Raw genomic sequence first — 115,233 nt, 5'->3', positions numbered from 1 at the left:
AATAGGAAGATTGGTTCTAGTGAAATAGACCTGTGAAGCAGTGGTAATTCGGGATACATTGAAAGTGTGTAGCTCTGGGAGTTTGAGAGGGGAGGGTGCGGGTGCACTTTTGCGATGCCCTAAACGTGTCCAGCAAACCTAATAAGAGTCCTTGAATAGTGCAACCTCCTCCTTCAAAGATTCACAATGGCTCCTTTTACATCATCTCAAACTGTCATGGAAAATCTTTTGCTGGGCTTGGGATGACTCAAAACTGTTGGAATGATAGAGGTGTCATTCAAGAATTAAAATTGAATTGTCAATGTCATTGTCATCTCATTGATAAAAACAGATACTGAGGCAGTACTTACATGTACATGCATATTGTATAATACTTAATACGGTTCTAATTTGATGTAACAGCAAATTATTTGCCCATGAATATATCAGAATCGATAATTGTGATAGAAGTGGTTTTAGGCTAGTACAAATTCTATTGGAATAAAGTTTATGTGTGATTTGTGAGTAATAAAGCAGTATTCATCATGTCATTTATGTAACATCAGAAGGAATATATTTTCATTGTAGGTCTGTATTCATTTTATTCCCAAGCCCTGTGGGCACAGGGCGCTTTGCCTAAGTTCCATAATCATAGGAGCCCAATAGTTAAACTTCAGGGGCCCATGCACACTGGGAGCCTGTTCTAGTGTCTAGCCCTGAATGCACTGTCTTTGTTGAACCAAATTCTCAAGTGGTGTGAAAGTGCCCAAAGTGGTTTGACTTTCCGTTGTCATCTCAAGTAGAAACCTTCTCTTCATCTCCCCGCTTACGGGGAGTTTCAACCCAGAAAAAGTATGATCTTCGGCATGATCTAAATTCCCCGTTCACAATCTTTCAAGGAACCTATCAAGAAAAGACAGAGAGAGAAAAAAAAATGTCCATCAGAATATAAAGATTCTATATCATTTGTAAAAATGGAGCATTGATCACGCAGCTCCATAATATAATCTACGGCGTGTTCTAAATTCCTTGGTTCAGACTTTTTCACGGAAGCTTCAGATAACAAAAACAAAAAAGAAAAAGAAATGTCCATTTGAATATGAAGATGATGTTATTATTTCATGTTAAGAAATTGAGCATTAACTGTACGGCTTCAAAGTAAAATCTTTGTCATGATCTAAATTTCCTGATTCAGATTCTTGCAAGGAAGCTATCAACTTAACGCAAGAAGGAAGAGGGAGAAAAAGCAGACCATCAGAATATGCAGAAGATGTTATGTCAGTTGTAGTATATCTTTGGTCAGTTTAAGAAATTAAGAAACATTTTTATAGCTTCAAAGTATGATCTTTGCCCTGATCTAATGCTAGGAGTCCACTGGGCCAGCGCCAGTTGGTGCCAGTTCGCGCCAAAGATTATGTGATTGGCGCGTAGTGGCTCGCTGTGGCGCCGAATTAATGTCCGCTCGGCATGTGTCGCCAAGTGGAATAAACTGGGTGCCATATGGCGTGCGCCAAATGCCAACCGGCTTGCTCCAAAATGTTGCACCAGTTCGTGCCATTACATGGCCATTTGATTCGAAAATTCACCCTCTTGGCGCTATTCGCGCCAATAGACGGCTACTTTGCGCCACTTGGTGATTAGTTTGTGCCAAAGGTCACCAAATTGGTTTGAACTTGCCGCCGCTTGGCGCTACTTGCCGACTATATAAATACCGGCCATCGGCTACCTGGTTCAGACCCTCCTCAGCTGCTGTATGAACAACATCTCTACCAAATATTTACAATTTTGATATGTCTGAGGCTTTTGATAATGTTGGAGTGATGATGCTGCTCCATCAGAAGATGATGAGAGATACTGAGGTGGCCACTGCCTATCAACTTATGCTGGCCAATCCTGAAGAAGAAGAGCCTCCTAAGAAGAAAAGGAAGCACAACTGGTGGTTTAGACCCATGCTCCACCCACAGTTGAGGGCCGAACGTGGACAGTACCACACTTTGATGGAAGAGCTGAGGGAGAATGACAGGAGGAAGTTCAAGAACTACACCAGGGTGTCCCCAGAGATGTTTGATGACCTGTTGGTCAGGCTTACACCCCACTTGCAGAAGAAGGACACCCACTTCAGGAAGGCCATTTCCCGTGGTCTCAAGTTGTCCGTCTTCTCATTGGCGCAACTTGGCGCGCCATTACATTCCAGTCCAGTGGATTCCAGTGGATTCCAATAGGCGGATTGTTTGCGCCAAAAGGCGATATGTTCGCGCCATATGGTGCCACTTGGCGGACACTTGGCGCTGATTGCTCGATGCAAGTGGCGCGACGAAAATTTCAAACATTTTGAAATTTTCTTGCCACCACATTCAAATTTGGTGCCGTTACGGGCCACCACGGGCCACCACGAGCCAGTTGGGAGGCAGTTTGAGCCACTACACGCCACTAGGCACCTTATTGGCGACACTAGGCGCCACAGTAAATTGCATTGGCGCAAACTGGCACCAACTGGCGCTGGCCCAGTGGACTCCTAGCATCAATTCCTTGGTTAAGAGACATTCAAGGAAAGAAGATTTTAAAAAACTCAATTTTTCACTATTTTCTCCATATCAAATTTTACATGGAATTTTTAAAGGCCCACTGCACTACTTGTAGCTACTTGCTCCCTCTATATAACAAACAATGCCTAATCGGTGACCATTGGACCCCCATGATCCTCTTTTTCTTATGTTAAGTGAGAGCTGAGTTAATGAGATAACAACCTGTCCAGTGACCTTGCAGGGCGGTCTAATCCCTCCTGTAAACTATGGCAGATAAGCTAAGACCAGCCAAAACCGTAGCGTTGACAGGAAGTATAGATATTTGTACACAGAACCGAAAGTATGTAGAGCATACAATGTAATTTGAATAATACAAATAAAACAGGAACATTGCACAACCACATACATTTCCAAGGCATTGGAAAAATCTTGATTACAGCTATTTTAGAAATGCAGGAAAATATTCTCTATTTAATGAGAAGGTCAATTCAATATATGTACATATATTTGCCACACTCCACCCAGGTGATGTGAATGGGTACCTGGCAGGAATTAATTCCTTGTAATTTTAGACCACCATATTGACAGCCATGCTTAAGACAAAAAGTGTTGAATCTGACAGACATAAGCGCTATTCAAGAACCCACTATTATTAGTAGTATTACATCATATGAAATGAAATTATACATACTATATGTTATTGCGACAATCATGAATAGGTGTGTTGCGAGATTTGTATAATAAATCTGATGTGAACACAGACTCAGCATATTATGATGAAACAAAATCCATCAAGTTCTCTTGAATTTGATTCAGGTTTATTTGCCTAGGATTTAGAGTTGGCTGTAGAGAAAGAAAACTAGAGACATCAAGCTTTGCACATTTCTTGCTCTTTATTTAACCTCAGGGATATACATGTACATGTACATATTAAATTGTTTTGGCATTGATTCTAATGATTCATTTGTCTTATATTTCTTCATCTAAGAAGAATAGGAGGATATAAAGTTTCTGAATATTGTGAAAAGTTTTGTAAATCTGATCATAAAATTTCATTGTATAGGATTTACATAATATAAGTGACAAAAATATGAAGCCCATTGTGCCTCATACATGTACATTGTTGGGAGTGTCGTGGTCGAGTGGTTTAAGGCGCTTGACTGTAGATGCGAAGGTCGAGGGTTCGAATCCCGACACAGCACTAATATCCTTTGGCAAGATATTTACCTGCACTTGCTACTCTCCACCCCTTTAGATGGGACTACACTTAGGCTTCCGGGAATATTTCGCCATGGGTTCGTTGATGACATTGCCTTCGATTTTTTCCCCGAAATAACCGCGAGACATAAAGTTTTGAAAAGATATTCGGAGGAGGGCTTTAATATACATTGATTTTCCAACAAAAGTACCGATGTGGTGTAATGACAGAAAATATGAAAAATAATGCAATATTTTGAGCGTAAAAAATGTAAAAAATTGTGCTTCATTTCGCTCTGTTTTCGAATATTAAAACAGAGTTTGACAACTAATTGCAATATTCATGAGTTAGAACAACTCTTCTTGTTCCATTTGACATTCAATCATTTCATTTGGTGGTTTCTAAAGCCAGATTTTATGGTTTGGCCGAGACTCTTTTGTAGCGGTTCAGCGTAAAAAACTTGTTTACTTTAAGCTAGCCCTGCACCTAAAATCATGTGACAGACATCGCGATGTTTCATCTGGGAGCATTTATACTCGTCAAACATGCCAAACATCACGCGGACATTTCAAAAATCACATATCGGTTTGGAATGTTTCTGGCTTGGCATATTTGCCGGTTTGGCGTAGTTGCCTTGGAAACATCACTTAAACATCGTAGTCGGGCAGTTTGGCATTTGTTGGCGTGTTTGTTTGTATATGGCCCCACTGGGAGGGGTTTATCGGGTGGGTGCCCTGATGATGACCAGCTGTCGTGTCAGCAGACCTCTTCAAAATATTTCTTTTTACAATGTTGTAGCCCTCATGATCCTTTTACTATGTACAATGATTCTTTATAAATACAATGTTTCTTTATACCTGTACATGTTTTGTATATATTTCCATTAGTCTGAAAACGCTATTTGTATGATACCGTTTCACATGTGTACTGGTACAGGGAAGCCTCTTTCGCTGTACAATGATTCCTATTTTGAAGTTTCTGTATCCTAGTGTGAACAGACTTAGTGAAACCAGAGAATGGGATATATACATGTAGGTCCTCTTTATCCGTAGCTTTATCTCCTGTCAGTCGCAGATGAAACTGGGGGATTTACTACCACTAGGTCATTCTTGTGAAATCCCCCCCCCCCCCCAAAAAAAAAGAGGGCCAGGCTTTCTCAACTTTCCTTTTGTGTTTCCAACAGCAGAGCTTGGAGCTCTCCTTCTGATAATGCTTGTCTTGCCATCTTTCCAGGTTGTCTTGCCTTTTTTCCAGTATGTAAATTGTAATACATGTATTTTGGACTTCTAACATTAATCTTGATAGAGCTGTAGAACTTTATGAGAGTCTGCAGTGATTAGAATTAGAAATCATTCTTTTTTCCATAAATTGTAAGATATTACCTGTATTGGCAAGCTTTTGCTGCTTCATACATGTAGCTGTGTTGCAATCTACCCCCAGACTTTCCAGGTAATTTTTCTTTACTGATTGTTGAAAAGAAACAAATTCTATCAATAATCAATATAATGCCAATCAGATGAATTATGATCTTTAGTGGTTTCTGCACTGTTTGTTGTCTAATAACCAGTCAAGACTTGTATAGTAACTTTTTAAACAAAACTCTTAGATGTACCGTATATAAAAGAAAATTTGTATCAGTAACCATTTTATAGTAAATGGGGCATTCACATGTACAGACTGGATAACAAAACCAAGTAAACAAATGTCAAAAGGTCAGTTGACAGGACAGCTGGCCAATCATTGATGTGCGCTCATGACAGACCCTGCCCACTTTTTTCGTACCATGCAGTCTACAGACTAAAGTTGGGACCCTGGTTCTTCTTTATCAAAGTTTTGTGTGAAAAATGCTCAAAATCCGTTTTCATTATGCGCCTTTCAGACTAAAAAAAGTAACTATTTTCTGTATATACATGTAGCTACATAAACTTGGGTAGTCTGAATGGGGTGGGGTATATGTACAAATGTACGCTGTAAGTAAGTGTGAATTGGGTGTCATCCGTCAGCAAGGGTGTGCCTGACTCCATACATAGAGGGTTAGAATAGAACCTTGAACTTCTATCACTAACAAACATGTTGACTCTTGGTCATCCATACCTCTTACACAAGTCCTGACACCTACATGTACATGTATGTTTCAGTCCTCTTTCCAGCCAGAAGAACGGCGAGTCTTACAATTTCACAGACTAAATGCCCTTCTGGCTCCAAACAAACAGTTTCATCTTTCAGTAGTGAATCTCTCCATAATTATAATCAGTTACATACATGTATATCATATGTTTAGAGCCTACATGCCTGAAGGGCGTTAACTCCTATACTTTAACACAGAGTTATTGTCTTCTGGCCCCAAACAGACGATATGCAAAGCCTACATCATCTCCTGAGAGTCGTAAGGGTGTTAACTCATATTATCTGAGAAAAGCCTTTTTAGCTCTCAACATTCTTGTGCACATCAAATCACATATCTGGAGGAGGAACTTGGGGTGCCTTTATCGTGTCTTGCCACTAGATATGTACATATCGAACCCCACTATCCGAACATGATTGCTGGATGTCGCGTTTATTGTCTCTTCACGATTCAAAATAAAGGCCTTGTCTCTGCGCAGCTGCTTTGCGCCGTTTGACCCAGGAAGCAGACAGTTTCTCGGAGGTCAACTAGATGGACGCGAACACACACATGCTTGTACAACAACATGACACAACACATGGGCCGAACCGGAAATTAGCCTGGGAAGGTCCGATTTGTATGTGGGGTTCAAAACAGCTTTGCGTTTATCATGTCTCAGAAACGTGATTCTGGCTGTATGTCACATTCAAAACGCACTTTTTTCGGCGTTACAATATGCCCTTATCTAAAGAAGTTTGAAAAGGATTTGCATTTACCACCTGAAAAATTTGCCTGAAAGACGTTTGAAAACGCTGATTCTAGGCAGAAAACGCACCCTTAGATACTTAATTAATTGATAGAGAACAACGCCTCATTCGCATACCGGTATGTGTTAACAGTCACTTTATTACAAGCAGATACGTTTTTCTCACCCACACTCTCCTAAAGAGAGAGAGAGAGAGAGAGAAATGTAGATAGATAGACAGATAGATAGACAGACAGACAGACAGACAGATAGGCAGGCAGGCAGACATACAGACAGACGGACGGACGGACAGACAGACAGATAGATAGATAGATAGATAGAGAGAAAAAAAAGAGAGAGGAAGGGAGGGAAAATCTCCACACTTTATGGCATCTTATGTGAACTTTTTTCTACTTCGCACTCAAAGGTGCTATCAGCTTTAATGTAGATGGCCACTAAAGTTTCAATTTTTAATCATCCATGTACATTCACAGAACGTTGAATCTTCCATTATTTACAAGTTTATTTTTCTCTATCAATTGAGCAATATGGTATTGAAAGTGTAAAAAAGCTTTTACACTGCCAAGACTCCAGGAAAAAAACAATCATTGCGGCATGTTAATTAAATCATCATCCTGTTTTGATTTCTCAATCATGAGGTCTGATGAGAACCAGAAGGGCGTTCGCTCTGATCATCTATTAGAGAGTTATGCCACTCTGGCTCTCAACAAACAATAACTTGTTTTCATGATAAGTTGGGCAAGACTTCAAAACCTCTTCCCTGTTTTTGTTGTATTAATAATGCAATGAAACAATCATTATATGCAAAAGCATGTAATATTATTAGTATTCTTTATTATTCCTTGAGTTTTTTTTAGTCTTTTGAAGTGATTTTAAGAGAATTTTGGCGGCAATCCCAGTATAACTAGAGATGTTTAATCAGGGAGCTGTGAATTTTTATATCAACAATTTTTATCAAAGTTTTCATCCATATACATCATACATGTACATGTATTTCCAAGTGCCATTATTTCCAGCGCCTGTTCTATGTTAACCCGGAATTTTTGTCAGGCAACTAAATTTGACAGATTTTTATTTTAGGATGGCCTGGATTTTGGTATGGATGACCCAGAGTTATGATGAAATTCAATGATCGCTTTTTATTTCCCATTTTGTGCACTTTGCATGTTTCTTTCAGCTATCATGAAAGGAAAATTATAATGCAACGCATGTTTCATACAATTTTTGTTTTGGTGTGGATATATGCCTATGAACAGGATATCTGCATGCTTTATTATACAAATAATACACAGCAGTGAGGGCATTTGTAAGAATTACACACACAAGGTACCTTTGGGACAGTCTAACACGCCCAAGGCGATAGCAAGTTATTTTACTAATGCCCTAACAAAATGATGACGTGGATCCTTGTTATTTGATAAATCACCCTCATCTCAAAGTCCATACATTACTTTAGGTCAACATCTATGATCTAGATATAATTTAGATCTAATTAATTGTTACTGGTTAGTGTTAGATCTAGTGTTAGACCTACTACTAGCCCTAGGCTAAGACTCTACTAGACTTCAAGACCTAGGCCTAGATCTAACTTATTTTATTTGGGGGGGTTAATTTCAGATCTTAATCTTTCCTTTATCAACAGGATCATCCATCATAAACTAATGTGTCAATGACCAGTCATAAGTAAAGTTATGTGTTAGGTAAAATAGATGCCTGGTCACGTGTACGCTCTCAACTAATAATTTGATTAGGATCTGCTTCATCATCTTATAAAATGCTATACATGTACATCCAAATATTGCATTAGTGTAAATTTATCCTCTGATTTTGAAACAAAGTAATTAGCTATATAGCCCTGAAGATATTACTGTACATGACTATTGCTTATTAAAGGTATTATAAAATTTTGGTGTGGGGTTATGAATTTGGTTCAAAGGGACATATTGGAAGCATATATGCGATTTTACAATATTCAATGATCGCTGTCAAGGTTGAAATCGAGTCTAAAGGGGTGAAATTGTAAATAATAAACTCTTCATGTTGTATAGCACCCTCTGAAGACTGATATTACTTTAAAACTAAAACAATGTTTCTTGACTACTATCGGCCGATTTGCTACTCCCGTTTAAACACTGCAGAACTGCATATTCTGAAATTCTCAAGGTCGCAGCTACCATGGAATGGCCTTAGGCGCTATTTGAAATTTACCGGGAGCACCAGTAAATTTTGTATTACTCAATTTCTTGAAAGCAGAAGTGTTTTAGGGGCTACATTTTCTAGTGCTTATAATATATCCACAGGGGTATCCAAATATATCAAAATTAAAAATAATTACTATCCATCCAATTTCATAATTTCCCAAAACTTTGCATTACCTTTAACAGCGTTTTTATTGGTATGAACAGGGGATATGCTGAACCTTTTGCTCATGATCCTGTAGGGCTATACATGTATGTATGGTTATCATAACAACGTTTGTTTGTGCATGTGGACATGAGGTCTCTAACTCTCTACTGGTATGCCTTATAAATACTATACCAGTACATCCTGGGCCCCCATTAGTGTCAATTTATCCTCTGATGTTGAGATAGAGTAATTGACTGTATTTTTGGCCTGAAGATAACCATACACACATGGATTTACTCTGTCAACTTGTCATTTGAAGATGAGCTAGTCTTCTTCCAAACTTATATAAACAGTAGGTAACCTTCACTCTTAAAAATGTATACATATTTCTGTAATGATAATAATGCCAGTTTCTTATAACGCACATTCCATAAACTGACCAAAAGCACTGCCGTACAATATTATGATAACTCCAATCACTGGATTCATTTACTAACTTGCACATTAAAATACGAAAATATCTTTGCGTGAAAATATTACTAGATAAAAGTGTTGTCATGCAAGTCACATTGTACAGAATCGCCCCTAAACACTGACATGATACCCTTCTGGCGTTAAACAGTCCAATGGGTCTGGAATCGCCCCCAAACACTGACTCCATACCCTTCTGGCGTTAAACAGTCCATTGGGTCTGGAATCGCCCCCAAACACTGACTCAATACCCTTCTGGCGCTGAACAGTCCAACGGGTACGGAATCGCCCCCAAACACTGACTTGATACCCTTCTGGCGCTGAACAGTCCAATGGGTATGGAATCGCCCCCAAACACTGACTTGATACCCTTCTGGCGCTGAACAGTCCAATGGGTATGGAATCGCCCCCAAACACTGACATGATACCCTTCTGGCGCTGAACAGTCCAATGGGTATGGGATTGCCCCCAAACACTGACATGATACCCTTCTGGTGCTAAATAGTCCAACGGTTACAAAATCGCCCCCAAACACTGACTCAATACCCTTCTGGCGTTAAACAGTCCATTGGGTCTGGAATCGCCCCCAAACACTGACTCAATACCCTTCTGGCGCTGAACAGTCCATTGGGTCTGGAATCGCCCCCAAACACTGACTCAATACCCTTCTGGCGTTAAACAGTCCAATGGGTCTAGAATCGCCCCCAAACACTGACTCCATACCCTTCTGGCGTTAAACAGTCCATTGGGTCTGGAATCGCCCCCAAACACTGACTCAATATCCTTCTGGCGTTAAACAGTCCATTGGGTCTGGAATCGCCCCCAAACACTGACTCAATACCCTTCTGGCGTTAAACGGTCCATTGGGTCTGGAATCGCCCCCAAACACTGACTCAATACCCTTCTGGCGTTAAACAGTCCATTGGGTCTGGAATCGCCCCCAAACACTGACTCAATACCCTTCTGGCGCTGAACAGTCCATTGGGTCTGGAATCGCCCCCAAACACTGACTCAATACCCTTCTGGCGCTGAACAGTCCAACGGGTACGGAATCGCCCCCAAACACTGACTTGATACCCTTCTGGCACTGAACAGTCCAATGGGTACGTAATGGCCCCCAAACACTGACTTGATACCCTTCTGGTGCTGAACAGTCCAATGGATACGGAATCGCACCGGAACACTGACTCGATACCCTTCTGGTGCTGAACAGTCTAATGGGTACGGAATCGCCCCAAACACTGACTCAATACCCTTCTTGCGCTAAACATTCCAATGTGTACAGAATCACCCCGAAACACTGACTTGATACCCTTCTGGCACTGAACAGTCTAATGGGTGTGCCAGTGTGGTGTCTTTGATTGCATCTCTTGATCCATAGAAAGCAATTTATAAAGCAGCTTCTGCAGTTATTCATACCTTGCTAATTTGGCAACGTATCATTGCCCATTGATAATTAATGAGATAGGCAACATCGATGCGATATGTTAATAATGTGATGCATTCAGAAGTGCAAAAGTTCAGACCTTGGTCTGTAGACAATGAAATTCAAATGCTTTTAGCTTTAGAAAAAATGGAAATGGGAAAAAAGGACATGTGACAGGGAAGATTTAACTGGTTTGTTACATGTGCACAGGATCAACTATTTAAAATAATAGACCACAGGGTGTAGTGCAGGATATGAGTACTTTAAAAATATCCAGTGATTATTATAATTGAAATAAATTAGATATCATGATATGAAAATAAATTCTACTTTGAATGCTCATGAGTTGAGAGATCTTCATGTAGCGAATGATACCATATATTTAAAGTAATGTATTGCATGGTTTTGTGCTTTTTTAAGATCATATATATATATATATATGTATGTAGTATTATTTCTCATGTCAAAGAATGGAATAAATAGCAAAATACATTCCCATACATTGTATTCACTCCAACCAAACAATCACAATGTTAATATCTGAACATCATTCAGACAATTTCAGTGACTTTCATTGCTAGTACACTTTCATCTTCTCTATCTATATTAAGCATGCTAGATTTCATTTAGTTGAGTTTGATACCAATGATACTACCCTATAAACTCAAATTTTCATCAAAACAGATTCAAAGAGAACCATTTTGTGCCATGATTCACTTTCTAGATATAAATTAAGTGTTCTTTTGCTGGCTGACTTGATCTCACCTTCATTTGCAGTAATTGATGCTGGCAAATGTTACGGGAGAACTATCTTGTGTGGGAGTAATCTTGTGAAAGAGCGAGCTGGTATGATAAATGCCATTAGGTGGAGTACAGTAAGAGGAATATAGGATTTACAGTCAGCGTAGTGAAGCCCTGTTCTCATGTGGAAATAATTGTCTTGTATGATCGATGCTGCATGCCACAATTTCTCCTCTGCTGTAATTTCCTACACAAACCAAAGTCCTAACTTCGGACCCAACACTATAACCCTATAATTAAACCCTAAAACCGCAGACCAAACAAACGTGAAAGAAATGAAATTCCTATTTTCAGGGTATTAAATGCACATGTATTCCTCTTGTCAAATATCAGACTGAAAAAACAGATATTTTGAGTGCATATGAAATGTTAAGGATTTTGTGAGTGGTTCAGATTTGCAAAAGTTTCATGACATGAAATATTGAATTGAAACTGATAACAACACTGAATTTTTGTAAATCACAAAATTCTCTTATCAAATCTTCTTTGCAAATGGCAAAAGTTTCACGTCACACAAATTTTTAGTTTTACGCTAGATAGCTATATTTGAGGTTCATTGATTTCAAATATTGATTTGATTTGTATTATTGCATTAGGAAAGGTTAGATCGATCCATTTTTTCCAAAACCCCTGGCTTGAAAACCTTCAAATGAGCAATTATTATCTATTTTCAAACGGTAATATACCGCCCCTCTTTCGCACTTGAAGAGCTCTTCAAACACTGCAGAGATTTGTGACATCACTCAAGGGACTGAAATAGCATATAGGTACATGTACATTGTAAGTAGACAATGCCTCATAAACAATGCTTATATTTTCAGTGCTTGTTTCATCGCCTTATTTATTTTACTTTACCAACAACAACTGTTTGATCTGTAACCTTTTTCGGACTTGGTTTCATTTGATAAAAAAATGTAGTATTACAAAGAATAAAAATAAGTTGTAGCTTTACTATGGCTTGTAAGAAAAAAAGCCATTGTACATTCAGCTACATATACATGTAAACCAATGATGCATGGCATGTGCAGTGTTTCAATCGGGTACGAACACTGTCCATTCTTTTGTTCGGGTGGCTTTTCAATTGAAAGTGGGCTGATATTTCAGTGGTTTTTTAAAATCAATAAATTACCCTTGCTCTGAATGTCAGTGTTTCTAAGTAAAGGATTATAATTATCAGCATCAGCATCACTTACCTTTTAAAATGGTGTGAAATACATTCTTTTTTTAAAATAATTGCACTGAAAATATATTAATTGTTTTTTGAGGATGTCGTTTGCTAATGCAGGATTAGTCCATGATGTGACATCACAAAGTCATCGCTAAATTTTCTGGCGAAGCGCTTGTATATCCCAGATCCTGAGAGGTGCTTTTATTTGTGATCATTTTTTACATTTTGTTGATACACAGTTGACCTAGAACTTATAGGATTGTCATCTGCAAGCTTCCTGGTTTCTAGTCATACATTATTGGCCAGCCCCCTATCCCCCCCCCCCCCCCACCCCCAAGGAACAAGAAATTGTATTCTACTTGAAACGGGCCTGCAATTGTGCAAAGTTCTTTACCATTTTGGATGGCATTTCATGGTGCGAAAGTGAGCTACATGTATAATGGAAGAATACGCCCATCATTCCTCCTCCAGACCCACTCGCTCATGAGTCAAATTTCCTTGACACTGATTACATTTTAATGTTGTGTATTCCTCCAACGTGATTGGGAGCTGAAGTACATGTATACTAGTAGCCATCACATTAACCATGAACTTAATGGATGATGTTGAAAGGGGTTTGATCAAAGTGAATGGGGCCAATTCTCCCCATGCTTTATATGCAGCATACATTGTGCCACATGAGGTTAAAAGGGTATATCATCTGGTATTTGATCTGGTATATTTTATCAGTGTAAATGGGGCTGATTCCTACAGGGTATATACAGCAGGGTAAAGAGACATCCTGCTAGTTAAGATTGAAAGGGAATTTGATGCTTTGTATGTGTACACTAGTGTGAATGGGGTCATGCACACTGGACACTTCTAATTCTTCATGCATACAGCAGGGTAAGGAGTCATCAAGCTTTCTTTTTCCCTCTAAATTCTGAATTAGGCTTGTACATTTGGGTACATTTCTCCATTCCATAAATGGAATTATTAGATTGATCATTTGACTATCATGTCAGCTGAGGTTAAAAGGGAGATTTCTATCTGGTATATTTGATCTAATGTAAATAGGACCACTATTTCTCATGATTCATGTACATGTACTGTACTCTACTCTACAGCAGGGTAAAGAGACATCATCAATCAAAAGCAGAATCCCTAGACCCCTGGGCAAAAATGCACATCTCTTGGAAAAGATGGCAGGATTCAGCCTGGATACTGATATTCCATACCTCCACACCATGCAGTTAATATCTACATGTATAGAGTTGTATATGTCTGTTCAAGGAATTATGAGGCTGATAACAATGCTCTTTTCTGTTTCGTTGGATTCATAATGGGTTTCAACACAGGCCTTTGTCTATTGAGCTACTCTTAATGTGCACGTATGTATATATTATATTTTACTCACTTTAAATCAAATAATTATAATAAGTCCTGATAATGATGTATTTTCCAATACTTATATCATTCTCAGCAATTCAGTCCATGGTCTGCGAATGTGAATGTTTGTTTGCATTTCTTTTTTTCTTCTTCTGAAACTATAAGCTATTATTTAATTTTCAATTATTTTGAATGAGTTACAGATATTTTTTATATGCAGTGAGGAAAATCGTCACGCAAATTGAATGCAATTTTTGTTCACTACCGTCACTTCGTGAAAACAGCGACGAAATTATGCATAGATGTTCTCTGTTATAAACCCCTTCTCCCTCCATTAATTTGTTTTAGATTATCATAGTATGAATTTATTAAATTTTTGTTGAAAGTGCTACCATTGATACCCTGGGGATGCCAAAAGACTTTATTACGTTCCATATTTATGATGATTTCCTGAGACCCTATTTCCTAAATAATAAGTTTCTGCTTTGGAATTGGGAATGAAATGCTAGGCACTTGCAACAATTCAATTGTCTGAAACTAAATCTAATTGTAGAAGATCTCACTGCTGAGAAAGACATGAAGTTAGCAAAGAATGTTGAGTTCATTCATTGTGAAAGAAACTGTCTGGAAACAATCAGAAAAATCAGATAAATTTAGCACAGTAAAAGATTTGATGTATACTATCAGGTTGTTATCATTAAAATGATGAGAGATGGCTCAATTTTCCTAAATTTCACATGCAACTATACACACACATGTGGCACAAAATAATAGTCCAAACTTTTCAGCTGTTTCTTTAATGTGTTTCAAATTTGAGGACATTTGATGAGTAATCCTTTCTAGGGGACATGTAATCTGTGATTCTTTTTGATTTGATTTGATTTGATTTGATTTGATTTATTGGTTTCTGCATCTTTTTTTCTTTTTTTCATTATACATTTTCATGAACATAATATGGCTTGATACAATATTTCAAGTGTATATAATTTTATACAGATAATAAACGATATTATAAACAAATATATTAAATTTAAACAAATATATTGAATGCATAATTAACATACATTAGATACAGGAGGGCTACAGATATAAGCAAAGTAGCTTGACGTGCCGGCAGCCCTCAACTTAGATACAACAATACAAATAAAAATAGAAAAGAGTGACTTGCAGAAAAGAAAAGGAAAGGGGAGAGAAGGAGGAGGAGGAGGAGCGTTGGTAATAATACAATAAATCTCATACATCCTTTGATTGAATGTACTCATAATGACATAATGTAGTTTAGTGGTTTACCTTTGAAGAAACAAAGTCAATCAATTTTTAATTCTCCATAAAATTAATATCATAATGCATTACAGCACGCACACTCCACCCCATGCAAAACCATTCTAGCCAGTCCCCCCCCCCCCTTACAAGCGCACAAGTGCTTTGCCTGGGTGGAGAGCAGCAATGTAGATAAAATGCCTTGTTCAATGACACAAGTGCTGTGCCTGGGTGGAGAGCAGCAATGTAGATAAAATGCCTTGTTCAATGACACAAGGGCTGTGCCTGGGAGGAGAGGAGCAATGTAGATAAAATGCCTTGTTCAATGACACAAGTGCTGTGCCTGGGTGGAGAGCAGCAATGTAGATAAAATGCCTTGTTCAATGACACAAGTGCTGTGCCTGGGAGGAGAGGAGCAATGTAGATAAAATGCCTTGTTCAATGACACAAGTGCTGTGCCTGGGTGGAGAGCAGCAATGTAGATAAAATGCCTTGTTCAATGACACAAGTGCTGTGCCTGGGAGGAGAGGTGACTCCTTGACTACAATATATAAGATATATCTACACATGTACATTCACCATTTTATTTTCTGCTGCTGCTTAACAAGTAGGTTCCTAATCCCACCATGGGATCATGTTTCAGGCAGGATCTGCTTTCTCCCATTTGAGGAACTTCTTGCTAATCCTGTGTCTTATCAATAATCTTAGTATCCCCCCTTTGCATGCATGTAGTACATCCTCAGCTCTGTATTAAAGGAAACTTCACCCCAAGAAATGTCTTTAGTTATTCTGAGAGGTTAATTGTATTCTTGCCAATTAATCTACAAGATTTCCGACCAAAGTGTATGAGAGAGGTGAAAAGCAAGATTTTCTCAGCATAATGTACAGTTTCTCAGCACGACATGGGTATTGCCACTTTTCTCAATATAAACAGGACATACTATGCAAAGTCATCTATCAAGTAAATGTATTCAAAGTTGTGGATGCTTCCTTCCCATGTGTGTGTGGTGATAAAGTATTTCATTCACCTGCTATTATCTTTTGTATTTTAATTGTCAGAACGCAAATTGGAAAAAGATTGTCGCTCTTCAACATGTAGGGTGAAGGTTTTGCATAAATGAAATAGATTTGTCAACTGCTATATTTGAGTATTTTTAAAGAAATGATTTGCAATTGTTCCCCTGTCTATATATTTTTCACCAAATATAATTTTACCTTCTTAACTATGATTTTCCCTCATTGAAAAGAAAGTAAAGGTTTTATTATTGAACTAAAAAGTCTCTCAAACAAGAGCAACATGTAGGTGTATGATCCTTCTAGTTGGTCTGGTACTTCACATGATCAAGACAATGGTAAAAAGCACTTCATCATGCCAAAAATATCTCCACTTATATATTTCTTGTACATTTTTGTAAGGAATATTGCATATCAATAGGCAGGAATAAATCTCATCTTCCAGCATACCTACGCTTATTCTGTGGGCCGAGCGTTCCTTCAAGACTATTGAAGCCACCCAAGCAAAATAGAGAAAGTGGCCACTGAAGACAGGTGGCTTACCAAAACAGGTTCTACAATGTATATTTCGTTCTTTGTATAGGCAAAATACAGTATGTGGCCACTTAGGACAGGTAGCCTTAATTTACATGTAGAGGTGGTCACTAATACAGGTTGAAATGGATTTGCAAGTGAGGTTATAAGGGTACGCCCCTCCCCCAGTGTAACGTCTGTGTGTCACACAATACATAAATGAAAAATGTGAACCGCGTTACGTCTGTTATTTTATACTGCAGCATTTTGGAGTGGTATTCGATGTCATCTGTGGACAAGGCTCAATTATTCTCAAATTCACCAAGTAGAGATAGTTATGATTTGTCCCATCAAAAGTGAAATCTTTGTTAAAGATCGTAGTTGTATCTAGGAATAATTTGTTATTTATATTATTGTCTGTTTTGGAGCATGAAGAGCATTAACTTTGTGTAAAATGATATGACTTAACGCTCTTGTGGCTCCAAACAGATGAATTCTACTTGAAGAATAAGTCATCCGCTTTCAGTTTTGAAGTGTGTTTTTCAAGCTTCGGACACATATTGATTTAATCACACCATAGATTTCAGATTGTTCCTCTTCACTTTGCATAGTGATCTTATTTGGAGTACAATTCTGATTACACATGTAATATCTTTGCATTTCCCTTCAGAATATTTATATTACAGAAATTGATATGAATGTTTGAATAATTTAAATAAACAAATGTAGGTCCTATTCGCGGCAGACATACATGTACTCTGAGTCTGAAACATTAAGTTAAGAGGTACATGTACACGTAGGAATCTTATATCTCTTTCTCTCTGCCCTTCAGTTCAATTTGCATCTCTCTCTCTCTCTCTCTCTTCTTTCTGTATTTCTGCTTCTCGCGCTTTCTCTTTTGTGTTTTTTGTGCATTTACATCTCTCCTCTCTCTCTCTCTTCTCTCTCTCTCTCTCTCTCTCTCTCTCTCTCTCTCTCTCCCTCCCTCTCTCTCTCTCCCTTTGTGTGCCTATCTTTCCCTTTGGTAGAGATGGTGACTTTTTGTCACAGCAGCAGCAGAATAAATTTCATCCTTGCAGCAACTCTTACTAAATTCTATTCTGCATTCTGTCCAGTCGGTGCATTCCCTGTGGAGGAACCGCGCAAGAGTAATGCACTGGAAAAATAGCACCACGAAAACCGATGTTGTGCAAGGCTCCAGGCCACTCCGATTTTATCATATCATATTTTATTTTTCTCCGCTTGCGAGATGAATTTGAGAGCTAATGGGGAAGCGTCAACCGGGGGCACTGCGCTTCATGGCTGTGATTATTTCAGGAGCCATGAGAAAAGAAAAATAATTGATTTCTTAAACAGAACAGAAGAGGGGAACAAGGGGGATCAAAATGAAGTGTGTCTGGTAAAGCCTGGGAAATCATACAAGCATTTCCAATCGTTGGGTGTACATGAAATGCATAGAAATGTATGGCAGCTAAACGTAGCTCCTCTTCATTAACTTGAACATCAATGATATTCGCCTGTTATGTGAACCTTAACTCTCAACAGTAAGCTTTTCTTCACATTTTACTTTTTCTGCTCGTGCGAATCCTTATGGATCTAAAAACTTATTCTTCAACTTGAATACCTTAAATTATCATCTTCCATACCATTATCATCATCTTCTTATCATTATCTTTTCATGTATGTATGTCTGTTTAGAGTCAGATAGGTGTTTATTCATACCATTTTACACAGAGTTGATGCCACTTTGGCTCCAAACAGACAATGTTATCTTCATTTGACTAGTTTTGGCTTGTTGCAGCTTCCTAGTAACTTGTCCCTTCTTTTGAATCTGATCTTCCTCCCTATCTTGCTTGCTCTCATCCTGTCTCTCTCGATCCTTGATCTTCATTTCTTCATCTAATTTTCCCCTTCTTTTGAACTCCTAAGTGCTGAGCATCAAGTAATTTGTAAAAGAAGTCGGGGGGGGGGGGGCATTTCACAAAACTTGTCATCAGTGACAAATGGCAGTTGTTGTTATAAAAATTAAATATTATTATTATTATTATTATTATTATTATTATAAGCTACTGAAATCCTTGCTTCTGATTGGTTATCAACAGATTTGTCACTGACTTTTGTCATTTGTCATTGAAAAAAGGCTTTGTGAAACAGGTCCCTGATCTTGTGGGTAATGGAGAGTGAGGTGACTTTAGAATATCAGAATGACAGTCTAAAGCAAGGTTCACATGAGATGATGAGAGGCTGTAAACATTAAGTTAAGCTCATGGTTTTAAACTTAGAGGTTATCTCGTAGTTAGAGACCGTGCAGAAATATTAGAGAAATATACAGTTCACTCAAAGTTTTAATTCATGAGTGATCTTATGGTTACCAACAAAAAGAGGCAAAACCAAACTCAAATTCATATGCTGTGTTGACACAATTAACTTTGTAGGTTGTAGTTTGTAGTTTAAAACTTGGAGAACTCTTTGTTTCCGTCCTGTGAAAACCCTTGTCATTGTTTAAAAACTTTGAGGTTTTGCTTATTGTAAATTTAAAACGATGCGGACATTCTGTGTGAACGTGGCTATATAATGTAAGACATGGTATAGCATTACACGTTGGTATGATATACAAAAACCTGTCCAGTAGATAATAAGTTGCTTGCTTGTTGTAAGCTAGCCATACATCTCCATACATGCATGGACAGAATCAAACCTGTCTTTGATGAAACTTTAATAAAATTTGATTGCTGGATTTAGAAATTCAATTGGGTCCCTCTGTCTCTTTCATCTGTTCTCATCCATCAGATGATAACTCACAATCAAAGGGCTATCCTATTGAAAGTGAATGTCACCATCCAGTGACCAGTTGATGTACGGTAACATGTTGAATTCCATCTGATGAGAACTAGAAGGACATAACTCAGGCTTTTACATATAAAGCTCTTCTGGCTCTCAGCAGATGACCTGTCATAAGAATGAGGGCTGTTGTGTAGCTGCCTCTCATGCTCAAGAAGTTATTGATGGTTCACATCTATGTTGGATCTCGTCAATCTTATCATTTTACTAGATTTTACCCATTTATGAAAATAAGGATTGTGATAAGGATTCTTATTAAATCAAGTTTCTTTCAAATGTTTTTTTGATGACAAAAATATGATACACACACAAAATATCTACATGTATGGCAATTATAGACAGTTGTGTTTTGTATAGAGGGGATATGTATGGTAAGTTCAAGATTTGATGAAAATGTTCATGATTTTTGTTTACAGATGGCTTTCCACTTCTGATCATTCTGTACTCCCACTTGCCTGACATAGCACCATAGTTTTGTATGAACTGCCCATTGCCATTTGATGCCTTTTAATGCAATCAGTCAATGAGAGTATCTCCTCTGGTTTTCTAACAACCGGTCTTACGTAATGCTCAATTCCTTTCCCAACTTCAAAGAGCTGACCGCGCTGTTTCCGCTGAGATTGCCCGAAGCAACAGCACCTCGATGGGCAGCAACCTCATGAACAGACACGAACATTAATTGTCATGTTTGAATCGCTTCTTGAAGTTACCCTGTAATCCCCAAGGGAATTAGGGAATGGGATGGAAAGTCATGATGTTTTTTTCTACAATGGTTTGAACCTTTTAGGTTGTGGTTGAAATGAGTAGACTGTGATCCTGTATAGTTATTTGTGAAAATACAAACATTTCTCTTTTCTTTATGTTGATCTTTTCCTCATGGTCTCCTTTCTAGCGTTCCATTTTCTTCCTCATCTTCTTTGTTATACTTTTCTTTATCTACATCATTTCATGCGCTTTTCCTTTCTCCCGTCTGTTCTACATTTCTTCGCCTTCAACAATTTCTTATTTCTGTCCAAAGTGACTCAAATGAATAGTGTGCTTTGAGTAGCCAATCAAGGAAATTCATTTAAGATGTTGCCCTGTCTTAATCATTTAATGGTTGGCTTATTCAAGAATATGACTGGGGAAATAGTTTGTTGTGAATGATGAGTTGCGTACCCTTTCTTCCTGTTTGTTAAGCAGACATTTTGGGCTCAAATTTGACTTCTTGATTTTATTTTTGTTTGCAACATTTGTGCGTCAAAACCACAAGCGCCACCAGTTGAGAAGGCCTGATTTAGATCCTAAAATTAACAGTACTAATGGCACTTGTAACTAAAGAAAATGAGGCTTGTTGTAGGTCTATATGATCTAACGGGGATTGTTACAGTTAAACAAAAAGCAGATCCTCTCAGGCGGCCAGGATTGAAATGCCTGGTGGTCCAGACTTAGAGAAGCCCAGATTTAGACAGAGTCAACACCCTTCTGGCTCCAAACAGACAATTTGTAGAAGGTTGAGTGCAGAAAAGTCCAGAAAAGTACATCTGGGGTCACTGTTACGCATGCACTCTAGTCTTGAAACTGGAATGATGGTTGTATGAGAATCGGTAGACTACTACTCACTTGTACAGTACTGACCTCATACCTTAGCCAAACTATTCAGGCCAAAAGTTTAAAAAGGTCTTTGGAATTGGGTCAAGAGGACTTCCAGTGGTGTGCTTATGAATATTCATAAAGATAGGCTGATCCTTACTAGTCTGCAGGCACATACTCTAATTGAACACTTTACCACACTTCTTAAACTTGGGCTAAAGCCTTGAGCAGAGCCTTGCTCAAGTCTGGAGCAGCTGTAGTACTGGAGCAGCTATAGTACAGAGCCTATGCAGTATGCAGTCTGTCTAGTCTTACAGTGCAGACACTGTTACAACCAGCGACTGACAAGGGTTTGTAGCTGCAAACTAGCTCCAACCAATGGGAATGAGGATGCCTAGATGCTTGTGTCATGTATGGAAACCATCATATCTTTGGTGATAAACATGTCAAACTCTGTTCCCATTTTCACAAGGTTAAGTTTTCAACTTCTGGTAAAGATGAAAAATAATTTGAGAGCTTTCTTATTTTTTGTATGTCAGATTGGAAGAATTTTGTAGCAGGAGAAAATGGGTTTGGGCCTGGGCATGTGTGGGAGATGATGATTTGTAGGTGTTGATTCATAACATGAGGGGGCGGGTTGTGTTGTGGAAGAATTACTGGTGAACTGCATCTTATCCCATTCCCCCTGGTGAATGGTATATGACTTTATGTTACTCCACAATGCGGACACCGAGAGCCTGATTTATGGTGCAGCTATATTGGAGCTCTATAGCTTCCTTTTTATTGTGCATTAACTGTTACATCCATCCTGTATGTTAGTAATATTTTGTTTTCTTGGTAATTTAAGTAATGTTATTAATATTGATTTTTCGTGAAGTAATCTTGATTTGCGTACAGCGCTTTGAAACTTTTATGTTACAAGCGCTATATAAATTGTTTGTATTATTATTATTATTATTACTTTTATATGGGTGACTATACTTGTATCAATCCATATACTAACATAACCAACTTTAATACATATTTATAATGGGCATCATGGTGCCTGATAAGTTTGATTGCTAATGCTATGGTCACATTACCCACAAGTAGCCTGCTCGGCGGCCGAGCGGCGAGTTTTTAGCCAATTTTGCTCGATTAGTTCGGTGCCCGGGCACTGGGTGTATTTTGGAGCCCCGCCTATCACTGGCCGGCAGCCGTGCAATATCTTTAAAATCAGCCGGCGGCCGGTGGGAGACTGCTCAGGAATCGGTGGGTCACTGGTCGGTCACTGCTGGGAAACCGCGCGGAAAAGCTCCGCGATTTTGCCTAGTTTTGACCTAAAATCGACCAGCGACCGACGGGAAATCGACAGGGCACCGCCCAGGCACCGCTGGGGCTCTACAGCCTGCTCGACTTCTCCAAAAATCGCTGGGCGATGCCTAAATTCCAGCGGCGACCGAGCAGGCTACCAATCGGTCGGTCGCCGCTCTGATTTGTGACCATAGTTTAAATCAGAAAAGTGCTAAAATAAAACTGGGAGAACATAAGTAAGCGCAGGGATCCGATGTTTTGGAATATGTGACCGTTGACCCAAAACAGTATATTTATAACTAAATTATCTTTACCCAGCTGTAGCCTAATTTGGATAGTCCTGTTTGGTTAGGTTATTTGGGGGGCTTTATAGCAAATATTTAGGAGAAGGGATTGGGTCAAGCATAAGACGAAAGGGGGTGGGGCATTACGAACTTTACTTTGTAAATAAGTTATACCCTGCATTAATTTATGAAGCTGTCTTCAAACTCTGAATGAGAGCAGCTTGGTCCCTGTACATTTTAGATAAGATCCCTTGTTCTTAATTCATCGTTAGTGGCTAGGGCGGTTCGGCAGACACCAATGAAAGAGTGGGTAGCATGGGAGACAAAAGGACATATGGATACCACGTGCATAGTGCATACAGACTCTAAAAAGTTCAATGTGGACCTCTTCCAAAAATGTAAGTGTTGAGCCATGTCTTTGGTGAGTCATTTGAACTGTGTGCCCAGTAAGATGACCAATGATACTGCACACCAGGTCAGTCACTTACTAGCTTTGGTCATTAGCCATGTAATCTACTACCTTGTCAAGGCCGTCCAGGCATTCATATTTCTTTCAATGCCTGCCCTGGGATGGACTCATTCAAAATTCCATTTTCTAAATGAGCGCGCATGCATGCTTCATATTCCCGTAGATCTCATAATCAGCCACTAATATGGAAGTAATTTTGTTTTTAAAGGGATTGCAGGGTACATGCTTAATATTGAATGATGTCCCATTTGACTTATAATCATGATGTGATAAAAAAGACAATTTTAGAGGTGATACGATGGGTGTATAGTCCTATTAAATAATTCCAGTTTTTCATGTTTAGGGCATACACTCAACAACAACATCCCAATAAAAATCTACAATAAAAGCCCAGTAGTTGTCATTGTACAATCTAGGAAAATATGAGAGGGGCAAGATATTACTATAAAACAGGTACTTAAATTTTTTTTTAAAAGGAATTTTGACTAATTTTGTAATAGCATGGCACAGACAGTACATATTCATTCGATGTAATTAACATCAGGAAATGGACCATGTACCGGTATACTGTTTTGAAACATTTCTCAGTGATTGTTAGGCCTGCATTTCATTGGAAAGTGTTATTTACTGGTACTCTAATTTATAACATCACTAGCAGGACCCGTGGAAAATCCACGGGATTCTAGGGGAGGGGGCCAAATAGATAGATAGATAGAGGCCTATGTGCTATCCAAAAAAATTAGATTATCTTTATATAGAGAATTTTTATAATATATGCTGTTTGACCATGAATGGCGCATCGTAAAACAAACTATGTCAGATAGGATCTCGTAATTACGATTTATTTGCATTATTATTGTTGTGATTTCAATGTAGTTTCATGAAAAGACTACATATGCAGAGGCTTGGATTATGATTATGTTGGCATTGTTCACAAAATGTGTATAATTATTTTCAAAGTAAAGATTTTACGCGAAAAATCAAACGGTTTGTGCACAAATTGACTCGACTGAGTGTGGGACTGTGAGCGTAGAATCCAGTGAAAGATTTTTTTTTCGGGGACTCGATCTATATCAAATTTTGGGAAAATATTTGGGGGCTACTTTTTTATCTTTCGGGGGCTTATTTTTCTTGGGCTAATTTTTCATTAATTCATTTAAAGATGCAGTTTGTTTAGTTTAGTAGCGTAGTGTTACGTAAAAAAGGCGTACTTTCTGTGTCAAGTTTCTACGCCGAAAGTATGCGAATTTTGTTAAACATATTAAATTATTTGCGTCCATCTTGCGTACTTTTTTGCGTCCCTCAGGGTATAGTAACGTAGGCCAGCGTACTCTCAGCTCAGCGTAGTTGGTACGCAACTCTACTATGGACCCCATGCCAATTAGTGATCGACCTGCCAGTGTCACAAATAAGGTATTAAAAATATGCTCATCTGACCGTAATTAAATGCCTAAAACCCCTGAGCTTTCGGGGGTTCAGCCCTTTGTACCCGTGGACACCACGCCTGCACTTAAATCGCTTTGAGTTACCTGACCCCCCCCCCCCCCCCCCCCATACTTTAAAAATTGATTTGATGCAAGAACTGTATCATACTAAAAGTATTATCATGTTTTTAAACGACCATGACGACCGTCTGATTTTCTTGTGAAAACTTTACTTTGCTTGTGAAAACTTTACTTTGAAAAATGATTATCGAAATTCAGTATACAACTATACATGGCCAGAATAATCACAATCCAAGCCCAGGTTTCATACATCTATTCACGAAACTATATTGAAATCGGGGCAATAATAGCAATTTCAAAGTGTTGTTTAGACTCTCCTCACACCACGGACAGACCTGGCTACTCCGGTCACCGCTACTCCACGCTCACACACTCAGCTCCGACAGCACCCCCGACAGCAGCGCTCAGTTGCCGTGGCAATACACTGTGGACTCAAGGCAGTTTGCAACTGAACTGTCACGTGAAGGCGTACTATCACAGATCTATTTGCGCTATTCTTGTTGTGATTTCGATGTAGTTTTCATGAAAAGACCAATAAAACAGAAGCTTGGACTATGATTATGTTGGCATAGATCACAGAATTTGTATAATTATTTTCAGAGTAAAGATTTTACGTGAAAATAGGTCCATGGTTTGCGCCAGTTCTCGCAATCTCGAATCGACTGTGGTGTGTGCATGTGTGTGACCTGAGAGCGTGTAATACACGTACACTGTGGGCGCCTGGCCTACAAAGCATATCCTATAGAAAGACCCATAACACGGGTCAGCTCAACCCGTTGAGCGTACATATTGGCTACATCCCATCACCCGGGTGAGTCGTCTGTTGATGTGTATTTCTCTTACATGCTACAAAGCGAATCCTATAGCAAGAGGTCTTACTCGGGATACGCCGCAGCCTTTTACAATGAGACTTGCTACACCCGTTGACGCGAGTGGATTCTCGTCCATCGTGTGTCTCTTCGTCTCTCTTTGATAATTAGACAGAGGGCGTGTGCACGCCTTGTCGCCTCGCTCTCGCGGGTTCGTCGCCTCCTCGCAATCCACGACGCCCGCCGTGCTCTCGCCCGCCCGTCCTCCCCGGCACCCCGAAACCGCGTTTAACGGCGTGGACGTCGATCGCGGGGTCGAGGTGGCACGCGGGTTACGGGAGACAGGCCTCGTGGAATTGTGCCGCCCTCCCCGCGCCACGGCGGAGGCGGGCGGGGTCGGGGAAAGACGTTTTTGAGGAACCGTTTTGTACCCGTTTGGACCCCCCGCGGCGATTAGTGGTATTAGTAATATAGATAGCAGGACCCGTGGAAAATCCACGGGATTCTAGGGGAGGGGGCCAAATAGATAGATAGATAAAGGCCTATGTGCTATCCAAAAATTTTTTTAGATTAACTTTATATAGAGAATTTTTATAATATATGCTGTTTGACCATGAATGGCGCATCGTAAAACAAACTATGTCAGATAGGATCTCGATAATTACTATTTATTTGCATTATTATTGTTGTAATTTTAATGTAGTTTCATGAAAAGACTACATATGCAGAGGCTTGGATTATGATTATGTTGGCGTTGTTCACAAAATGTGTATAATTATTTTAAAAGTAAAGATTTTACGCGAAAAATCGGACGGTTTGTGCTCAAATTGACTCGACTATGTGTGGGACTGTGAGCGTAGAATCCAGTGAAAGATTTTTTTTTTCGGGGACTCGATCTATATCAAATTTTGGGAAAATTTTGGGGGGCTACTTTTTTTTATCTTTCGGGGGCTCATTTTTCTTGGGCTAATTTTTCATTAATTCATTTAAAGATGCAGTTTGTTTAGTTTAGTAGCGTAGTGTTACGTAAAAAAAGGCGTACTTTCTGCGTCAAGTTTCTACGCCGAAAGTACGCGAATTTTGTTAAACATATAAAATTGTTTGCGTCCATCTTGCGTACTTTTTTGCGTCCCTCAGGGTATAGTAACGTAGGCCAGCGTACTCTCAGCTCAGCGTAGTTGGTACGCAACTCTACTATGGTCCCCACGCCAATTATTGATCGACCTGCCAGTGTCACAAATAAGGCATTAAAAATATGCTCATCTGACCGTAATTAAATGCCTAAAACCCCTGAGCTTTCGGGGGTTCAGCCCTTTGTACCCGTGGACACCACGCCTGCACTCAAATCGCTTTGAGTTACCTGACCCCCCCCCCCCCCCATACTTTGAAAATTGATTTGATGCAAGAACTGTATCATACTAAAAGTATTATCATGTTTTTAAATGACCATGACGACCGTCTGATTTTCTTGTGAAAACTTTACTTTGAAAAATGATTATCGAAATTCAGTATACAACTATACATGGCCAGAATAATCACAATCCAAGCCCAGGTTTCATACATCTATTCACGAAACTATATTGAAATCGGGGCAATAATAGCAATTTCAAAGTGTTGTTTAGACTCTCCTTACACCACGGACAGACCTGGCTACTCCATGCTCACACACTCAGCTTCGACAGCACCGCCGACAGCGGCGCTCAGCTGCCGTGGCAATACACTGTGGACTCAAGGCAGTTTGCAACTGAACTGTCACGTGAAGGCGTACTATCACAGATCTATTTGCGCTATTCTTGTTGTGATTTCGATGTAGTTTTCATGAAAAGACCAATAAAACAGAAGCTTGGACTATGATTATGTTGGCATAGATCACAGAATTTGTATAATTATTTTCAGAGTAAAGATTTTACGTGAAAATAGGTCCATGGTCTGCGCCAGTTGTCGCAATCGCCTCGACTCGAATCGACTGTGGTGTGTGCATGTGTGTGACCTGAGAGCGTGTAATACACGTACACTGTTATGTTGGCGCCTGGCCTACAAAGCATATCCTATAGAAAGACGCATAACACGGGTAAGCTCAACCCGTTGAGCGTACATATTGGCTACATCCCATCACCCGGGTGAGTCGTCTGTTAATGTGTATTTCTCTTACATGCTACAAAGCGAACCCTATAGCAAGAGGTCTTACTCGGGATACGCCGCAGCTTTTTCAATGAGACTTGCTACACCCGTTGACGCGAGTGGATTCTCGTCCATCGTGTGTCACTTCGTCTCTCTTTGATAATTAGACAGAGGGCGGGTGCACGCCTTGCCGACTCGCTCTCGCGGGTTCGTCGCCTCCTCGCAATCCACGACGCCCGCCGTGCTCTGGTCCGCCCGTCCTCCCCGGCACCCCGAAACCGCGTTTAACGGCATGGACGTCGATCGCGGGGTCGAGGTGGCACGCGGGTTACGGGAGACAGACCTCGTGGAATTGTGCCGCCCTCCCCGCGCCACGGCGGAGGCGGGCGGGGTCGGGGAAAGACGTTTTTGAGGAACCGTTTTGTACCCGTTTGGACCCCCCGCGGCGATTAGTGGTATTAGTAATATAGATGCAGCTGATAAATTTCTTTGAGACAATGCATGAGTGTTTCTATGATGGTTCCCTCTGCTCAGGCTGAACTTGGTGGAAAGCAGGCCAGCAGCAGACTGGCCACTGCCATTAATAAGCTAGGTTCACACACACAGGATTTAAAGTCTGCAAAACCTTGAAGTTATCAACAAATTTCCACTTGGGACCGAAATAAAGAGTTTTTACAGTTTCTAATTACAACATACAAGCTGGCTCAAGTTAACTACAACTTACAAGCTTTCGTAACCTCTTAGGTAAATGTGTCCAAACGGCACAATTATAATTTTGAATGAAGGCCCATGTTGCTCGTAGTTAATATGCTAATCTGAAGATCTGTTGTGGTTTGTAACTTTGAGTTAACTTAGAGTTGTGTAAGCACAAGTGCATCTGCCTGGTCCCTATTAAACTACAAGATAACTTTATAAAACCACAATCTAAACTTAAATTTAGCTGATTTTGTGTGAACCTCACTTATGATTTATCTGACCCAATTCACAGCAACCCATTTGACAGATTTATAACTGCAATCACGCCTCCATGCCAGCCAGCCCACTCCATTTCAAAACTTCTCAAACATATCCTACCCCTCAAGACCGCATGCATGCTGGCGTTTCAATGGAAATCTGTACTCCTTTGTCAACAAACTACTACTTCTAAATCGAACAGACTAACCCCTACGCATGCATCTTCGATCTTTTGTACAAGGATTCCATTTCCATGGACTTGATAAATCTCAAGTTCAGGGGAAATGGGATGAATTGGCTGTAGAAGAAGCCTAGCAGACTACTTCTAAATGCACTTTGGGTTTTCAATAATCTGTTATGAGTAGCTGTTATGTGGATGATAATATGAAGTTATTTCTTGGCGTCAGCTGGCCCGTATGCCACATTTTTTCCTCGCTGTACTTGTACCCGGGGAATGGGATGTACAGGGAATTTTGGAGGGGGGCGAGAAGGAGGGGGTAGGGGCAGGGGGCGGCAGGAACTTATGCATTAGGACTGGTAGTGAGATTTGAGCCCTCATTCATCAATTTACTGAGCATCAGGCAAAGATTTGAGTTATTTGTAATTTTGTATGAAGCATATTGAAAGTTGGTCTGACAGATGTGTAGATACATAGATATTTAAGAGAGAGAGAGACACACACACACACAGAGTAAGTGGGGAGGGGAGGGGAGGGGAGGGGAGGGGAGGGGAGGGGAGGGGGGGAGGGGAGGGGAGGGGAGGGGAGGGGAGGGAGGGGAGGGGAGGGGAGGGGAGGGGAGGGGAGGGGAGGGGAGGGGAGGGAGGGGAGGGGAGGGGGGGAGGGGAGGGGAGGGGAGGGGAGGGGAGGGGAGGGGAGGGGAGGGGAGGGGAGGGGGAGGGGGGGGGGGGGGGGGGGGGGGGGGGGGGGGGGGGGGGGGGGGGGGGGGGGGGGGGGGGGGAGGGGAGGGGAGGGGAGGGGAGGGGAGGGGAGGGGAGGGGAGGGGAGGGGAGGGGAGGGGGGAGGGGAGGGGAGGGGAGGGGAGGGGAGGGGGGGAGGGGAGGGGAGGGGCGGCAGACAGAGGAAGAGAAAGGAGATGAGAGGGAGAAGAAAAATATTCAAAGTAATATTAATAAGGTTTGGCATACATAAAATACATTTCCCTGTATAAACCTCAATTTATAAAAGATTACTCTCCAGCTTGAAATTAACATGAACATAGATAGATCTGTTTATTTGGCAAGTACTGAGATTTACAGGAATCCTGTTTCCTTGTTTAGAGAATATACAGTATATGCAAAATATGTTGAATTCCCAAATAAATAGATCACTTTCATGAGCAAAAAATGTATAGAGCGTTCTTGGCTGGTAATTTGATCTTAATCTAGGAATTAGTTTCAATGAGCTTTGATAGACTTGGGCACTTGAGTGATATCAGTTGTCATGGTGATACATTACCTTTGATTAGAATATTTGGCTCTCTTTCACTCTTTCTGAGTGCTCTATATCTCTCCAATTTTCTTTGTTATCTACTGTACATGTAAGGTTTTCACTACAAAAAATGCTTTTGGGCCATATAGCAGTCAGTTTAAGATATTTAGTGTTTGCTCTCTCTCTCTCTTTTTTCTCTCTATCGCTCTCTCTCTCTCTCTCTCTCTCTCTCTCTCTTTATCTCTCTCTCTCTCTCTCTCTCTCTCTCTCAATCTTCTCTCTCTCTCTCTCTCTCTCTCTCTCTCTCTCTCTCTCTTTCTCTCTCTCTCTCTCTACAGTTCATACACTTTGTTACATATTATGACTAGCAAGGGTTTTATGTCTGTGCAGTCAGAGATGAGAATTTCCAGCAGCACAAAGGGTTGTGTATATTGGTTTGTAGTCTCATTCCCAGATTCACTTCAGATTTTCTTCTTTCTGATCATTATTTTTGTGCGGTGTTCCCAAAAACAACAAAGACAAGAGGACTCAGTGAAAAACAAAATGAATTAACAATTTGATGTTGACAGACCCCAGATGTCCATGCCCTTATAAATTGTGTCATTTGCAATTTACATTCTTCTTTTCATCGGGAGATGCTCCCCTCACTATGAACATTACGGACAAAGAAAGTGGACAAAATATACAGTTCCTTAGGTAGACAAAGGAACATCCCTTCACTGCTATTATGTAAAAAGTTGAATATGCATGTGACACCTGTTGTACACATTTTTACATAATAGCAGTGAAGGGGTGTTCCTTTGTCTACCTGAGGAACTGTATATTTTGTCCGCTTTCTTTGTCAGTCATGTTCATAGTGCCTGTGATACCCACACACTGGTGAAACTACCAAGCACGCTCCTCTGATATTAGATGAACATTGAATGCATCACTTGGTCTAGCTAGCAGGGAATCTAGTTTAATGTACGTACATGATGTAATATAAGTTTACACTTGCCTCTCTTGGTTCCATGGTGCTGTCCAAATTAGTGAAAGAAAATGTGTCATGACATGCTGGCCACTAACGGAGGGGATTGCAATACATGGTATGTTGACGACCAACGGACATACTACGTTTAGTAAGCGCACTATTAACATGACCTTTTGCACCGGTAGTGCTTTATGGGAAATGCATATTCATGAATACGTCGTCTTTGATTGGACAGTGGGTTCCTTGCTTTGCATCTGGCCAGCTCCGATATGCTCCTTTGCGTTTTACCAGACTATTTTTCACTTCTATTCCCATTCATTTGCTTGGCACTGCAATTGCGAGGTTAGCACTGCTCTTTTGCAGGGCCAGCTAACCCTGTACTATACATGTAGGTGGGGCTGACCCACTTTGGTAAATTCATGTCTAAACAGAAAGTGGAATAAGCTTAACCCAGACTATATGTGGGGCTAAGACCCCCCTTTAACCTCACCTATAGTTCGGGGTTAAGCAAAATTTTGCCAGTGTGAAAACAGTATAAGTTCTCTAACACAGAGGAAATGCCCTTCTTGCTCTGAACAGAGGAATAATGGTCATAAGAGACTCTGATGTTCTCATTATTTTCTGTGTTGCTCTTTAGTGTCTATTCAATATGTTTGCCATAGCTTATCTATATGCTTTAACATAGTTAATCATGTGTTTCTGGCCCATATACAGTTGTTAACATTCACTGTGAATTTTGTTTTGAGATTCCCTGAGAATGTTAACTTTTGGTTAATATCAGACATCCCTTTAACGTCCCTTTAAACTATATAAGAATCAGTATCCATGTATCGATTCTCCTGGTATGGACGTAAAGTACATGTAGGTCTCACAAGTTGATGGAGCTTGATTCCAGCTTGGCTAACTTGAAATAGATATATATTTATTCCTAAGTTGCAAATGGGATCATTAGATGAGCCAGTGTATACACCCAGGAGAAAATGTATATGAAACATGTATACCGTCTATTTGGAGCCAGAAGGGTGTTAATGGTAATAACAATAATAAAATGATAATAGGTTCATTTATATAGTGCAACTACTATATAAATATACTCTACTGCGCTTATTACAAAGTATCATATTATTACCCTGGCTGCAGCTAAGCTGTCATAATAAAGTGCTAAAGCATTCAAGGAATTTGTACCTGGTACCCATATACACTGTACTTCACCTGGGTGGAGAGTTGCGAATGTAGATTAGTGTCTAGGCACTAGAAATTGACTCTGATGAGTAATTCTTGTTGGAAATGTTTCTCTAATCTCTATTTCGCTATATGACCTATCAATGTAAGATTTTCCGGCATAGAAAATTCAGTCTAGCAGAAAACTACATTGTTATACAATAACTTTGCTAGTCTGAATGGGTTAAATGAAGATAAGAACAGAGTTCATGATTTGCGCTATTGACCAGGATTGACCAGTGTTGAGGCATGTCCTTATTTCATGTATTATGCAGAATGTGGAGAAAGCTAAGGTGTGAGTATTGGATTATTTACATGTACATGTACTTGGAAATTCCACCTCTAACAGCAGCTGGAAAGATCCTTGCAATATTTAAGTTTTATACACACATTGTATATGATTTGGAAGGAATTTCCTGGTATGTTTGTCTGTTTGTTGATGTGTTTGCTTTTTAAAGTGTACCAATCACTTGAAAAATAATGTGTGTATAGCTACATGTAGAATGTATACATCAACCTCAGAAGACTTTAACTGACATTCTGTATTTCAATGGTTAACAAGTATAAAGAAAATAAAGGATAACATAAAGCCTGCTCGTATAGGGCTCGCACAGGATCCAAGTGAAACTCAGGTAGCTGGTCTACTCAACAAGACATTCTATTGTTCACTGAAAATGTATATACCGTACATGTATCTCTTTGTAGAAGTAACATTTGAAAAGTCCATTTTGAATACATTTTAGCCACATGGCCGGAACCCATTCCATCAAGAGCGAAACATGTGTGGATGATTGGTAAACTTTTACTCTTTTCACACTGGTTTTGCTTAACCCTGTACTTTGTTTAGCCTCGTACTATCCTTAACCCCGGACTATTTTTTTTGGCTTTTCACACACGCTGTTTTTAGTCCCGTACTAGCGCCTATTCCGGAATAAGAAAATTCCCGCTGTTCTCACTGCATTTTGTTAACCCCGGATATCGTGAATGTTATGATTGGACATACTTCGCATCTGGCCAGCTGCGATACGCTCCATTGCATAGTACCGGACTATTTTTCGTTTCTGTTCTCATTCATTTGCTTAGCACTGCAATTGCGGGGTTAGCAGGAGTTAGCACCACAATTGCGGAGTTAGCCCTGCTATTTTGCAGGGTTAGTTAACCCCGTACTATAGGTGGGGTTAGCCAACTTTAGCCCACTTTGGTAAAAACCAGTCTGAACAGAAAGTGGAATAGGCTTAACCCCGTACTATAGGTGGGGCTAAGACCCCCCCCCCCCTTAACCCCACCTATAGTACGGGGTTAAGCAAAATATTGCCAGTGTGAAAACAGCATTTGAGTTCTGAGTATTACCTACATGTAGGTTTCGTAGGACTCTAATACAGTATAGCAACACCCTAGGATGAAATCTACTCTGCTCACTGTAAAACATCCCCCCCCCAAGTATTCTCATAACAACAAGAGGAAAGCATTGAAATGTCTTGGGTCCATTTAAATATTGACCTATATTTGTACAATTATCAATCTAAAAATCTGTGGGGTTTAAAATAGTCACACACCTGCCAACCCTTACCTAAAAATAATCCAGAATATTCTGTTTTTCTGGATTTCTGGATTTTTAGGACCCCAAAATCCGGAATATTCTGATTTTTCAAAATTTCAATTTGTTGTTGTTGCCAAAGTCAAATTAAGCTTGTTTGATCATGTGCCGTGATGTGAGAGTTCACGTATTGCGTGCATTGAATGGCTGCATGATTGAGCAGCGAATTTGTATTCGTTTTTGTGTACAAATTTACTGCGTATTGCCAGTTACACACTGCAGCTGCATGTGCGAACGCCTAGGGTACATATTTCTAATTTCGAAGGCATACCGTGCTAAAAATTCCTAATTCTTATTTTCAAATGTTGGCAGGTATGTAGTCATGGTTACTTCCCTACAGTCATGGGTGTGGCTAGTATATCCATACTATTAAATTTGAGTTCATTCTATATCATGATTATACAGCCAGTTGATAGAGAAAACTGTAATTTCTTAATTGTGCCCTGTGCAAGTTATCATTTATTCTCTGAAGATGCGCCTTGTACATTATGTGGAATCTTATATCTCATCTCGTGGTGCCCTTATTTCCATAACTCTTGATGTAAGCTGTTAGTATCTCAGAACGAAAGAAGGCTGACTGCCATCCTCATGTCCTGGAGAATTAAGAGAGTAATGTGGCGCCATGTATTAGGATACGTTAATCACCATTTACTTTTCCTCTCTATTTTTTATACATCTTCATGCCAACTGGCAGGATTATTGCATCCAGAGATTTCTTTTCTCTGAGACTCTGAGTGCAAATATTAAAAGCAAATATTTGCAGGTTGTCTTTCTCCTTTCTTTCATTCTCATCCTGATATAACTTTCATTTCATATCTATCTGAACTCTCGTTTTATATCTTTTTGTATTTCTCTTCATATCTCTTTTTCTAGTATTATATAAACGTACGTTTGCATTTACTCTCTTGTTCTAATTTATATCTCAATTCTCAATATCATTTACTCCACCCCTCTCTTTCAATCTAGCCCCTTTATTTTGTGTCTCCCCCTTCTTTCTCTCTCACTCTCTCTCTCTCTCTCTCTCTCTTGCTTTCTTGTTTTATTTTTTTTTTTCTCCTGACCTTTCACTTCAAGTATTCATTGTTTTTCTCTTGTTGAATACACCCCCTCTCTACCTCTTTCTCTCTATTCTCACATTCATTCTTCATCTTCATATCATATCACGATCAAATGGATAGTCACAGCTGAGCATCTTGACATACATGTACATGTATTCACCCATCCCTCTGTTTCTGAATGTTCTATATTAATATGCGGTATTACCATTTTTTGTTCTTTCAGGCTTTATATCATTTTTTTCAATTCAATGATAAGTAGGACTGTATTATGAGAGGATTTAATTTCTCTATATCCCTATATACTGACCCAGATTATTTTGAACTCATTTGTTAAGAACGTTTGTACTAAATGATAAGATTTCATCAGTTTGAAATTTGAACGACAAACCAATACAAATTAAATACTATTCTTGTTGTACCAGCTAGTTTGTTTTAAGTACGGTACATAACCTCTTTTGAAAATTATTGTCTTTATACATGTGGGTCAGTCAGTTAACTGGAACATGTTAAATCTGACGAAGTTTCATCATCACTGCTTTAGTGGAGAAATTATGTCCTAAGCCGTTTTAATGCTGCGTATCTTAGCATGGCAGACATTTCTAGCACAAATGACGTCAACTATTTGGATGCGTGAACTACATCTTTGTCATGGTGAAACAAGAGAATGACAAGGAAATTGGGAGTGAAATGTAAATTGTCATAGTAATATCCGCAATAACAAAACGTTAACCAAAAGGTTGTTCACTATCCTCCAAAAGACAAGGGGAATCGGACTCCTGGCCAAAGTAAATCTTCCAGCATGGATCCTGTTGATTAGCATATTTGCCAGGGGCCTCCTGAAAACATGGCCAACTCCAAGTAGTCTGTAAATGCAGACTCTAATTTTAACTCTTGAATACAATTCTAGAAAGCCTTGAGACTAGCCTGACTCTTGTCAGTCTCTGACTGTGTCTAAGAGCTTTAAAGGCCCACTACACTACTTGTAGCTACTTGTGCCCTCTATATAACAAACAATGCCTAATCGGTGACCATTGGTCCCCCATGATCCTCTTTTTCTTATGTTAACTGAGAGCTGAGTTGATGAGATAACCACCTGTCCAGTGACCTTGCAGGGCGCTCTAATCCCTCCTGTTAACTACGGCAGATAAGCTTTAAGTCCACAGCCTATAGAGTGCAGTAGATCATGCAATCTGCATAGTCTTAAAGTTCAGACACTCTCTTACATTCTTTGACTGACAAGGGTTTGTGTCTACAGACTAAGCTCTACAATGCACATTCACCCTGGCTGGCTAGCTGACCTGGGAATTTAGACAAGTGCAGGAAAAGGGAGTAAGATGAAAGGAGAAATTGGAGAAATTAAGTAGAGCAGAAGTAATAGCGGAGGCAGGCGAACATTGAATATTCCAATAGCTTTGAGATGGAAAGAGATGAATAGATGCCCCAGCTTCAGAATGGTCTATGATAACCATCAGCTGCCCTGTTAGCCTCCATCCAGACACTCATTGTCTCTGTTTCACCCAATAAATTTAGAGTTATTTCCCTGGTTTCACCATGCAGTCAACAATAAGAAAGGAGGGAGTCTCAGGGGGTAATATGTCCAATGAACTTTTGTTATTAAAAGCTTGTAGTAAACATTCAAGCATAGGAATGTGAGAGTATCATTTAAACATCTCTAATCATGCAAGAACTGTAAACGATTAATTCAGCTGTGTCTGAAGACCAGGCTAGTGTGAAGACAGCGTGTCATCAGAGATCCTACACTAGATGTATTTTCTCTTCTTAATTTGTCAGCATATTATTGATTGGTCATACATGTAAATTGTTACAAAAAGATTGCCTGTATAAATGCAGGCTATTCATTTGCATGAATGATATTAGACTGGATTTTGAATAAGGGGCTGGTGGTGCTTGTAGGCCTAGGCCATTGGAAATCGAGATGATTACCAGTCGGGATGATTACTGAAACAAATTAGTCAATATTAGGTTCAAAGCTGACAAAAGAATAAAAGAAAAAAATCAACACCTTCCCTCCTTAAAGATCTATCCAAATGCTTGTGCTTTCTTATATATCTTTTTAATGTGTGCTTATTGCTAGGGAGAATGGTCATATTTTCTCTGTACATGTATTGTAGGCCTACATCATGTCTCTCAAATCTTAAAAGCATTTAAAGGGAAAGTCCACCCTGAAATTAAGTTAGTTTTAATAGGAGTAGAAAAATGAGAGAAACAAGTCAGTGAAAGTTTGAGCAAATTCCGATTAAAAATAAGGAAGTTAGGATTTTTGAAGTTGTGATCAATCAAACACAATTGGCAACTCTATGACGTATCATGCGAGCTCAACTTCCATTTGCTCAGTACTAAAAAATCTAAAATTTTCATTTTCCCTCAAGAAAAATTTCAACCATACATGCACCCTAAATATAATAATTGCAAATATGTTTCTATACTCCCCCTGCAAGGAACAAATATATATTCCGTCATCAATAACAAAGAAAACATGATTTTATGGAATATCATGCACAAAGCAAATGAAGGAGAGCTTGTATGATAAGTCACAGAGTTGCCAATTTGTATTTGATTGATCACAACTTCAATAATTCATAACTTTCTTATTTTCATTCAGAATTTGCTCAAACTTTCGCTCACCTGATTTTCTTATTATTCTGCCTCTATCGAAACAAACTTATTTTGGGGGTGGACTTTCCCTTTAATATTGCTCACAGAATCATTGGGTTCCCCCAAATTGGTTGTTGCCTGTTGGTGGCATTTAAAAAATCTAACAGCCTTTTCACACACGGCTAAAATTCTATAAACATGATTAGTATAAAAGTGTTTAAACTAATCACCTGAACATACGACATCATTCACACACAGAAATTTCGGTGCGATCGTTAATCGTTTCGTGATTAACTACTGCTCGTAAAATGCGCAGTAGTGCCATTGCGCATTGAAGGTCATGTCACATCAATCAAAGCGCACACTCCATCCAGTTTAAACACGTCTGAAACACGTTTAAACACGAATAACCTTTCACACACAAAATGTCAAGCTCACTAGATACGAACTTCGTATCTGCAGCCTGCTTTTAGGGGCGTATGCATCGCGACTTCGTATCTATCCCAACATCGTATAAACGATGTTCACACTGGGAAAATTTTCTATAAACATGTTTAAAACTGTTAAGTTAAACACGTTTATACTAATCATCTCTGGATACAATGAATTTTAGCTGTGTGTGAAAAGGCTGTATACAGTTGTATCTCATCCAGCATGCCTGCATTCAGATCATCTGGCTTTGGCATTGCTTTATAATGATTTAACAAGAACCCAATGGGAACATTATCACATGAATGTCATGATGTTTGTGTGGGCCAATTTATCATTTACATTGTAAGTATGAGTGTGAGCACTGTGGTATAAGCTCTTGACAATAGGAGAGATCCTGGTTTCAATACTCACTCACTGCTCTCTTCCTTGGACAAGTTCTTGTGCCCATATCTGTCCCTTTATACAAGGCTTTATCAACCTTTTTACAGGTACAGTCACAGCAGCCTTTTGAGAAATAAATAGTTTTGCATCACTGTCCCAAATTCATTAAGGAAGTGCCATGTATATACATGTACGAACACATTTTGTTTCTAAAATTTGCGAGCGAGCAAAAAAATGACATTTTTAGTACAATTTTTGTTTTGTAATAGGGGGAGCGGTCTGTTTAGAGCTCTATGCTAAAGTGTATGATTTAACACTCTTCTGGCTCCAAACAGATGATTATGTTTTAATACATGTATGTACAGCAACTTTGTGAATGGTTATGGCATAGAATCAACTTCTTTTGTAATTTGCTCTAAAAATTATTGTAATGTTTTGATGAAAAGAAGGCTATTTTAAACTTTTTAAATGAAGTCATGAAAAATTCAAGGTTGATTTGATAATTTTCTTGAAAAGATAGAGGGAAAGACCTTATCCTGTTGTTACTGGCCGGAGGAAAAAGGTTGACTTAGGTGAGGCAACGTCCAAACTGACGTCAATGAGCTACATTTGAGCCTTGGCTATGGCCAGGCAATGGATCTTAGGTTTCCAGTGAAACAGCAGGATAAATTGTGTCCCAAAGACGCAGGCAACCTTTGCGCTGACGTCAGGCACTCCATGGCTCACAGGCCAGATGACTGGAGGAGGTAGGGAATTGCATAATGGACATATTGGAAAGGGGGGGGGGTCAACAAATGGATGTGCCCTGCCCCAGATACAGGATGGACAACCTTTCTTCTCTCTCTTCCTCTTTCCTTTCTTCTCTACACGTTATATCTTAACATTGGTATATCTCTGCAACTGCTTGTACGTGTGCCCTGCTGCAAAAAATCACAACACTATGGACAACCTTTCTTCTCTTCAATTTTATATCTTTTATTTCCTCACTAATTTATACAATTCCATTTACCCTTTGTAGATAATTTTTTACCTTTCTCTCTCTTGGTAGATGTACCTCTCGCCTTCTCCTTCTCTTCCTCGATCTCTTTCCTTTGCCCCCCCCCCCCCCCCCCCCGCTTCTATCTCCCTTTCTCTCTCATTCTCCATCGTCCTCTCTCCTTCCTTCTCTCTCTCTCCCTCTTTCTTTCTCTCTCTCTCTCTCTTTCTCTCTCTCTTCTCTCTTTCTTATCTCTCTCTCTCTCTCTTCCTTCTCTCTTCCTTCTCTCTCTTTCTCCTCTCCTCTCCCTCCCCCTCCCTCTCCCTCTCCCTCCCTCTCCCTCTCCCTCTCCCTCTCCCTCTCCCTCTGCCCTCACTCTTTTCCATTCTATACCAAATTACCATCTATCCATGCATCACAACTTCTCTCCAATTTTTGTTGTTTTTGTTTTGTGGAGCTTGTGTCTGTTCAGATGATTTACATTGTGTATAATGTCACAATGACACAAGCGAAAGATACCTCCGGGTTATGCCCCATCTCCAGAAACACTTTTCTTCTAGAATCTCTCCAACATCTTTTATTTACAGCCATTCTTTCCTACCTTACGTTCACGCAATAGACAAACTCTCGCGGCAAATCATGCATTACAGACCTTTAAAAAATTGTGAATATTTTTCCGAAAGGCACAACTCACCTGACCTTTTCATGGAATTTGTATGCTAGTAAGCCTATTCAGACAAGATGAAATTGATACTGAACCGTATATTAAAATAATCATCGAATAGCATTTTAAGGGGTATTGTATAATAATAATAAATAATAATAATAATAATAATAATAGCCTAATAGTCCACTCCAAATTTTATTAAACTGAAATGGAAATTCTTATAAAGCAACTAATTTTTGAAGAGGCCAGTTGACTACTGTATGTTTATTATCAGGTAAGATTACAGCTGACCAATCATCAGTGTGAACTCTTGATTAGCCCTGCCCAGTTATGTGATTTTCGTACAGCACAACATTCAAATTAGAAGGAGACCCTGATTGTTTATCAAGTTTTTGTTCTAAATAATGCTCAAACATCTGCTTCACTATATGACATTTGATTGTACAGTGTTCATATTAGAAACTACTTAGTGTCTTATCGTACAGCTATACAATCTTTCGATATGTGATGAATTTTCCTAGTCTGGACAGGGTTCAGGAGTGAAAGCATGAAAACACAATACATTGTACATTGTATGCAGGAAGATAAAAGCTAAAACATTTAAAGATAAAGACAATCACATGTCGTTTATCAACATGTATGAATTTCTTAAAGTGTTTTAATATGTACAGTACATGCATGTTGATAATTCATATCCTCTGGTTGGAGCCAGAAGGATGTTCACTCATCATTGTATGCAGAGTTCAAACGCACTTATGGCTCCAAACAGATGACATGTTTACATCTTGTATCAGATGAGATATGTACGTTCTATGCTTATCATGAGACTGAGTAAACATTGTAATCTGGTTATGTTATGAACTTATATAGAATCATAAAGATAAGGAGGAGGACTGTAAATGTATTTAATGACACATTAAAACACATTCATGTGATATTTACCCAGGTCTTGATAACCAAACATTATCTTGCATCTGTAAATGATTTCACAAGCAAGCTATTTAAATTCTTTTTTTGCCAATTTCATTCGAGGTGATTCCGTGCAATGATCGAGTCCGTTGTGACTTTAATCAATGTATCTCATCAATGAATGGAAGATCTCTTGTTGTGACTAATGGTAGTGATACCAGAAAGTAGAATTATGAGATTCTTTGTTTGAGGGTGAATTTTTTGTTAAAAAGACATACATGTATGTTGAATGGGACACATTTCACAGAACTCTTCTGCTATGTATTTTGCTCTTCCCTTCTTTTCCCCCTGCCTTCTTTGTACATGTATTCCTGCAAGTATTGTGATTTTAGAATTTCCCTGAAACCATATCCAGAATTGCATCGTCACTTGAATCACAATTTACTTTCAGATAATTTTGGATAACGGTTCCCTCTAAACTAGCATTTTGCTTTATACATTCTAAAAATATTTAAAAAATGCAGAATTGGAAAATTTTTATTCATATTTGATTTTGTCTCATTCTTGAATTACAGACAGACGATGTTGAAAGAAAAGGCTCTCATAAGAGGTCATCATCATGGGGAAGTGCAGACAACTTGAAAGAGGTAAGTTTACTTTAGAGACTAGTATATGCCAGCATAGTAGGAGCTGGGGTTTCCCCCCTCCCCCTGGAAACACCACTGATGTTTGATGTAATATGCAGTCTCTTTCAGTTTTATATCCCTTATTGTGTATTCAATAACCTACATGTACTACTATGGCCGAAAAGATGATAATCTTTGGCAATCAATCTATACAAATTGTTATATTCCTAAAATATACTTTAGTCTTGGCAAGACAAATCATACATTTCAGGTGAGAATCTGACAGTAGATATTTAACAATCCTGGCGTTAATAAGTATAGCCTTGAGCCAATGGGCAAGAATTTGCATGTGTATCTTTGTAGTGGTGCAGAGAGCTATTCTATCTCACCTCTATATAAATCATTAGCTACATGTATGTTCACACGGTACCATCATGGTTTGAAAATGTAGTGAAAAGTGTGCGAGACCTCAAAGTTTTCAGCAACGAACGGCTATTAACAAGGACATGGGTTTACAACTTTACACAGGACCGAAACAAGTATTCACAGTTTGAATGAGGTTCATACAATAGTCTGTTATTATAACTATAAGTTTAAGTTGTGGCTTTTAACTTTAAAGTTATCTGCAGTTAGGGTACTTTGTAGACATACTCCTGGTTACAAAACTTTACTCAAAATTATTATAAACATGAGCAATCTTAAGGTAAGCGCCATATCTACGAGCAGTAGAGAGGACATGGGTCTTTGCTATGTGCCATGTGAACGCTATATACCTTGAGGTTACTTTAGCTTGTACGTGTAGTTAAAATGAATGCTTTCCCAGCTTGTAAATTCATTGTTTTATACCTGTATGAGTCCTTGTCATTGTTATTGGATTGTTGTTTGTAAATGTAACTTTGAGGTTTTGCAAAGTTAAAGTTTAAAACTACAACGGTTCTGTATGAACATAGTTATTATCTTGATTGTGATGCACCTTAAAAGTGCAACAGTGTGAAGTATACATGTACATACAGTACAAGGAGATGTTTATATGATAAAGTGCCAGTACATGTAGATTATGTTTCTTCAGAAGTGTAGGATTAGGTTACCTCATCTACAATATTGCTGTGTACATACATGTTTGTAGGCCTATTTATATCAAGTGATAGATTTAGATGTACTGTACACATAACAAAGAAAAGCCCACAGTACACGTGGCTTCTTGTAAAGAAAAAATTACATGTAACTGCAAGCTTTCTTCTTCTTTTTACATCATTTTGGAATAATATCATTGTACAAATCAGGCCTGATAAAAACCCGATTTAAATCGGTTTCCCGATTTTTTTTTCTTTTTCCTGATTTTTTCCCGATTTTTTTTTTTTCTTCCCGATTTAAAAAAAATCCAGATTTTTTTTTTTTTTTTGCCAATTTTTTTTTCTTCTCTATTTTATCCAGATTTTCCCGATTTCCCTCTTATTTTCTCTATTCTTCCCAATCTTGCCCTATTTTTTCCCCAATTTTGTCCCTATTTTCTTACTCGAAAGGGGGGAATGTTAAATGCCATTTTTTCCCCGCGAATCCTCTTTTTTTTTTTTTACTCAAGGGGGGCGTGGTTGAGGGGAAAACAAAAAACCTATTTTTTTTTTAGTGCTCACTATCACCCCTGACAAATGCCCCCTGAATAGAAACCTGCTTAACAACCCTCATATTGGATATACACGTAGGACGAGACGTAACAAAAAGTTTACATGTAAGGAATATTGTACAGTATGTGTATTCACATACCCATTTCACGAGAAATGAGTTCTTTTTTAAAGATCATGGCATTATGCCACATACATGTACATGTACCGTAATTAACGGTGTATTAACCACACTTTTTTGCCGCCGTAAAAAAATTCAAAGTCGGGGGTGCGTCTTAAACACGGTACACACAAAACAACAAAAAAAGTTTCGATTTATGCCCCTCCACCTGGCGCTATGCCTGGCAATGTCTCCCAGCTCAGTTATCGGTGTGTTGATTCACCACTCAAATTTGTCTGTCATCTTGGTTTGAAAGTAATCTTTCTGATAGATCTCAATATGTAGTTTATAATAATAATTTTTCTTCTATTACACGGCGTACCACAAGGTTCTATCCTAGGTACTGTACTGTTTTTAATTTACATTAATGATCTTACACATTCTTCTAAAAAACGACATTGTTACTATTATTTGTGACAAGTTCACAAGCACAAATCGGCGCCTCCAACTGCATCTCGATGTTAAATGAAAGTCCTTCCCTGCGTGGGTTTTTGACAACAACAAAAATACACAGGTGCGTCTTGTACACAGATATTTACGGTATTATTTTTATTCGACACTTTAAAATATTTATTTGAAATTATTAATTGATTTAATTCGTATAAACGCCTGATCTGCTAGACTACGTAAAAACTAGTCTCATTTAATTTGTAATCTGTTTCTATTTTGATTATTTAAATTTAAACAACTAAAATTTCTAGTCCTTAAATTCTATTAAAACAACTGATGTGGAAGACTACGATAGTCAATGCACCCTTTCGGCCGAACGGGGGGGGGGGGGCTTTGGACGAAAGGTTGCGTTCAAGTCACCGAGACGAGACGAGACGCGACGCTACCCACCCTTTCGGTATACGTCGTATGCATGAGCCTTATGTTAAAATTGTAGGGGTCCAAACTTAGATTTCGGGCGCCCATGTGTCCTAAGCGCCTGTTAGTGTCGAGCCCTGTGTTGTAGGACGATATTCCCTCCCGTTCATAAACATAGTAAAGGTGTTGAGACTTGGAAACATGCCCTTATATAATTTTACTGTAAATGATATGAGGCCATTATGCCTGTTTTCATCAGCTCGAGTTTGCCAAATATTTCCCCAAGATTTCTTGGGATATTTTCTTGACCAAATATCCCGCTATTTGCAACTGGGGGCTGATGAAGACGCAAATTAACTGGTTAGTTTGCGATCGGGATAGTTAAAATAACGAGTTATTGGCTGGCCAAACTCGAGCTGATGAAGACAGGCATATTGAGACAAACATGTCTTTGATATATTGAATGAGAAGAAATTTGAATGGGCATTATTTGTAATCTACCATGAAAATATATGCACAGTAAAAAGGGATTGAGGGACATATTTATACATATAGATTATTTTGCAATTCTGAACAATAAATTACATGTACATGCAAGGATATATTGGTCATTTTATCAGAGATTTTGGTAAACCAAGAAGTTCTATTTTTAAGCCTTCATTCCCAAATGCAGGCAAGACATGTGTTGAGTTGTTTGTACAGTGAACGTGCATTCTGACTGCAACCTGTTCGAGGGTGCATGTGTTTTGTAAGCTGTACATGTGCATGCCCTTCCATACTTTGCAAATTACACGGGGAGTATCGAATTCGCAGAACGGTTACTAAATTCATCCAAATGATGGACGGCGAGTAAGTCGGCATCTCCGGTCTCGAGTCATGTTTCCCAATAGCCTGTTCAGATGAGAGAAATTTATACAAAACTATAAAGACACTTTGTGTAAAGAATCAATGTATAGCAAAAGGGGAACACAGACTGAAAAACAAGGTCATATGAAGAAATATTATTAAGAAACTAGTGGTGGTGGTGGTGGTTATTTTACCTGACTGCTAAATAAGGCTTAAATGCTTGTTAGTAAGCAACCAGACCGCCGAGAGACCTGGTAATGAGGACTAACGCCTTACCAAAGGGCACTAGCACATCGCCTTGGTTTCGAACCCGGGTCACCGGATTACGAGACCACTGCTCTACCGCCTAAGCTATCGCGCCTCTTTGAAGAGGTACATGTTGTAAGATGCGTCGCCAGACTGTCGATCACAAGGTCTGCGGTTCGAGTCCTGTTGCAGCACTTATATCCTTTGGCAAGACATTGATCTACATTTGCCACACTCCACCTAGGTGAAGTAAATGGGTACCTGGTATGAATTTATTCCTTGAAACGCAGCGCACGTAACAGCTGCACTGCTAAAGCCAGGGTAATTATGCTGCATTATTGTAGACCGCTTAGAGACTTCTGATAAAGAAGTGTTAGGCGCTATATATATAAAGCAAATATAATTATTATTATTATATGATTTTTCTTTGCTCCAACTTTCTGAATTCAGACGAGATAAGGACCCTGACTGTTTATCAAAATTTAGTTCAAAATGATGCTCAAATGTGTGTTTCACTTATGACAACATGACTGTTCATATCATACGACTGTCAGACAAGAACGGGACCCCTTTCAAATTGATGCTCAAACATGCATTTTGCTGTACGATGTGCCTTTTACATTCAGACTAGAAAAAGAGTAATTAAGCCCTACTGATATCATTTTCGTATAGCCACATGATGAATTTATGTATTCTGAATGGGGGGTAGGTCCAAATAGTGCACATCGCACGTTCCTTCTGTCAGAACATATCCCGAGAACTCTTCACTTTCATGAGCGGCTCGAAATCTAATCTTGCTAGCATGCTCAGCAAGCTGCTCTTATAATTTGATTGCTTGGTGGCATGGCATGGCAGCGTAGGGCTGCTATGGGAGGAATGACGGGGAGGGTCGGGAGGGTAAATGCATGGAGGGAATTTAATTTTTGATATATTGACCACATGCTTAAATTTGAATTATCTACATATCATTGCTTATGATGATTCCACCCCTGACATAAATTTATACCTGTAACCCATGTAGTGCAAATACTCCAGAAACAAAATACCCCTCACCAAAGGGCTCTTATTTTATACTTTGCCATAATTCCTAAAGCATATTGAGCAGAGCCTAGCTCTGTCAGTTTCTGGCTAGAGCAGCTGAAGCTGGTACGGAGCCTATAGATGCATGCTGTCAGTCTAGTCTCACATTGCACATACTTTTACGCACAGAGAGGCTGTTCACACTGCAATGAGATAGCGCGGTCTATCGTAGCACCCCCTTTTTTCTAGCGCGCGCTAGACCGCGCTATCTCTTGTGGACCACCCCCAAGAGGTGCTCCAGTGGCACGCCGTTTTGGCTCGCCATGGCTCGCTGTTGGGCAGACCGAAACGACGTTGTACCTTCCAAACCGCAGAGATAGCGCGGTCTAGCGCGCGCTATCTCTGCCGGTGTGAACAGCCTCAGAGACTGACAAGAGTTTGTCAGTCTAGCCCCCTCCCCTCAACATTTAGGTACATGTTATATGTACAATGTAGCTATATAATGGAGGATGGAATTTGTTGCTTTTAGTGAACACTGGAGGCCTGCACGCCATTGTCCCTTCATGTACCGGTACATGTATTCTCTTTCAATTCACACAAATATGAATTGAAAGGAATATATTGTAGGCTACATGTATGTATGTTGCATATGAACATATGAAACATTGTTGCTACATGTACTCATGTTGATTTACTAATACACTGCTGTGCTAGGATAAGGAAATAAGTGATAATTCACATCTATATTGTGAAATTAAAAGGGAAGGAAGAATTGAACAATGTAATCTACCCATAACTTTACAGATGTACATGTATCTCTTTTTAGTGTTTGGCGAGAGGGGGGGGGGGGACCTTGATTTAGTCACTTGAGCTGTACCCGTAAATACCGGTACAATTCAATCTGCCTTAGCGGCTACCCCTTTATAAAGACCACCTGTCTATAATGGTCACATATATATTGTCTTCCTCTATTTAAAGAAGAAACGTGTGTTGTAGAACCTGTCTGGAAAGGCCCCCTGCCTACATGTACCTTGGTCACTTTTCTTGTTTCCCTTGGGTAGCCCAAACAGACAGGTTTGACTGTACTTCATCAAAGATCAAAGATCTTCTCGCAATGAAGCATGCATGATGAGAGCTTAGTGAAACCTTGAGAATTCTTACAAACAAAAGCAGCAGGTTCCAAGCTCGATTGAAGCAGGGAAGTACAGAGTTTGAAGGCAGCTTTGTGTGCAAGGATCTCACATTTGCTCTGCCAATAATTTCACTAGACTTTATTTCGTTAATGAAACATTGTAGGATTAGGGTCGCAATTTTGTTGTAAGTGAGGTTAGGGTAAGGGTTCGATATAGTGTTTGGTCCAGGGTTGAAGTTAAGACTTTGTTGGTTTACGAAATCAACTTCAGAGCATTGTTGCTTGAAGCATGCATTATAGAACCCATAAGGGCTAATCCAAATACAATGCAGTAAACCACTGCAAAAAAGCCACTACGTTTTTGTTCTAAAGTGTAAATGAATGGCAACTGCGCACAACAAAGGTCGTGCATATATTCATAGAGCTCTGTGTTATAAGATACAGATATGTGAAACATAATACACAATTCAGTTTTGCTTTGTGTATCGGAACGAGGCTGAACAGTTCAGACTACATGTACTTTATGTTTCCATGTGCAGATATCAAAATCCGGTAATATATTTTTATCTTGTTTTTTTATTACCGGGTATTTGAACAAAATCTGTTGTACCGTACGCAGAATAATGACTGGTTGCCACTAAAACCAACAAACAACAATCATTGCAACAACATACATGTATGGACAGAGACAATCTCGGCCGGGCTAGGCTATTTTCAAAATACTTTCTAGTAATTTGTACATGTACATGTAAAAAATACCTTATAAACTTACAACACATTAGTCCTAAATGTACATGTTGGTCCATATTTGGCAAATTGAAAGTATTTATCTCTCATCTTGTTGTTTCTTACAGAAATACAAGCAGCAGCTAAGAAAACAAGGTAGTCGTCAGTCCTCTTCCAGTACGCAACGGGCCTCGCCGGTCCACGGCAACCACTCGACCGTCGCTAACCTTCCCTCGCCCGTCAGCACAACCAGCTCTTCGACGTCATCTTCAACAATCTCCATCTCCAATTCCTCATCCACTGCCTCATCACAGACTTCCATCCCCACACCACCACCACCACCACCATCATCGTCATCATCCACCACGTCGGTTTCGTCATCATTATCAACATCTTTTCAGGTAAGTTGAATACAGTTTGTATTTCTTAGAGCTTCAAAGTTTAATCTGAAATGCCTTAGGAAACACCAATATGCCTAACAATCTGCAATTTTATGGTTTCTTTGACGATGTTACCAGTTTTTGCTCATGGAGCATGAAACATGCATTGCTGAAGGAAACATCTCACAAAATCTGGTGTCCAACCTTCAAAATAGCTGATATTTAAAGAGAAGGCTGACTTCATGTAGAGATGAAAAATCATTTGTAAGCTTTGTCAGTCTTTGTACAGTGTATATCCATTTGGAATAATACTTGTATCATAGTAGAAATGTCTCATGAAAATGATTGCTCTTAAAATGCCCTCATATTGAATGCATGACAAGATACGACTGTTAAGTTTGGTCCAAACATTCACGCCACATGTACAGTGTACATGTATGTGTTACCCCATACACCTACATATACAGTGTACCTGTGTTCTTTGTGTTAGGTGCATTTGATTTTCAGCAAGATTGAGTTAATGTTTAATTATGTTGATCATTTCAAAATCTCACAGTATAATCAATGCTTATACTGCCTGATCACCATTTTCCATTTACATCCAGACAGTTTTCTTTGACAGTGTAATCACATGACTAGTACTCCACTTTCTTTTAAGGAGCTGGTTCGATCACGTAAGGCAGCTTGAATGTGGAATCCTTTCCTTGTAATATTACAAGGATTCGTTTGATGATGAAGCTCTGTGGAATTATGTTCGATTTCATGTGCAGTTTCATGCAAAGTGCCTTTAATATCCTCTTTATATTATTTTTGTTACTTGTAGGCTATCAGCAGAAAGTCAGAAGTAACTTACTGTAATCCAGTACTCTAGAGTTAATTCTCTTCTTTCCATGATACCTAACAACATTTTAATTTCCTGCAACAGGATTTCATAGTTAACATTGCATGGATGCAGTTGAAACTGAAAGTAGAAAGGAAGAGTTTACATTAAATGTATTCAAAATTACCCTAAGATTTTTTAATATAAAAAATTAATGTCTTAAACACACGTCACACACTACCTAATTCTCTATGTATTAGGCCATATACTGGCAACATGTCGACAGATCATCATTAACTGTGTGTTGTTGTTTGTTTGTTTTTTTTTTTGGGGGGGGGGGGGGCTTTCTTGTTGTAAAACTGATGTGAATCAAAAGCCCACCCTGCCACATTGTTTAGAGCATATATGGTACATGTGTACATTGTAGTTATAGACTAGACATGTAACAAGTCAATCCACTGGTTATACCATGTGTTGAGGCAAAGCTTTGCCTTGGTGAAGCATGTAAGGAGTCAAACAAAATCAATGTTGAATCACTGAACCTTTTTCCCTCTTTCTTCTGAAAGGAACATGCTCATTACTGACAGTTGATACAAGGATTTCAAATTTCTGATGCTAAAATCTCATGGATCATCTTGAATCAACGAGCTCTTTGTGTTTTGTCTCTCCAGCAGGTCTCTGTATCAACGAGTCTGATTGGTCAAGCGCACACACTTCCTCGCTCCACAGCCATTCCTGTCCCCAACCATCTGAGGGCACCCCCAGTGCCTAGGATAAGGGGTAGCGTCGAGGGTCTCAACCAGGAAGTCGAGAAGCTCGTACTCATCGGCAATGAAGAGGAGGAGAGGGTGAGTCTAATGGTGTCACCTTGCAAAAATGGTGATGATTATGTCACATACTTCTGGTGAATTCTATGAACCTTATCCTGATGGAATCATCTGAACAATGAATGACAGTGCAGAAAAAAAGCTCAAGATTTCAAGAAAGAAAGACATGTATTGCAAAAAAATACCAATATGGTACACAAAATGGTATACAAAATGATTCTTTATGAAATCAATTTTATTTTTGTAAACAGACACCAGCTGGGAACCAATTGCCCTCTGAAGGCAGTGACTGCTCAAAATGTATTTCTAAGAGCTGTACAAATGTAGATATCAATATTATAGGCAGAAGTAATTTATAGTCGCTCTCTTTCTTTCTATCTCCTCCACAGCCGACGGTCAATCCGCTACGAGAGGGTCATCGCGCTCCAATCCCCGGGGTAGCGAACATGCAGACCCAGACACCAGCCGAGAATCAGGAGCTCTCGGAGGGCAGCGATCAAGGCAGTCGCAATCATTCTGTCTCACCTACATTTGTCATGGACAACTCCCGCCCCTCCAGTCGCTCCTCCTCCACGGGTAACGGCGAAGTCAAAGTGGACAAAGGTAGGCAGCAATCCTATTCTGCATACCCCTTTCATTTATTTCCTCCATTAATACTACCGTAAGAATTTAAACAAAAAATAGGGTAACACATAAGTTACTAGCACATATCATGATCAGGTTTGGGATATTACTACTGCATCCAGATATGAATGGAGACAATCCTTAAGAACGGGCGCAGCAAGCTTTTAATCCAAGATGCCTCAGACGTGAGAAGTTAAATTAGGAGTAGGAAAGACCAGAGGCTCCACAGCAGCACAAACCCCAAACTATGACTGCCTAACATGTTGAGGTCTCTACCAGTTCAGCCATCAGAGGACACAAAGGAGGCTCCAAAACCCACTGTAGTAGTAGCTAGACATCCTCAAAATTGAGGCATCAACCATCGTGATCATGTACAAAGTTTCGCACACTTCTGATTATTTAGGTTTTACCCATTTGAATAAACTAGTTTTACAGTGAGTGTGGAATATGAAGAGCGAATCCCACTATTCCCTGTTAAAATTCGGAGTCTGAACTCGACCTTATGCTTGATTTTCATATGGAGAGAGGACAAAATGCAGGCTAATATTTTTTTAATCATCAAAATTTCATCACATTGATTAAAGTTTGCTGAAAATCTTCAGAAACAGTGAAAAGCACCGATATGCTTGCAAATTGGACTCCACAAACCTATGGCATCACACAAGCATATCACCTTAAAATTTGAACCAAGGATTTAAATCATTAATGATTATCATTTAGATGTTAGAGATTGCAAGAGCATTTAACCTTCTCTTTGCTGTGAATCCACTTATCATTAAATCCTTTGATCATTATTATTTTTATGCTCTCCACATCACATCACATCACATCACATCACATCACTCAGTCATCTAGTCAGTTTATATCACCCTACTCCTAGCTAGATTTAAAGTTTTGATCCTATTCACCCCCTTTTACAGTACTATCACTTCCCTTGAATGAATGTTTTATCACTTCTCACAATGTTTACTCCATGTACTCCCCAGGTGAGAGCTCTCGAGAGTATCATTTTGGAACCACCAAGGTCTCCTTGTCACCCAGTCATATACACTACATCCAGGCACTTTATGTTATCCTAGATTCAGGTTTTTGTTCTTATTACCCCACTGTCCCTATTCACCCTGTTTTTACAGTACCATACCTTTCCTGTAGTGATGATTTATTGCATCTCCCATCACTTTACTTTGTCAGGTGAAAGTTCTCCAGAGTACCACTTTGGAGCCACCAAGTTCTCCTCGTCACCCAGTCACAACAAGTCATGGCAGCTGACCAGAGACCCTCCAGATGGATGTGAAAGACCTCAGAAGACGAGGGACGAAATCAGGTAGGTCACGCAGTGCGGTTGATATAGATTTATAGATTATTTCTTCTTCTTCTTCCAAGAAAAGTGCTGCTTCAAGGCCTTGAAGATTGCGCACTGTGTGTGCCTGTGAGGAGCCTGTGTGAGCCTGCTGGCCAGGATCTTTGTGCATATATGTACGGAGTGGGAGTAAAAACTTTTAATCCTGTGAGGGCAGTTAGGGGTGCTTCTTCCCCAGTGAGGACTTAAATGCCTCAAGGGAGAGTGAGCAGGCTGGATCTACTGGAAGGTTGTTCCAGTCCTTGGTAGTTCTGGGGGAGAAGGAGCTGATGTAGGCTTGGCTAGTATTTGACAGCAAAGATGATATTTTCATATACAATTGAAAATATCTTGGATGCTGAAAAGAAATCTCAAAAGGCCAGGGATGAAATGAGGTACATATATAGTCTATGTAATCAAACATCAATTAAATATTGAGAAATGTGTATTTGACATTGATTTTAAGATCATGCAAATTACGAAAGTATCATTGATGCAAAAGACCACAGAAGGCAAGGGAGGTACAGCCATCTCACATCACAAATCTTATAGAATATACAGGCCCATCGGGGTGGGATGGATGCAATTGTGCACCCCCCCCCTTTTCTTTTTAGAGTAAAAGCATGCATGCCAAAAGCTGATGACCTTTATTTTTGCTTTTTGCTTGTGATAGAATTTTGGATGTGTCCCCCTCACCTATAAAAAAAAATTCTTCCTCATGCCTACATTTAAACAGTTCCGTACAGAGGTGATTTATGTTTGTAAATTGTGATAAGTGGTCGCTTCCATCTTACAGAATAAATGGAGTGTGTTCTTACCATGTACATGTATAGATGGTGATTGATAATGGGAATGTAATGAATATACACTACAAAGGGAAGAAAAAGAAACAATATTTTACTTTTTTGTTCCTCCTATCTTTTAGCGGAATCAAGGATCTAGATGAGTACAGCGCTCTACCTTACTGTCCAGACAGCAAGCTACCCTTCAAGCTAGAACAGAGCCAGAGCTCGGCCTTCTGTGCATTTGCTTCCAACTTTCCTCAGGGTAAACTTACCAGGGTCCCCTCCAACAGCGCCCAGACCCAGACGACAGGTCCCCAGACCCAGGTACAACAGGCCCAGACCCAAACAGCAGAGATTGGTGGACCCGAGACGAACGGGCATGCAGAGTAACATCTTTTGGTCCCAGGTGGCCTCTTTTAAGACCAGGCACAGAGAGCATCAGTTCTAGACCCAGACATGTAGAGTAACATCTTTAAGTTCCAGATGACCTTTTTAGATCAGGTACAGCTGGCCGAGTTGCAGTCCTAGGCATGCAGAGTTGCATCTTTTAGTTACAGATGACCCTTTTTAAGACCAGGCACAGCTGGCCGAGTTGCAGTCCTAGGCATGTAGAGTTGCATCTTTTATTTACAGATGACCTTTTTAAGACCAGGTACAGCTGGTCCAGCCCAAGTTCCAGACATGCAGAGAAAAATCTTTTCAGTCCCAGATGGCCTCTTAAAGACCAGGTATAGGTGGTCCAGTCCCAGACAGGGACCAGAAAGTAACAGGGTCCTGTAGAGCTGGATATATCCTGAGACTCTCATTTGATCTCAAGGCTAATCTTACTTCTTCATGTAATGTTTCAATTGGAACACTAGCCCTATAGCGTTGGCCCACATTAAAAGTCAAAAGGTTGTTGAGGAATAGTCTGCATTTTTAAGACCAAGTGTGTTTTGATTTCCTTGTATAGGGATGTATACCTTTCCATCATTTCTTCTTCTTCAATGTCTTCTCATGTTTTCTAAGAGATCAATATAGCAAAAACTCAACTAAATGGGTGAGACTAATCAAAAGTCATCAAGATATTTCTTGGCATGAGTCCCCAGTAAACATGCTATTAGCCAAGTCATCACCTATCTGTTGTTCAGCCTTTAAAAGACAGACAACAGCTTCATACTGTTGGTTACTAACAATTTTAGCAAAAGCCTCAAGCTCAACAAATTATCATCAAAGGCCTAAGCTATTTGATAACCCCCCCCCCCCAAAAAAAAAAAAACACACTCTAAATACATTGTTACCCCAGTTATCACAGACACAAAATTTATCAAGACAATAGCTATAATGTTGGTTCCTGCCAATCAACTAGGCCATCCATTCTACATCTTGTTTAATAATAACAGCAAGATGAGATATTTTGTTAGGGATAATGATGACAAATTAACCCCCTGTTTTAAAAGTCTTGTGTTTTGTACAAGATACTTCAGGAAACAAGGTGGGTAAAAGTAACATTTTTTTTTTATAAATATATATACTACCTTACCTGTAACTCTTTATATAAAAGAAATAATTCAAGTCTAGTAAATGATGTACTTGAGCTGAGCTATCAGTCTGATAATTCAGTTTTACATTATTATAGTCGCGGTAAGTTGGACCTCTGCAAATAATGATACAAGGTTTCATACTGATGATTGACCAAAGGCACTCTCATGTTGTTTCTTACAATGGATGTCTTTACAGAATTATTATTGAGTATATGAGTCTTGTTTCACTCATTTCCTGCCCTAACAGTCAACTCACACCGACTACATGCATCTATATGTATTTATCTGTCAATCTATTTATTAATCTATTTATCTATCAGTCTGTCTTTCTATCTAACTATCTATCTTCACATCTCTGAAAAGAAATCAGTCTATCTATTAATAGGTCTACATGACTTTCTATCTTTGTATTAGTCTTTGTTTGGAATGCAGTTTTTTTTTTCTCTCTCTCTGTAGTGATAGGGCTTATGAAATACTGTTGTACCTGACATTTTCAAAGATATTTTCAAGGACATTTTCAAAGAAACTTGCAAAATCAAATGCAAAATCTGTAACTCTTTGAAAGAAAACAAAGTAACCACTGACCACTGTTAAGAGAAATGGCATTTCTTAGAGGAGGAAGGGTGACTGTATAAATTGAAATACCGTTTTATATTGGGCAGTAGTGGGGCTTATGACATGCCATTGTACCTGGCATTTTCATCAAACTTAAGAGAGGCTAGGTATGAGGAACTGATGCAAAGCTGTATGTGTTTCTGATGACATTTTACTGTGACTCTCTCTCTCTATGGACCAATCATTCAGTATCCAATCTTCTTTTTTCTTATGCATAAATTGCTTCTCTTTTTATTTATTTTCGTCAACCTGTATTCATCTTTGATTCATAAGGTAGATTGAATATAAAGTAGTATAGCACTCTCAATCTTCTGTGTAGTGTCAGAAAAAGAGTTTTTAAATGACTTCTTGCCAGGTGAAATTTGAACTGTGTTTGCACTAGTTGTGTATGGAAAACAATATTTTATGTCTTCTACTTATCTTTGTATATATTGCAATGTTTGATTTGTTTAGAGGCTGCAATATATGTTTGCATATTTTACTTCTCCTCTCATGCTTTGACAGTTTTTGTTGTCTTAAAGCATGTCGTAATTAACGAAAAGCTGTGCGTAAAAGATTCATGTATCATTACTATTAAATTGCCTTCGATCAAGTTAGCTGTTAGCGTTTTATTCACTTTGAAATAGTGTATTACATAGCCTGATTAATGTCCTCATTAATGTTCTTCAAAAGTTTGTACATGTTTCTACAATGATCACATTTAATAAAAGATTATACATGTGGACTGATAATTCTATTTGACATGAATTTTAACTTACCGTACATATAAATCCTCCCCCTGCTTTTGCTGTTTTAAGTTGCTAGGATTTGGAGTTTATGCATATTGACAGCCATGGCTACTTGTATATGGCTAGTATTGTCTACAATAAGTACATGTCTAATTAAACTTGGTGGGCTTATCACAACGTACTTCTATACAACATAAATATATACCTAGCTTGGAATAATGTCCAGTTCAATACATACATGTATACACTTGACCTGGGGAAAATATTCCTCAGAGATGTTGGAAATACAATTAAACCTGGCCATAAAGGCCACCAAGGGAGTCAAGATGTATCCACTATAGGCAGGCAGCCTTTCTAGACAGGTTCTACAACACACATTTCTTGCTGGGAGGGTACATTACTCTCATTGCAAGATACTACAGTAGTAGAAACATTCAAACATATTGAATGCATATATGTGGAGGAATGTATAGCGCCTTATTTCATTTGTATACTGATATATAGCTCCCTAACTCCAACAAGCATGTACTTGTCAGTTATTTTTTACTGTTAATCCATAGCAGTACAGAATTTTTTAGCAGTCTAAATGATTCAGCGTCTCCTTCTCGAATTGGCATAAATCATTTGTATTTTCCACCCTTTCATATTAAAAAAAAACCTAGGAATGTATATTAAATGAACCATTGTGAATGGAAAATACAACAAAAATCCCAACAAGAAATTGCCAATTTGTATGCAAAAGTAATTATCATAAATCTCTATCTGTGTTGCTAATTTAGGGACTTAAATGATTACTTTGTTTGAATTGTTCTAATTCATGAATAGCGTTACCGGTATGTTCTTCAAGAGAAATGGACTCAGATTTTCCAGCATTTTTTGCACTAACTGCTCATGTATACTTTGTAATTCAGAGCATTTTGGATAAAAAGATAAAAAGAAAATGTTGCTAAAAGCAGAAACTAAACTGCTATGGGTTGAATACAGTATATAATTTGAATGTACAGTGGATTCTGTGTAGGAACAGGCTTAGAATTTCTTCTTGTAGCAATATTATTCATTGATCATACATACATTCATGTACACGGCGATACACATAGTTAAATTTCATATGATCTAGGAATATACAAAACAAGGACATCTGTACATTATGAACATTATTACTTATGTCCCTTTTATGGTTTCCAAGTCTTGATTGTTCCAAAGGGCATAGGCGAACATTTACATGTAGTAGATGTACTATAAAAGTTGTGAACAAAAATGTAATTGTAAACTTACTTACATATACTTTGTGGAAAATTCTTTTGTAGTGCATTGTGAAACATGGATATTTTTTAACTGTTTTTGATGTTTATCCACAGATACTCAAATTGATAAAGTTTAGTGTGGAAATGTAGTTTGATTAAGAATATCCTGTGTTTGTTAAGGTTGCACTATTTTTGACACTTTGTACAATATGTATTTGATTTTTGAATGTGAAATTGAAAATGAAGCAAAGTATAAATGCAAACAAGTTCTGACTTGAATTTGTACTTAAGTATCACCTTAAAGGACTCATCATTGAATTTTGATTTTTGTTTCAGGATAGTGAAATGGTTTCTTTGTGTTGTTTATTTGGTGCCAATTTGCAGATTGGACTTTCTCCTATGAAGTGCTGTATGATGACTTCTCTTTTCCGTCATAAGAGCACGGATCGCCCAGTTGTTTTTTGGTGGGAATATTTGTGAAAAGTATACATGCGTTCCTTCAAAAATCGATGTGTAAATTTTGATGTAGCACGTTGGTGATGAAATTTACTTGATATTTAAACGAAGACACAAATAATTGATTGAAAAAAATTATAAACTTGTAAGATATGTCTTTTATTTTGTGATAATATGATAGCATGGACTATATATAGTTGTCATGCACTAAATTGTAGTGCCTTAGACTGTGTCACGTTTTTGGAAATTTGTAGATTGCACATAGCTCACTTTCAGGTTGAATTTGTCGACTGTTTTTTTGACTACTTGTGTAGTATATATACATGTATATACACATGCAAGTAGGCCTTGTTAGTATGTCAACTTTGATATAAGAAATTTGGCATCAGTTGATAAAGCTTTGTTTCATTTGAAAATACTGAGTATAATAGAATAATGTATTTTCCCTTTATCTGCTCATCCAAACTTGGAAAAGATTTTTGCTGTAAATATGATTAGAATGAGCTCTACAATTCCAGCAAGCAGGGCATTTGTTGTTTATTTTTTTGTGTACAGGTTGCAAACTTGCGATTCATTTATTCACTTGAGCTGTACATAATTCAAATTGTATGTAAACTAGATGTACATATTGTAAACAAAAACCCATCTTTCTTTTTGAAAGCTGTTTTACGCTGTTGTTTAGATACTGAAGATTTTGTGCAGTGTTTAATAGAGAGTGAGAGAATGCCGTGGTATTATTAACAATGTTTCCTTATCTTCTGTATCTTCCCCATTTTATTCAACATATAAAGAAGAAATAATGATGATCTTTTTATGCAAATTAGCAATGCACCTGAGTTGAGCTCTCATTTATGTTGTGTACCAAAAAGCAAGAAAGTGATGGGTAATTATTTTTGTGACAAGATGATTGTTTTTGTTTTAATTCTCTCATTATCTTTTCATGCTTCTGACCATATTGTATATCTGTACAGAATTTCAGTCAAGATCTTTTTCTGTATGCGTGTTGATCAATTTATCAGTATTTTTTTTTAGTGTGTAGTTTTGTGTTGACCATATTTGGATGTTGATTTGTTTGTTTTTTGTAATAGTTGCTGTCACTTTATGTTTGATGTTTATGGAAGAGAAATGAATGCTCATTTATATACCCTAGTCACACCCAGTACAAGACTGACACCACACCAAAAATAGACTGAACAAAACAAATCATTACAATTGACCAAGAATTGGTCGGTTTTAAAGTGGTTTTGAATCTGGCAGTGTGACTGAGGCATTGGTATTGCTATGGATTTGAAATAGATGTTTCAATTCAATTTAATTCAGTTCAAATGAATAGATATCCCTGCAAAACTTAGTTTTAAACGTTTGCTCAATGCTTCTTTATCAGAAATACTCCAGTTATTATTATACCTTTGTTGTGACATACATATTATGTAATAGCATGTGGACATGTTATAATCTGTTTATGAATAACATGGTCTGTTTAGAATCAGAAGGGTGTTAACTCACATACAGAGTAAATGCCCAGGCTCCTGGCTCTGAACATACAACATGCTGTGATGGCTTGTAACAATTCAATAAACCATTGAATAGGGAGGGAACCAGGTGACTCCTCTATTAAAGCCTATGTTGTCAATGAGTTCAAATTTGACCAGCTAGTTTTCAGAGGTTTATTCATGTTGATGTATAAATCAATAATTCTGTTTATAATGAATCATTTTTTATGCCCAATATTGTTTGGTTTGGTCTGCATCAAGAAGTTCACTCATTGTCACATATTTGGGACTTATTTTTTGTGTCCTTTTTCTTGCTCAGTATTCTACAGGTTTCCTTTTTTTTTTAATGATGATTTTTTTTTTTTTTTTTTTAATATTAAAAGAGGTATTTTTGGTATTTGATCCTCTCAGTGTCGCTCCCAAATTTGTGTTAAAAAGAAGAAGAAAGCATAGATTCGTTGTTAGGATTCAAAGAGATAATTTGCTGTACAATGTACTACGATTTGAAGAAGATTTATCTTCATGATTTATTTTGTTCTTGCTAAATATTGACACCAGTTTATATGAGTACCGGTTCTTCTAGTATAGCAGATGATGTTTATCATATGTTTATCTTTACTGATTTTTTTTTTCAACAAGGAAATATCAATGTATAATCGATGGAAGAAGAAAAAAAATACATATTAGAGTATTCACTCAAAAAGCATAAATAAACCTGAACAAAAACACATAAAAATAGATCATTGCAGTAGGTTGTCATCATTTCACACAAAAGAGTACCTTTTTGATTTAAATTTGAAATTAGCAGCCAGTCTTTGCTTGCATGTTAACTATAATGATGACAATCCAATCAAACAAAAGATATCAATATATTCATATCCTGAGACTCAAAATATATGGCAACTTGTAAAATGCTTTGAAAGCTAATCTTAATTTCTGGTAATGGAGTTTTATAAAAATAAAAAAAAACTGGCGTATATTATTTCTGAATTATCTTGCAGTACATGTAGCTGGGTTATTTAGTCATGCAAAAGTACAAGCAAACTATAAACAAATTCCTAAAACCATTCTGAGAAATGTTTTTCATGGTTGCAGACACATGCAGGAAATCAGTAGAGGACAAAATTCAATAACTTATTAATTTGTCTATTGAAATTATAAGGTTATTTTAATGTATTGTTTGACTAGATATTCTGGAAGTTTTTTCATTATGATGTGTTTAATAGAGATGTCCCCTCTGTTTCCATTTTGTTTTTTATGTGAAATGTTACAGCTTGGAAATGATTTAATATAGGTAAGCTAATGATTTGCAAGCAATTATATAAAACTATACAATTTGTACAATTTTAAGATGCAACATATGTCAGTTGTTAAAGAAATTGTCAGTCGTGTTAAAAATATTCTACAATACATTGTCTTAATAGTTCATTAAAATAAAGTAACACAGTTTTAGTTTTCAACTTTTAGAATGACAAGAGTACATGTAATAGGAGATTTCCCGATATAACACTGGTTAAGTGACAATTCCTCTTTATTCTTTTTTTTCTATGTTTGAAACAGATTTTCCTGAGACTAAACAGTTGAGAATTGTGTCTAAATGATGTTAAAAAATTACTGGTCAAGTCAGGTTACTTTCAGTTAAAATCAATGAACTTTCTGGTTATGATAATGACTTATTTATTTTTATTGTGCAGAACAGTACCCTGCACATGCTCAACAATTCAAACATCTTTCTCCTATTAAAGTGAATAAATGCAGTGTTTGCAAAAGTGACTTTGTTTACATCTCAATTGACTTGATATCTGCCTGTATTCAAGGGCGCTCCTACCCTTGTAAATTAGTTCAAGTGTATGGAAGCAGGATAAAAGATAAACACAATGGTGAAATTTTAAATGATCGGACTGTTTCAAATGTGAGATTTCTAAATCTATGCAAATTTCAAATTGACAGATGGATTATGACGTAGTCGTATATAACTCTCCTGGTTGTCGTGTGATTGGTCAGTGGATTATGACGTAGTCACATATAACTCTCCTGGTTGTCGTGTGATTGGTCAGTGGATTATGACGTAGTCGCATATAACTCTCCTGGTTGTCGTGTGATGTGCAAAATTTGTTATCAAAATGAAAGTTGCCCGCCATTACATCGCAGACACGATTCAGCCAATTTAAAGAGCCCATACCTGTAGTGATTACAACTTTTAAAAAATCATAACTTTTTACTTTCATGTCCAATTTCATTCAAATTGTTACCAGTCTACTTCTCCGATTTTTCTACTTTCCTCTAGACTATTTTGCTGTCAAAGTTATGTTTCCCTTTAAATATCTGTACTTTCTTCAAAGACTTCAAAGTTGAGTTCTGGTCATGTATTAAAAAGTGAAGGAAATGGTGTGGAATCGATCAGAAAAATTTATCATGTAGCATATAAGTATTGGTGTGTACTGCAAGGTTCTGGAATCATCAAAATGATAAGAAATTTGGCCCGGTCTTGTAAAAGTAACAAGCACTGAACACAGAAAAATGTATATGGAACTACACAAAAATGTGGTCCTCATTTTTAAGCCGTTACATGTCATATTTAGAATATGAAGGCATTTGAAGAACCATGCTTGTCAGGGAACATTTTTTCACAAATGTTCTTCCACACTTCCATAATAACAATGAAAACGCTCATAAATTATTTTTCATCTCTCCCCAGAACTCTCTTTAATATCTTGTGAAATTTTCAATCAATTTTCTTATTTTTTGTTTCAAATTGCTTTAGAAATGTGAAAATCCAGATTTGCAGATATTTCAACTGGAGACAGAATGTGTGTGTGAGAGAGAGAGACAGACAGACAGAGAGAGAGAGAGGGGGGTGTAAGCTAGACTATTCCAATGTGTATATTACTATAGAATTGCAGGCCCAACGATACATGTTTACAATGGTTTGTGGGTGCAAACTCGTGATGTACAGGCTGAATGGGAGGGAATAGTCTTCAATTATCAATAGTACACATTGTTATTACATATTTATTTACACAATATTGCTTTGAGCCAAGCCCAAACTAGGTTGAGAGTTGTGGTCAAAAACAGTGATCTGTCATGTGCTCTGATAACGAGAATTGTTTTAGGCTTTATTTCTCAAAGATATAGGATTAGGGATTGTATTGTGATTATGTTTATTCCTAGAGTTTAACAGTGTTAGTTATAATGTTGGGCCGAGGGTTGAAGTTAGGAATACCGATAGTACATGAAACTGACCATCAAATTATTATTGTTGTACCAACTCTACAAACATGTAGAGTGCTCTACTAGCCCTGCAATAAGTAAGTGTAGATTCTTCTACATTATTTTGTGGCTACAGCTAAACAATGTTCATTAGCTGATAGCCAGAAAGGCATTAACTCTTATTATTTCAATGCCCTTCTGGCTTCCACATAATGATTTATTGGACTTTTCTCTGCTGTAGGTTTGGGGGATGAGTAGTTTTGAAAGGGTGCAGGGTTACCAATAAATAGATGAGGTTGGTGTAAGAGACTGAAAGAAATCAATATATTTCAAGGAGATTTAGTTGGTGAGTTGAAAAGAGTGCAGTGGTAGATGTGTGTAAGAGCGGGTGGGGAGAAACAGAGACAGAGAGCATAACAGACATTGGTTCAACATGAATCAAGAGGAAAGGGAATTGAATTTTCGATTAGATTGGAACAGAAGCTGGTGAGAGGGGAGGTCAGGAGTAAAAGGGAAAAAGGATGAAGATTGAAAAGCTATGGCCTGTGAGATGCTGCAGAGAACCGAGTCAAAGAAATTAAATGTGTATGAAAGAGCAATAGAATGAAAAATTAAATTAGAACACTGGGATAGAAGGGAAAAAAGAGTTGGAGAGAAGGAGAGAGAGAGAGAGAAAAGAGAGGGACATAAAAAATATATACAGAGTTGGAGAGAAGGGAAGAAGGAGAGAGACACAGAGAGAGAGAGAGAGAGAGAGAGAGAGAGAGAGAGAGAGAGAGAGAGAGAGAGAGAGAAAGGAGGGGGACAAGTGAGAGGGGATATGAATAAATTATGCAGATACGTTATATTGACCCCCGCTCCAAAACTAATGCTTTCTGCTATTAGCTGCGTGGAACTACAGACATAATATTCAGACAGAAGTGAGAGATCATAAGGAGTTACTGACAGCATTGTTCCATGTTATTTCAAGCGTCAAAACTGCGTTATGCCTAAACATGCATGATACAGAGAAGTGAATAGAGAATGCCCGTGTGTCAATCCAAAACGCAACAGAGCCATCTAGCTACAGGTGCCGTAACCATGGTCCCATATAAGGAGAAAATAGGCGGAGTTTCTTCGCGCGCCCGTTTTATGTAAATCGTGGGAACCGCATTTCGCATAAATGATTGGTCAAAAGATCATTCACATTATTTGCATAACAAATGGTTGATCAAGTTTCCCTACGTACACGTGTGTGTGTGTCACTTCAGCCGCTCAGTGTGTACTGTACGGAACACACACTGCATGACTGTACGCGTGCTAGCTAGCTCCCCAGCTGAGCTGCATGCTCGCTCTTCTTATTATTCTTTGCAAGGCCTTCTTCCCAAACACTGCAGTAACCAGCTCGATCAACATGCTCACAATAACGGATTTTCTCTTCAGGAAACATACATTACGCAAAGTGTTGATTTAAAAACATTTTAATTCAGTTATTTGATATTTTTATGCAGAGAATATGTCTTCTGGATCTCGATTTAGCTTTGATTTCGGTGATATTTCTAGGAGGCGTCATCACAAACTGACCCGCCAGCACTCGATGAGCGCTCTGACGGAGACTGTCGGGTGCAAAGCTGTCATGGTAGGCGATTCGCAGGCGGGTAAAAGTGCTTTGGTCAACACGTTTTTGGAGAAGGATCGTCTGATCGAGGTAGGTAGGACTGTAGGAGAAAAGTGAGAAACGAAACGAAGAGAATGAATTTACCAAGGAGAGATGTTTAAGAATAGGCCAAATTGAAGTTATTTTTAAAATAGTAAAAATAGAATTCTTGCTTGTTGTATATCCTTTTTTTTAAGGGGGGGGGGGGGGGGGGGGGGGGGGCGTGCGGTGTTTTTTTTTTTTAATTATTATTTTCAATGACATTTTTTCTGAAATTCCTTTTTGTGAAATTTCTGGGTCACAAGATAGCCTGTTTATAATGAGATACAACGGCCTTTACCATGTTCGAAAATTCCAGTTGAGATGCATCTTTTTACTTGTATGTACTGTAGCTTAGTTCTTTGTTACTGCACTCATTGTCATGTGTTTTTGAGATAGCGGCCCCAGCAATCAAGTAAGACTTTACTCTACAAAGAGGACTGTACTCAATGGAAGAAGAAGAAGAAGAAGATAAGATAAAAGAAACGGAGTGAAGAAGATACAAGAGTTTTCTGAATACTGCCTCTGGTTACTAGAGGTGTTGTGGCGTAGTGGATAAGTCGTCGGACTGTGAATCACAGGGTCCGCGGTTCGAGTCCCGCCGCGGCACTAATGTCCTTTGGCAAGACATTGATCTACACTTGCCACTCTCCACCCAGGTGTTAAATGGGTACCGGTAGGAAGGAATTTCTTGAAATGCTGTGAGCGTCGAAATCGGCAGCCTAGCATAGCCGGGTAATGTTGGAGCGCCTTGAGGACCTTGCAAGGTCGATACGTGCGCTATATAAGAATCCAATATTATTATTATTATTATTATTACTAATTGCAAATTTCAAGAAAAGTTGAATTGTTTATATCATGCAGTAGATTGGTTGCTTGGAACATTTATTACAAATTAAAAAATAAAACTACAAAATTTAAAAAAAGGATTGAAACCCTATTCTCAAGTATGGTCGAGGTGGCGAGAATTATTACTTTTTTTTGTTATGTTCCTAAATTTCCAAACACATATCTTTATTTGTTTTTTGATCATTCTGTGTAGATCTAAGTTTTATATAAATTTGTAAGATTTAATTTCCTTTCTTTTCCAGAACACATGATTTTCGTTGTTGAAAGACTTGTAATATGAAAACAGATGAAAGAATAAAAACATTTTCATAATTCAAACTCCATTTATTATCATTTTTTTTCCAGATTTACAAGCCCACAACATTTGATCGATATACCACAATACTGGATTTTGATAAACATCACATAGAACTCAATATGTGGGACACTGGAGGTAAGAAATAAGATTCTTATAAATAGGGTAAGTCTTGTTTAGAGAGGCATCATGAGTGTGAGTGCGCCCATGAAGGGGGCAAGAGCATGATGGGGAGCAGGCATACCAGTCTTTAATCAGAAAATGAAATATAAATTGACAAGGCTACTGATTAGGGGGAGGATGTGTGCATGAGGTGGTCCAGGTTTCTTGTTTTGTCATCCTGTCCCCTTCAGCCTTTCCCTTTCCTTTTTTTCTTCACCTTTCCTCACCTTTTCTCTCTTTTTATGTTTTTTGTTTTATATTTCACCATTCAATGGGGGGGGGGGAGGGGAGGTATCTCTTTCCTTTAAATCTCAACCTACATTTGTGCCTTTATAATAGATTTTTCATCTGTACTTATTTTCCTTTTTCGTTTGAATTTTCATATATATTTGATGGTGGTCCAAAATGTTCAATTAGCGAGATGCTTTTTACTCCCCCCAAAAAATCAAAGAATAGCAGCTTTCCATCATACACTCATCAGCGTAACTGGTAAGAATGGACAGAAAGCCATTTTTTCCCTTTAAGATTCAATTTAAATTGTCAGATTACGGCTTTCTGTTTATTCTTGTAATATACTGGTCTTCAAGATGAAATATTTTAGATGATATTTCGATAATTGTATTTGATTTGATCTAAAGTGTCTTCTACTTACTTTCCGATGTGTCAAGTGTCAAGTACCACTACCCCCCCCCCTACTATCTCACTTTCCCACACCAAGTTCAAACAATCAGCGGCAGGGGAAAACCTCTGTCGACATCCTTTGTGCCACCATCTTACTCCTGAGGGCAATGCTTTTAAGGTCTTTGTGTCACTCACGCTGGCAAGCATTGTGCCTGGGATGCTGAGAAGAAAAGCTTGGTGTCAGATTCTAATGGTAAAGTGCAGCAGGGAAATTCAAGAGCAACAAAGATGACTCACAAAGCATGAAAACACATTTCACTACTCCAGGCTACTACGTCTTTCCCGGGACCCTGGCGTATGGTATTGTCATGGAAATGAATGCTATGAAATAGGATCCTCTCTTAAGCTGCTCTCACTCAATTTACTGTAATTACTTAATTTATTTTCCAAATTATGAAAATGGATGATAAAAGGATTGATATCATGAAAATAGATTGCAATGGTAACAAAGGGAATCCCTCTTAGTCTCATGCCCTTTAGATAAAAGAGTTACATGATCGCTGGAGTTAGAAGGGCGTTAATTCATATACTTTAACACATAGTTAACGCCCTTCTGGTTCTGAAAAGACACATTATGTTGAATGGGAGGTAAGGAGAAGAATGATGTGAAGAAGGAGGGAATGATGATAGGAATACAGAGAGGAAAGAACCAAACATGTATGTGAATCATGGTTAACCTGTTAAAGTTTAAACCATATGGATTAATATTACATCATCTATCCATATTATGTTGTCTGTGGTACTGATATATATCATTACCGTTTTGACAAGAAAATGTTGATGTATCCTACAGCTGCTTAAAATCTGTCAAGATCTCTGATATCATCAAATTAATAACTTTTATTTTCGGTAATTAATATTTTGTTAAGTATATTCCATTCCATCCTCAGCCAGATTAACAAATCAGACCAATTAGTTGTACAATCATTTAAAATGTCAGAGGCACAAGCCATAGCAACAAATGAATACATCACTAAGATTAACAAACAAGGTCAATTAATCATTGTTCATCTATATAACTGTTAGATATGCTCCATTTATTACATTAATCATTTGGGTTGATTAACTAGGCCACAAAAGCTCACAATTATCCTATCACTTGCTCATGAATCATACATGTCGAGTGGATATGGTCGAGTGGATACGTCGCCGGACTGTCGGTCGCAAGGTCCGCAGTTCGAGTCCCGCTGCGGCACTAATGTCCTTTGGCAAGACATTGATCTACATTTGCCACACTCAACCCATGTGATGTAAATGGGTACCTGGCAGGAATTTATTCCTTGAAATGCTGGAGCGCAGTATAAACGGCTGCTAGGCTAAAGCCAGGGTAATAATAAATGTGCCTCAGAATAGAATTATCTAGATAGATGGCGCTATAGAAATGCCTATTATTATTATTATTATTATTATTACCGGATACACATTTAACACCTGGGTGGAGAGTGGCAAATGTAGATATTTATTGATGATCATATTATTTTCCTTCTATATTTGCCATTTTCCCAGGGCTGATTTTATTAACCTTTTAATTATCTCATCAAACATCTTTGGCCTTCCAACTTTTTATCAATCATCCTTGCCCTTATGTTCATTCATGCATGTGTCTGTCAAATGAGCTGTAGTTTGCTGGCAGTGTTCACATCAGAAGTTAAGATGTTTCAAACAAGCTATATACATGTATGTACATGTAGTGTGCAAACTTTGTTCACACTTGAACATTACCCTCATGTACTGTTTTCAGCGGTGCTTTCTTGTGAAAGAAACTGCCCAGAATCAAATGGGAAGTGTTGTTTCTGGAGCACATTCATTAGAGGTTTTGAAATGATCAAAATGGAGGGGGGAAATGACTGACTCTTGCTGAAAATCACCTGCACTGCACAAAGATATGGGTACACTGTATGAAACTACACACATAGGATGCATGAAAGATTGATCCAAAGATTTCAGCTATTTCTCATCATATGTTTAATATGCAGGCATTCTTAAAAGCAGTCCTTTCCTGATGTCATATTTTTCTATACTGACACAATGAAAAAGCTCACACATTCACTAGAATTCAACCTTCACTTTATAATGATAGACGTTCAATAATCTTTTGTAATTGATATTTCTGGCCTGAGCCGGAGCAGATTTTTTTTTCCCTCAAAAATTTATTGCAGATGATTTTTCAGTGATTCAACATTTTCTTGTGCCTTTATTTTGTCAAAGACATAATTAGCAAAGCTACCAACCATTCCCATTTGGGGGGTATGATTCCTATTTTTGTGCCTTCAAAGCAGAGGTATGAACCCACTGCTCCTCTCATTTTGTGAAAATATCAAGTATGTAAAATACACCATATTCCTAATTTTGGCTGTGAAGTTACAAACCGTTGCTGTAGAAGGGAGGCAAGTGTGGGTCGTAGTTCAAATTTTGTTTTAGGTTGGGTTTAGGGCTAGTGTTGAGATGAATGTAGGGTTGCAGTTTGGAAAGTGAATCATTTAACCCTTTATATGCCACAAACTAATCTCACTATGCCACATTATCATAGATATGGATAAGATATACCAAAGGCTGGCTTTAAGATTATCAAAGTGTTTCCAGTCTAACATTAATCTATGTTGGTGTTGAAATGGTTGCCATGGAGCTAATCAAGATGAGGCTAGACAAATTTTTCAAAGCCACAGTGTTGCACAAAGCAATCCTTCAGTCAATTTGTGCCTATTGTTTTGTGCAAATTACAAGTGTGGAAAATGAGCGACCATGCAGAGAGCTGAAGAAAGCAACTGAAGTGATATAAAAAAAACTAAGTTTTCAAAGGTGGCTGTATTCCAAAATGTACAGCCAACATCAGACCGAATAGCATACCCAGGGAATTTAAACCAAGCATTTCGCAATCGAGCGGTTCCCGAGAATTTCACTCATCACCACTCTCCATAATCCCATTTTTCTCTTGGCAAAGACCGTTCATGTGTTATGTGAATCTACTTATTGCGCTTGAAAGAGCAGGAGATACATAGCGAAAGCGGACGTGTGCAGCTCCTTGTGTATTTGACTCCATTCACACTGGAGAAATCATATTCTCGATGCCAAATATCTCTTAAAAGAAGCACTCTTTAAATAAATGAATGCATATACACATAATGCATGTATAAAGTGTAGTAGAAATGTTGGAGATTAGATATCAAACATTACCCTTCTACCACTGGACAAATATAGGGCAAGGAGTTTTCACAGATCAGTTTCCAAAGCCCTTTCGTTGCTAACAGAAAATGGAGCAGCCTACTTATATTGGTAGTCAGATTATATGATTTTAGTTCATTTTATTTACTCCTTTTCCATAAAAGTATGATATTGATAAGCATACAAAGTACATATGAATTCAATTATAGACAGAAAAAACGATGTAGTACGATTCTATCAATGACAAAATAGGAATTTGAAGAAGTGAAAATGATAATGGACCATTGTTGACCTGAATGGTTCTTTGGATTAGGATGTATAATTAGTGTTTTTATTTTAGAGTGTGAAGAGGGACAACAAGGAAAAAGACATCCTTCAGAGATGGGAGAGAAAGCTAAAACATACATGTAGATTCTGGTTTTCTGGTTCACCACAAATGTCATTGCTATTTGTTTAGGGGATTGAGCAAACCTATCGCAAGCTTTACATTTAGATTTACATGTATGTTCACACGGCAGGATCATAGTTTTAAATGTTAAGTTTAATAGCAAAACCTCAAGGCTTTTCACTACAACCCATGAACCATTACGACAATACAAACGTTACTGAAAATGAAGATTTCTCAAAGTTTTAAACCAAAAGCTGGGCAAGCAGTCGTAACTACAAGCTGGTTAATTACGACTACATTGCTTATAACTTCAAGTGAGGAACCGCTAGCTGTGTGTAGTTAGCATGCTAACCATGAGATCGCATGTGATGTAAAACTCAAAGTTTCTCAAACTGAATGTACATCTGTATGATCCTTACCTAGAAGATAACCTCTACGCTTAAAACCACAAGATAAACTAATAGCTTACAGTCTTTCATGTGAACTTACATGTAGCTGTAGATTCTCTATGTGTTTAGACAAGCATTAATTTGTGTTGAATGAATTCCCAAGGTTAAGCAACACCTGTCGGACGCTTATCTTCATGTCTTGTATTAGAATTGATTCCCAGGATGTACCTGTACATCTGATAACTATTGTAGCGGAAGCATCTTTGACTTTGTTTATTGGTCTTTCTTTATTATTCCAATTCTCTTGTTGCTCCAAATGCTCCGTAAAAACTGTACAAATGAAAATAGATCGAACGGATCATAAATCAACAGTTCATGAATATACATATTATGCCTGGAGAAAACCTGGTGACTCGTATCAATAATATGCACCTTACAGCTAATTAACCCCTTGTTTTAGCTCTTTTCCTTATCTCACACATTAACTTGTACTGCATATAAACTAAACACAATTCTAACTGTTTGTTACTACCAGTACATATATGCTTAATTGAATTAAGTCAGACTTCTGACATACATCCTTTGTATCACTTCTGTTCATAATTACAGCATGTATCTTTATAACTAAACCATCTATTAACTATCAATATAAACTTGCATAAATCATATAACAACTTTCTCATATTATGCACCCTAAGTACTCATCTTAGTACATTGACTCAAACTAGGCAAATCTTTGTTTACATTCTTGCATACGTGTACCTTTCATTCGCATGCCGTAGTGTACATTACATAACAATAACATTCGGTATGTGAGCCGACCGTCTCGGCTACTGTGCAATGTAAGTTACATCCATGTAATGTACACAACGAGTTAGGTGCGAATGAAAGGTACTTAATCATAGAATATCGCATCATTACAGCATTTATATACAACATTCATCACATTGCATCATTACATACCTTCATTCTGCCTTCTTAAAGTGCATCTAACTTCCACATTACACAAGGATGCCTCCAATATCAACGGATTTCATCCACTGGAAATCAAAAAGGGTGCCATTTCTTTACACGAATTTAGTAGCCTCCAGATGGCGCTAAACATAAATATAATCAATCTACTTGATCGACTTAATAAAATGAATTCACATCGATCACTGAAACATGGCTCCTTTAAATTATTCTAAAATTTACCAAACAATCGATTGACATTATCAAGGAATTACCTATCCCTTTTAACCTATTTACTGAATGTAGTTCAGCACTCTTTATGAAAATGTCTAACCTTTGCAATATCGATGACAACAATATAAATTATATATTTATATCTCTGTTTTGAGATTAATTTTCAAAACTCACATAGGGCACATGATGCACTATCTCAAACCATCAAATAAAAATTCCCCAAATAGTATTAGCTTTAAAACACATTTACGTGGGAAATACCCGTTCTATCAGCATTACTGACTCGGCTTGTATTAAATAAGTCCATACACAAGGTTTCTTCAACAGCTATATAACAAATGTATCTGGCTTGAAACAAACCTATACTGTGCTATTTACCTTACTGGATTTAACAAAATACCTTTAAATTCTTTAAACAGATTTTCGTCTCAATATGAGACCAAATGCAATTACTGATAAACACTGTTTTCATGCTTTATATAGAAATGTTATTTTACTAGTTTCACATTTACGGGTAAGCATGAATCTTAGTAGCTATGAGAAAACACAAAAAACATGGCTTATGTTTTCAAAGTAGAAATGTTCACATTTAAATAAATATCACTTCATGGTGAAAAATGCTATAAATGCAATATAACCACTATACTACCAACAAATATCTGGAATTTAGCAATTTTTAGCCAAAAAAAAAAATAAATAAATTCCCCTTTTTGGAATGTGATAGCCACTTAATCACATAAACATGGACATTTCAGTGGATTAGCATGATAAATCGATTCAGAGATTACTAGAACTGACATGTGAAAATAAATGGTTATTAGACAAATACATAACAACACATGCATACATTTAAATGCATTGCAGTTTACAATGAAAGTTTTATGTCTTTATGGAAAATTTGTCCAATTGCAATTTTCACAGTTCAATTAGTCTCAATTCAGGCAGCAGAGTCTGTAATAAATGAATTTGTATAGTCTCACGTGCAGACCCTGAAGAAGCAAACAGCCTTCGTTCTAGACCGTTTCAAATAAACGTTTCTGGGGAAAATGTAAATTAATTAGTCTTATCCACAGACCTGTTGTTTCAATAATTCCAGTCTTGACTAGAAATCTTAAAGTCTTACTTAAATAACAAGTTTAACCCTAACTAAATGGATTCCCCGCGAAATTATCAAATGTCGGGTTCCTTGGCCGGGAATTCCTCTTGGTCTTCACGCGGTAACAGAAGCACTAGTTTGTGGATAGGACGCTCCAATTCTTGAAGAGGGTTCTTACGCTTACCGCTATTACATACTCTGGAGTCCCCCACAGCGAGTTTCACTTTGCGAATGTGTCCATCTTCAGATGGAAAGACTCTGATAACACGTGCTAGTGGCCACTGGTTTCTGGGTGCATTCACGTCCTTCACAATGACAATGTCGCCGACTTCAGCTTCAGGTTGTGGGTGAGTCCACTTCCGTCGGACTTGCAGGTTCAGAAGAAATTCCTTCTTCCACCGATTCCTGAACTCCAGAACTTTATGAGATGCTGCACTCTTGGCTTGAAGAGCTGTGAAACGACGAAGTGCTTGAATGAATGATTCGTAGTCAAGCTCTAGATGACTATCTTTCTTGATTTGACGCCTTTTCTTTCTTTCAAGCAGACTCTGGTTCTTCTGGATAGATTTCAGGATCTGAATTTCATCTTCAGAGGCTTTCTTCTGATCATGCTTTAGAATTTTAATCTCTGCTAGATGAAGATCCTGCACAGTAACACCCCTTTTGGTTGTTGGGTAGTCACTTGCTTTCTTATCACGCCTGTCTTTACAATGTACTCTATTAGCGGCGTCAGTTAATCTCATGTAGGCACATTGACCATACCCTGTTGTACTTGCATCTGCGAAGTGATGATACTGTACCGACTTCACGGCCTCGAGTTCAGCAGGCTTGTAACATCTAGGGATAGAGAGTGATTGAAGTTCCAGTATGTCTATTCTCCATTTCTTCCATCTTTCTCGCAGAACATCTGGAAGCAGATCATCCCAGTCTGCTGTCAGCTTACACAATGTCTGGAGAATCTGCTTCCCTATAAGCATAACTGGTGCCAACAGTCCTAAGGGGTCATAAATAGACATGACTGTGGAAAGTATCCCTCGCCTGGTTAGGGGCTTGTCCTGAAGTGTGATTCTGAAGTTGAATGCATCGGATTTGACACACCCTTGTACACCAAGAGCTCGCTCTAGAGGTAAATCATCATGATGCAGGTTAATCTCTCTGACATTCTTTACCCTGTCTTCCTCTGGAACAGTCTTCAGTACCTCTCTTGAATTGACAGCTTGTGCTGCTCCTTCATCCTTTCTATCAAGGAAATCAGCTTCCATCAATCTCGTCACTCTTGCAGGGGTGATCTCCTCCTCTACTGATGTGTTATGTGCGAACAACATATCCTTGTTTACTGTCCTTAGCTCAGCAGGAATCTCACAGGCTGTCAATCGATGACTTACACCGACGGGATCATCCTCATAAGCATACTTGTGTTCATCTTCCTTCACAGTACCCAGGATGCTCCATCCAAGGTCCGTCCTTAGACCATACGGACCATTATCATCAGCAGGAGGGATGACATCTCTTTGTATGAGTGCCCTTGCACAGTCATATCCAATCAATAAACCAACTTCACAACTTTGCAGGGGCATGAGATGATGTGAAATCTTGGATAAGTGAGGAATTCTCATTGCCATCTCTGGAGTGGGTATGTGATCACGGTTTGCTGGTATAAACCCTCTGGTGTAGGTTGTCGGGAGAGCAATCCGTTGTTCTCCATCAAATGATCGGATGGTCAGACCCTCTATGCGTTCACTTGGTACTCTTTCATCCATAGCAGACATCGTTGAAAGAAGGAGACTGACAGGAACTCCCTGCAGATTCATCTCATCCTTGGTTTTCTCTAACATGAAAGTGGTGTCAGATTGGGTGTCTATTAATGCATACACCATTCGTTCATCTGATATGGTAGGATGAGATAACCAAACAGGAACTATCATCGTGCTCTTCATGGTGGTCAATCTACTAGTACCGGTAGGTTGCTGACTAAATGAAGCATGAGACCATGACGTCTGAGTTTCCATGGGTCTGTCTTCTACATTTGTCTCCGTCTTTGGTTCTGGTTTCTTCCTATCTTCATGGAGACAAGATGGATGTCTCCCTTGACAAATGATACAGGTACTTCTCCATCTACAATGCATGGACATGTGGCCTGCCTTCAAGCATCCATAGCATAGACCCTTCTCTCTTATGTACCTTTTACGATCTGTCATGTCCTTTGCTGCAAATTCACTGCATTCTTCTAGGAGGTGATCCTTCTTACACAGGTAGCAGGAGCGTTGAATATTTCTCCTCTCCCTCTGTCTCTTGTTGTCTGAATTGGAAGATGTAACATTGGTATTGAGAGTTCTAACATCTGGTACAGGCTTCAGGTGGTGTAGAGATGTGATTGGATAACATGCTATCTTAGCCTCTTCATCTATGAACCTCACAAATACTTGAAAGGGAGGAAACTGACCTTTCATCTCTGTCCATCCGATGACCTTACGTGACCATCTCATCACAAGCCAGTCTGGCAATTTGGCTAAGAGCTTCTGATTCTCCCTCTCATCGTTTAGGTGGTGTAGATTTCCAATCCTATCCATTGCAGTGACACATTGGTGGAGAAAATCAGCTAGCTTTCTTAGACCAAGTGCATCTTTCAAAGAAATCTTAGGCCATCTGTCTAGCTTGTCTCTGAAAGCATTTGCTATAATGAAAGAGTCTCCATACCTCTGCTTAAGAGCTGCCAGTGCTTCTAGATAAGCTCTCTCATCTCCAATGAGTGCATATCCTCTCACAAGTTCCAAGGGCTGGTCTTTGAGATACTTCTGCAAGTAGAAGAAACGATCCATAGGCTGTATACCGCTTTGTTCAATGAGAACATCAAATGCATGCTTCCATGCTGGGTAAGTCAATGGATCTCCTGCAAAGATTGCTGGTTCTGGTAAAGGAAGCCTCGTCATCCTCATCTGTTCAACCAGAAATCTCATCGTCTCAGCTTGAACGTTCTGCACACTGTCTAACTTGGGTTGACTAACTTGACTTACTGCTTCAACTTCTTCCTGGATGTCGTTTACCTGGATGTCGTTCACCCAGTCCTGGCAATCCTGTAGCTCCTGCGGTTCAACAGGATGAGACTTCTTCGACTTCTTAGATGAAGTTCGAGATGAGGGTCTAAGGGCTATCAATACATCAAGAGTCTGTTTCATGATGTTGTTGTGTGCTGTTTCGACCTCATCTAGCTTGTCATCACTGTTGTCTTCAATTTTCGCAGTTGCTCTAAGTGTAGCCAACTCTTCTTGGGTGTTTATCAGTTTGTCTACAGTACTTTGTAGAGCATCTCTAGTCTCCTGTACTGTCGACGCTTCGCTTTCATCACCAAGTAAAACTCGCAACTTGTTTGCGGTTCTATTCCAGGACTTAATGCAGCTGTCAAACTCTTTGGATTTAATTTCCACTTGCCATTGTAGTCCTTTCTCTGTGGGCTTGGGTTCACGATGGGGTCTACTTTCACCTTCAGTGTCAGCCATGATGTAATAGCTGTCTTTCAGTTGTCGTGGAGACGTCTAGACGTAAATGAAGTTTTTACTGTAGCGGAAGCATCTTTGACTTTGTTTATTGGTCTTTCTTTATTATTCCAATTCTCTTGTTGCTCCAAATGCTCCGTAAAAACTGTACAAATGAAAATAGATCGAACGGATCATAAATCAACAGTTCATGAATATACATATTATGCCTGGAGAAAACCTGGTGACTCGTATCAATAATATGCACCTTACAGCTAATTAACCCCTTGTTTTAGCTCTTTTCCTTATCTCACACATTAACTTGTACTGCATATAAACTAAACACAATTCTAACTGTTTGTTACTACCAGTACATATATGCTTAATTGAATTAAGTCAGACTTCTGACATACATCCTTTGTATCACTTCTGTTCATAATTACAGCATGTATCTTTATAACTAAACCATCTATTAACTATCAATATAAACTTGCATAAATCATATAACAACTTTCTCATATTATGCACCCTAAGTACTCATCTTAGTACATTGACTCAAACTAGGCAAATCTTTGTTTACATTCTTGCATACGTGTACCTTTCATTCGCATGCCGTAGTGTACATTACATAACAATAACATTCGGTATGTGAGCCGACCGTCTCGGCTACTGTGCAATGTAAGTTACATCCATGTAATGTACACAACGAGTTAGGTGCGAATGAAAGGTACTTAATCATAGAATATCGCATCATTACAGCATTTATATACAACATTCATCACATTGCATCATTACATACCTTCATTCTGCCTTCTTAAAGTGCATCTAACTTCCACATTACACAAGGATGCCTCCAATATCAACGGATTTCATCCACTGGAAATCAAAAAGGGTGCCATTTCTTTACACGAATTTAGTAGCCTCCAGATGGCGCTAAACATAAATATAATCAATCTACTTGATCGACTTAATAAAATGAATTCACATCGATCACTGAAACAACTATATTAAAGACGATCAGCTTGGTTGCATGTTGAAAATAACTTGACATAGGTCCTTGGCGATTGGATCTCAGATCATACTTATACTATATTATACCCCTTTCATAGTGCTTCTATCGGAGTCACACCGATGGAAATGCAGATTGAATTTTCCTAATGTAAACAAAGGTGAAACCGCCGCTAACCCTGCTGTCCCTTTCATACTGCCGGTGAAATTCAATCGCTGTGGCGAGCCCTGGCCGGAAGAGAAGAATGAAACAAACAAACGGTAGCGAAAGTTTACATGTGAAAATTTAGTGAAAGAAGGTGTGCGATAAACAGAATTCCATTGTACTTTAGTAATCAGTTTAAATATTGTTTTGTGCACCATTAGCTCTAATGAATACGTAATTTCCAATAAATTTATTATCATATTAACATAATATTAATGTTGATTTTTTTACAAAGCCTATCATTAATGTAAATTACAAATAAAACAAATCAATTTAAGCCCGCGCCCCATCTAGCTAGCATGCAGCATTTTCAACAAAATGTGATCAAGCACAGCTGGTTCTGAAAAGGCGCGCGTACACTGCGACCTTTGACCATTTTAATCACTGTTTTAATCGCTGTTTTCTCCCGAACCCATTCACAGTTGCTGTTTCATCAGAGTCACACAGATAGAATGAGAATTTCTCCTGCTCATAAGCAGGAGAATTTAATCGCCTATTTCTCTTCTTTTCATAGGCTATTCTATCGGCTTTCTTTCCTCTGTACCATTCATAGTGGCCGTTTCATTGGATGCGTGCGGATACATCCGATGAAAATCAGGCCAGTTTGAAAGGGGTAGTAGATGATTCAATGACTTTTGGGTCCACATTTTGAAACAGATTTTTTCTTGACTCAACTACTTTTGGTAGCCTATAGATCTACCCTTCCCCCCCCCCCCCACAACTCTCTCTCTCTCTCTCTCTCTCTCTCTCTTTCTTGCACCCCTCCTCTCTCTCTCTCTCTCTCTCTCTCTCACACTTTCTCTCTCCCTTGCTTGTATTGGCCTTGCTTGTTATGGGTTAGTATTTAAGCGGGACTGCACAACTTTTAGCTACTTGCGCCCTCTATACAGCCAACAATGCCTAAGTGGTACCTCTTGATCCCCCATGGTCCCTTTTTTCTTGTGTTAATTGAGAGCTGATTTGATGAGACAACCACCTGCCAGTTACCATGCAGTGAGGTCTAATCCCTCCTGGCCAAACTAGTGCAATTTGTAAAACTAGTTTGTCACTTGTAGAACTGTACAAATTAGTACACAAAGACAAAAGACTCATGCTATAGCTCTGTGTTGTAAAATGTTTTCTTGATAACCCAAAACAATAGCAACAACCACAAGACCCACTGTAATTGGATCTGTGTACGATTTCAAGGGCATGGGAAATAACCAGAATGACCCATTCACCTTGGATAGACCATCTGATGACCTGAGGTGACCCTGAGTCAGGTCACAGACAGATGACATTCCAATGTGTTTATTGAGATGACCCATGGGAAATGATGGACTATTTTCACTTATCAGTGAATCTGGGCAGATACATTTAATAGGCTTCAGTTACAGACTGTATTTAGATGCCGAGACACAATTCAAAGATAAAGCCTTGAGCCTAGCCTAAGGTCAGTCTGTGATGGTGTCAAATCATGGTCCATGGTCAAATAAAGACAGTGTGGTCTCTTGGCTGCAGTCCACTACTAGTCTGCGCTCGTTTGCAGGTACAAACTGTCATTGGACACTTAAACAGTTCCATATAATCCTGATTCAAGCCTTACTCAGTATTGAGCCTATAGAGTGACATAGGATGTGAAATCTACATAATCTCACAGTTCAGGCACAAGGGTTGGTGACTGGAAACTAAATTCATACCTTGAGTTATGAGTTACTACATGTAGTACATCTGAATGTATTTATGCCTGCTTTATGTAGACCTATGTGCTTCCTCAGTAAAGCATGACTTTGCTGAGTATTGACAGTATTAATGAGTGGACCAATTGACAGAATAACTGTTCAAGAATTAAACAGAGAAAAGGGAGAGAATAAACCTTTGTTGTGTATTTCTTTCTAAATGTTCAATCGGTTCAATATCCTTATCAATAGTTTAGGCCTATTTAAGGTAGCATCAAGATGGTATAAACTCTTTGAGGCCCCCATTTTGTTTGATTCAGGCCTAGAATAGAATGATATATACACAACAAACATTTGTTGGAGAAAAAAATTACTCTTATTGTTGAATATTAAACAAGGTACTGATAGATAAGAGGCAAATTTCTGGTGAATAAAGTACCACTTTTCCCTTTATTTGTAACTGTTTTTTTAATGCTATAAGGTACTGAGGGATAATTGGAAAATGTGCCCATTTCCATTTTATATATACCCCCTTTCAATTGTTTACACAGTGGCTTTTAGGTAAACTGCCTTTTCGTTTTATTTCAAGTTATACCAGTAGGTACTTTCTACTTATTGTGACACTTGTTTTCACTGTTTGTTGCCTTTAAAAGTTGAATTTCAGGTGAACAGGAATCATAATTTTGAATCATGCTGTGACTCAGCGTCAGCTGTTAGGTCATGTGACCTCTGTCATGTGCATCATATTGTGATCAAGATGGCCAAACTCCAAAATAATTTCTTGACTACCCCCCCCCCCCCCCCACAAAAAGACTAAAATATTTCTTGCGAAGCGTATTTCACTTTCTCCTCTTTTCTGTCTTCACATCATTGTGTATAGCATCAAGATTTGCCAATAATTCCTGATTCTTATCAATTCTATTTTATTAAATTCCTTTCTACACTTTTGCTCATAAAATTAAAATTATTCTTTCTTACCACTTTTTGTCAAGTCATTGTTAATATGATATGTTATATTCTTGATATCTTTGAACTTTATTGATCATTCTCTGACTCTTTAGATTAATCAATAATGTTCCAATAAGATGTAAACCCTTTTTATCAAGAAATGATCACAAGGTCTTCAGAGGTAAGAGAAAAATTATTCCAACTTTATGGGCAACAGCGTATTCCTCTTTATCTCTCCCGTTCTCTCTCTTACTGCCACCCCCCCCCCCCTCAGTTTCTCTCTTCCCTTCTATTGCTGTCTTAGTGCTTTCATTAATGCCTCATTGAAATTTATTGTTGAGTGATTTCATACCACAGTAAATCATTGAGTGCACTTGTTGGAGTTATATGCAATGGTCACACTACCTTGATGCATCTCTCTCTTGATAAAAAAAATTAATTGAAATATAAGAACATTACAATGATGCAAATACAGTTTCTATGGATTTTACAAAAGTGTACCGGTACTGATATTGCGCTTAATTAGTTGATTTGTCAAAAGCTTTTATGAACAAGTTCTAACTTAACTTCTTATAGGTATTGTATTAGTCATTGCCAAGGGTTTCCTTCTTACTAGAGTTAGCTTGTGTTGTGTCATCATGATGACAGTCTCACTGCATTGACGACCTTGGCAATGCCTTGTTAGCATTAGCGTTCTTCCTATTCCAATTTTTCTTCCTGATCTTCTCCCCCCCCCCCCCCCAAAAAAAAAAATCCTATTTGTTTTGCATGCAGTGCCTGTGTGCAGTTTCTAGATCCCTTCCTCTATCCTGATTCCTTTTACACAGCTCTGTAAGCATATAGTCTTCAGCATCCCATCATATGCACTCACTCATGCATGACCGTCCAGGCGCTGTTTTGTAAATTTCGGATCCATTTGCCTTTTTTTTGGCGTACCTTTATGTCCACTGACTATCAAAGATGAAACAGATTTCTAAATAACCTGCCCTATAAAATGCCATCTTCATATTCACAATTTAAATCAGAAATGGAAATTGCTGAATTGCTGATATAATAAATATGATAGGCAGTTCTAGTTTGATATGTTATCATCATTGTTTCTAATGGGTTTAGCTGATCAAAAATAGATGTTGTTAGAAAGGGGAAGACCAGATGCTATATAGGGGTTCATGTTATGCCACTTAACCGATCCATGTTTGGTCATAGGTAAGAAAGTGTCTCATTTCCCATGTGTATCTCTCCTCTTTGTATGGTTCTTTGTATCAGGTATTAGCTTCATTGTCAATTCTTCTCACTAGAGCTTGTATGGTATCATCATGGTGACAAACTTATTGGATGTATGTTATCATCATTGTTCATAATGGGTTTAGCTGATCAATGGTATATAGCATGAAGGGAGGGGTGGGGGGGGGGGAGAGATGAGTGAATAGTATTGTTTGACCAGATACTACGGGGGTTCTCATTATACCACTTAGCTGATTTGGGTTTGGTCTCAGTTGATTAGGCTTGGGTTCCTTAACCAATTATCACATTTAGTCATTTATTATGTGCGATGAAAATACATTGTCTAGTAACATTCTTATGACATGCATGTACCTGTCAATCAAACCCATTTGGACCGATAATTATATTCATAGTAGGGATCTTGTGGCAGAGTAGCCTTGTGAATTCTCCAATTAAGCAATCTACTGCCGTTAAGATATGTATATTTAATTCATTACTAGGATATTTTTTATACTATGACCTATTTATCAGGTATATTATTTTATCAATATGGTTTATTAATGAAGAAATATGTTTCTTAGTTTTTAACTTGTCACATTATTCATTCTGCTATCTGTCTTTGTTCTGAAATGAATACTGCAACACGTACACCACTTTATAGACACTTTACAGACACTTCACTTTAGTCATTTATTTATGTTCTTTAAATGCAGTTTCAAAACATCAGTAACTTACCAAATACTTTATTAACGGGTATACAATTTAAATTTCAAATTCAAGATTGATTATCTATTTTTATGCGTATGGTAGGACTTACAGACTAGTTGAAAGTTATCTCGATTTTATTTGGTCCTGCTCCTTTCCCATAATTTAACTGCCTCCTTTTTTAATCTATTCATGAAATAGAGAAATCCTGGGGAAATCAAGATAATTTACATCCAAAAGTCAATATATATATATTCTTCCCCCTCTCTCACATGGTTCAACCGCAAGCCTACTGTATATCTACATCACCATGCAAGCCGATACTTATAAGCAACATCTAATATCTTTTATGTTTTATGTTTTCTCTTCTTTGTTTTGACTATGTTATGCATGAGCAAAAGAATTTGTAGTGAGAAAGTTTTGCTTAAAGAAAATCACCCCACGGCATACATATATGTATGTTGGAAAAAATTCACATACCAAATGGGACAGAACCTTCTTCTCATTTAAAAAATATTTGGATGATAAAGTTGTAGCAATTTGACTTGGCCTGGCCAGGCCTGCCATACCAAGGAGTTAGCAAACTGAAGCAGTAGCTGAATGTGTCAATGCCTGCCCTAAGTAATTCTAGACGCTCATGAGCAAATGACTGCATTCCTATTCACTGGAAAATCAATTAGCAGGTGCATTGTGTCTGACCTGTAATAGATAAGTATGATTGTTTCTTGATTGGTGACTAGGAGTCAGGGGCGTATCCAGATTTATGTTTACAGAAAAGAGGGGGGGGGGGCGGCTCACAGAATTCCCAAATTTTTCTGACAAAGCTCACCTCCCCCCCTCCCTCCTAACACAAAGTTTTCTCAATATTCATTGTTTAGAGATCAGGTGATGATTTGGACCAAAACATCCCTGAAGAGGATTATCAGATTTTTCAGATGTTTTGTTTCAAATGTTTAAAGGGTTCAATTTGTCCATTGTGTGATTAAAGGATATCACATTGGGCATGATCACAAAGACTTTCAAGAAACCAACTTAAAGATGAAGTTGAGTTCTGGTCATGCGATTGCATTGTGAAAGAAACGGTGTGGAACCGACCAGAAAAGGTTGATCATCTAGCATATACAAATTTGTGTGTATTGCAAGGTTCTGGAATCATCAAAATGATAAGAAATGTGGCCAAGTCTTGGTAAAGTTACAAACACTTGCACAGAAAGATGTATATGGGACTACACGAACACGTGGCGTAAAAAACCGGCCCCCCGATTTTTACGATGTTACATGCATATTTAGAATATGAAGGCATTTGAAGAGCCAATCTTTTCAAGGAACATGTCTTAACTTGTGTTCTTCCACACTTGCATAATACGAATGAGTAATGCTCACAAATTATTTTTCACCTCTTCCCAGAACTCAACTTTCTCTTTAAGCATCAAAATCAATTTCATTACCCTGTAGTATTGCCTTTAGAAATAGAAGAAATGTTTAACATGTGATTGCCGTGTTTACACTGTTTAATAGGTGATGCACAATTGAGGCAAATGAAACAGCCACATTGGACGATTTCTTGAAATCTTTATGATTGGGTTATTGGTTTGGAGAGGGTAAGCACAGGCCATTTGTGTCCCGGCCCCTACCCAACCAAATTCACCTCTGTGTTTATAACCAGTGCACAGTAGCACAACATGAATTCACCTTGAGATCAAGAGGGGGGTCTGGTTTTATAGTCTGTGTGTCCATAGTGATAGCAGGTAGCATTGCAGATGAAACTTGGAATCATCATCATCTCCATGGATAGAATTGGAGGAGGAATTATATGGGCCATAGGGAAAGAACATCATGTTACACTTTGCCTGTTCATGTACATTGAGGAGACTTATTTCCATGGAAACAACAAGATGTAATTATAGGGCATTCAATACTACTGACTTGTACTGTGATCATGTGTTTTTGGACCCCAAAGTTTTCTCCATACCACAACTGAACTATATAAAAGGGGCCCAATACATACAGACCCTTCAGAAATTTCAACCCCCCACCCCCCATTTTAATAGGACTTGTTTAGTTTAAAAGAACCCTAAATATGTATTACTAGTAGACTTGATTTATTAATATGAGGTAAACATAACAAAATTGTATTGTAAATTCTTTAATCAGTGTGATAGCAGAAAGTGGAAATGGGAATTCCATGTGCAATTTTCAGCAAGTTCAGCTATTTACAAGAGTAATGACTTTGAATGTATGCACCTAGGCATATAGTGTAGCTAGACAACTACTGCTGCTCATTTATTTCCTGACATGTTTCTCTTCACAACATTGGAAAAAACAGGTTATGAAAAGTTCATGATCTTGACTCCTGTCTGATACATGTCATTGTCCTGTATTGTGGGTGATTCAGATTGGTAGTGTCATGTCTCAGAGACTTGTCTGCATATGAAGGTGTCAGTATGTATTTCCACTCAGTGCAACATGCTTATATTGTGTACAAGGACATAAAAGATAAGCCTTTTACACAGTCATGAATTTCAATGAGAATGGAAATTGTCTTTTCTCCTTCATTCCTTCTCCACTCATATATTAGTAGTATTTTCTTTTTATAACTTCACCACCCACCCCCCCCCCCCTTAGCGTTGAAATATATACAAGAGCAGGTTCAATAAATGACATTATTGCTATAAAATGACCATATTGTGCATGGATTTTTTATTAAATAGATACAATTGTTATGCCCCCCCTTTCATTCATATTCTAAATCCCTGTGCTCTCCCCCCTTCCCCCCCTCTCTCTCCCCCCCCCCCCCTCCCCCCTCTCTCTCTCTCTCTCTCCCCCTTCTCTCTCTCCCCCCTCTCTCTCCCCCCCTCTCTCTCTCTCTCTCCCCCTTCTCTCTCTCTCTCTCCCCCCTCTCTCTCTCTTTGTAAACTATATAACGAAACCGAGAAGTATCGATGTTCTATCATAACTTAATCACAACTATAATTAATGAATGATACATATTTGGAAAGCTTAGAGTCTCCTCTTTCATGTGATGCTACTCAGATAATGCATATTTCACGCATGAGTGATTAAAAGCAATTTGAAGGAAAGAAACCAAAAAGACATTTGGTGGGCGGTATCTGAATTTCGAAGAAAAATTCACATTTCTAGAAAGTTGAGTTTCTGCTCTTTCATATGACACCTCAATCAGGAAAAATGAGCGAGGAATGACAAAGTTCTGTTTGTTTGAAGTAATGCTTGCATTTCCATAATTTTATGAAACAAATTCATTTTCACTGGCGGGCACTGGAGTAGCATCAACCAAAAGGGGAGACTCTAAGCTTTCCAAATATGTATCATTCATTAATTATGGTTGTGATTAAGTTATGATAAAACATCGATACTTTTCGGTTTCGTTTTTTCTGGGACGCACTGTATTACCAATTTCATGACTATGCTCCATTATGATTGCCCTAACAAAAGTTGGCGTAGGATTTATGACTGTTTTTACTCATTATTAGAACAATTAAGAAGTCTTGCAACATTCTCTTCTCAATATTGTTTGTGCACTGTTGACTGTAATTAATGTGCTCTCTATAGCAATAGCATTCAAGGAGTATTATGAAATTACCAGTCACAAGGTACCAACTACATGACTGTGCTCCATTATGATTGCCCAAACGAAAGTTGGCTTAGAATTTATGACTGTTTATTCATTGTTTGAACAATTAAGAAGTCTTGCAACATTTCCTGGCCTTACAAGAGGGAACTATTTCAGTGAGGTTCAATAATGTTGTGAAATTTCTTTCTCACATATTTTTGTATACATTTTAATACAAAGACAATTAATGAATATTTCAACTACAATGTCCAGTTGTACACATCCTTTTAAAGCTGTAAGTAATTATCAAAACCTTACATTCTGCAACAAGGGAAACCTTGTTACTCTCTGAAACTGTTAACGAAGAAAGTTGCCCAGCTACCAGTTCGAATACACACCTATCTTGTATGCTGAAGATCCATGGACGTAACTCATTAACAAGTTGTTTACCCGTAGCCCCCTGTATGTTGCTTTGATCTTTGGTTGAGGAAGACACCACACACGTACAGTCTGGACACCTCATTAAGCTGATGGGCCGGGGGAAGACTGAGCATGCTTGTCATGTCAGGAGAAGTCTCATTGTTAAATGGAGAAGACAGGATGATGCAGGGATGGATTGGGTTTTTTATAAGTATCACCACTCGCATCACCTTTAAGATGGTGTCTAAGGGGGGGGGGTGTCAAGCTTATACAAATACACGATGGCCTATTAAAGGTAATGCAAAGTTTTAGGAAATTGGATGGATAGTAATTCTTTCAAATTTTGATATATTTGGATGCCTCTGTGGATGTATTATAAGCACTAGAAAATTTAGCCCCTTAAACACTTCTGCTTTCGAGAAATTGAATAATAAAAAATTTACTGGTGCTCTCTGTAAATTTTAAATAGTGCCTAAGGCCATTCCATGGTAGCTGTGACCATGAAAATCTCAGAATATGCAGTTCTGATATGTAATTTCCAAACAGGAATAGCAAGTAGGTCGATTGTAGTCAGGAAACATTGTTTTAAAGCTAAAGTAATATCAGTCTTGACAGGGAGCTAGATACAACATAAAGAGTTTATTATTTACAATTTCATCACTTTAGACTCGATTTCAACCTCAACAACGATCCTTGAATATTGGAAAAATCGCATATGCTTCCAATATGTTCATTTGAACAAATGACCCTATGCCAAAACTCTGTATTTCCTTGAAAGCTTGTTGCATTTTCTTTACTTCTTGTTCCTATTTAGTTTCATGTAATCATTTTGTATGGTAAAGAATTTATTTCCAATGGTGAAAATGTATTTTCTGATGTTCCCATGGTAAACAGTTTATATTTTATAGCAAATATATTGACTATGAATTACACATTTATTCTTTCTTCAATTTCCATCTGAAATTATTTATTTAGATAAACTATAGAAACATATTGTGCTTTGAACAGAAATGTAGTAGTTTAAAATTTTATCTCCCTCCCTGAATGACTTTGTTTTAAGTTCATTGAGAATGTTTTTTATTCTGTCATGTAAATCATTTCTAGCAACATTTACCTTACTGTTATTTGAGGCAGCAAGCAATAAGGGAGACTGCATGAGCATGTCAGGAGAAGTCAATTTTTTAAATGGAGAAGACAAGATGATAGCAAGATGGATTGTTTTCTAAATATAAGCTCTGGAATCACCTTGATTGGCCTTTGGGATGGTGGTGGGATGGTGGTGGGATGGTGGTGGGATGGTGGTGGGATGGTGGTGGGATGGTGATGGGATGGTGGTGGGATGGTGGTGGGATGGTGGTGGGATGGTGGTGGGATGGTGGTGGGATGGTGGTGGGTTGGTGGTGGGTTGGTGCAGGGAGGGTGGTGGGATGGTGGTGGGATGGTGGTGGGATGGTGGTGGGTTGGTGCAGGGAGGGTGGTGGGATGGTGGTGGGATGGTGGTGGGATGGTGCAGGCAGGGTGGTGGGTTGGTGCAGGGAGGGTGGTGGGATGGTGGTGGGATGGTGGTGGGATGGTGGTGGGTTGGTGGTGGGATGGTGGTGGGATGGTGGTGGGTTGGTGGTGGGATGGTGGTGGGTTGGTGCAGGGAGGGTGGTGGGATGGTGGTGGGATGGTGGTGGGATGGTGGTGAGATGGTGGTGGGTTGGTGCAGGGAGGGTGGTGGGATGGTGGTGGGATGGTGGTGGGATGGTGGTGGGATGGTGGTGGGTTGGTGCAGGGAGGGTGGTGGGATGGTGGTGGGATGGTGGTGGGATGGTGGTGGGATGGTGGTGGGATGGTGGTGGGATGGTGGTGGGATGGTGGTGGGATGGTGGTGGGATGGTGGTGAGATGGTGGTGGGATGGTGGTGGGATGGTGGTGGGATGGTGGTGGGATGGTGGTGGGATGGTGGTGGGATGGTGGTGGGATGGTGGTGGGTTGGTGCAGGGAGGGTGGTGGGATGGTGGTGGGATGGTGGTGGGATGGTGGTGGGATTGTGGTGGGATGGTGGTGGGATGGTGGTGGGATGGTGGTGGGTTGGTGCAGGGAGGGTGGTGGGATGGTGGTGGGTTGGTGCAGGGAGGGTGGTGGGATGGTGGTGGGATGGTGGTGGGATGGTGGTGGGATTGTGGTGGGATGGTGGTGGGATGGTGGTGGGATGGTGGTGGGTTGGTGCAGGGAGGGTGGTGGGATGGTGGTGGGATGGTGGTGGGATGGTGGTGAGATGGTGGTGGGTTGGTGCAGGGAGGGTGGTGGGATGGTGGTGGGATGGTGGTGGGATGGTGGTGGGTTGGTGCAGGCAGGGTGGTGGGATGGTGCAGGGAGGGTGGTGGGATTGTGCAGGGAGGGTGGTGGGATGGTGGTGGGATGGTGCAGGCAGGGTGGTGGGATGGTGCAGGGAGGGTGGTGGGATGGTGGTGGGATGGTGGTGGGTTGGTGCAGGCAGGGTGGTGGGTTGGTGCAGGGAGGGTGGTGGGATGGTGGTGGGATGGTGGTGGGATTGTGGTGGGTTGGTGCAGGCAGGGTGGTGGGATGGTGATGAGGGTTGTGTAGTGTGCAAGCACAAGTCAGTCATAGTGTATCTGAATTGTGAGACTATGCTGAGCTGCAGTCTGCAGTGGCGTACGCAAGGGGGGGGGGGGTTTAAAATCGGCCCAAAATTTCGCAACGACTCAGCCAGCCGCTGAATAAGCGGGGGGGGGGGGGGGGGGGTAAGGTCACCTTTTTTAGGTCAGTCATTGGCATAATTTTTTATTTTTTTTTTTTTTTTTTATTAAAAAAATCAAATCACAAGGGGGGGTTTCCAAAAAAACATACACATTAAAAAAAACTCAAGGGAGGGGGTTTAACCCCAAACCCCCCCCCCCCCTGCGTACGCGCCTGACTCCATGTGTACTATAGCTGCCCCTAATACAACCAGAGATTGCCGGGGTTAGACTTGGCTCAAGACTTCAGGAAATTGTATGAAATACAGCCTGTACTTGTCTATCCAGGAGAGAGGAGGCGAGAACTTCAGATGGGCATTATGCTTCAGTTAAAAAACTTGTCCTTATGCTAATTTTGCTCTGCAAAATTTCCCCCCCCCCCAAAAAAAAATAGACTGTCTTTCATTATTTTGTTAAAGCAAGAATGAGTTGAAAAAGCAAACATACATTAAAAGGGGGGAATACTTGAATTAAAGACCCTCCCCCCCCCCCCCCTTGCTATCAACTGAAAACACCAGTGTTAATCCTTCCAGTACATACCACCAAGCTTGCAAACACTAAACACAACACTAAGATTTCATGATACAAACATTTTACAATTGTATGTTTTTTTTTCTTATTATTTCATCTTGATCAAATATGTTCCATCATGAATATCAAAATTTCAAAATGTATTTGACAATTGTGAATTTCAAGGGAAAGGGAACCATTATGAGTCCAACAGTATACATACAAATAATAATTATCATATTGTATGATACAATACTTGGGCACTGAAAACTGCCTTCATCACTGCATGGGTTAATTGTAATGACATGCAGTATTTCTAATCAAAGTCTCTTGTCTGTTTGATCATGCAAGAAACCACTGAGTGATCAATGAGAAAAGGGATCACTCATTACTATAATCACATTAGACTGTATGCTCTATCTCATGTTCACGCTTAAAGATGAAGTTGAGTTCTGGTCGTGCAATTGCATTGTGAAAGAAACGGTGTGGAATCGATTAGAAATGGTTGATCATCTAGCATATAAGAATTTGTGTATATTGCAAGGTTCTGGAATCATCAAAATGATAAGAAATTTAGCCAAGTCTTGGTAAAGTTACAAACACTGTACACAGAAAGATGTATATTGGACTACACGAACATGTGGCGTAAAAATCCTACCCCAGAGTTTTACGATGTAACATGACATATTTAGAATATGAAGGCATTTGAAGAGCCATGCTTTTCAAGGAACATGTCTTATCTGATGTTCTTCCACACTTGCATAATAAGAATGATAACGCTCACAAATTATTTTTCACCTCTTCCCAGAACTCAACCTTCTCTTTAAAAGGAGATTGGTATGAATACAGTTTAACTCTTGCCTTTCTGTACATTTGCTCCTTTGCTAGTTATTGTGCATTTCTGCACACAAAAAAAATTGGCGGAAGGATTGCTGTGTACAATACAATGGTGTTGCAAAAAATAAAAATTTCTGGTCTTGATTAGCTCCATATAGCAACCCATGAAACACCAAGATTAATTAATCTTGCAGAGAGAACAGTTTGATAATCTTGAATAATCTTGAATATGAGGCGCGATAGCTCAGTCGGTAGAGCTGTGGTCTCGTAATCCGGTGACCCGGGTTCAAAACCAAGTCAATGCGCTAGTGCCCTTTGGTAAGGCATTAATCGTCATTACCAGGTTCCCTCAGAGAGGACCTAAAGCCGTCAGCCGTCTGGTTGCTTACTTACAAGCATTTATGCTTTCTTAGCAGTCAGGTAAAATAACCACCATCCATCAAATACAGAGTGGTTCAGGGAGATTACTTGTCAATTTGTGTAGGATAAAAAAGAGTCTAGAACTTCCCTCCAAATGTATTAACTGGAAACAAACTTTTCATGGAATGATTGAGTGACTGATTGTAGAATTTTAGCCGGATTGTATAAATGTATTGCTGAACCAAGCCAAAAGTTATAATGTTTGAAGAAAAATGAGATTAAAAGGGATACACTCAGTTGTACCAGAAATTGGCCAGGTAAATCTTACCAACAGCACAATAAGGATTAAAGGTAATGCAAAGTTTTGGGACATTTTGAAAATAGGCTGGGTGGTAATTCTTTACAATTTTGATATATTTGGAAGCCCCTGTTGATGTATTATCAGCACTAGAAAATTTAGCCCCTAAAACATTTTTGCTTTAGAGAAAAATTGAATTATAAATTTACAGGTGCTCCCAGTAAATTTCAAATAGCGCCTACATCCATCCAATGGTAGCTGTGAGCCTGCGATTATGAAAATCTCAGAATATACAGTTGTGATATATAATTTCCTAAGGGGATGGCCAATCGGTCAATTTTAGTCAAGAAACATTGTTTTATAGCTAAATTAATATCTTGACCTTGAGAGGGAGCTATATACAACATAAAGAGTTTATAATTTACCTTTTCATCATTTTAGACTAGATTTCAACCGCAACAGCGATCACTGAATATTGTAGGATCGCATATACTCCCAATATGTTAAAGATAAAGACCAGTGATGGTCATGCGATTGCATTGTGAAAGAAACGTTGTGAAATCGATCAGAAAAGGTTGATCATCTAGCATAGATGTACTGCAAGGTTCTGGAATCATCAAAATGATAAGAAATTTGTCCCAGTCTTCATAAAGTTACAGCACTGTACACAGAAAGATGTATATGGGACTACGCACACGTGCGCGACACATGCGTTTTTATCTCTCACACACCAATAGATAAACTAATTTACCAAATATATCAATTAGTAGGCGGTTTCCCGGCAAAATTTTTATCATCATGTATTATTCAAAACATATTCTTTCACATGATTGGTAATAAGAGCTTCCATTTCATTTTTTGAAATTGGGGCAAGTCCAATACTGGTTTTTACCTTTAATTGGAACCAAATTTATGACCCTATACCAAAACTTTGTATTACCTTTAACTGTGATGGAATACAGCAATTTCTAATCACTTGTTTTCTGTTTGATCAAGGTCTGAGCCATTGAGTGATGAGAAAAAGTTTGATTGTCATGAGAGGCTTACTCATCCAGTCATGCTTGTTAGCATGCACCCGAGCTGCATATTTCAAAGCGAAAGTTCACCTTGATATTGTGGTTATCTTTTCTTTTGTTTTTACTTTATTTTTTCTGGTCGCTGATGAATGAAAAAGAGCGGTTGCAAATCCATATTTAGTATTAGATCTCTAGGAACATAGCTGCAAAAAGAGTTTCATGAAGAAGAGCTGAAGGGGACATACTTGAAAAACTACCCTCAATCATCTTAAAACACCATTGAGATTTGTTAGTGATGATGAAAACCAGTATTTCTAATCATCTCTCTCTCTCTCTCTCTCTCCCTCTCTCTCTCTCTCTCTCTCTCTCCCTCATGTGTCCTTGATCATGCTGGGATTTAAGCCGATGAGTGATGAGAAAATGTTTAATCATAATTAGTCCAGGGTATTGTCTGTCTCTCCCAGTTTACTGATTTGACCAAGTCCATCCAAGTCTGTCCCATTAAAATCCTATCATGCTTGTAAGCATAAATATATCTAGCTGCACTTATCAACTAATGGAAAAGGTTAAAGAGAAGGATGAAGTTCTGGTACTGATAAAAAAGCAAAACATTTCATGAAATCCAACAAAATTTATGTTGAATGTTGAACTAACAGTGGGTAATAATAATTTTAACAATCTATAGTGATGTACCATAGCGATGCACTTTTGAAAGGTTTTATGAATATATCTGTTTACAGCCAGAAGGCTAAAATGTGTTAAAATATGTGAGTTAATGCCCCTCTGGCTCCAAACAGACAAATTGTTTCCCCAGTGCCCAGTTTTAGCTCCAGCTAACCTAATTAGCACACAGTGCATTGAAGGACTGTCAAGAAACTCTCAAAATATCAAAATAAAATGCTGAAACTGTTACCGGAAGTAAATTAACATATCCACCAGTTGTTATCTTTATTAATTGTTTACTTATATCCCTTTACCTTCAAAGAAAAAAAATGTTTTAAATCTTTGATCTTTTTCTCTCCTCCTTCCATTTGACAGGAAAGCCAGAGTATGACTTCCTTCGTCCACTAGCGTACCAGGACACAGATGTGGCTATCATCTGCTTTGATATCTCACAACCAACATCACTTGAATGCATCTCCCAGAAGGTATGTTGTCATGGTGATGATGATAATGGTGGTGGTCTCAGTGATGAGGGTGGTGATAATGATAATTAATCTAGGTTTAAGTACTGCTTAATACGGAAAACTGACTCTAAGCACTCTCATAGAAGTAAGTTATCATAGAGATGATGATGGTGGTGGTAGTGGTGATGATGATGATGATGATGGTGGTGGTGGTGGTGGTGGTGGTGGTGGTGATGATGATGGTGGTGGTGGTGGTGGTGGTGGTGGTGGTGGTGATGATGATGATGATGATGATGGTGGTGGTGGTGGTGGTGGTGGTGGTGGTGGTGGTGGTGGTGATGATGATGATGATGATGATGATGATGATGATGATGATGATGATGATGATGATGATGTTGATGATGAAGTTGATGATGATGATGATGATGATGAAGATGATGTTGATGATGATGATGGACGTTGTAGGGGTATTGGTGGTGATGGGTTAACATTGATGATGATCATGGTGATTGTGGTAGTGGTGGGGCTGGAGGCCTGGGAATGATGATGATACATGATGACCTTGATGATTGTGATGATAAATTGATGATGATGGTGATAATTTTCGTATCACATAATAGATGAATTAATCAAGATTAGAAAAGATTGGAGAATGTATGACATTTCTTTATGCTTCGATGAAGGTTTCCTGCATGGGTTATTTTAACAAAAAACGATTACTGATATTGTGCCATCATCACTTCATCACTTCAAAATATTTGGTTTGATTGTATTGGGCATTTAGTGAAATACCGGTATAAAATGCATAAAAGATCAGAATGTGAAAGCACAAAACAATTGTTGAGAAAGCATATGTTCATGTCATAACCTAGTCATAATGACATTAAACTTTAAAAGAAATTTGATCTGCATTGTAGCCCATTGCAAATCTCTGAGTGAGCACTGATTGTCTACTCAATATCTCATATTTGACCATCCATGAGGCCCTGTCTACACACAAGCCTCAAAACTGCTCATCTTTCAGAATTTTCCCAGATTTCATGCCGTTGTCATGGATATTTGCCTCTATGTGTGCATTCCACAGTGCAGACAGGTAAATTGAATTGAACTGTTGGGTAAGTGTTTTTTGCCACAGGGGGGCCTCCCGTCCGCTAATATTTGCATTATGTGACTGGAGGCATGCAATGTCACTTTCAATTCCAAATCTTCTCATCAAATTTCATGAGAGGAGATGAGTGCGGAGGTCTGCATTGGGGAGTTGGATTGTCGAGTGAAAATCATTGGATTACATGAGTGAGAGTACTATGTTTGAGAGAATGAGAGAGAAAGAGAGAAGATGGAGAGAGAGAGAGAGATAGAGAGAAAGTGATGAAAATGATGGAGAGAAGGAAAAGAATGGAAGGGATAGACAGAGAGATATTGTTAATGATGAAAATCATGAAGAGAGAGAGAGAGAGAGAGGGTGGGAGAAAGTTGTTAAAGGGATGGAGGGAGAGCGAGAGAGAAGGAAGAGAAAGAGAGAGAGAGAGAGAGAGAGAGAGAGAGAGAGAGAGAGAAGAGAGAAAAGGGGAAAATAAAGAGGAGCATATCATGGCAAGGTAACAAAGTTCATGAACATTTCATGCAAGAGGAAATTTCTGGTTTGACTGTTGGAGAGGAAGGGAGAGGAACAGAGAGAGATAGTAAGACAGTAAGGAGAGAGATAGACAGAGAGAAAAGAGATAGAGAAAGAAGGCTCGTTTATACTGTCAAATACCTCATTTTTAAAAATCGCGATGTTTTGCACTCCCGTTGACACTTATGCTGAAAAATCACTGACTGAAAAGTTCAGTGATGTTTTTGCGTGTTTTGGTTGGTAATGCGCATGTGCGGTTTTCCCAATGTAAAATGCGTCTTCGATCAACTGTTTTTATGCTTTCTACACAACAAAACAAGACAAAAGACTTGATGCATGGCTGATCATCAACGAAACAGAGTTAAGTCTTTTGACAACTCTCTTTGTTACTATGGCAGGCAGCCAGAAAAATCAAATTTGTTAAACCAAAGCAAGCATTACTTTAAACAAACTGACCTTTGTTATTCCTACCTCATTTTTCCTGATTGAGGTGTCATATGGAAGTGCAGATAATTGACTTTTTAGAAATGTGATTTTCTCTTTGAATTTCAGATACCGCCCGCCAAATGACTGTTTGGACCCTCTCTTCAAATTGGTTTTAATCACTCATGCGTGAAATATGCATCATATGAGTTGCATCAAATGAAAGAGAAAGATCTAAGCTTAACAAATATGTGTCATGTACTTATCATGATTGTGATTAAGTTATAACAAAGCATCAATAATTCTTGGTTTCCTTTTTTTCTGGGTATATAAACATGTTTATGATTTGATGCCCTTCTGGCTCACAGCTGACATTATATTATTTGAGATCCAAAACATAACTTATCACTAGGGTCATCAGTAGAGATTAGTCTTCCTTTTTTTCATGTCTAATCAATAATCATTTAGATTGTCTTTTTTTAAGATAAGCACATTACAGTCTTTTACTTCTCCTGTATCTGCTCTTTCTAAACAACTGTCATATTGTGTTGTTTAGAAAGATGATATATATGGGGTTGTTTTGAAATCCTCCTAAAGTTGTGAAGTATTTTTCATTATGTTGCATCTCTTTACACTTTCGGTTTTCTTCACAATTTGTTTTTCTTCCTTTTCTATTTGAAGGTTACCATTCTCCAGGAATGATTAAGTAACTGTAAAGCATTCATTGAAACATCTCAAAACCTATTCAAATGTTTGTGGTGAGACAGTCAAATAGGCAAAGCAGAAACAGAAGCAGATTTTTCTCCTTTTTTTATGGGGGGGGGTACAGAGGGGTTCAATGTTTTTCTAGAAGGGGGAGGGGGCAAGAAAAAATGTGGTGGAGCATTAATGTACATTTACTTTAAATAATACTGCGAGGAAGTGAAGCAACTAGGAAAATAAAATAAATAAATAACATGCATTTCCGAATTTTTTAAATTGACAGGACAGACAGAAACAGGTTATAATACAGAAGCAAATGGTTATAGCATGCATGTTTTGTTTTTTAGGATAAACTACGAGGGACTAGAAAGTATTGCAGTGCACCTCAAAAGGCTCATATAGTTGTAAGGTATTAAACCCCCTAAAATTAAAAAAACCCTGTATAATAGTAAATGAGATTAGTTTTTTTATGCTTCATATAACGTGTCTGTATCTCATAACACATGAGAAGGGGCCAGTCTTATGTTCAGTTGTATTGCACTCCTTCCCCTCCCAATTTTGCCCCTTGCCCAGCCCGTCACTACACCATTATAAATAAGGAATTGACTGCGAGTTACCTACATCCATCTTCCTAGTATACAATATTGATTTCTCCTTGCCTTTAGCATAGCACTAGTTCACAAAGCTCTATATTTTCTCACTAAATATTTTTTTGCAATGTACCAGGAAGAAACCTCGGTTTATATCCACCCACAAGTTTCCCATAGTAAACAATGAAAATAAATTAGTACTTGAAGCTACGTCCAATGTCAAGTATGTGTGAAAGTGAAAGTTCTGCTGTGGGGTTGTATCTACAAAACCATATGTTCCATTGGTAGATAGAATTTTTAATTGCTTGGTAATTTTGTGAATTACTTGAAAATGATATCCTTCCTGGATCTACCACACATAGGCAACATAGTATTATGTTTTTACTATCAACAATGCAAACAATGCCACCTTCTTCATTTAGTTGGGTGATATTTCAAGTCTGAACAACAAAATGACATTCATGACATTTATTTTACATTTGCATCTACCTAGTTCCATTTTTAATGTCTTGATCTTGGTTTCATTCAAGTCTATTCTACATTTGTTACATTCCAGCGGTATCCAGAGATTCCCAAACACTGTCCTGAATATCTGGTGATTGTTGCCGGATGCAAGTCTGATCTACAAAACTATATTTGCATTATTTACAGATTTGTTTCATCATGATTTGACATAGAGTTCTAAACACCTCAGTTCAGGCTCCAAACAGATGATTAAGTCAATTTTTGACAGTTTTCATCACTTTTTTAAGCTTGAACTATTCATCAATTTTTGTCATAATCTTTCAGTGGTTTCCAGAGATTCGCAAACACTGTCCTAAATGTCCAGTGATTGTCGCAGGGTGCAAGTCTGATCTACGAAACGATATTCACGTCATGACCAGGCTTACAGAGATGAAGATGATTCCAGTGTCGCATGATAAGGTATGTTCCAATAGAGGATATGAGTTGCAGATCCAGGATTATTTTATATGGGAGGATCACCATTCCAAAATCTGTGACTATGCAAAGTCCCCTCCTATATTTTTGAACAGCAATAAGATTATCTCTAGCTAATTGTACTATGTGACTAATTCAGAGAGTACACACTATATTGTCAATTGCAATCCTATTTCACCTCTGAAAGTATTTGTATTCTTTTGTGAATGACCTTTAGAAACTGCATGAAAAATTGCAGTATCACTACCGGGTACTCTCATGTAAATCAGCATTGTTGAAAGAACAATATCATTTCAAATTTAAAAGTGCTACTCTCATAAATTCATTAAATATATTGCCAAATTGCCATACATGTATGCGTGGGTCCATTCATTGAAGGGGCACCCGTATCATTGGAGGGGGGCAGCATAATTTCTATCCAGATGGGTGAATTCAGAGGGGGAACCATGATTTTGAAAAGAGGGGTTTGGGATATGACAAGGAAAAATAATGTCATCAAGGTTATCTCTTAAAAGAGGTGCCACATTGTAAGGAAATGCAAACAAATATTTAAAAATAAAGACTGTTGAGGGAGGGCAGAGTGGAAGGGGTGGTATCATCTTCTTTCACGCCTCTTCTTTCTTGCATCACATACATCTCTTTTCTAATGTAACATTCACAATGCTTTAATCATCACTCTAGTCCATTGTAAGTTTTTTGAATAATTGAAAGCCATAGTGCTCCAAAAATTAATTGAATACTTAGTTGGGAGATATTCTTTGGAAAAAAAAAAGATGGTTGGTATATACTGTTGCTTCTGCGCAAACTGGCTGGTTTGCAGACAGTTAAAGGGGAAGTCCACCCTTATAATAAGCTGGTAATAATAAAAGTAAAAGAAAAAAAAGTGAAAGTTTAAGCAATATCCTTTCAAAAGGAGGAAAGTTATGAATTTTCAAAGTTGTCATCAGTGAAAAACAAATTGGCACCACTGTGATGTATGTTGCAAGGTCCTCTCCGTGATGAGTAGCCTAGCTAGAGCCAGGGTAATTTTGGAGCCCCAGGGCCCATGAGTACCGTACATGATGGGTATAAGCTCTAAAATATCCATTACTACTACTACTACTACCATTATTAATTTTATTATTATTATAAGAATTATTATTAGTATTGCTGTTGTCGTTTTCATCAGTATACTTATTATAATCATTATTGTTATTTGTATCAGTATTATTATTTAATAATATTATTATTGTAATCTATAGTGAATGGGCAAAATATTTCAAAATGTATACAAACTTAGAATAATATACATTTATACCTCCTAAAGAAGATGATTGAGTGTCCTTTTAACTTGGTGCTGACTAGTGCTGAGTATAGGGTAATGCATTTTGATCCTCCAATCTCCACTGTTTTGAATGCCTGTCAGATTAACTTGCAAGAAATGTACATCATCACGCTTAAAGATACTATGTCCCTTTTGCAGCCAACCTCAAATTCTGTAGAACTTTGCAGGAATTATGAATATGTCATGTATGTCCTATCTGTGAAATTTAAACGTTAGCAGTGTCCTTATATTCATATTATGCAAGGAAACCCGTTTACTTGCTAGACTTCACTGTCAGACACTATTGTCTTTTTCTGGCTTTTTCTTCTTCTAACATACATAAAATGAGCTGTAAAGGATTTGTCTACATCAATAAACCACTTCTTGTAATGGCCAAAATTAAACTGATTGAATCTTTGTGCAGCATAAAACGTACGACCATGCGGTACAATGGTCTGAAAATCAAGACTATTACCTATTGGCTCTATAGCTCCTGAGTCGATTTGACAACTAATTGTCGTTTTTTGTTCCCACTTAAATACATTTTCAAGCCCCATTTTTTTAAGGGGAGTTCTAAATTAGTATTTTCTTTCAAATGCCATTGGAAATTAACCTTTTCATTTTTTTGGCCTGCAAAAGGGACATAGTACCTTTAAAAGTACATGTAATGGTTCTTACACGCCTATACATACATCCTCTGTAAAACTTTGTTTTGTAGGTATTTTTTAATGAAACTGTGGAATAAAAAACAGAATGTGGTTGCTATAGAAATGGGGTGCCAAGGGCCAAGGGCATTGCATTCAGAAGGGGTGAAAAACATTTGAGGAAAAGGACCTAGGAATCAGAGAGAGGAAAAAGAACTTGAGGAAATCTGCTTAGTTGGAAGGAATAAACGAATGAGGCAAGATTTATTTTGATTGGCAGATTATATTCTTCACATTGGACTGTTCGTGGTGGTTGCAATGTCTACCACATGTGGATTTTTTCAACTGTCTTAAAGAAATTTTATGCTGGAGCATAATGTATGTTATATACCTCACTTAAGAAATCCAGCCATCTGATTGGTCGAAATGGCATTCATAAACTTTAACTAATCCTGCAAAATTCCCGGTAAAATTCCAAACCCATGTGATAGTTCAAAAAAATAGTTCTAAAATCCCAGTTACCATGGTTTACATGTTAAAAAATGGTTTGAGCGATCGCGGATACCGTATGTGTGCGAAGAATTGGTGGGCATTTTTAGTACGGCAATATATCTCGATTCAAACAAGGCAAAAATGGCTGTAGAAACTCTCCCAAGATTTCAACTTCTGGATGAGGATCAAATGCGAGACATGCTGACAGCAAGAACACCAAAAAGGGTACGTGAAATCTTCCATAATTTTTTTTTCAGTAGGCCTAGATCTAGATTCTAGTACGCGACAACCAGATGCTGGTGATTGTAGTGATTTGTACGTCACACGGACAGATGCAGATCCTTCCCGTAGAGATTACACACATCCCTATGCATTTCCATTGGCCATTGCGCACTCGATCATTCTAGATTGGTCGATGTTTTAATTACCAGAGATTCAAACTAATATTGCTCGTGATCCTGAAGGTGATACTCAATAAGTGAGGTGTCATAAGAAAGCGCAGGGTTTTCTCCATATTCCCCACAGGGCCGGTCCACCCCTAAAATTGTAAAAAAATCTTGCTTAGACTAGAATCTAGATCTAGTCTACTCTCAAAGAAACACTCATAAAAAACAACCGTGCAGATAAACAAGAGAAAGGCCAAGGTGGTGTCATATTTTTTTTGGCATATAAAAGTATTAATGACTGCTTTAATATTCAAGAAATAGTTGTTTTTATATGCTCAAGGGAAGGTTACAATAGCCCAATTGTAACCTTCGCGAGAGCATATAAAAAAAACTATTTCTCTCAAAGCAGTCATTAATACTATATTATTCATGTGCACAGGTTTTCCAGCTGCTATTTATGGTTACATATATTTAGCTAAGACTATGTCTTGCCCTCAAAGGTATATGAAGAATGATTAATGAGACATAATGTTGACCGACCACCAACACTGAGCATTATTAGTTTTGTATGTACTTGTATGTAGAAAAAAAAACATTCTTAGAAAAAAAAGCTTTTTGGGGGAAAGAAAACAAATTTGACCCTCGTGTAATTGGTGTAATTGGTGACATACAGTCCTCAAGAGGGCGACATGCATTGATTAAAAATATATTCATTTCACCAGCTGGTTAATATAACATTGGAAAGTGACCTGCCAGGACAATATAACAATTACAACCCTTGCAATGGATATCACATGACAAGCTCTTGACCAATCACATATCGGTATCTGTCTAAGCTATCTAATATATACAGGTATTTCGATTATATTACAAAAGGATCTTGATTTTATTGCAAAAGCATTGTTCATTATATATCCCATTGGAGGTAGATACAGACTACAGATACATACCGGGTATATATTACAAGTACCGGTAAAGAGAAATTGTAAGTTGAAAAGTAACGAAAGTCGGATCGTCATACATGTACACACACTGTTTATGAGGGCAATGTCCTGAAAGATATTTTGAATTGCATTACGTTACCAGGTACCCATTTTTAAACACGAGAGAGACAAGTGTGGGTAAAACACCTTGTCCCAAGATTACAAGCATTTGACATGGATTGAACCCAGGGCCTTTCATATGAGAGTCAAGGGCGTTGATGCGCAGTACTCCCATTACATGATGTCATTTCTTGTATCACAAATGTTAACTCTCTCTCTCTCTCTCTCTCTCTCTCTCTCTCTCTCCCTCCCTCAGGGTAGCACGCTAGCATCCCAGATTGGAGCCGTAGCATATGTAGAGAGCTCCGCGCGGACCAACACATCAGGCGTACGAGAAGTGTTCGAGATGGCGGCCTTAGCATCCATCGGCAAACTCAACCTACAGAAATCCTATGTGGGCTTACCGAATGAAAGCAAAAGACTTTCCATTACCGAGTCGCTGCGTTTCAGGAAAAGGGCGGAGGTGATGACGCCGAAAGTGAGAGTGAAATCAATGGTGATAGACAAAGACCGGAAGTCTTGCTTGGTCATGTGATTCAAAATTTCTGCAGCTCATAGTTTGAAATCAGATTCAAATTTGTAAGGATCATGGACTCAAAACTCTCAACCTGTGATGCAGGATAATACTTGTACATTTTTCCAGGACCTTCAGAATTAGACCTGGACTTGTATGCAGCTATGATTGGAACTTAGAAGTCTTGGCAGGACCAAGACTAGCTGTTAAGACTAGTCCAGAGGAGTCTTTATGTAATTTCACCATTGTTTGTGAGTGGAAATCTTCTGGTCCTGAAGAGTTTGGAATCAGAAAAAGGTTGGTTTCAGAACTGACTGGATCTACAAACTTACAAAGCAGGCTGAAGACAGTGCTGTCATTTCATCAAATGTTCTGATCTTGAAGACTTGATGATCCACAATTCTTGTTTCAGAACTGACTGGATCCACAAAATGGGCAAACGGTCCAAATGTGCTACACTCTAATATACTTCATCATGATTGCGACCATTCTTCTCAACCTCTGATTGTGATTAGTATAATTCAGTCCTATGAAGAGAGACTTCTATTAGTGGTTTTTTTATGTGTGCTTTATTAAAGGAACTTACAAACTTGATACTTAGAGATCCATTTGACAGGCCTGAAATATTTTGTAAAACCAACCTTGGTAAGAAATAGAATACAGGATCTTCCCTTGGAATATAGAGACTGAAAATTCCTACTCAATCCGAATTCCTAACTTCAACACTGGTCCAATCACTATACTAAACCCTTAGTCTATGTATATATAAGAATGCAAACTTTGTGCAGCAAATGACTTAAGCATATACACTAAGCTCTGTGTTCTAAGATGTGAATGGACATGTGACCTGTATTGCACTTTACGTATTGCCCCATCATGTCCTAACGAGCCTTAAACCTGCATCCTCTTAGAAGTAGAGCAAGTGTTGGGGTTACCATTTTATATATAATTAGATTGGATCAATTAAGATCATCAAAATTCTATCATATTGTACAGGTACAGTTACACATTTTTTTGTGAATGCTTCATTGTTCATCTCCTTTTCCTCAATGTTAGAAAGATAGTTAGTGGAATTACCTCACCTTCCATGTGATGAAACATGTGACAAAGGGAGAGGTTACACAGGAATTGTGCAATGTTATTGAGTTGAAAGGCAGTTTCTTAATTATCCTGGATTTATGTGCTTAGAAACTAAGAATGTAATTTGCAAGGATATAGATGTCTATGTCCTTTTACTAATGTCATAAATAAAGCATTTATGGGTCAATTTACTTCCTTGTAAGAAATAAGAGAGTGAAACCATTGAATAATGCCCATAATTAACCAGCAACTAAGAGAGTATTTCATGCTGGCAAATTACTAGTTAATGGAATGGGAGATATAATAGTGCAATTTGCTCATGACCCATATTGTGTTATCGTTGAGTCATAAGGGAAATTTATATGTATGTAAGTTTTACTTAAAGGCGCTCATTATTCAACATTCAAAGTGATATTATACTTACCCACACTACTAAAAAACAATGATTGTATATCCTTCCCACAATGGAATCGGGCAGTTATTGTTATCTGTGTAATTGCCAATGAGATATACATTGTGGAACACTATCATGCTATGGAAAAAGTCTCAATCTCTCTTTCTTATTGTCTCTTATTTCCATTTATTCATCTCACTCTCTCTCTCTCTCTCTCTCTCTCTCTCTCTCTCTCTCTCTCTCTTGCTCTCTCCATCCCTCCCTCTACATCTCTTTTACTCTCTTCCTCCTTCCCTTTTTTTTCTCTCTCTCTCTTACCCATTCTCTTTCTCTGTCTTTTTTCTTTCTCCATATTAGTATGTAAAATCTTTGTTTCCAAGCCTTTTTTGCAACCATAATTTCTTGTTGAATATTTCATTTTCTCCCCCCTTTCTGCTCGGTTTCATTACACTCTTTTTCTCTTCTCATATCTATTACTTCAGCAAAATTGTAATTTAGCATCATGATTCTTTTTTTCGATGAATATTGTATAATCTAAGCACAGCCTTTGATGGATAAGAATGCTCATTATGATCTAAATATCATGTCAGTCAAGACCAATCTTTATTTTTCTAACGACATTATGATGAGCATGATTTATTGAGAAAAGCCAAAAATGTTTAAACCAATTGTCAGAAATAGTGATCTCTAGTGATCTCCTATAGTATTAAATGACTAATGAGATTTATAGGATTTTCTCTGAGTAAAGCTCTGATGTTATTTGGTTTTATACAACACCTACGTGGATCCTTGTCATTTGATTGGAGGATTGTTGGTCACATGATATTCAATAGATGGTATATTGCACGGTCGTGCATTTTTGGTTATATGCGCCGTGCATTTTTGGTTATATGCAGACTGCGTACCTCTCAGTCGTGCGCGCGCGTATCCCTGCGTGTATCTGACGCGAAGGCAATCTCAATGTAATCGAGAAGGCTTGACTCCAACTTTAATTTATTTTTAATATAAGGAGTAAAGCATAATTTGTTGATTAACGTTCTATTAGATCTTCTTCGATGTTGTATAAAACAAATAATGAATGTTTTTCATTCGTTCAATAGTGCAAATATTTTCATTCGTTGAAAGATTAACGTTAATTCTATTCAACTCGGCTGACACCTCGTTGAATAGAATGTTAATCTTTCAACTCATGAAAATATTTGCACTATTGAACTCATAACCATTCATTATTTGTATATTGATAAATGCATGAAAATAGAGTTACAGATAAGTTAAAGTTTGAGCAAAATCTGATGTAAAATGAGAAGTTTATCATTTTTTTTAAATCAATCAAACACAAATTAACAATTCTGGGACATATCTAAATATCTAATAAATGATAACATTAAACTTGCATGCAGAGCTCACATGGAACCCGGCCAAGTCAGACACTGTGCAAGCTCCATACAATGTAAATGTTACTTTTTTAAGGGTCAATTGGGCGGAAGAAGGTGCCCATTTTAGGGATTTTCCTTGAAATGTTTGGAAATGTTTGTGATAAAGGGACCCATTAGAGTGGCACATCCCCGGAAGAGAAACAAGTGCAATTGCATAGTTTTTATCTTATGGTTATTAAATCCCTTCGCCTCTCACAAGTATGGAGTGTTATTGTTACCTTAGAATTTATTCATGCCAATAATCAGAAGTACATGTAAATGATTAGTGGGATTGCAAATCTCCATGGTTTGAGAGTCAGAGACATATTGTAATGTACATTTTTTGCCACATATTGCCATGTAAATCTTAGTTATTACATTATTTTGCCCTTCTCAAGTGTAGAACATTAATATATATATATATATTTATTTTGTTAAATCTTTTAAAATGAGCATTATTATATTCCCAGAAATTATTTATGTCAATAATCAGGGAGAGGGATTACCAGTAGTATGAAATAAGTGTTAGGATTTACAGGATTTTTTTTCTTCTTCTGTGTAAATCTGTATTCAAAGGGTTTTGGAGTCAGAGAGACACTGTACCAATGTACGTTCTTGATTTCATGGTTATTACATCCTTTTCCCCTCTCACTGGTATGGAGCATTATTACATTTCCATTGCAAAATACTTACCAATAATCAGAGCTTGCCAGTATGTATTAAAGGACTAATGAACTTACAAGTTTTTAGAGTTGTAGAGTCAGAGAGACACAGTGCACACATCTCGATTCCGAATAAGATTGCAAATTCCACTCGTTAAGATAAACAATACTTTCATCGTGCCTAGTACAACAGCCAGAAATCTAGGTGTGATGTTTGATCAGAATACTGCTAAGGACAAATTTGGTTCAGGGAAGTTTAAATTGGCACCGTTTGAAAAGGTTCATCAATTTTTGGATACTTGGGTTTTGGGAAAGCAGTAAGAAACTTGTACAGTCTCTTGTGATATGTAATTTAGACTACTGTAATAGTTTGCTATATAACATCTCAGATTCTAAGCAATTCAGACTCCAAGCAATTCAGACTCCAAGCAATTCAGAACGCCATGTGGCATGATTGATACTCTCACATTATCCCTGTCTTAAAACAGTTACATTAGCTCCCAGTCCAATCACCCATCAATTTCAAAATACTTTTACAGACCTATCAATGTCTTGATTCAATGGCCCAATAATATCTGAATGAGGGCTTGAAAAGGTAAAGGTAAAAATCTCTTGAAATGTCCAGTTGTTCAGACCAAGTTTTACTTATGATGCCCTGTACTTTGAAACACTATCCTATCCCATACGAAGGAAGCAAGCATCCACACATTATTAGTTTAAAAACCTTCTGAAAACATACTAATGTTTACACAGCACCTTGACTGAGTACAGTCTGGCATTTACAGCATTCAATATCTTTCTTCCTAAGCGCTTAGAATCGCTATGGCAGTGATATGATTGAATTCAATTGAATATGCCCTATGAAAGCACTGTAATACCATTATTATTATATATTATTATTATTATCATCATTATTGTTATTATCATTGTTATTATTATTACTATTATTATCATTATTACATTCCATATCTTAAGGTTGCCATTCACCAGTTTGGAGCTTTGTTTCCTTAGCTGGTAGTATTGATTTACTGGGCAAGGCCAAGCTATTTTGTTTTATTTTCAAATGGGCTTTATTCAGTTTCCTTAAGAAGATAATAACTAACGCATAAGGCATAGTATCATAAAATGATGGGTACCTGGTTTGTATTATTTGTCCTCATTTTTCAACTTTTTTTTATTTAGTAAGTGTAACCATGTGAAATTAAATTTTGTATAGGTCATTTTCTTGCCAAATTAGTAGTAAAGGTTTATTTTCATGTTTAGACCCTTTCATAATCGGATGTAAATTTCACTTTATTTTGATGATGTGTTGCTCAATGTCAGATAGGAACGACTCATGAATAAAAGATTGAGAAAAAAAATGAAGGGTAAATGAATTATCATATATGACTGAGAGTTGTTTTTGTATGTCATCAAGGACAGAATGGGTCGTAATTTTGCCAAATGTAAAAATGAGAAAAGGTGTATACATATAAGAGGAAAGTTTAGAAGAAAAAGACATTATCAAACAAAAAACACTTTCTTTGAAGCATTTGTTTTTTGTTCTTTTTAACATGTATTTATGACTGGGAGCTGACCTATAATGACACCATCCAAAAACTTGACTCCTGTTCAAACTGAGGTCTGGTCATAGCAGGGGTGTAAATCCGGGGGGATGGGGGGCTGCATCCCCCCTGGCTTGAAGTAGGGGGGATGGCCTGTACAATCATCCCCCCTGATATTACCACCAACCAAAAAGAGAGAAAAAAAGGAAGAAGAAGAAGAAAAAAAGGTGATTGTTTCAATTTCAGCGTAATGCATGAGAAGTGTGATATTTTTTTTTATTTATGTGTAACTGTATAGCCTACACGTATACAGTATGTCACGATCATTAAGAGTAGTTGCGCGACGTGCGCGAACAAGCACTTCATAAACTTCAAAATAATTTTTCGTTATTTTAAAAGGTATTATTATAGCCCATGCAGACGTAAAGTGCGCCAGCGCGCGAGCGCTTAAAAAGTGCAATCTTGTACAGTTGATGCCCGGCTTTTCCTGCCTTGGAGACCCCCCCCCCCCCCCCGAATCCGGAACACTGCTAAATGTACCAAATCCCCCCCCCCCTCCCCCCCCCCCCAAAAAAAAAAAAAAAAAAAAAATTCAGGTGAGCTCTAGTCGATCGAGGGGGACTGGGAGCCGATGTTTTTACTTTTTAAATTTTTTTAAAAATCCTGAATGAGCTTTCAAAGCTAGCAGGAATTTCAGGAATTTGATCCCGGGATTTGATCAATTTTTCTATGAAATTCAAGATATTTTATAACCTCCTTTTTACATTTCTCAGGATTCCAAAGAGAGAAAGAAACTAAGAGTCGAGAACGGTACAACGAATCGTCTTCTTTCTCTAATGATTTAATGAAACGAAAAAGCTTCCGCGCTTCGCGCGGGTGGGGGAAGGGAAAAACTGAATTCAGATGAGGATTAAAAGTCAAGAACGGAACAACGAATCGTCTTCTTTCTCTAATGATTTAATGAAACGTAAAAGCTTCCGCACTTCGCGCGGGATGTGGGGAAGGGAAAAACTGAATTCAGATGAGGATTGAAGGTCGAGAACGGTACAACGAATCGTCTTTTTTCTCTAATGATTTAATGAAACGTAAAAGCTTCCGCGTTTCGCGCGGGAGGGGGGAAGGGAAAAACTGAATTCAGATAAGGATTAAAAGTCGAGAACGGTACAACGAATCGTCTTCTTTCTCTAATGATTTAATGAAACGTAAAAGCTTCCGCGCTTTGCGCGGAAGGGGGGAGGGGAAAAACTGAATTCAGATGAGGATTAATATAGTCGAGAACGGTACAACGAATCGTCTCCTTTCTCTAATGATTTAATGAAACGTAAAAGCTTCCGCGCTTTGTTCGGGAGGGGGGGGGGACTGAATTCAGACGAGGATTATTTTCGAGAACAGTACAACGAATCGTCTTCTTTCTCTAATAATTTAATGAAACTTCAAAGCTTCGGCGCTTTGCGGAGGAGGGAGGGGGAAATCGCCCCCCTCCCCCATTACGCCAATGCTGGTCACCATTACGTACCAATATTTGGCTCGCATAATTTCAAATTTGGCCCCCCCCCCCTAAGAAATCCTGGATCTGTGTATGTATGCATGTATAAATTTATGTACATGCGCGTGGAATTACACCCCTGGGTCATGCATAGTTGGTTTGTAGGTGAGCACAGACATCTTACAGCTAGAGTTAGACAAACTCACTGTCATGCTATGTGATGTATCTTTATAACTGTACACAAATTGTAATATAGATACAACAAAACCATGACAAAATAACTATGAAGAGTAATTATGATAGCCTTGGGCAGCACAAACAATTCAATGACATAATTTATTACATAATATGAACATGATTATATGAGCAATATAAGATGAAAAACATTTGTAAGCATTTTATGCATATAATATTTGTTTGCATTCTAGGAAGCACCAACTCTCATTGCCATCTCGTGAATGGAGTTTAGGGAAGGCTTGTATTACATCAATAGTCACACCACCAAAACAACTTTCTTTCTTTTTTCTCTGTCATTTATTAATTGAATAATACATACATTAGAAACACATACTTATATTGATTACAAAGAAAAACACATGAATTATACTTGTATCACAATTTTTTTTAAACATAGTCAACATTGTTTTCCAGAGGTGATGCTTTTCAACATTTGCCCTTCATAATATTTCCTTTGAATAAATGTCGAATATGTTTGTAAAATTACATTTTTCTTTTTTGCGTATATAGAACATAAGAAGCTAATTAATTAATAGATTTTTAAAAACTACATATGTTGAATTTATATAATCACATTGCTTACCTACAAATATATCACTGTATTCGTTTTTTTTTCATTATCAAACAATACTTCTGTTTTTCTAAGAAAAATTAAGACCTTGTTCCAACATACTTTTGAGTAATCACAATCATAAAATAAATGATAATAATTTTCTAAGCATTTGCATTTTAAACAATAATCATGATCAGATTTTTTGAAACGATATAGATATTGTTCACATACTAATAATTTATAGAGCAGTTTAAAATTAAACTGTTTTAATATGTTTTAACCAAACCAACTTTCAATTTGGGAATGGGATGGATTGAGAAGAGGGGGCACAGTGTTAATAAATATTTTGCTCATAAACCAAAAACAAATAAACAAAGAAGGCCCCCGCCCCCCTCCCCCCCCCCAAAAAAAAAAAAAAAAATCATCCAGATTTTTCTTTACCTCTTTACTCAAGAATTCTCTGACAAGCAAAAGGAAAAGAATTTCATCATCTCAAAAAGGGCACATTTCCTGATCTTGTGTTAATTAATGGTTTGCCACCTGGGTCATAACAAGGGACCCAAGATTTGGTTTGAACCCCTACCCCCTCCCCCTCCAATCCATCGGTATTTTGGGGTCAGTCTGCGGTCGATCTCGTTGGTGTGGCCCGGGTAAAAGTCAGAAATTGTTTGAATTCTGACATCTTGAATCAAAGTTTGGGTAGTGAGCACTAATTTTTGTTGTTGCTCAACGGGGCCGGAAATTTAAAAATCGCGCAGACCGTTATTTTCGGGAGGGGGTAGTGAGCACTAAAAAAGGGTATATTTGTGGTAACCATCTTTTCCTTTTTTGTGCCAAGGGTGGGTAGGGGCCCGTCTTTCTGTAAAACTTTTTTTTTGCCGGGGGCCGGGTCCGTCCCCCCCCCCCCCCCCGTGGATCCGCGCATGCCCGCATTCAATAATCCTTAACAATGTTTGGATGTTTTAGTAACGTGTTTGAAACCAGGAGAATGTAAATTTAGTGTTTCTGGAATGGGAGAAATCAAAGGAAACGAAGATTCAAGAAGAAAGGAGACAAATGAAGAAGAAGAAAATGAAATGATTAAGGAGACAGCTATATGGTGTGCTGAATGGTCAAGACCCATTCGGAGTAACGTAATTCAATAGTTGTACGCAGGGGGACACGTCCTCCCCCCTCACTTTTTTTAAGGAGGGATCAACCCCCCCCCCCCCCCCCCCTCGGCAAATTTGAACAAGTGCAAAACAAAAATGTATAACAAATACTGACTAAGGGGTGCAACCCACTTTTAGGCACTGGGGGCCCAAGAGTGCAGCATTTAGACTAATACAAATGCAAAAATCTTCTCGCTCGGTCGTTATGCTCTCTCGCATAATCCTTCAAAATATACAAGTAGATAGTGGGAAATAGAAATCCCATCCATGCCAAAGCTCCCTACTTACTGAAATTCCCCTACTAAATATTTACAACCCTTAGGACTGCACACTAATTACCAGCAAAGTACAAGTGAAGTGCTCGTTTTATACTACAGTTTTGCTAAGGAATGTCATTTTTTAGTACAAAAAAACTTCAAAAACCTGTGAGGGGGTAGTCACTTCCGTCACCTTCGCCCCTCTCATTCGCTATGCTCCATCGTCCCTCGCATTTTGCCCCCACCCCCGACCATGAAAAGAAATCGCCGCCCCTGGTTGTATGTCTCGTTGGTGTACCGTCGAACCGACTCCAAAGGCAATGTAATTTCTGTTCGGTCTATACTGTTGTCGTTCTGTTGTCGCTCCCTCCCTCCCCCTACCCCCCCCCCCCCCCCCCAATCTCTTAATTTTTTCCCGAAGGGCTAAATTTATAACTTTGCATCGAAGCAAGCTATTTTAAACATTATCGTGTTAAAGTAGGCGGGTTGACTACAGTCTGCATTTCATTCTCCCTCCATTTGTTCACACTACCTTCCTACCTCGGGAAATCTCTCAGGGACACGTTTCCACTTCCATCACGTAATATTCGGCGACACAATTTTGACCATATCCAGACTTACACCTTATCCATCTTTCTAGGTTTAGCAAAACACTCTTCATCAAATTCTCGATACTTTGTTTCGTAAAAATGTACGTTTTTGACAAGGGATTTACCAATAGCGACTACAATGAGTCTAAATATGCATTATGCCAAATACTGCAGATGATTGTGTGCGCACCTTAGGAATATCACACATATTAAGGCATGCATCTTAAAGAAGTAGCTTTCTCCCCAGGATGTGGAGATGGTGCACGTTGTCCGTGAATGAATACAATGACCAGGTTAATAATATCTGTAAAGTGTTTAGAGACGGTATTTCGTATTAAGCGCTATTATAGCCAGATACAGATTTCTACCGATTTAATTTTGAAATTCACGGCTGTGCAGCTGTGACACCAAGAAAAAGGAAAAACAGTCGAATTATGCACCCGTTTTCAAGCTTAGTTCATGAAAAACATACAATGTTTAGTTTATCACTTTAGAAGGTTGCGTTTAGGTGAACGACTACTTTGAAAATAGTATATACTAAACCATGTTTGATCGAAAGTTTTTGCGAAAATATTGAGGCTCGATTTTATGACGTCATAGAGCACGGGGGGGGGGGGGTGGGCAACCCGCGGCAGGCGCGGATCCAGGGGGAAAAAAGGGGGAAAAAGGGGGAGGAAAAAAAAGCAGGAAAAAAAAGGGGGGAAGCAGGGAAAAAAAGAAGGGAAAAAAAAGGAGGGAAAAAAAAGGAGGAAAAACAAGAAGGGAAAAAAAAAAGGAAAAAAAAAAGAAGGGAAAAAAAGGAGGGGAAAAAAGAGAGAGAGAGAGAAGGAAAAGAAGGGAAAGAGGAGAGAAAGGGAAAGAAAGAAGAGGAAGAAGAAAAGAAAGGGGGAAGAAGTGATGCGGGGGCGAAAGAGCCTCGCCCCCCCCCTCCCCCAATCAAAAAATAAGAGAGAAGGAAGGAAATAGAAAGAAGGGGATATCAGTTGCAATTTTTCCGCCAACAAGTTGTGAATCGGGGTGGGGGTGGGGCAAAATGCCCTTGCCTCCCCCCGCCCCGCTAAAAAAAGAGAGAAAGAAGGAAAAGGAAAAAGGAGAGCTAAAAGGGACCAAAAAAGAGAAAGAAGAAAGGTAGGGGAGATCAGTTGCGATTTTTCCGCCAACAAAGTGTAGATCGGAGGGGGCGGTGCACTGGCGTATTGATCGGGGAGGGGGCTCGGGGCAAATAAAATTTAAACGTGGTTTATTTTTAATTCCATAACTACACATAATGCTGAAATGACATAATTTTCCGAGAATTTCCTCTTTCTTTAGTAAATTATACTTTTTTTATGCGTTTGTAAATTAACAGCCAGGCAAGAAATATGCTTTTTGAGATGCCTACATGTCAGTGCCCGCGGAAAGGCGGGGATCGGGAGCCTCCAGCTCCCCCCCCCCCCCCCCCCCATTTTTTTTTTTTTTTTTTGTATGGAAAAGCAATTTAAAGAGAAATGGAAAGAAAGAGAGCCAGAAAGAAAGAATAGTTAACTACCAGTGTCACAACAAAATAAGGTATAAAAAATTGCTCATCTGACCGTAATTAAACGCCTAAAACCCCTGAGCTTCCCGGGGCTCTACCCCCGGGACCCAACCAAGGGCCCTTGGGCAGCCCTCTTGATACTCATCTGACCGCAATTTATAGGTATAAAAAATTGCTCATCTGACCGTAATTAATCGCCTAAACCCCTGAGCTTCCGGGGCTCTGCCCCCTGGACCCCACGGGATGCTAATCTGACGGTAATGTAATGCTTAGAACCCCTGGGCTTCTGGGGGCTCCGCCCGCTGGACCTCACGCCAATCAGTGTCCAGCCAGTGTCACAAATAAGGTATAAAAATATGTTCATCTGACCGTAATCAAATGCCTGAAACCCATGAGTTTCCGGGGGCGGACAAGGTATCAAAAGATGTTCATCTGACCGCAGGCGCGTAACCAGGGGGGCAGTGGGGGCGCCCCCCCCCCCAAAAAAAAAAAAAAACGCCCGCCAAAAAAAGAGAGGAGAGAAAAGGAAGAGGACGTATGAAGAAAAAGGAGCAGACAAAAAACATTTTTGAAATTCAGACAAGGATTAGGAGTCGAAAATGGTACAACGAATCGTCTTCTTTCACTAATGATTTAATGAAACGTAAAAGCTTCCGTGCTTCGCGCGGGAGGTGGAAAACTGTATCCTGACAAGGATTATTTTCGAGAACGGTACAACTAATCGTCTTGTTTCTCTAATAATTATATTAAATGTCAAAGCTTCCGCGCTTCGCGCAGGAGGTGGGGTAACTGAATTTAGACAAGGATTAAGAGTCGAGAACGGTACAACGAATCGTCTTCTTCCTCTAATGATTTAATGAAACGTAAAAGCTTCCGCGCTTCGCGCGGGAGGGGAAAAACTGTATTCAGACGAGCAGGCACGTACGCAGGGGGGGGGGGGGGGTTACCCCCCCCCCTTCGTTTTTTATGTGTGTATTTTGGAGCAACCCCCCCCCTTTTTTGTGATGTTTTTTTTTTTAATTAAAAAAAAGAAAGAAATTATGCCAATGGCTGACCTCAAAAGGTGACCTCACCCCCACCCCCCCTCCCAACGGAACAAAATGTCAAATTTTCAAATTTCGAGACCAAAAAACAAAAAAAGTGTCCTCTTACCCCCCCCCCCCCCCTCCCCCCCCCCCCCCCCCCCCCCCGCTTATTTAGCGGCTGGCTGAGTCGTTGGGATTTTTTTTGGGGGACCAACAAAAAGTGGCCCCCCCCCCCCCCCCCCCCCCCCCCCCACTAAGAAATCGTGGATCCGCGCCTGGCCCGTGAGCTCTTCTAGTGCGGCCCGCGTAACGTTACAAAAGTAATTATAAAAACAACTGTAAATGAAATGTGGCCCAAATAGTAAAACATTTACACACAGCTACCTCTATTTCCATAATTTGTTCTCATCATTCACAACATATTGAATCGTTACGTGGTTGATAGAAAATTCCTCTAGTTCCGTCTCATTACATTAGATTAAACGACATTAACATGTTTCGGGAAACTTACAATCATTTTCGGTTCTGAAACCTGACTTGCTAAAACTTGTCCATCCATGGGGGGGGGGGGGGTACTCACATATTAGGTCATATGGGTGAACCACTCTAATGGGTCACTTTTTACCAAAAATCCTTAAACGGCGATCCCATCTTTAACAAAAATATCATTAAAAATAGGTCCATTTTTTCAAAATTTGTAGAATTCCAAAATATTCGGGTGTTTGCCATGCCATGCCAACACCCGAAAAACACCCTAAAATTGTGGAAAATGGGTGTTTTTTCGAGAAAAATTACCCAAAATGATCTCTAGTAGGGGGAAGGGGTTTTGAGGCTTGAGGGGCACATCTCCGTCCAAACCAAATCTGAGTATTCCCCCAGGTGTCCATCAAAATGCAGCCCCAGAAATCACACCAAAAAAAGTAAGCCTGATTTTGTTGTTTGCTTGTTTTTGCAAAATTGCAGGTGTGTGTGTGGGGCCGGGGGAGAGACTACCTACGGCCCGTCAAGTTATGCAAATCGTTAGATGTGGGCCACGAGCTTTACAAAGGTTGGCGACCCGTGTCATAGAGTGAAGTAACTGGTGCAAAATCGGAAGTGTCGCTCGTGAGATTCAATACAGTACCATCAAATTTACATCAATGATTATATTACAAGAACTATTTTGTTACAAGAACTATTTCGTTACAAGAACTATTTCGTTACAAGAACTATTTCGTTACAAGAACTATTTCGTTACAAGAACTATTTCGTTACAAGAACTAACAAATGAAATTGAAATTGATATTGAACTATAAAAAGTCAATGCCGGGGAGCAGTTTATATATGCTTTGACAGCAATGACAACGTTTGACAGCAATGACAACGTTTTAGACCCTGCCTTAATTAATTACACACGCAAAATTGAAGAAGAGAAACTGACTCAACAAATCGATAAATAAATTATGACCGTTTGCGGAAAATTACATACATCGTTCCAGGCGCGTACGCAGGGGGGGGGGTTTGGGGGGTTAAACCCCCCCCCCCTTTGGTAATTTTTTGTGTGTAAACCCCCCCCCCCCAAAACCCCCTAAAACCCCCCCCCCCCCCTTTTGGATTGTTTTTTTTTTTTTTTTTTATTTATTAAAAAAAAAAATTAAAAAAATTATTCCCATGGCCAACCTAAAAAAGGTGACCTTACCCCCACCCCAACGGGTCAAAATGTCAAATTTCCAAATTTCGAGACCAAAAAAAAAAAAAAAAAAGTGTCCTCTTACCCCCCCCCCCCCCCCCCCCCCCCCCCCCCCCCCCCCCCCCCCCCCGCTTATTCAGCGGTCGGCTGAGTCGTTGCGATTTTTTGGAGGACCAAAAAAAAAAAAAAAAATGTGTCCTCTTACCCCCCCCCCCCCCCCCCCCCCGCTTATTCAGCGGCTGGCTGAGTCGTTGCGAAATTTTCGGACCGATTTATAAATGTTAAAACCCCCCCCCCCCCCTTGAAAAAATCCTGCGTACGCGCCTGCATCGTTCGTTCGTGTCTCCTTAGATCAAGATTAATGTAATCTTGATCTTCGGAGTAGTTGCTACAACCGGCCGTGTCAGACACGTTGCGAGATAGGACTCTTGTAGCGTGCCCCCATTTAAAACAATCATACAATAACAGTTACATTTAATTAATAGTATTAAACTATTAAAATTACTCTCATGTTACGGGAAAAAATATTGCATATATATATTATGAATCAATTAATTTGTCGATCCAGTTCGATGGCACAAACACGGCACTACTGGACAGAGATCCTAATAATTATTCGCATGGAATAATTAATTAATTTGTCACTATGTTATGCTCACGCATTTTGGTCAATAGATTCGATGATAAGCTATAACGGCACCAGAAACTTAATTGTTTCGGGAGAAGCTCCAATAAACAATGTGGA

At 38.6% G+C, this 115,233-nt stretch overlaps 3 protein-coding genes across 4 annotated transcripts; 2 read left to right on the top strand and 1 right to left on the bottom strand.

Annotated features, from left to right (window-relative positions):
* Positions 1–39,124: 39,124 nt before the first annotated feature.
* LOC100888750 (protein FAM117B) lies at positions 39,125–60,835 on the top strand. Its single transcript, XM_030989829.1, has 7 exons — positions 39,125–39,237; positions 41,597–41,690; positions 48,357–48,629; positions 50,100–50,276; positions 50,645–50,858; positions 52,071–52,203; positions 53,144–60,835. Exons 1-7 carry the CDS (start codon positions 39,125–39,127, stop codon positions 53,391–53,393), a joined length of 1,254 nt encoding a protein of 417 aa, XP_030845689.1. The 3' UTR covers positions 53,394–60,835.
* A 2,195-nt stretch (positions 60,836–63,030) lies between these two features.
* On the top strand, positions 63,031–102,633 carry LOC580477 (rho-related GTP-binding protein RhoA-B). The gene is made up of 5 exons (XM_030990522.1): positions 63,031–63,959; positions 65,142–65,229; positions 92,170–92,279; positions 96,378–96,512; positions 100,652–102,633. The coding sequence occupies exons 1-5, from the start codon at positions 63,768–63,770 to the stop codon at positions 100,928–100,930; spliced, it is 804 nt and encodes a 267-aa protein (XP_030846382.1). The 5' UTR covers positions 63,031–63,767; the 3' UTR covers positions 100,931–102,633.
* On the bottom strand, positions 70,136–76,632 carry LOC105441301. Of its 2 annotated transcripts, none has more exons than XR_004064964.1 (2): positions 70,837–76,632; positions 70,136–70,203 (listed from the first exon to the last, which is right to left on the bottom strand). XR_004064964.1 is itself a non-coding variant. In XM_030990521.1 (2 exons), the coding sequence occupies exon 2, from the start codon at positions 75,649–75,651 to the stop codon at positions 72,229–72,231; it is 3,423 nt and encodes a 1,140-aa protein (XP_030846381.1). In that variant the 5' UTR covers positions 75,652–75,793; positions 76,427–76,632; the 3' UTR covers positions 70,136–72,228. The 2 variants fall into 2 exon arrangements, 1 of the variants encoding a protein (XP_030846381.1); XM_030990521.1 differs by having other exon boundaries at positions 70,136–75,793; positions 76,427–76,632.
* Positions 102,634–115,233: the final 12,600 nt, after the last annotated feature.

This window comes from Strongylocentrotus purpuratus, unplaced genomic scaffold (assembly GCF_000002235.5).
Source record: "Strongylocentrotus purpuratus isolate Spur 01 unplaced genomic scaffold, Spur_5.0 spur5_scaffold_19, whole genome shotgun sequence".
Taxonomy (NCBI): Eukaryota; Metazoa; Echinodermata; class Echinoidea; order Camarodonta; family Strongylocentrotidae; genus Strongylocentrotus; species Strongylocentrotus purpuratus.
The sequence above is the reverse complement of the archived record's forward strand: the minus strand, read 5'-3'. Positions and strand labels throughout refer to the sequence as shown.

Coding starts and splice junctions, on each gene's coding strand:
- LOC100888750 (XM_030989829.1), top strand. CDS start 39,125: ATGGATCTTAGGTTTCCAGTGAAACAGCAGGATAAATTGTGTCCCAAA. Junction 39,238..41,596: donor AGGCCAGATGACTGGAGGAG/GTAGGGAATTGC, acceptor TCATATTTGATT/TTGTCTCATTCTTGAATTAC. Junction 48,630..50,099: donor CATTATCAACATCTTTTCAG/GTAAGTTGAATA, acceptor TTGTCTCTCCAG/CAGGTCTCTGTATCAACGAG.
- LOC580477 (XM_030990522.1), top strand. CDS start 63,768: ATGTCTTCTGGATCTCGATTTAGCTTTGATTTCGGTGATATTTCTAGG. Junction 65,230..92,169: donor CAATATGTGGGACACTGGAG/GTAAGAAATAAG, acceptor TCCATTTGACAG/GAAAGCCAGAGTATGACTTC. Junction 96,513..100,651: donor TTCCAGTGTCGCATGATAAG/GTATGTTCCAAT, acceptor TCCCTCCCTCAG/GGTAGCACGCTAGCATCCCA.
- LOC105441301 (XM_030990521.1), bottom strand. CDS start 75,651: ATGGCTGACACTGAAGGTGAAAGTAGACCCCATCGTGAACCCAAGCCC.